The sequence below is a fragment of the Pleurodeles waltl genome, chromosome 4_1 (genome assembly GCF_031143425.1).
Source record: "Pleurodeles waltl isolate 20211129_DDA chromosome 4_1, aPleWal1.hap1.20221129, whole genome shotgun sequence".
In the NCBI taxonomy this organism is placed as follows: domain Eukaryota; kingdom Metazoa; phylum Chordata; class Amphibia; order Caudata; family Salamandridae; genus Pleurodeles; species Pleurodeles waltl.
Window position 1 is genome coordinate 767,178,590 of NC_090442.1, and position 144,179 is coordinate 767,322,768.

General features: G+C 43.0%; 1 protein-coding gene across 1 annotated transcript; it reads left to right on the plus strand.

Annotated features, from left to right (window-relative positions):
* The first annotated feature begins 24,572 nt into the window (after positions 1 to 24,572).
* Positions 24,573 to 119,067, plus strand: LOC138287193 (centromere protein F-like). Its single transcript, XM_069227554.1, has 11 exons — positions 24,573 to 24,710; positions 24,793 to 24,990; positions 26,267 to 26,428; positions 54,727 to 54,924; positions 55,502 to 55,915; positions 72,723 to 72,908; positions 78,456 to 81,119; positions 88,514 to 90,004; positions 99,669 to 101,159; positions 110,800 to 112,290; positions 118,840 to 119,067. Exons 1-11 carry the CDS (start codon positions 24,573 to 24,575, stop codon positions 119,065 to 119,067), a joined length of 8,661 nt encoding a protein of 2,886 aa, XP_069083655.1.
* Positions 119,068 to 144,179: the final 25,112 nt, after the last annotated feature.

Sequence of the window (144,179 nt, forward strand, 5' to 3'; positions counted from 1 at the left end):
TTTACTAAACCACTGCTGCTTAGATTGGAGTGGGAATAGTAAAATCTAAACCCCCCCCAAAGTCCAACACATCCCCTGATTTTGCTTATGTTGGAATGGAAATAGTAAATCTTTTCCTTCGAAATCCCACACTTTTCCCTGCTGTTGCTTAGCTTGGAGTGGGAATAGTAAAAGTTACCTCTTCAAAGTACAACACTTTCCTATCTAGGGCTTGGACTGGAGTGGGAATACTGAATCCAACCCCTCGAAAGTCCACCACTTTCCCTACTGAGTCCCACAGGATTGCGGCAAAAAATAAATAAATAATAAAATGTCCACCACTATTTTATAATGCATTAATGGGGAGGGTGTGCCTCCCTCCGCTTGCCCATATAGGGCCCCATGAACCTCATTCCCGGGGCCCAATTAATTCATTAAGTGGAGGGGGTACACGGACCCCCTCCTCAAGCTATTTTTAGTCTCGGGGACCCCATTCTGTGGAGCCTAGTTTAGTTATTTAGAGAAGGGAGTGCATGGCCCCCAATGTGGCCTCTCTCCATGAGCCTATTAGGGACCAAGGGCACCCTCCTCTTTATAATGGATGCCCTCAGGGGATGGGGTCTCTGGGGCCTAATTAGGCTGAAGAAGGAGGGCCATGTGGCTCCCCTCCTCTTTATGATAAGTACAGTCATGGGGGATGGGGTCCCAAGGGCCTAAAGAACTCAGGAAGGGGAGCCATGTGCCCCCATTTTAAAATAAATATAGCCCTGGGGGATGTGCCTAATTAATTAGGCTCCAGGAGGTGGGCACGTGCCCCTACCTTTATTAATTACTCAGCCGTGGTGGATGTGGTCCCAGGGGCCAAATAAGGCTCAGGGAGGGAGACCGCACACCACCTCCCCTTTTTCATTAAATTTAGCCCGAGAGGACAGAATCCTCTGTGCTCAAAAAAAGGCTTTTAGGGGGGCTGCATGCCTCCCTCATCTTTTTAACTGGCTTTGGCCCCAGGAATGGAGCGTCCGGGCCCTGATAAGGCTTGTAAACAGGGAACATGCAGCACCCTCCCCTCTTAAACAAAAAGGCTGCCCTGACGGATGGGATCCTTTGGGCCTAAGAAGTCTCAGGGAGAGGGCCACATGGCCCCCTTTCCCTTTTTTATTGGTTCGTCCCTGGAGGAAGGGACCCCAATGCCTAATAAGGCTCAGGCAATGGGGGCCACGTTGGCCTCTCCCCTTTTTGTTTATACTTGGTCTCAGGGGAAGAAGTCCCACGGATCTAATAAGGATTAGTGAAGGGCGCATCACTCCCCCTTCACCTTATATTTTGGTCCCGGGAATGTGGTCCCTGGGGTCCAAGAAGGCTTGGGGAGAGGGGTGCGTGCCCCCCATCCATTTTTTATTGTATTTGGCCCTGTGAGGTGTGGCCTCCAGGGCCTATTAGGGCTGTGGGAGGGGATCTGAGCATCCTGCCCACCATAATAAATATATTTTGGTCCCAGGGGATGTTGCGCATGCCAAAGGTGGCCTAAGGGGTATTGGAAGCAAGGCCTGGCTGCATCCAACACAGTCCTGTGACTAACCCCATGCCACAACTGAGCAAAAGCCATTCACAGTGCGGGATTGGCTGCCTCTGGGTGGCTGCTTCCAGGTAACTGCCTGCTGGTAGTTGGACGCAGGGCATGGCTGTAATTGTCATTTGAGATGTCATCAGTGATGTCATAAATGATGTCATAAAAGATGTCATGAGTGTTGTAATACATGAGGTCATGCATGGCGGGGGCGCAAGTTATAGTTAACTGATGAATTTCTGTGTTTTTTTTTTAGTTCAAACCATTAATGTTGTCACTGATGTATTCACCTAACTATAACATTACTTTAAAAGTTTTTCAGTGACTATATAGATACATACATATATAATTTGCATTAACAATTAAAACGTTTTGTTATGATGCTTATTGCGAAGTTTGATATCATAAATAAATCACATATAACACTATACATTATTATTTCAGTATACTTACTTTTTTGATGATATTCTGTTCCACAATGTTTTAGAGAACATGTTTCGTAGTTTACCTACAAAATATATAAACTCAATATTTTTCCTGGCGATCTTTTTGACACAATAGTCTTATGTCACAATATTTTGGTTAGCAACACATTGTCATGCAACCTACAGGAGTACAGTGGGAAGACTGTGGTACCAACTGTGCAGATAATGCTAAAAAAGTACATCCACTTTCGGTCCTTCATGGCAAGTTCCTTGCTGATCCTTTAAGTGGTAGCCAAGAAAAAGGTACAGGGGATGCCACAAAAGGACCATTTTCCATTTTCATTCAAATAAGATACTTTCTTCTTCAATTCATAAAACACAGTTCAACAGATTTTTTGTTTGGTGTGAATTGCTTTAGTGGAGTTTGATAAATTAGCATTTAAAAAGGTGCTCGGGATGGGCAAGATTTGTGAATCCAGTTTTAAAAAAGATAAAGGCACACCAATACACAAGGGAGCATTTTTTCCATGGATTAATTGTGGATTCACAAATCCACCTCCAGTTTCACTAATCTGCTGTTTTCTCATTGGCTGTTCATCACAGAAAAATAATTTTTCGGCTGCCATTAAACAACACTAAGCACTGAGCATCATGTTGGGAAAACTCAAATGCAAAAGTGAATAAGGGGCTAATGTGAGTATACCCTGGCCCCAAGTCCATATTAAGGGCCCTCAAAGGGTCCCCCTGTAATAAAATAACAATTAAAAAATGTTGTTTATTGTGGGATTTGTGAATCATAGACTTTCTAGGTTTGTGGCTCCTCAAATTTCCCATGCTGCTTTAGGTGAGGGCATAGCTGCATGAGCAATATGCCCCTACAGTGTCTAAGTCTATTCTTAGACATTGTAAGTACAGTGTGGCCATATTAAGTATATGGTCTGGGAGTTTGTCAAAACGAACTCCAAAGCTCCATAATGGCTACACTGAATACTGGGAAGTTTGGTATCAAACTTCTCAGAATAATTAAACCCACACTGATGCCAGTGTTGGATTTATTAAAAAATGCACACAGAGGGCATCTTAGAGATACCCACTGTATTTTACCCAATCCTTCAGTGCAGGACTGACTGGTCTGTGCCAGCCTGCTGCTGAGAGACGAGTGTCTGACCTCATGCGGTGAGAGCCTTTGTGCTCTCTGAGGCCAGAAACAAAGCCTGCACTGGGTGGAGATGCTTAACACCTCCCCTCTGCAGGAACTGTAACACCTAGCAGTGAGCCTCAAAGGCTCAAGCTTCGTGTTATAATTCCCCAGGGCACTCCAGCTAGTGGAGATGCCCGCCCCCTGGACACTGCCCCCACATTTGGCGGCAAGTCCAGGGGAGATAATGAGAAAAACAAGGAGGAGTCACCCACCAGTCAGGACAGCTCCTAAGGTGTCCTGAGCTTAGGTGACCCCTGCCTTTAGAAATCCTCCATCTTGGTTTTGGAGGATTTCCCCAATAGGATTAGGGATGTGCCCCCCTCCCCACAGGGAGGAGGCGCAAAGAGGGTGTAGCCACTCTCAAGGACAGTAGCCATTGGCTACTGCCCCTCCAGACCTAAACACACCCCTAAATTCAGTATTTAGGGGCACCCCAGATCCCAGGAAAGCAGATTCCTGCAACCTGAAGCAAGAAGAAGGGCTGCTGACTTCCAAGTATGCAGAGAAGGAGGAAGACAACAACTGCTTTGGCCCCAGCCCTACCGGCCTGTCTCCAACTTCAGAAACCTGCTCCAGCGACGCATCCGACAGGGACCAGCGACCTTTGAAGCCTCAGAGTACTGCCCTGGACTACAGGACCAAGAAACTCCGGTGAACAGCGGCCCTGTTCAAAACCAGCTACTTCTTTGCAACAAAGAAGCAACTTCCAAAGACTTCACGTTTCCCGCCGGAAGCGTGAGACTCTACACTCTGCACCTGACGCTCCCGGCTCGACCTTCTGAAAACCAACCCCTCAGGGAGAACGCCCCAGTGACTGCGAGCCCGTGAGTAACCAGAGACGACCCCCCTGAGCCCCCACAGCGACGCCTGCAGAGAGAATCCAGAGGCTCCCCCTCACTGCGACTGCTTGTAACAAGGGACCCGACGCCTGGAACCAACACTGCACCCGCAGCCCCCAGGACCTGAAGGAACCGAACTTCGACGCAGGAGTGACCCGCAGGCGACCCTCTGCCTTGCCCAGGTGGTGGCTATCCCGAGAAGACCCCCCTGTGCCTGCCTGCACCGCTAGAGTGACCCCCGGGTCCCTCCATTGAAACCTATACAAAACCCGATGCCTGCTTTAAACACTGCACCCGGCCGCCCCTGTGCAGCTGAGGGTGTGTTTTGTGTGCCTACTTGTGTCCCCCCCAGTGCTCTACAAAACCATCCTGGACTGCCCCCGAGGACACAGGTACTTACCTTCTGGCAGACTGGAACCGGAGCACCCCTGTTCTCCATAGGCGCCTATGTGTTTTGGGCACCTCTTTGACTGCTGCACCTGACCGGCCCTGAGCTGCTGGTGTGGTAACTTTGGGGTTGCCTTGAACCCCTAACGGTGGGCTGCCTATGCCCCAGAACTGAGACCTGTAAATGTTTTACTTACCTCCTAATCTAACCTTTACTTACCTCCCCCAGGAACTGTTGATGTTTGCACTGTGTCCACTTTGAAAATAGCTTATACATTTTTACAAAGACTTTACATGATATTGTTTTCATTCAAAGTTCCTAAAGTATCTAAGTGAAGTACCTTACATTTAAAGTATTAACTGTAAGTCTTGAACCTGTGGTTCTTAAAATAAACTAAGAAAATATATTTTTCAATATAAAAACCTATTGGCCTGGAGTAAGTCTTTGATTGTGTGTTCCTCATTTATTGCCTGTGTGTGTACAACAAATGCTTAACACTACCCTCTGATAAGCCTACTGCCTGACCACACTACCACAAAATAGAGCATTAGAATGATCTACTTTTGCCACTATTTCACCTCTAAGGGGAACCCTTGGACTCTGTGCACACTATTTCTTACTTTGAAATAGTATATACAGAGCCAACTTCCTACACCTTTACCTTGACTAATGCTCACACCTACCTCCTACAAATGTAATTCACCACAAAGATTTCAATAGTGTTTCCTGTGTAGTTGTTCTTGTGCTGCTAGGACATCCTTGGTGTAGTCAGGATAACTGGAATTATGCAGCAACGAAGGGCCAAATCTGTGGGAAGTGTTGATTTAGCTCTGTGCCACATGAAAGGAAAGGCAAAATATACCAGAATGAAATGTAATGCTTATGTGGTATATTATGTGATGAAAAGCAAATTGTGTGGTACCTTATGTGACATTATTTAGCTGTTTTAATATTTTAATTCACGTTGACGCTAAACGTTATAGAAAATGTAAAGTGTTTCTATGAAAGACATCTTTATTTTCTTTAAGAAATGTTGTTTCCAACATTTGCCTGGAGGCCCAGGAACACCATTTTATTGGTACTGTTTTTCTACCTTTCAACATGAACAGTTTGTGTTATAGATATACAGTATTGCAATCAGCAGAGATAACACCTACATGTAAAGCACTTGAAGCGATAAAAGAAGTGTTTTTTCATCGGATTCCGATTTGGTTATAAAAATGGTCTTCACTTTACTTTCTTTTCACACTAGATTTTTATGTATTTATATGGAACAAGGATAATAGTGTAAAACAACAAGGTAAGTCCAGCTGTAGAAAATTATGATAATAAGGGAATGTCGGAGGTTAACAAAAATGTATTCTTGGAAGTTCCTTTCTTGTTTCTGAGGTGACTATTTGTTCTGGACCATAGGAGAATCTTTGAAGTTTAATCCAAGTGCAGGCGAAACCAGAGAGTTTTGAGGCTTGTCCTGAAAGAGAGAAAGTTTGTAATGCTTACCAGATTTTTGGGACAAGAGGGTCTTCCCCGAGTTTTTAGGTTGAGCACACAACCGCTCTGACCTGTTGTCATCTCTCTATGGGCTTTTAACCACGCCCATCAATGTCACTCATTCGTTGCCTGGCCTTTCAAAAATCCTTTGTTATCATTGGTAACTGCTTTACGTTTGTCCCTCCTTGGGGGGATTTGGTTACCGCCTTGGCCATCGACCCTGTTACATGGATAATTGCATGTTTGCCGATTCGTTTGACTGCAAGCAAACTTATTTTTCCTTTTGCGTCTCTCCTTCGCACTCATGCTCATGGCAGTTGTGGCACTTTGAATCGGATCACTTACGCCAACTGGCTTACTTTACATTTTCAATTTAAGTGGCAAGAAAAGTCCAGTTAGGAATTTACAACGTTAACAGCTCTAACTCGAGCAAACGCACGACCCATTGCATTGCAAATGCTTGTTCATGGCTCTGTTTGTTTAGAACTATCATGTCTCAAGAAGTAGAGAGAGCTTGCAAATTCAACCTCCTAATCTACCAGCAAACTTGATAGGTATCTTGGGAGTTTCGTGTGGCTATTCAGGTGAGCATCTTTGAATGTAAGAACGCATAATTTAAATTTCAGTATCACTGTAGTGGCATTCAAAAAAGGCCTTTTAGTATGGGTATTGTGTGGTCAAACTCTTTGATGATACGATCTATCTGTTTTCATTTGTGTTTGTGTGAGGATGTAGTTGATTCAAATTTATTTGAGGGAGTTTTGGAAGTTTGATGATTTTGTTGACATGAGCAGAAAGGGATACACCTTTGTCAAGGATGAAAACTAGTACTTCATGTGAAACGTTTAGAGAGAAACTATCAAGTTTTGGTTCATTCGGAACATGTTTCAACTTTGACATGGTGTTTTGAAAGTTCCAGGAGCAATTTGGTCTTCTGATTACTTAGCATCAGCAATAACGTAGGTCCACTGTAAGTACCTCTTTTATTTAAGAAATAACATTTTACATTTAGTAAGCAGTTGTTTCACTTGGAGGACTTCAGAGTTTTAGTGGCTGTGGTCGGAGACACTTGTTGCTAAGCATGAGTGAGTTTGCCATTTGCAAAAGTTTTTATTTTTTAATAATTTCTCAAATTCTGACGGGAAAGACCATATTAGACCTGACCAGGCGCGGCTCCTCCCCTATGGCGGAGGAGGGTTGCCCCCCACCAGCAGCAGCAGCTGCAAATCTTTTACTATAAAATGATAATAAACTACATTTATTATTGTTTTGTAGTAAAAGGGGCAGGGCCACGGGCTATGATGGGGACAGAGGGGGAGTGCTCAGCACACCCTCTCAGTGTGCATTTATGTTTGGCTGGATGTGTCAGGCCGGCCAAACGCACATGCACACTGTGCTGAGAGAAGTGGCACAGGCCCCCAGTCTGCCTGGGAGTGCCCTGGCTGCAGGGCAGGCTGGTAGCCTGTGCCTGCAGCAGAGGAGCGGCGCCGTGGTGGCAGCGGAAATAAAGGAAAGTGGGTTTTCTTTTTATTAAAAAAAAAGTTATTAGAACCCTCCTCCCCCGCACGCAATGCCCCACCCCTACAAAGAGCTGCAAGCCGCTTCTGGAGCTGACAGCCTCATGGTGGTCTTCCCTTCAACTTTTTGCCTGTCTCCCTCCATTTTCTGACCTTGTTTTTGCTGGCTTTAGGACTCTGTGCACTTTACCACTGCCAATCAGTGCTAAAGTGCTTGTGCTCTGTCCCCTAACATGGCAAAATTGGCTCATACCGAATTGGCATATTTAATTTACTTATAAGTCCCTAGTAAAGTGCACTCCATGTGCCCCTGGCCTGTAAATTAAGTGTAACTAGTGGGCCTGCACCACTGAGTGTGCCACCTGCTTGAGTAGCCCCTTTAACCATGTCTCAGGCCTGCCATTGCAGTTTACAGTGCCAGCCGACCTGGCAAGATAAACCTCTTGCCAGGCCTAAACCTTCCCTTTTCATACATATGAGTCACCCCTAAGGTAGGCCCTTTATGACCTACAGGGCAGGGTGCAATGTAAGTGAAAGGCAGGACATGTACTTTTAAGTTTTACATGCCCTGGTAGTGTGGTAGTGAAAAACTCCAACTGTGTTTTTCACTAATACAAGACCTATCTCTCCAATAGGATAACATTGGGATTACCTTACTACATTTTATATGTGTAATCCCCAATCTGGAAGACATACATTTGTCACGCCTGGTGTTTTTGAACTCACAATTTAAAACCACAACTTGTAGTCACTTCGGTTCTGAAAATGCCACTTTTAGGAAGTTGGCATTTTCTTACTTTAACCATTTGGTGCCTACTGCCTGTTTCCAATACATGTCTGTAGTGGGGCTCACATCTGAGGCTGGGCTTGTGTATTCCCTCTAGACACACACACACAAAGGGAGCTTATTTGTGACTGATAGACCATCAACATCCTGATGGAGAATCCTGGGTAGGATGGGAGGGAGGGGCTGACACACCTGAGAGGGCATTGTCCTGCCGCACTCAAAGGCTGCATACCCCCCTGTACTGAGTCTGGAGCCCGAATAGGAAGGGAGAACCTTGTTGCACTTCAACAACATTTCTTTAAAGTCTCCCCCACTTCAAAGGCACAACTGGGTAAGAGTACTGGGTCTCTGACACCACCAGCTCAGTACAGTTCTGGGCATCTGGGTACTCTGCCAGGAAGAAGAACTGCTGCTTTGCTGAGCTGCTACTCTGTTAGACTCCTGCTTTGCTAAATTGACCTGCTGCTTGCTGCCCTCTTGCCTTGGAGTGAGTAGGACTGGACCTGCATCTCTACATCCCAGAACCAAAGTGATTCAAATGGCTTGCTGGCTTGCTTCCTGTTTTCTGAAGCCGCAGGGACACAAAAGACTTCAAACTCACCTGTTACAGGTTTTGGACCCATCAACAACCAGCTCCTGACCCCTAAGAGGTGCTTCACCCGCCCTGGGCCATTGGAAGTGTTTTTTGGCACCTGAAATCAAGCTTTTGGGCTCTTCACAAACTGGTCCGCTGGCACTGGAACCGCACCGATCACACGAAGAATCAACTCGAGCCACCACAAGTTTGTTTGTTTCTTCACACAGCAAGCATCGCCACTCAAGACCATGAGGCTCCATTCCGCCCATCCATGACACCCAGCTGAATCTTCGTGCCTGCAGACCACTACCAGTGAAGCTCTCCTTGCTCCTGGCAAACTTCTTCCCCACGAACAGGGCTCTTGGCTCAATTCTTGAGAAGGTAAAACTTCAGCAGGAACTAACTAGGACTGTACCTGACCAATGATCTATTGCGGTCGGCCTGAACTAAGGAATTTACCCCAATCTAGCTCACCCAGATATCCAATCAGGTGTAGTGTCTTTTTGTGTGTTGTTTTTACTGTATTACTGTTTGAAGTGTTGCACAAATGCTTTATACATTGCTTCTTAAATTAAGCCTGACTGCTCTGTGCCAACCTATCAGAGGGTGAGCACAGGTAAATTTATGGTGTGTATTTGACTTAACCTGACTATGATTGTGGTTCCTGCTTGGACAGGGTGCATACCTCTGTCAACCAGAAGCCCAATTTCTAACAGCCCACTAATTATGTTCAGTTCGTTTGGCGAGTGAATGATCCAAACAGAATATGTTTACATGAAGGGTGGCTTTCACATGGGGCTGGAGAACTCCAAGTGTTATGCACTTAATGTGACACTTAATCCACATTAATTTCAATCATTGTATTCTGACAGCACTGTCTTAATGCACAAGCAGAAGTTGCTTCAGCTCCATGTGCAGGCTGTGCTGGCCCAACGAGAGCCTACGTTCCAAGCAGCTGTTCTTGCAGTGGAACATCATTGGAAGACGAGGTGAGTTACTCACAGGATCCTGCACATCTGCCTATCTGTAGTCTTCAAAGGGTGCTTACCCATCATCTGATTTTCTGTGTCCCTTCCATCTTCCATTCTCTTCAGCATGCATAGCCCAGCTATTGGATATATTTGCTAAGGCATTCATTTATTTAAAATTAAGGGGCCTTATTAGTTATTTTAAAATGATCTGTCTATTCATTTAAGTAATGTCACCAAATCACAGGCCAATCAAAATGTCTCCTGTTGTAAAACTGTAAAAATAGGATTGCTTCTGGCTATTACCAGAATATCCAAGGTTGTAATTTTAATAGTAGGTGTTGTCAAAATAGGCCTTTTGGATATGAGTTTTGATTATAGTGCTAATGATTGTAGAGGTAGACTTTGCGAAAGTAGACCTAGTGGGTTTTGGGATAGATTTAGGTCTTTTGAAGGTAGTCTTGTGGATTGTAAAGTTAGATGTGGAATGGAAGTTGTGACAGAAGAGGTTTCATTAAAGGCATCTTAGTAGTTGTTTGGGTAGAGTTAAGATTTTGAGTGCAGACCTAGAGAAAGAGAGTGGAAGGTTGTTTCAAAAGCTGTAATGTTAGTCTTGAGGATTGTGAGGGGTGGGTTAGGTTCTGTGAAAATAGCTATTGTGGCTTGTGAATGTAATCTTGGGGTTGCTTTCTGGGTAAATCCTTTGGGAATTATTACTGACCTGCACACTTATTTTTAAAAAGGTTTATGGATTCCAGCCCTTCCATGTTAAAAGATTGTCAAGAGGAGCTGGCCAGATGCAGATTATCAAAGAGTGGGAGACCAGCACTGGATTGGCAAATGGGCCATGAAAAAATACCGAAACTACCTAGATCTTTACAGGTGAGAAATAACACGGGTTACCCTTTGAGCCCACTATGAACATCCACACAGTGGAGGCTAAACTCATATTTAATTAACAATGCCTATGCACAAAATACTCTCTGAAAATGCACCTGTGGCTCTTTCAAGTAATGCTGAAATAGTGCTAGACATTGCAGACATATCAGTTTCAGATTAACTCCACTAGGATTCCTGTGTCATGGGATCTGCTTCTAGCAATACGAACTGGTAAGTTGGTAAAATGAGTTAACTCCTCATTGTGGGTGTGAGTGCTGCCTGTCATACACAGTTTCAAGACCCTACAGACAGACTAAGCCCTTTGCTATTGTGAGGTTTGATAAATTGATTATCATAGACTTGTGCAACAGTAACATTATATGCTGTTAGTGCCAGACTTATAAAGCAATTGTGAAAAGATATAGATGACTTGTCCATCTTCAGTTCTAATTTGTACAGAATGGCTTTCACTTACCATATTTGTCTTAGCAATTGGCCCTCTAGGCCCAGTAATTAAGGAGGTATATCTAAACAAGTCAAATTTGTACATTTGCACAAATAGGATCAAGATACTGGCATAGTCTTCAAAACTGTGGTGCTGCCATTACTGAACACATGAAAACCAAAGCATCTCACTTATGTCCACTGTTTTGTCTTTCATCAGCAGACCATTATTGACTTAGTGCTTCTTACGCAAGAGAGGGACCGGGTGAGGGTTGTTGAGATCCTTCATTCCTGCAGCCTTGAAGAACTCCCTTCGCCGGAAGATCCCACCTGGAGCAATCCCATTAGCTTCCTACTAAATCACAACCCAGTATGTAAAGATCCCATGGATGCACAACCAGTGGAGAACCCAACTACGAGAGACCCTGCCTGTATACAGCCAGTAGAGGACTCCACCTGGACAGGCCACATCTGCAGTGATCCTGTCAGTGGAGAATGCTACAACATACAATCAACACTGGATATTACCAGAAGTGATCCCGACTGTATTGAGTCGCTGGAGCAGGCTTCAAATAAAAACCCAGTCTGTACATGCACAAGGGACAATTCCACTTGTAGAAATCCCACTTGCATACAACCAGCTGAGGAGCCAGCAGTTCTCCAAAGAGGTATGCCATCCACTTCATGCATTATATCATCTAGCTCTTAATGAATTGTTATAATTTCCTTCTTTGGTACAAGAGTTTCACCTCTCAGTACTGCGATCCAAACAGAACCATTCTTGCTCATATCCTGTCCTGTAGTACAGCTGCAGTGTGGACTGTTGCAATGACCACAGTTGTGTCTGAACTCACATCAATAATTTTTGGGGGCATTTGAGCTACAGTTAATAGAGTTTAGACAGCATATTTTGAAGTACAATTACATAGAATACATGGACAGAAACGAAAAATGCCAAAGACTACATTAAAAGCAATCGATTAAGGTTTTGCCTTCTAAAAAATAGACCAATAAATGTAGATTTCTCCCTTGTGGGTAAGAAATACTGATTTTATTAAAACTAATGGTGGATAATATTAAGCACTCATCTACAGGGTAGGACTGGGACCGAAAATAGGCCTGGACACCCAACTAAAAGTGACTCCAGTGAGCGGACCAAGGGCCGTATTACGGAAAGTGCCCCAGGTGTGCATTGGGCATCCCGCCTTGTGTACCCCCGGGCACTTTGGTATTACAGAAAGGGCCGCAGACAGTTGTGCTGCCGCAGACAGTAGCCAACGCTATCACCAGAGATTGTTTCCTCATTGGCATGGGGGTGTGGCCCCATGCAAATGAGGGAATCCCTTTGCGTCTGCACTTGTGTCGTATTATAGACGTGGGAGCAGATGCAAAGAAGCTGTCAGGAGACGCACTAACAGTACGTCCTCTGATTGCAGCCCTCTGGAGTGGGGGAAGGGAGCGCTATGGACCCCCCAGACCTCAACTTGCAGGCAGGTGCAGTCGCTCAATGCACCCACTTGCTAGAGGATCTCTAATCCCCCTTGAAAGTGCATGTGGGTTGCCGTCTGTGCAGTAAAACACAGAGCAGCTTTAAAGCGGTCGCTCTGTTTTTCACTTGAATGCACTGCCCCCAGGGCTAGCGAGTTTGAGGCTTCCCTGGGGCAGTGATTTCATTACAATAATACAGATCACTCTCCTTGTTTCCACCACCGCATTCTGTAATACGGCCCCAGATAGCCAAAAGACAATGGTCCATGTTTGCAAATTGGGGCAGTATTGAACTTGTAAAGATACGCTGTACATGTGTTTTCCAGGGTACGGTAGACTGTATGCATTTGTGGAATGTGCAGGCAATGCTTATTGTGATATCAGGGCAATCAACAACTAAAACCTGGGCCACTTGTCCAAAAAACAGGCCCACAGTCAGATAAAAACCGTCCCACTCACTAAACAGTCATGCTACCCCCTTGGGCACTGCCTGATTGCCCTATCAGCCAGTCCAACCCTGCTCATCTACACAGCAATGACATGAACATGGCCTTACAATGAAATGTAGAAAGTATAAGTAACTGTGTATCCCAGAATGCTCCATACTTTAGACTATGAGTCAAACAGGAAGAAGAGGACATTGGATGATTTCACACAATCTTAAATTTTTGCACAAGTGTGTAGCATGTATAAATTGTTAGAGGGACTGACAAGGGAAAAACTACAGAAAACAAACATGTTCAAGAGGGTTAATAGAAGAACCAAATATATTTGCCCCATGAAACCAGCAGGTTGAAAAACTACCAGAGGACAAAGACTTTAATGTTATGCAAGTACATAGACTTGCAACAGTATTTGAAGCTGTGCCTTCCATTGTTTGAAATAAAAAGGAACACATAATCAGTCAGCTTACCCCAGGAAGTCTAGTATTGGTTCTGGAATGTAACCTGCCCAATAAACAAGTCTGTACCCCTATCCTGAGTGTGCAACTGCATTTGAATCAGGTATGCTGATGTTTTGTTTGGTCCTGTAGTCACTGTAATCTAATAAGGGATCAGAGTTATAGGGCTGTCCATGGTAATGGGAGGTTCAGAACCTGTTCTGTGACCTGCAGGGGCACATCTGAGGAGCATGCCCTCATGGCCTGGATTAGGGCTACTGTCCATGAACTGGGTGAATCACATAAAGTGGTGATAGTAGTTTACAGAGTTTTTTTGCGAATCCATTGTATTACCTAACATTTTTTCTTGTGTCAAAGGACTTCGCGTTTGTGATATTCTAGTATGTGAGCCCCACATCCTTATACTGACATTCTGTTTGTGTGTTGAATGTGTGTATATGCAGTGAATATGTAGCACGTGTGTGGTGGTGAGCATTTTTGTATGGTGAGAGTCTTAGAATTGGGACCTGTGGGATCCCATTTGGATGGGCCCTGGGTTAGTTTTGCACAAGATGGAGGTTGGATACAGCTTCCCCTGACACTGGAAGTGCATTGACTGTATTCCTGTGTCTTGAAGATGGAGAACTAGAGACTAAAGTGAGGGAGGACGGAGACAGGGCTCCACTTATAATTTTAAGGAAGACCTTGTAACAAAAAGCTGTTCACTAGTTCTTCCTTCTCACAGTCATGTGGTAGATAAGTGAAGATTGCAACTGCAGTTTCTGTTGTTTGTGTTAAGGAAGCTTCTGGATAGGGGCTGCCCTTTTATCTGTCCTGATTACTGCTTCAGGGAAGCTGATGACAGCTAGGTGCAGAGATATCTCACTTAATTGGATCCTCATTTCTTATGCTTCTGCTTGAAGCCAGCATTGTTGCTACCTGCTGTGAGAGCCATCATCTTTTGCAAAGGTTGTGCCCGAGAGACAGACCGAAAATAACTTCTGAAAGAGAACCAACCCACACCAACTATGAAATCATAGACAGTTGATTCACATCTCCTGGCAGGAAATGTGTATAAAGTGGGACTCAAACCAATCCACTTTGTTGCAATTCCATGTTTGTCATGACCAAGTAAGGGAGTGCCCCACATAGTACTCGAACAACTGCACTTATTGCTAAAAGAGCTGAGGGTCTGCCTAGCATCCAAACCCTGCCTGCCTTCTGAGGCAGAAAAGGATAGTGCGTGGCCCTGCAGGAGGGAGGAGAGATTGTCTAGAAAGAGATACCCAGTGTGTTCTTGGCATGGGGAAAGCTAGAGGAAGCTGACTGTGAGAGGGACTGAAGTCAGGAGCGACTTGTATTGTGAGGAGTATGCCATTCTCAAAAGCAGTTTCCATTGTGAAAGGTCCCAAAACTTCCAAGAGCAAAGCATCAAAGTGTGTCCAGCGTTACTCCATTGGGTCAAGACACTGATATTGATGTTTGCCAATGTTATAGCTGAAGATCTCCTGTTGCTGCCGATGACAAAACTGTAATTGATTGAGAGACTGCAGCTGCCAAAGATACACAGCTCCTGAAGTACCAGCACAGAGATTGTAACTGCTGTGACCAATTACTATCTGCATTCGGACTGGCTAGCCAAACCTGTCAAAGGTGGATTACTGCTCTGAATCCTTGCTGTGCTGATCCTACCCAGTGGCTCATATTCTTAGAGGTAACTGCTGCAACCATGGAATCAACAAAGCCTCTGCTGCAGGAGCTGGTAAGCAATATGTGCTCACCAGTGCCTCTGGAGCTGTAGCTCCCCCCGAACAGGAAAAAGTGGGGCCTTTCCAATGGATACTTCTAACCGCAGGCTCCTTAACTTTAGAATATCCCTAGCCACAAGAGGAGATCATCAGTGTTCCCGAGTGCCACTAGGTGGCACTGTGCAGTTCCATGTTGGTTTCATTCCATCCTGGATGTGACAGAGTGGAGTTGCATATAATATCCACTCTTGCGAGTTGTCGTCAGTTCCTTTCTTTACACGTCTTTGAATGCGAATCCAGAGCTCTGATCCCATTGTTGTCAACTTTTCCAAATTGCAATCCAGAGTGCAAGAGAACAAAAGTACCCACCAATAACTACAGGGTCAGACCGTGCTGTGATGTTAGTGACAGATGCTCATGTAGTGTGCCTTTGGGGTCTAATCTCGGGGCATGACTCCAAGTTGTGCGATGAGTGTGCCCTCATGCACCCAAAGGTGATCCCAAGACTGTAAAAGCGAAGTTGTTCTCCACCAAACTGCAAAAGAAGTCACATATATTGCGTAAGTCTTGCTCTTGCTCTAAATCAGTGGTACAGACCCTGTCTTGGTCTTGAGGTCAGTCTTGAGGGAAAGCCTCTTCATGGTCGAAATAGCCATGTAAGTCAAAGTCAAAGAGGAGCCACAAGAAGGCAAAGAGGGTCTCAACCCATGGTCCATTGAAAGAGGAGTTGCACAGGGATCAAGGTGCCAATTGGTCCCACTTCCAGTTCCTTCTTAACAAGCTGTTTCCTCAAATGATCCGTATGCCAAGTTCCCCAGGCCATTGGTGACCCTGCAGCAAGTTGTGGCCTTTAAAGAGGTCATGTTGCATATTTTTGACTCTCTTCTGGCTTCCTCTGGCTTTAGGTCCCAAGGATCAACAGGGGTCTTCAAATCAAGTTACAGCAGGTGGATCCATCCTCAGCACCATCTGAGCTCCACAAACTTGATCGGGTTCTGCACCAACTCCAATGTGACTTCCATTTCAGCTCCAGGACCAGTCCCTCTTTCATCAATGGTGATACTGATGTTGCTAATGCTGGAGGGGAATCCAGTGCAGACTCTGATGTCTGACCCCAAACCGAATCCATCATGACCCCAACCTAGGTCATGCTCCGAATCCACTCCAGCATACCTGGTTCCTGTCCAAACTCATTCTGACAGTTTACAGCCACTACCCTGAAGACATCCTCTGAGGCTTCATCATTTTTTTAGTTCTGTTTCAGAACAAAGTTTATCTCCCAGATTTGAATGTGGCAACAATAGGGATGATTTATCCTACATTATAATGATGACTATTTATACATGGACGTGCACAAGGCCTGTGGGCTTGATACTTCTTCTGACATAAGGTTATCTCCCATTGGGCCCCCAACAGAAGAGAGGCTTCTTTTGCTGTGGGAATCTGATGTGCTGCTGAAGTTCTATACCTACAACTATCTTCAGTTGAGGTTAAAACTAATGTCCTTACATAGGTCCAGCATCCTGGCCCTGCTTCCTCTGAGCCCTTACTTCCATCCAATGAAGCCCTAACTGATACTCTGGTAAGCATGTGGTCTAAACCTTGCTCTTGCCCTCATGTGAACAAGCAGTTGGCCAGAGGCCACATACTGGCGCCAAATGACCCTGATTTTCTGACAAAGCATCCTACTATTGAGAGTTTGGAGGTCTAGCTTCCACCAGCAGGATGAACCGCAACTCCTTCCCTACAACGTCCCCATCCCCAGGCAGGGGCATAAAAAATATTGAGACTTTTGTGAAACAGATGTTCTCTTGGGTTATCTTGGCCTTGAGGTTGGTCAATCCATTTAGCCCACTAGGCTGATATGCTCACACCCTCTAGGACACGGCCAACAAATTCTGGCCAGCAGTTTTGGAAGAAGTTGTGGCCTCCATGTCTCAAGCCATTCAGGATATGGTCAAATAAATCAGTCATACTGGCCTGGATATAACCAATTGCTTGGGGAGACCAGTCAGCACAGTTTGGTGTTCCTTCACCATGTATGAATGCAGTCTACAGGGTTTTCAGGAGAAGTCAGGCATCCCTTATGGATGTGCCCTGTGATGGATGCTGCCTATTTGGTGAAAAAGCTCAATCCACTTTAGAAAGTCACTTGACCTTAGATTCCCCCACCTATAGAATTCTATTCAAAACAAAATGCACTTCTCTTGAGCTTGAATCATCAAACAGTGAAGAGAAGGAAAAACATTTTATTGCACAAGGCTGAAAACTAAACCAACAGGTGAGAATGTGACTGGCCAGAGTGACACCTGTAAAATCAATGTGGCCTGGAAGCAAACCAGGGCACTTCTATTTCAAGGCCTAGTCACAAATTGCATTTTGTAGTATAATTAGTAGTAATATAAAATGCTATTCATGTACCTGCAAGCGGGAGTATCTGCCTCTCCTTCTTTTCTGTCTAGAGATATCTGCCTGACTCCAGAGATCTCTGCACATGAATGCCTACATTTTAGAACAGGGAGTGTCTGGAAAATGGGGAATTTTCACTACTAAATAGGAAGGGTTTTGGGAAGACTAAAGAGGGGTTATGGGTAGGCTAGGGAGGGACATGCACCCATCCACAAAACATTAGGTAAATTGCTACTCACAAAGTGCACTTTTAAAGTCACTACTCCCATAAAATACCCAAAAGAGTAGTCGTACTCCAGCTCAAACCTGGAGTAAGCCCAGCAGCACACATGGCCAACCGCTGTTGCTTCAACACTTTCCTGTAGAAAAAAATGGAAGAAGAGACTTAAAAAAACACCCCATAGGAAATAATGTTAAAATACATTAGTTAATTTAGACACATTACAAACATCAACAAATTAAATTCAATTAATCAACCAATCCAGATTTGTATAGGGCGCTAATCACCCACAAGAGTATCCAGGTGCTTAGTCCAGGCTGCTCAGGGGCTTCGGTCGAAAAGCCAGGTCTTGAGTCACCTTCTAAACTCCTGGAGAGAGACAGAGATCCAAAGGTGGATGGGAAGACAGTTCCAGGATTTTGCAGCGAGGTAAGAGAAGGAACGACCTTAACTGTTTCTGTGGTGGATGGGGGGGGTGTGAGTGAGGCGGAGCGCATTAGTCTGGATGATAGGTGGCACTCAGGCGGTGGTTGATGTATGCTGGTCCTTGTTTGTGAAGGTCTTTGTAGCTGTGCATCAGACTCTTGAACAGGCACTCTTGTGGGTAGACAGCCAGGTGGGGAGTGATGTGGGTCTGTCTGTGGAGGTCAAAGATGAGTCTGGTAGCTGAGTTCTGGATGGTCTGTAGTCTTTTCAAGAGGTGTGATGTGATTCCAGTGTATAGAGCGTTCCAGAGTCTAGGAGGCTGGTGACGAGGGCTTGTCTGACAGTTCTTCTGGTGGAGACTGGGAACCATTTGAAGATCTTTTGATGCACACGGAGGGTGAGGAAGCAGGCAATGGAACCCGTGCTGACCTGGCTGTTCATGGTCAGTTTGCTGTCTAACATGATGGTAAAGTTCTGGGCTTGGTCCGTGGGTGTCAGGTGAGGAGGGGGCCCTAAGTCAGCCGTCCCCAGTGAGGCGGGGTTCCCGACGATCAGGCAGCTGCCTTGAATCCACTTGGTGATGCTGCTCATGCAGAGGTGAAAGTTGGCCTTTGTGGTGGTGGGGTCTTCGGACAGCGAGAGGATGTGCTGGATTTCGTCCAGGTAGGAGATGATCGTCAGTCTGTGGTTTCTGATGATGTTGGCCAGGGAAATCATATAGGTGTTGAACACAGTGAGGCTGAGGGATGAGCCTTGAGGGATGCTGAAGATTATGGTCTTGGGCTTTGAGGCAGAAGGAGGAACAGGAACATTCTGAGTTCTTCTGGAGATGAAGGATGCAATGCATTTGAGGGCATCGTCTTGGATGCCGATTTGATGAAGCCTCTTGATTAGGTGTCTTTAAAGCCACTGAGGAGTCGAGGAGGATCAGGGTTGCCGATTTGCCCCGGTTGAGGATGTTTCTGATGTCCGTGGCAGCAGTCAGGGTGGTTTCCGTGATGTGGTGGGAGCAGAATTCAGATTGGGAATGCGTCCAGACAATGGTTGTTCTCTAGGTATTCCATGAGTTGCTGGTTGATGGCCTTTTTATGGATGTTGGCAGGGAAGGGAAGCAGGGAGATGGGTCTGTAGTTTTTGAGTTATGAGGGTCAGCAGTAGCTTTCTTGAGGATGGATTTGATCTCAGCGTGTTTCCAGTCATCCGGGTAGATGTCTGAAGTGATGGATGTGTTGAAGATGTCTGTGAGGTTGCTGCTGATGGTGTTGTTGCCGAGGTTGAACATGTGGTGTGGGCAGGGGTCCATGGGAGCTCCAAAATGGTTGGAACGCATGATGTCGGCAGTGTTATGCATGGTGAGCTGTTCCAAACTGTGATCTTGTTGTTGGTGGGGGTGTCTGTGGGGTCTAGGAGGCTGAGGGTGATGGCGGCAGTGGCGGGTTGGGTTCTGAAGTTTCTGTAGATGGTGGCTATCTTGTTCTAGAAGGATTATATTATATCATACTATATTATATTGTATCGTATTATATGATATCATTTTAATAACACTGTTAATTTAAATATGAACCTGTTTTAAAAAAAAATAATTACGTTATTAATTTAAATACATTCTCTAAAAACTTTTAATAATTTTACTACATAAAAAATAAATATGAAGAATTTACTTGAGGTAGGATGTTTTTATTAAATCTTTACAAACATATTTTATAAAAAAACCTTAAAAAAATTATTTTATTTAATATACTGAAGTTATTTCAATATTTATTTACAAATTGAATTAAAAAGTGCTGTAGCATTATTTTACAATCTACATATAAATGAAATATATTATAATCACTTATATTAATAATTGTGGTAAACATACTTTCTTTTTTCTTTCAAACTTTAATAAACTTTAACATGTCCCAATAATTTATCATATGGAGATCCTAACTCCTCCACTCCCTTGCCTCCCCCCCCCGCACCCATGGCAGGGATCTCCAACTACTTGTGAAAAGTTTGCACTGTTAAATTAGGCTCCAATGGGTGTACACACTTAAGCCTACACTTTTTATTACATTTACACTAGTAAATGGTGAATAGCCTTAAGTAACATATTTACTACAAGGTGTAAGAGTAGACTTACATGTGTAGATTTACTGCTGTCTAAGTTTACTTTTTGGAATGACCCCCCCTGTTAAAGAAGGATTTAGATGGTCAACCCATCTCCCACATCCTGTGCTTTTTGTCGTAGATCAGAAAATGTCGGCGAGGAATCCACAGGCTGATAGTATAAGTTTCACCTAAAAATGGTTGCCAACGTTTTGTGGACCATTACAAAGAAAATGGTTGGAATGTGCAAACTACCCCGATGTCTGCATATGATCCAGCCTTTCCTGGGCATCTAAATTGCATCATCAATTTACAGAAGCTGTCTGCAAAGGCAAATGTAGAGGAAGGAGAGTACTAGAGGAAGGAAACCTTGACTGTAAACCGTCTAAGGATATTAATTATTCCATGAGGAAGAAACCTGACTGCTGATGACCCAGGAAGTAAACTGCCCTGACAGGACAGAAGGCCAAGTTCAGCACTGGTGTCTTGCCATAAGGATGTCTGGGATGGGGAGGATGCCAAGACTGCAAGACCGTGGATTGCTCCCCAGCCTGACTGGCGTTCTTCCACATATGTGACCTACTGAAGATGGCATGCTTTATTCTGCCGCCTCTGCATGAAAGCAGCCCTGCACCAGCCATCTGTGTGAGCACATGCACTACTCTGTGCATTGCTATTGATTTGTCCATGAACGATGATTGTTTGAGGCCCTTGTGCTGCATCCTTTGCCACCACAGCTTTTCAGTGAACCAGTGATTGTGTGAAGCCCATAATATGCACCTTCATATCACCTTCCTTCTTCAAGTGACAAATGACTATAAAGTAGGTGCTACTCCTGTTTTTACTGTGCTTCTTCCATGACTGATGCTGTGTAAGTGCGCATGCACACCGTACCACCATCATCCTCTCTTCTGAGCCCCCTTTCTTAAGTACTCAGCAACAGGGCATCTTTTATGGTGACTTAGTGTATCTTCCAGCATCACTGCATGTTCCTTCCTTAAGCCTGAACTAAGACTCCTAGAACACCCCACCCCAACAAATCACAAGAGTAGCGCACCATGAACTCCTTGTAGAACAGCACAGTTACCGACATACTGCCCCTCCCATCGTATTATGAAGAGACTGAATAAGTACTGAACTGTGCATAATAAACACTCAAGAAGCAGGCATTGAGGTGCTTTGCTATAAAGTGGGTCCTACTCCTGTTTCTGTTGTTCATCCTCATTGCACCTAAGCTAAGAAATAAGGTAACTTGTGATATATAGTTGTGAGTGATGCATCTGCAGTCTGATCTAGGCCCAATATCCCGCACCACCCTCAAATTAAACCTTGATTGTTCGATTTTGTTGCCCTAGAAAGCCAAAGCCTAAAGAGAAAGTACTGTGCAATTCAGTGAGCTCACATATGACCTGGTTCCGGTGCCTCCAAGAACAGCAGCAATACTTGACATATGGCCTGATACAACATTGGAGAATCCTGATTTGTAGCTACACATTGCCCTTCCCTCATGATAGTCCTCTCCTGAGGGACTACAGAGCTGGCCTAGTTTACTTGGAAATCTGAGGACCTTTTAAAAGCAGGACTGTCTGTTAAACAAGGCTAAGACTGGGCTGGCTCAGGGCCATGTTTGATAAGTTGTTGCAGGATAGGCTTGGTTCTTTGGCTGATATTTTCTATGTGAAGTTGGAACGTGTCCCTTTTGCATTGTGACTTCTTCTCCAGGCACCTGAATGCCCCAGGTCACTGCTCAATTTATTTGCTCAGGTAGGACCACTACGACACGGCAAGAAAACGAAAACGCTCTTTCATTCTTACTTATAAAATTATAATTTAAATAGATTACACATTTGATGGCGGTCAACAATGTTCAGTAGTAGATACATGGGAAGCGATGCTTTTTCCAGAACATATTTAAGAAACGTTGTATAATTCCAGTTAAAAATGCTTTCTGAAAAGTAGGCTGTGGCAGGTCGAATTAAGCATGGAGAATCTTTCGAATTCGTTGATGGTATACAAGGGCGGTTCCGCTTCAGTTTCTAACATTTTGAAAGTCATCTTGAAATGAAAGTGGGAGGTTTTAAGAATGTGTCTTAAGCATAACTGCTCATCAAAAGATTTACGTGCCAGCTTAAAATGAAGTTGTATTTTCTAACTGGTGTCTCTGGCACAACTGCTCAGAGCACCCTCAATAGTGCATATTTATTATTTCTTTTGTGTATTTTGAATAGCGCGCCATGCGTCCTTACATAGCAACCTAGAAGACCTCTAGACATTGACACATATACAAGTCAACAGTGATTATTTTGCAATACATTAATCTGCAAAAAAATGAGCATTGCCCACATATTTGTTTCTTGTGTACGTCTTTTCTTCCAAAATATTCTTCTCGCAAAATGTGCCTTCTGTGCAAAAGATTAAATTGATGTTTTTTCAGCTAGAATGTATAGAGGGATAAATTGGAAGAAAGACTTCAGGATTAGGAAAGAGAAACAAAACATTTGAATATGGGCACAATTGCAAAACGTGTTTATTTATTAAAAAGGCTGGATCTATGAAATTTGACACCAGTGCGGCAAATATTATAGTAATGTTTGCTTCAAAAACAAGTGCAAATAGGACATTTTCACTGACTGACTTGTGCATAATGACATTCTATAACTGTCATTTGGACCTCTGCACGTTCAAGGCTGGTTCAAATGTGTTTGAAACAAATGCACAATTGCCGGATACAGGATAAAAATCCCTTGCATACAATTTAAGTGATCTGAAAGTTACTAGTCCTTAATGCAGAGTTTGCTTCACAGAAGTGACGCTAGCCTGGTGCAAAGGGGCATATTATAGAGCGCCTAGTACAACCAGAGCGTCACTTTTTGTGACGCTGCGGTGGCGCTAAGCACTGCTCCATATTTACAGAGGTGTAACTGTTTTGTGGCGTAACGCCTCCTTGTAAATATGGGCCCCTCCGACGCAGTTTTCTTCCTTAGATTTACGAGATGTCGTAAACATGAGGCAGTGCCAAAAACTAACACCACCCCAGGGGTGGCATTAGCGTGCAAAACAAGGAGGAATTCTTTTATTCCTCCTCGTTTTTTGCTTTTTCTATGCGTACTGCATTCTGTGCCACTTTAGCATAAATCTGTGCCACTTTAGCATAAATCTGGGACTCACTTTCCAGTACAGATCATGATTTGCATTGGAAAATTGCCTGAAGTAACACAAATTGTCTCTAGACACTAGGGCATCCAAAGATGGTATGTGGCTGTTTCCATCCAATCAGTCATGAGGTTTGACACAAATCTGTATCTAATATTTGTAAATAGGAATTACCACCACAAAATTATGCCACCATGGGATAAACAGTGGAGCAAGGTTTGAAAGTCTCCACCCTTTTCCAACTTTGCACGTCTGCTGCGCTGTACAGGAAACACAAAAAATAGGAAAAGTATTAAACTATTTCAAAGCATAGCTTTCGTACTGCTTGACTTCAGGCACTATGATGCACAGGGTTGTGTGTAGGCGCATGGCAACCTAAAGTGCGCTAGCTCAGGGGCAGTGAGAAACATCAATATATCTCAGTAATGAAGAGGGTGCTGTTTTTGCGTGCTGTTTTTCTCTCTCCATTTGATGCAATACAGCATCAACTTCGGTTAGAAAATCTTTAAGTTAGTAAAATTGGCACTTTGTATTTTACTTGTACTTTTTTCTAGGGAATGCACTTGTCCTTAATTCCTAGCCAGGGATTAATTAAACATTTCTAAATGTCCGTGCTTTAAAAACTTTCCAACTTTAAAATCTAGCACAGGAATTCCTCGAACATTCCAGGCATATGTTTGCTTTATTTATTTCACATGTATAGCCGCCAAGTTTACAGACGGCTTGTCAAGAGATTGTTACGTTTACTTGCTTATTACGTCAGTGTGACTGGGTGATCCAGGCATCGGATTTTTATTGCATGTATTTCTTTATCTCCTTCGGATACAATTGCGTTTGCATGTTCTTTTGCATTTCACAGTTTGGGTGTCCAAGTTATCATCTGGATTTTAGCATATTTTAACAAAGTCAGCCCAAGGATTGGCAATGAGACATCTTACAAAAATAAATGCACTTACGATTTTCTATCCACCTGCTGCCTCCTCTGTATTCAGAAAGAGCTTCTGGAGCAGGTCGCTTTGGTTCTCATTATCCTATGGTTATCTTATAGCTCACCAATTGGACTCGGCACCAGCGTTGAGAAGGATCTGCCTCCAGGCAATGGCCATGACCAAGTGCCATCTTGGGCCTCTGGGGCCCAGTGCATCCTGGGAAGACCTGGCTGTGAGTGTGCTGCTGGATCTCCAACTGAAACAGGAGGCTGAATTGAGAGATGTCATATTTGACCTTGCGGAGGGGGTGAGAAAGAAGGCAATGAGTCAAAGTGTGTGGCATGTGTATTTTTGGGGAGCGGAATGACTCATAACATTTATTTTTGTAGAAGGAAGAGGTCCTGTCAGATTTGTACGTAAAGTATGTGACTTCACTGCAGAATCAGCACACTCTGATCAACCTGGTGCATCACTTCCAGCAGCCTCTTCCCCAGGACCGGGCAGCACCAAGACACCAAGCAACAACAGTAGGAGAACAGAATGAAATCCAAGGGGTAAACTCTCCGCCTCTTGGTGAAGGGCATAGGGTAAGTGTGGGAAAGTATCATGAGAAGACAAAAAAATAAGAAAGGAGGTTAGTGTAAGCAAAATCGATAACATCATGTCTTCTTCTTCTTCTCTTCTTCTTCTTCTTCCCCTCCTTCTTCTTCTCCTTCTTCTTCTCCTCCTTCTTCTTCTCCTCCCCCTTCTTCTCCTCTTTCTCCTCCTCCTCCTTCTCCTTCTTCTTCTTATTCCTCAGTAGAACCTATTTTATTCACCTATAGCCCATCAAGAGCTGAGATTCATTTTTACAGCCTATATGTTATATATAGATCTCTGTTTCTTGCCAGAAGAGAGAATGGATCTTTGACTAGGCTCAATGTTGGGTGATTGGTTGGCTGTAAGTAATAGAGGGAGGATGAATGGATAGAATCAATGCAAGAATGATCAGGTAAAGAGTGTCTCAGTCACACGTCCTTTCCCTGCAATCTCTCCCTTTGTGCGGATCATGTATGCTCTTTTTTCCGCACATCACTCTTTCTGAAGTCTCTGCTTCGGCATGTCAGGATGGATGGATAAGTAGCATGGTGGCTGGCTTAAATTGTAGGACAGATCTATCGGCAGTTGAGAGAAGGGGTGATTGTGGCAACTTTTGTAGGAAGAGAAATGAATAGGTGCTTGATGGTGAGTAAGAGAGATGACTATTGTGTCAGTGAATGAATGGGTATCCAACTTAGGTAGATAGGTAATGTAATTACATGAGTGGATCAGTGTGATGATCACATGATTAGTTGGTAAATGCTAAAGGGTGAGTACATGATGTGATGGACGAATAGACGAGTTGAGAATGATGAAGAGGGCTTGTGGATGAATGCATAGAATGGATGAAAAGTTTAGTAGGTAGTTGTTTGGAATGTGGGGATTCAGTTGGAGTGTTGTAAAGATGAATGGGTGATGTTTGTAGATAAGGATTAGTGTTTAGGTTAAAAGTGTTAACAGTTGGATGAATAGATGTTCATAAGCGTGGGTAGAAGGATGGGTAAGTGATATGGTGTGATGGACGTGTTAAGTTGGAGAAGGCTGGGTTTCATGGCTGATTGACCGATTAATGGATAGAAGTATCAATAGATGTATGTTTTATAGTTGACAAGAGTTGGCAGGGTGTGGTGTGCATTTTTCACTGAATGCAGTGATGGATAAATAAACTGATTAGTAGGCAGCTAAATCCGTGAATGGAAAGAATAAGGATACCCTGTTTTGTCACAGGTTGCTCTATGTCCTCCAACCTTGGAGTCTGATTTCCTCCAACTTTGTTTCCTATAGGGTGAAATCTCAGGAGGACTCACTGTGTCTGAAGATGTTGATTTCCAGCTCACAGAGGTTAAGGTAATTCCTGGACAAGTGTTCTTGGAGACACATTCAGAGAAAAGTAATGTTGCAGAAGAAAGAACGGAGGAAAATAACGCATTGCTTACTGCAGATAAGGTAAATAAAGAACGTTGGGGGATCTTTCCTGGATTCCTTTGTAGATCACACGTATTTGGAAAGAGTTGCACAAGATTTCTAATGAACAGGCCTGTCATGAGTCTCAATTTTTGACTTTTCACAACTGAATAACTTAAGCTTCACATACCCACATACCAACAAAACATGTCTACAAAGATGAACATCTACATGTGTACTCCTACAGTACTTCACATACACACATAGCTACACAAATACTAAACCACTGAAAATCATACACATTGCGATACCATCACTGATAGACTAATCTGTGCAAGAATGTAAGCGCTTGGTAGTTTACGCACGAAAACAGCCACAAAGCATTCCAAACCACACATGCAAAAAAGCCCCTATCATCACTCCTCACTTAGCGGAATACAACTAGAGAATCACACTGTTAAACTGCACAGCCACATATACATTCGTACACACGTGGCCACAAACGCACAACCAGATGGATAGAAAAGCCGTAGACGCAAAGAACCACAAGCACACAAAAGAAGAATATAAGGGCATGTAACACTTAGAGGTGCACGTCTATATAGACATGCACCAACAGACGTGCTTGCGCAAACTATCAACAAAATGAGTACACAGCCACTTGCACCAAGAATATACCTCTAAACAAAAAAACAGAACTATATACACCTGACGCCACAAAAATACAAACAATGACATATAAACACGAAAAGTGCTAAATGAAGAGACATTTATATCACACTTAAAAAAACTGACATCTGTTTTAGTACATTTTCACTGATGAGTTTACCACCCCTTTTCTATAATTTAGATATTCACAACATGTATTTGCATTTAAGACGTCATTATACGTAACTACCAAATGAGAAAGACTATTAGGGATTAAAGAAAGGACATTCGTTCTGTGATCAATAGTCATTATATTTTCTTAAGTCTTTTTTGTCTTTGGTCTAAGGACTTCTTCATGGCTTATGTTTTGTTCAAACCTGCTAGGAAGTCGGTCACGAGTTGTCACCAATCAGGATTTGCTATTTGTGTTTAAGTCGATCTTTATGAAACAATATCTTCTTGTTGCATCTTTTATAGTGAAGTGCATAGGAACATGCTTGCAGATCCTAACCTATTCCGGTTTCCAGGTTTACATGTCTCTATTCACTCACACTTTGGGCCTTATTTCTACTTTTTGGTGCAAAACTGCACTAATGCATTTTTGCACCAAAAAGTTTTGCACCATTTTTTAGCACCAGCCGGGCACCATATTTATGGAATGGTGCAAGCCAGTGCAAATGGTAGGCTAGCGTGAACAAAAAATGAAGTTAGGCAGGTTAGATTCTAAATAAATGACTCAAACCAGATTAGCGTCGTTTTTTGACGCTAAGGGGCATATTTATACTCTGCACAGAGTTAGCATCATTTTTTTACTCTCATTCAGTGCAAAACTAACTCCATATTTATACTTTGGTGCTAGACCCGTCTAGCGCCAAATTTATGGAGTTAAAGTCATTTTTTGGAAGTGGAAACCTACCTTGGCTTAATGAGATGGTTAGTCTGTCTGCGTGTATTGCTTTATTTTTTCTCACTAGGTACTCATTAAGGCTGCTGTCCAACTTTAATGATCTGTAACATTTCGAGTGTCATTATTTGTTTTTACATATGCCTTACAGATTCTTGTACCAATGATGCAGACATCCATGTGGGTTTTTTATAGTGTGTGTTTTCGGCTTCAGAATTCTAGGCCTTGTTCTGTCACTTTCACTTAGGTGAGTCATGCATGTTTTTGTAGCTTTTTCCATGTCTAGCAGTAAAAGTATCTGGTAAGTTCTGCTCTGCACATGTTACTGGGATTGTTTCTGTGGATTTAAGCATATTGTGGTGGATGCATCATTTATGTTGGAATTGTGACCCTTTTTAACAAGGTCTTGATTCAGAGTATGTGCCCATACCTCCTTATAGGGGAACAATGTTGTCAATTCATATTGATCATGGCTCCACCAATTAATAATGTATAATCAGTTGCTAATACTATGGTGGCAAAAGTGGACCAGAAATATTTTTATAGGTTTTGTTGAAAGAATAATTTCTTTAGAGCAGTAATATTGAGTTTATCCAAAAAGATAACTATGGCAGTGTATTCTACCACTGTTTAAAAGTCAGTGATCATTACAACTCTAGAGATTCTTTCTTTAACCAAGACTCAATTTTCCCTTGTTGCAGACATTATTGAACCAGCCACAAAAAAGTTACTTTACTCTGGTTCTCATCAGAATATGTCTTTCATGGCAAGAAAGAAAATTGTGGACTATAAAAGAGGGATCTTGCGTTTTCAAATACAGTTCATATGTTGTTCCTTCACCCATTGCACAAATTTGTCTTATGAAATTTGGTGCTTATTTTATAGTGTTAATAATTTTGTAAGATAAAATCTGTTAGGTTTTCTGCACTTATCTCTGCAAATATGTTTTCATCTTCGTAGAGCAATCATAAGCCACTTGAAATAGTGCTTTCTATTTTGCACCTCTTGCGATCATTGACCTGCTCCATCCACAAACACATTTTATAGGACCAATTGCCACAATTCATGAATTACTGTACTTATTGTCCTCAGAATGTTTTAGGGCCCTATTATGACTTTGGCTGTCTGAGGACTGCCAAACCTCCGGTGGTGGTCAGACAGCCACACTCCTGGCGGTTCAGTTGCCAGATTATGACCCTGGCAGTCGGACCGCCACAAGACCACTGCCTTTTCCAGGATCATGGATCTCGATGGGGTGGCGGAGGTCAGAGTCGTGGTCAGCCATGGCGGCGCTGACTTCAGCATCACCATGCTGATCATGAGTCCTCTTTCCACCAGGCTTTGCAAGACGGGGTCACCCCTGCCAGCACCCTTGGAATATGCACTGTCTGCTGTGCAGAGAGTGCGCATTTCGAGGGTGCTGTTTTGTGACTGTTTCCACTGGGCTGACTGGCAGAAACATCGTAATATGATGTTTCCACCGGTCAGCCTGGTGAAAACATTGTAATATGACTGGGGAGAGGCTGCCAGCATGACGTCACCCTCCTTCCCGCAGCTTTGGCACTCGGCTCATTTGACCGCCAAAGTCGCAATGAGGCCCTTAATGTAATTCTACATCTATCAAAATTAATATTTACTTCCTCTTTTTTGAAGTGATACATTTTCTGTTTGGAGCTGTACACTCCTAGCAAGGCTTAAGATTGTGTTGAAGCATGCATTCAACTCTCAAAATGACTCTAACATCGTTTCTGAAGAAAATAAATATGAATATTTGTTAATAGCCTTTTACTTAGTGCACATCTCCACTAACAAAAATCCCAACCCCTGCTCTTACTGTAACCCATTGCTATTCTACCAATTGTTATGTCTTCTGCCAACTATTTCCATTTTCAAGCAATGTAACCCCTAACTCTCATCCATGTCACATGCATGCACACATTAGTTGATGTTTTTTTCCATTAGATTTTTGTTGAGGTTAGTTTGCCCAACAAGGACCACGAAGACTTGACCCAAGCCAAATTTTCTGGGCCATGAAGTCTTGGCCCAAGCCAAATTTTCAGAAAAACCATTACATTTCATTAGGGCTAATTGTATGAACATTACCTTTTCTGCTGTTTATGCCCTACTTCTTTTCAAATCCTTTTTGGAATCAGAAGCAAAGAAAATTTGATCCACTCCTACCTTCCCACGGCCAGAAATATTTGCTGCTGTGACTGGTGTATACTCTAGCTTTTACCATTCAGCTATACTTTCCTGCTCATATTTACTATCTTATACTCATTTTTGTTCTTGCTCCACACAGTCCCTTCTTAGTAACCTGGAACAAGTATTTTTAGAGAATGGATATTTGGCATTTCAGCAAATTTGCAAGTATGATTCTTAGGGCCCGATTTATAAAAAATTATAGTCAAAGTATCGACGGAGATCCCCACCTCCGCTACAATATACTGAGCCTGATTCACAAACAGCACTTTTGAGTTCATATACACTTTTAAATAAGTTTACTACTTTTTGATATTCATAGCTGTACTTTAGTACTAATTTACACTTTTGTAGTAACATACATTTTTGCAGTAAGTTCAGCACTACACATGACCAGTCACTGGTACTGCAACACTGTCCTGTCGAAAATAATAGCAGTAGGAAATTGAAATAAAACTACATAGGAAATAATGTTAAATTAACCTGTTTAAAACAGTTAAAATATAAATATATATTGCTTAATGTTTAAAATAATTGATAAAATAGTGCATCTTTAGTTTTTAAATATTAAAGTATTTAATAACCTATGTTGAATTTAAAAATAATAGAAATTACATTTTGTTTAAAAACAATAATTAATAACAAATAATTATTTTAGTTAATTTTGTACATCAACATGTATCGCTTTTTATAATTGTTAATGCATATTTTCTTCCTTTAATTGGTCATATATTTTTAAATTTAAAGTTCAGAAAAATAATTTTAATTTGGTATATTCTCATTAAATAAAATGTAAGGACAAAATTAATGTAATAGTGCTGTAGCATTTTTTTTATTTTCATCTACACTAAATAGTAAATCTATAAAATGAATTTACATTATTTTTTAACATGAACATATTTTAATGTTTATTTTCATTTTAAACAATGTTTTGAATTTTCCCTATATTTTACCGTAGGGACACTCCATAGTCAGGGTGGCAATCACTGCCTGGTAAAGCATTAGCAAAAATTAAAAACGTTTTTCTAATTAAAAAATAAATAAATAAATATATTTTATATTAAATATGAATGTAAATTCATTTTATATATTTATTTTGAACATAGAACAAAATAAACAAAAATTACTGTACTATTAAATTAAGTTTGTACTATTAAATTAAAACTTTAGAGGCATTATATCAAAATAAATTACAATTATGTTTCTGCATTTTAAATAAAAAAATAAATTACCAGCTAAATAAAAACACAATAATTAATATTAAAAGTGATGTCTAAAATCAATTAGAATTAATTTAATTATTTTTAATAAAATGTATGGTCAAACTATTTTTAAACTTCAAAATAGGTTATTAAAATTCTTCATAGTTAAATAATATGTACTATATTTATACATTATTTTTAGCACTACTTTATATTTACTTTTTGTTTTACCTGTTTTAAATTATTTAATTTAACATAATTTCCTAATTAGTTTTATTTTAATTCTCTACCTCCATTATTTTCTATGAGATGGTGTTGCAGTACCAGTGGTTGACCATGTATAGTGCTGCATTTTCTGCTGTTTTGTTTTTAGTAGTAATTTACACTCAGAGGGCCTCATTACGACTCTGCTGGTCCAAGGACCGCCACACTCATGTTGATGGTCGGGCTGCCGCACTCCAGGCTGTCAAACCGCCCATTTACAATCCTGGCGGGCGGACCCGCCAGGGGACCGCCGACCCCACTCGGAACATGGTACCCGGAAGCATGACTGTGGTCAGAGTTGTACTCAGCCATTACGGCTCTGAACTCATCGCCGTCTGGCTTATTACAACTCCTCTCACCGCTAACCTTTCCATGGTGGTTTTACCAACATTCAAAGGATGGCAATGAGGGTGTGCATGGGGCCACAGGGTGGCCCTGCACTGCCTATGCCCATGGCATGGGCAGTGCAGGCCCCCCCCTGCCCAGCACCCTCAGAATGTGCACTGTCTGCAGACAGTGCGTATTCCAAGGGTGCTGGTCGGTCCCCCATGCTGCGAGATAGCACTCAGCTCCTTGAAGGGAGCCGAGTGCTATCTCGTAGCACTGTTCCTGACAGTCTGACTGGCGGGAACGCTCTATTGCAATGTTTGCACCGGTCAGACCAGCAAGAACATTGTTATAGGGCGGGGGTGCCACACCCATGGCGGTGGCATCTTCCCAGTAAGTTATTGTGCTCCCGGGATGGGACTGCCAAACACGTAAATACAGAAAAGTAGTAAACTTACCCAAAAGTGTAAACATGCTCAAAAGTTTAAGTTATCTTTGTGAATCAGACCTACTGTTCCTACCTTTACTATTCACAAACATTCCCAGGAGTATGCATGGAAAGCTGCAACAGGATACCCTCCCGGGTGATAGTATGCACTACAAATCTGCATAACATAACTCTTATGGGAAGGCCATTTGGAATAGGATTTCTTGTGCAAATGCACTTTTTTTCTCCACATGTAAATTATTTTTTTCTCATAGAGAAAACCCTATCCCTAAACCCTCATTGTGAGGAATTGTTTTGTTGGTTAAGTGGCGTGTAAACGCTGCTCAAGCAACAGTCACAGTCCCTGTCAGGATTAAGCACTAAAGTCACTAAATTAACCTGTGCTTAACCCTGTGGTTTCTTGGCACAAAAGCAGTCAGGCTTAATATAAAGGCAAGGTGTAAAGTATTTATGCAGCACACGAATAACAATACCATGAAACAAAAGACAAGAATAATCCCAGACCAATTTAGAAAAAAGTGTAAATTGTAATCAATTGTTTGACACCAAAAACAAAAAAAATCCAATGAATAGAAGTGGAGAAATGCAATTTTAAAGATTTAGATAAAGATAGTGCTTAAAACTACAAACCGGCCACCGTAGTCATCTTATCGTGCCGGCCCAGGACAAAGTCACAAGTTCAGGCTGACTGCAGTGGAGCATGGGCTGTATACAGGGACCAAACTAGGCCCGCTGAACAAAGTACCTTAGCTAAATCCTGAATGCGGAGCGTTGTGAGGACTTGCTTTGAGGATAAATCAAGCGGGGGACGGTACAGAGAGGCTGCAGGGCTGTGTTGCAAGGTCCTGCATGCAGGATATATTGTGCAGCAGCACTTCCGAGGAGCTGTGGGGCTGTCAGGCGAGGTCCTGTGTGGAGAAAACGTCACATAGTGGCAGTTTCAAGGAGCTGCAAGGTCCTGCGTCAGGGAGGCATCGCGCAGTGGCGGTTTCAATGCAAAGTGATGAGTCACACTGCATCAGTTCTGCTAGGACCACAGCTGGACTTGCAGAGTACCTTCAGGTCCACTTGTAAGTGTCCTGGACTGGGGTGGTACTACTTGGGGAAGCAGGACTCATAACAGGCAGAGTCCAGGTGCAGGGTTTCATGGTGGTTGGAGCCTTTTCTGTACCTGAGACTCTGATCAGGAGGCTAGTCAACTAGCCCTTGGTGGTCCTGAATTTCTAAAAGTAGCATTTTCAAAATTGTGACTTACCACTAGAGAGAATTCTATATTTCTCAGACACCAAACATGAATTTCCTACCTGCTCTCAATTAAAAGTTAGCACTTATTAAATGTAATAAGGCAACAGATTGTTATCCTGTTGGAGAGGTAGGCCTCACAGTAGCGAAAAACAAGTTTGTGAGTTCACTAACAGAACATTTAAAATTTAAAATTACATGGCAGACCTGCTAATTACAATGCACCCTGCTCTATGGGCTCTCAAGGCCCTATCCTGTGGGTGACTTGTATGTAGTACCACTGGTACTGTTAACAGCACCAGCATTACCACCAATACATCACCAGTACTACCACCATAGTTGTTAGCAGTGCCACTCTTAGTACAGACACCACCACAATTTCCACCACTACCACTTTCATCATCATCATCATAACCACCTGCACCATTACTGCCATACCTATTACTATTGATCACTACTATACCCACACAACCATTACCTCATACACCATTACCATCACCACAATAATTACATCCACCGTTTACCCCTCCCCACCAGTACTGCCCTCACTACCATTACCACCAACACCGCCATTACCACCCCAACCTCGATTAAAAAAATATCAATAACTATTACCTCTACCACCTTGTCTACAGCCATGGCTACCACAATATTCACCATTAACACCACTCTTACCAGCACCATTGCCAGCAGCATTACTACAGCCAATATTACTACAGCCGCCATCATTGTCACCACCACTATCAGCACATCACCAACATCTCCAACATTCCTACCATTATTGCCACCTATGCCATTACCACCATGAGCTTACTATGATGCCTCTTGTCACTATTTTCACCACCATCACTACCATTAGCACTATTATCACTATTGCCATTAACACCACCATTACATCATCATTATCACTGTGCCACATCTCCATCTTTTGCCCTATGTACTGTGGGCTTTACTCACTAGGCCCAAGTCATCCTTCCCTTGTGGCCTCCCTATCCCAAGCACTCTATGTCATCCTTTCCTTGTGGTGCCTTTCTGTCTTGAGCACTCCATGTTCCCGCCCCGTTCCAGAAAGGCTGAACCATTGAACCTCCAGCTCTGTTGCTAAGCAAATTTAGACTTTTTTTTGCATCCGCAGATTTATCACTTGTCGTTTGGACAAGTTACGTTATCTTCCTTGAGGTTCCATTACATTTGTTAATTGTTTCTAACTGCTGTTTGCACTTGCCACCTGCAAAATCCCATATCCATTGTATGTAACACATGATTTTCCCCAGGTTTATAGGAATATTCCACACTTCCATGTGAGATACTGGCCTTCTGAAACAATTTTTTTATCCAGCATAAATAGCCTCTCTGAACATGCATTGGTGTTTGGCCTCATTCCAGTCCTACGCAGGCATCGTTCCTGCACTGACCTCCTGAAGCGCCTGGAACTTACAGTGCTGTAGTTTTCCAAGTCTTCCTGATGATTCCATTATCCTTGCTTCTGCGATGCTTCCAGTGTCTTCATACATGATCTATGATTCCACCTCATTTTGAGCTTCTTGCACCACAGTCTCTGGAATCTCCAGATTCCAGTTAATGTGCTAGACAAAGGCTAAGCACTTTACCCTCATGTTAGTGTGCACTGTTCCATAGTTTAGTAGATAGTTCCAAGATTGATTTTCATGAAGGTGTGAGCCCTTTTTGGATACTGGACATTTTTTTGTATTGTTAAGACATGACATTGCTGACGACAATGACTGACATAGAAATAACAGTCATGAAGCAGATGTCATTACATACAGCCCGAGGCGAGTCATAATTAATACAGGATATATTGTGATAATGCAAACGAAGCAGCAATAAACTCTGTCCCTCCCTCCCCCAAACCTATTGATTGTGTCACCTAAGCTATGGCTTTCAAATATGCATCAATGCTCTAGAAGGTGTGTAGTAGTGATATAAACATACAACGGGAAGCAAAAATGAATACCATGCCTAATCATAAGCATCATCAAAAAGAGTGCCCACAGCATCAACGACAGACCCACAAGGTGAAGGGGGGTTTCCAAAAAAGCAGCTTTTGTATCTGGATTGTTGTACAATATGTGCAAAGGTCTTTAAACCCCTCTAAAAGAGCGTCCCAGGCAAGGGAGATGTTTTTTTTTTGTGTGCAGGCCACGGTACTCCTTGCAACGGAGAGCATCATTCTCCACAAGACCCCAGTGAGCCACCTCATTTCGTCAGTTGCTCAGCCTCAGGCCTATTGGGGATTTCATTTGTCACGTTATAAGCCTCTTTGCAAATAATAAGGACAGATCAGCAGACCGCAATATCACCTTGAAGCCTTGCAGCCACAATGGTGTCCAAGAAGACACCGCGCTGGCATACCCCATTGATCCAATCCCGTTACATCCGACAATGACAATGTTACCCCTTCCCATTAGTTAGATAAATAGGAACAGCCCATAGCATATGTAATAGGTTGGTTTCTAGAGCCTTACAATGAGGGCACCCAGAGGAGGCAGTGTTGAACATCTTAGCAAGCTTATGTGATATTATAGACACCCTGTGCAGAATAGAAAACTGGATAAATTTAAATCTAGAATTGCAGGAGACTTGTTCAGATGTGCCCTAAGCCCATGGTAGAGCCAGCACACGAGATGTCTCACATTCCTCATGATGTGCACTGCCTGAAGTAGTTCATGCATGCTGGGTTCAGTCCCATCAGGGGCCCAGTGCTGTCGTATGTATCGGACTATGCTGGCAAGTGTCAGAAATAATGTTTTGGGGAGCCCTTGAATGTGCACAAAATCGGCATGGAACAATAGTGTACCATTCTGAAAGAGCAATCCTACTGTTGACACCCCTTCTTGCTCCCACTGGGCCATACAACATACATAAGTGTTACCGAGGAGATAGGAAGACTACAGAAAGGAATATTCGGTGCATATGGTGAGGCAACTGCAGTGTATCTGGGTCTGATCTGGGCCGGTGTGTTACCTATCTCTGACAAATTATGGCCCGCTAGCCAATATGACAACCATTGCAATTGCCCAGATATGCAATATGCCTTAAAGTTGGGGGAGCCAAGTGCCCCCTTAGTCGTGGTAAGCTGTAATTTAGTGAAAAAGTATTCAACAAGCGGATCACCCACACCAGTATTACCACTAGAAGATTCACAAAATAGTACAGAAGGCGCAGTAGCATAACCATCTTCGCCCCAGGCCAACCGCGACTGACGGGGCATAGTGACCCAAAAGGTAATTTGCAATTTAACTGAAGTGATCACCCTCACAAGGCTACCTTCAAGCAAGTCCTTTGAAGCACGATAGATATTAATACCCAGGTAACGAAAAGTGTGAGCAGCAACAGGTAGATCCCCCTCGCCGAAGCACAAAGCTGGGCCTATAGGACTATCAAAAACTGAGAAGCGCTGGACTTTTTGATAATGATATGGAGACCAGAAAGTGCACCGAAGTATGTCAGTAGGTTGGGTATGCCCTGTAACCCATTACAGAGAACCCAAAGATAAATGATCATGTCATCTGTGCACAAGGGCACAGATTGCAGCACCTGACCCACCGGTATACCCTATCCATCAGACTCATGACAAACAGGCTGTGCTAGCCATTCTAGCGCTAGGAAAAATAAGAGCAGTGACAAGGGGCAATCCTGTCAAGTCCCACGTGTGACCTGATATGCAGTTGAAATATGAGATCTTGTCCTGTCTCTCTATACAAGAGGGTGACCTATTGGTTGTACACCTGCGGGATTCCATAGTGGGCTAGTGCTGCTAAAGTAAAATCCCATCCCAGGGTGTCAAAGGCTTGGTGACCATCCAATAAGATGCAACCTGCCAATGGGAAATGATCACAGGATGCGGTCATGACATAGAGCAATTGACGACTATTCAGCAAAGTACTGTGACGAGGCACAAAGCCTCTTTGATCCTTATGTAGCAGCTGCAGGAGTAATGGAAGAAGTCTACAGGCAAGGATATTACTCAGTATTAGGCCTGGGTGTTTGTCCCACACTGAAAAATCAGCGCAAACTGCACCTCCTGTAGCTCAAAAGGGTGCTGCTTATTTTCTGCCGTTCGAGTAGATATTCTACTCGAGCGGCAGCTTCCTCAACGTGAAAAGAAGGTTTCTGAACACGAGCGGTCGCGACCATCCATGACCGCCTGTGTTGAGAGATGTCCCCGGGAGACGGTCTTGGGTAAGATTTTCCTTGCTCGCACTGACCAACTCAACATTGACGAGCGCAAGCAAGGAAAAAACTCCACTCCGCTATGCTACGCAGAGTTTTTAGAACTCCACGCTCCAACCTGAGGGCAGAGTGGAAAAAGCTCTGCAAACTCCACTAATGGAGCGGAGTTCACCACCCACCCCTACTCAATATCTTAAATTCCATATTTAAAAGGCGTCTGTATGAAGTAAGGTCTCAGGCGGTGCACCAGACTTCAACAGCAATGTCACCACCGCTTCCCTAGTAGAGGGAGGAAGCAAACCCACCTCTAAGGAGAATTTATTGAGCTTTTCTAAACGCGGCACTACCTTGGATGTGTTGTGGGGTAAAATTCTATCGGGAGCCCTTCAGATCCTGGTGTTTTGTTTCTGGCGAGTTCCCTAATGGCCCCACGTATTTCTCCTGATGATATAGGTGCACTTAAGGTTTCCCTCTTGTTAAACGATATTTTGGATAGTTTCGCCCATCATAAGAAGGCAGCACCAGCTGCAGAGTCCGGAGAGGGAGAACTATGTATAGGTGAGCATAGCAATCACAGAACGCCCCATTAATAGTCAGTTGGGTAACGAGCAAGTGATGAACTGGGTCCCGTAAGGATAAAATGGGTGTTGATATCATATTGGAGCGAATTAGGCGAGCTATCAATGGCCTGATTTGTCTGCCTCTGTGTGCAGTTTCAAGGTGTAGGCCTTATAGTCTATGAGGCGGAGGCTCTCCAACAGCTCAGAATAAACAATACGAGCCTCCTGCAGTGCTCCCACAGCTTCCGGGTCATCGTCCGCCTTCATTTCCATGAGGCCCAACCTGTTCCCCAGTTGTATAAGCTCTCTCACAATCTCCTGCCTCACTCCCACCACTGCACCAATGGAAGACATACAAATTAGACCTTGAAGGCCTCCCACTCCACTAGTGGGGAAGAGGCTGTACCAGTAAACTAAGTATCAATGGTAATGGTTAGTGTCTCCCTAAAAACTACATCTTCCAGTAGGGCCGGTGCAGATGCCAGGTGGGTATTGGGGTTGACACTCGCCCCAAAGATTAAGTAATTTCTAAGGGGTTGTGAACAGAAAGCATCTTCCCTCATGTCATGTGTCATATTGGGGAGGGATATAGTGGAACAGATGAATCTGTCAAGGCTGGAATGCAATGCGTGGGGGTATGAGTAAAAAGTGTATTCTTGCATTGTAACATTCCAGCTGTGCCAGACATCTGAAAGGCTCCAGCCTTCCATTTATTGCTTCAGGGCCTTAGACTGGTGAATCGATGCAGTGCCGGGCAGGGGAGAATGTCATCTACCTAAGGAAGCATCCAGCACTGTATTAAAGTCTCCATCCAGCATCCAGGGGTATGCTACCCACTCGGCCGGGACCGAGGAGAGATGTGATAGAAAGACATCTTGTTCCGTGTTACGCACTCTAACATGATTGGAGCACCATTTAGTGTACTCCTGAGTAAAACATAGCGCCCCTTTGTATCTATCTTAGTGTCAAGGATTGCAAATGGGACCCCGGCTCTGAGGCACATTACCGCACCCCTGGCAAAAGCTGAGTAGGAAGTGTGAAACTGTTGTCCCCTCCATTTCATGAACAACGTTTGGGCCTTGTGGGTGGAAAGGTGGGTCTCCTGTGGAAACTAATGTGGGCACAAGGTCTGTTAAGTTGTGACAAAACCCTGTGTCTCTTATATACAGACCCCAGGCCCTACACATTCCAAGTGACCATGTTATAGGTATTTGAGATCATGGCCATAGGTAACAACAATGCAGTGCATAGAATTCCCCCAAAACACTCCCGCCATCCCCAAGTAACATATCTTGTCTCCGTCCAGCAGTGGAAATAAGGAGACTCTGACATTTTCCTTGAGGATAGGTGCCTTTTCACACACAGGGCGCAACAGTGTGTCCTGATCCCTATAATTGAGAATGTTAGCCACTATGGGCTGGGGTGGTGCTCCAGGGATGGGTCGCTTCGTGGGGACCCGGTGCACACTCTCTACTGTAAAAGCTCAGACAATCAGGATAGGGCCACCACTGTGCGGAGCTGGTCCTTGACACACTGGGTAGCGTTGGGACCCTCAACACCCTCTGCTGCCCTCACTATTCATACGTTATTCCTGCGAGTCCTTCCTTCGACTTCATCTACGCGAACCTGGAGCCAGTCCATTTGTTGGCCCAAGTGAGTAAGTTGTGCTGAATGGTCCGCTTGATATAGATTCAGAGAAAAGAGGTTCATCTCGTTCATTTTGCCTCTGTCGGACAATTTACGCAAGTCGTCTTCGAGAATTCTAATGTCCGTCATGATGGCCACCAGGAGCTGCTTAATTGCCACCCGTGAGTCACATATCTCTCTAAGGGTAATATCCAGCTTGTCTGCTTGGGTGGGCAGGATGATGGGGGGGGCAACATCCTCATGTGTCTACATGACTGAGATCTCCAAGGACATAGATCTGGAGCCGATGTGTCAGTCTTTTGTTTAGTGAGACCCATGTTTGCTAGTAGTAATATCGAGTGGAGCACCTGATCAATGTACATACCAGAGACTGGTTCCACCCGTCGCACCTCTCAATGGGTCAAAAAGTTCAGCAAGGCAGGAGGTGGGGTTCTGCAAATCTTGCCACCACTGGTGTTAACACCCCACTACAGCCACTGGTGTCCGCTCACCACGCCATCCGCTGCAGGGCCATGTCCTTCAGGAGTGCAGTGCGACATTGTGTATCTCAGGCTGCAGCCGCCAGTCGAGGCACACCAACAAGGTAGGGTGGTGAGGGGCCTGTCCTAAGCCCCAGCAAAGCACACCCACAACCCAAGAGGTCAGTGCAGAGATCCCAGTGTCAGAAGCTGGGTCCCCCCAACTAAGTGCAGGGCTCTGCATTCACAGCATCAGCGGAGGGTGATCAGAGTCTTACACAGCAGTCGCTGAGTGCACAGATTGTAGCAGCCACTGACCTAGAAGGCCTGGAACCACCAGCCAGGAGAATGTAGGGATGCTGCATTGCTGGTGTTCTGAGGTATTTCAGTGTGGTGAGGGAGGAGGCCGAGTCATCTGGGCGATGAGAATACTAGCAATTGTTGTGCCGCCAACCAGGCTTGCCAGGTGCTTAATGCAAATTCTGCATAACCATAGGCCCTTCTCAGGAAAATAAAGCAAGGTCACCTCCGAGGGGTGCTGCTTCCGCTAAGGCAGTTTAAGGGCTCAAAGCAACTTCCCAAGTTCCGTAGTGGTCATGAGGCAAACTGTCACCAACAGAAGGGGTGACAACGCACTATGCTCCGAAGGCACGAGCCCTAGTCCTTCCTCTCAGATGTAAGTGGGAGGTCAGCATACAGCTTCTAATAGCAGAAGGATGTAGGACAGCTCTGTTTCTTGTAGCTGGGTAGGTTGCTTAAATGGCAGCATCAGAGCCGAGTTCCATCATTGTGAATGAGCTATCAAGCAGATCTGTCAGGGCAGTTCCCCATGGTCCAATGTGGTGAGAGGCCCAAGAGAGAGGAGTAGTAGTCACTTCCAGCACAGACCGCAGGTGGCAAGCCACATCCTCTGTCCGCAGGCCACACATCTTTCAGTCCCTTGCTGGCCCAGGAGCATAGAAGAGCCGGACACGGTCTGCGAGGGAGCGGGAGCTATAACCACGTAAATGGGGAGCGGGGTCCCACAACAGGATGGAGATCAGTCTACTGCATTAGGTGCGCCCCCTGCCATTGGCAGCTGGAAGGCACTGCTGGTTTGGTCTTCACAGTGTGAGCAGGTATAACAGGATCACCAGCCGCCACGCCTTTTCACAGGCCAGCCACATGTCAGGGCCCACTATCTCATTGACTCCGCAGCTCTTGGTCAGCGCTCAGATGGTAGCCCCCTGAACTCCGGCCTAGGGAACTGGAGGTTCAGTTAGGCATAGGCTACATCAACGGCACAGAGTGCTGGTGTGGCCCAGAGCACTCAGCAGACATCCACAGAGCCTCAAAACAGTCCTCCGGGTTCAGCACAGCACGAGGAGCAGGTAGGTGGCGGTCTCAGACACTGATGCTTCTCATTGCGGGTGCCCTCAACAGGATGCACGGGCAGGGCCGGGGAGTCTCTAGACAATACAGCCGCCGTTTTAGGGGGCTAACCACACCCCCGTTGGATATCGGACATTGTTGGAGTATTAGCTCTATAAGGCCCAGAGCCCCGGGACTCTTTTCATTGTAGCACTCTAAACATTATTGTACCTGAACTGCAAGTTTACTACTGTTTCTTGCATCTAATATTTTTGGAGAAACTTCTAGAGCTTTAAGTTGTTCCTGAGTTTTGCCAGAAAACCCCAGTTTATTCTTGAAATGCTTCCTACTTACTCTCATGCAATAATTATGCTGAAGTTTGTAAGTGTACACTATTGTGTAAACACTTGTAAACTATTCTCAGTTGCGAATTGGTAGGTAACGTTGCTTTTTGTTGTTTCTAGTGTGCACCTGCATAAAGATAATGAGGGCCAGAGAGCCCCTAACGTACAAGGCAGTGCACAAGACAGTAGAGCAGTTCCCCCAGTAACACAAGCTCATTTTGTCTTGTTTTATTGCAACCCTGCTTCACCTCTGGGGACAGTTGATGGAACCAGATTGCTACTTTTTTCATTAAGCTGCCCCTGCTGGGATTGGAGGTCTTGCATTGTCTCCGCGGTTGCAACCAGGTGAGTGTGTGACGCACTAGAACCCGCATTACCGCAACTAATATAACCACTGTTAGTGTTACCACCTCTTCCACCATCGTATCACCGCACCATTTCCTCCAATTCTTCAATGTATTACCACAGTTCTGATTGCATTACCACCATCTTAACCACTGTTACCACACCACTGTTACACCTAGAATTACCACTGTTTGTACCAAAATATTTGTCTTCATTTACACCACCATTACCACCTCAGTTACCATCACCACCATGAATACCACCATTTACCCTACAACCATTGCTCAAAAAGTTAGTACCACCATTGCTATGGCCCTCATCAAAGTAACTACAATTTCAACTCCCACCATTACATCCATCACATTTACCACCATTAGCATCACTATCATTTCCATGACCATGTCAATCACCACTACTACCAAGCCACCATTTCTATTGCAATTACACTATGATTACTACCACTGCCATCATTAGCGCAACATCACCATTGCCAACATCACCATTACCACCACTATTGCCGCCACCACATTACCACCACAGCTACCAATACTCGCCATCACCACACCATTAGCTCTGTTAGCACATTACTGCCACTACGATTAACTCCACCACTATTACCACTACCCTGACAATTACCACTGCCAGCACCACTATATCCGCCACAATTACCACAGTAACTATCACCATGTATATTATGACTAGCAATACCACCTTTACAACCCTCAAGTCTTACCACCACCACACTACCACCACAATTACAGCACCTAACTTTACTATTACCACCAGCACTGTTATCACCACCGTCATCCCCGCCAACACAAATATTACCATCACTGTCATATTTCCAATACCACCACTGCATTCACCATGGCCACCACCATTACCACTCCCAACACTACTATTACATTTAACACCACCACCATTACCACCACTATTACCAAACGGACACCTTCATCATTACTACCATCACAATGAAACGCCCCATCCTTCCCACTACAAGCACCTCCACTGCCACCACTACTTCAGTCTCTTCCACCACCATTATCATCATTATTGTCAACATTACCCTCACCACTCATTCCTACTATTACCCTAAGCACCAATACCACATCACCAGCATCATAACTACTGACAATTAGCACCACTTTTACCATCATTACCACTACTGCCCCCACAACCACCCAAACCACCATTTCCACAACAATTATAGGCATGATTACCATCATTACAGCTATGTTGCCGCTATGAACATCAACACTTTCACCGCCATTGCCACCGAATTGACATCACCATTACACTACCATTATGGTCACCACTACCCATACCACAAACCCATTACCTTAAGCACCATTATCACCACCACGATAATTACCAACTCTACCGCCTTTACCACTAAAACCACCCCCTCCTCCATTACAAAAAAATACCCACTTTTGGACTTGGCCTTCTCAGAAGGGTCACTCCCAAGCTGTTTACTTTCTCCTTTCCTGTTTTGCTAACTTCTTTTTTGTTGGCCTTGGGACTTTACCACTGTTAACCAGTGCTAAAGTGCTTGTACTCACTCCCTAAAACATGGTAAAATTGGCTTCCACCTGACTGGCATATTTAATTGACTTGTAAGTCTCTAGTAAAGTGGCATGCCATATAACGAGGGCTGGGAATTAAATACTACCAGTGGGACTGCAACATTTATTTTGCCACCACTTAAGAGGCCCCTTAAAACATGTCTCAAGCTTACCATTGAAGCCTGTGTGCAAGCTTGTGTGCAGTTATAAACTGCCAATTCAACCTGGCAAAATAAGACTATTGCCAAGCCTAAATGCATAGGTCACCCCTAAAGCAGGCCCTAAGCAGCCCATAGGGCAGGAAGCAGAGTACTTTAAAAGGTATGCATTTATTTTTAAATTTTACGTGTCCTGGTAGTGAAGAACTCCTTAATTACGTTTTCACTACTGTGAGGTCTACCCCACCATGGGATAACATTAGGTTCCCTTATTACATTTAATATTTGAAACTTTTGTTTGGGAGTAAGTAAAAATGCCATGTTTGGTATCTAAGGAATTATAATTTTAAATCCTTTTTAATGGTCAGTTGAATTTTAAGTGACAATTTTGAAAATGCCACATTTAGAAATGTTGGAGTTTTCTTGTCCTCACCATATGATGCCTACAGCCTGTTTCCTGGGTCACATGACTAGGTATAGTTTGGAGACAGCCTTTGTGTATTCCTCCCAGATAGCCACACAATATGGGGCTTGGTGTTGGTAGGGAAGACCATCCTGGCATTAGCAGGGGTAAAGCTGTGCACAGACGCACTTTCATTTCAAAGACACTGCCTCAGCTCACACACAAAAAAATTCACACTAACCTATTGTGACTACAGATAGCCTGGGAACAGGCCAGGGAGGCTGGAAATTCCAGACACTTCAGTGAGGGGAAGCTGTAGAAGTTTCTTCCACTTAAAAGCTGACACCAGCCACGTAACTGGGACCCACAGACCTACTCTACAGTTGACTTCTGGACCTGTGATGGCCTCTCAGAGGACTGCCCTGCTGCCTCTGGCCTGTTGTGTACTTCAGAGGACTGCCATAATGCAACAAGATGTGGCTCCTCTGAAGCCTGCCTTGTGCCCTCAGAAGGCCATCCTGCTGCTTGAGACTTGCTGTTTTCCTTGAACCCAGGACTTCCAGAGTGACTGCAAGAGCTAGTTGGCTGCCCTCCTGATCAGAGCCCCATCTTGAATCCACACTTAGACCCAGCCTGAGTGAGTCCTTACCCACCAATAACCTCCCTTCCCCACCCTGGCCTCTTGAAAGTGGTGTTAAAGGTGCACAGAAAGCACAGATCCAAAACTTGGGACTTTAAACATTTTTAACCAATATTTCTCTGAGAACTGACAGGAGACCAGGACCTGCCCTGCTCCCTGATACGCCCAAGGTGTATAGCCTATTGGCCTTACTTTGCAGTAGCTCCTGTTACATTTTCCTTGCAAAATGGGTATCACAGAGCCCTGTTTGGCTACAGCCTGCAGCTTTTTCCCGCTGGAGATTTTCGACTTCTATAAAAGAGACTTAGGGTCTGATTTAGATTTTGGCAGAGAGGTTACTCTGTCACAACAGTGACAGATATCCTGTCCGCCAAAATCTAAATCCCATAGAAAACACTGGGATTAAAATTTTGGCGGGCGGGATATCCGTCACTATTGTGACAGTGTAACCCCTCTGCCGAAATCTAAATCAGGACCTAAGTCCAAATGCAGAAATCTTCACAGCAATTTCATGCAGCGACTTCCAATGGCAATGCCCTCCTCCTCCTCAGACACCACTGGCTGCTTTGCCCCCCTGAACTTTACTTTTTTACAAATTTCTTTTAAGTCCTAAAGTAGAGACTGAGCCCAATCCACTTCATGTATCTGAACCATTCTCCAATGCGGCCAGCCACAACTTTTGACTTTGCCTCAGTCTCTGCCACTTCCCTCTTCATTACCATCACTGTTACCTTCACCATTAATTTGTCAGAGTTACCACTATTATTTTCATCATTACTACCAGTACCACTATCACTTTTACCATTACCACCACCCTAACCACCTCCACCACCATTGGTAACACCACAACAAATAGCCTATTTGGACCATATCCATAACCATCACACCCTCACCCCCACCATCAGTATTACTCTCACCACACCACAATTACACTGCCATTACCACCACCACCACAATTACCACCATTACCATCTCTACTGTTAACAAACAGTATTAGCACAGCTAATACCTCTGCTAACACCAACAGTACCACCATCACTATCCCCAATCCAATTATCCTTACTGCCATCTTTCCTTAGACCATCATTACTACCACCGCCACTATTCAACCATTACCATCCCAGTTACTAGTACCACTACTATCACTGCCACCATTTATGCAACTATTACCACCACCTTTACCACCAAAATTATCATTGCCAACATTAACATTATGACCTGTATCCCAATGTTAGCACTACTATCACCATGGCACCATTATCACAACCACAATCATTAGCACATTGCCATTATTATCGCTACCGCTCATACCACCCTTAGCCGTACAATCATTGCTACCACTGTTAGAACCATCTTTACTGTTGCCCTCATCACAGTTACCATGAGTACAACACCCATTACCTCCATTAGCACCCCTGTCATTTCCATGACCTTTGCAGCCACAATTGACACCACTACTACCATGCCACCATTTCTACTGCAGGTACCACTACAATTACTAGCACTACTCTCATTATCACAACCATTACCATTGTCAACATAAAACACCACTATTGCCACCACATTACCACTATGGCCCTCATTCGGACCTTGGCGGGCGGCGGAGGCCGCCCGCCAAAGTCCCGCAGTCAAAATACCGTACCGCGGTCGCAAGACCGCGGCGGGTATTTTGACTTTTCCCCTGGGCTGACGGGCGGCCGCCGAAAGGCCGCCCGCCAGCCCAGGGGAAAACGACCTTCCCACCATGAAGCCGGCTCATAATCGAGCCGGCGGAGTGGGAAGGTGCGACGGGTGCTACTGCACCCGTCGCGTATTTCACTGTCTGCTATGCAGACAGTGAAATACTAGCGGGGCCCTCTTACGGGGGCCCCTGCAGTGCCCATGCCATTGGCATGGGCACTGCAGGGGCCCCCAGGGGCCCCGCGACACCCCCTACCGCCATCCTGTTCCTGGCGGGCGAACCGCCAGGAACAGGATGGCGGTAGGGGGTGTCAGAATCCCCCATGGCGGCGCAGCTAGCTGCGCCGCCATGGGGGATTCAAATGGGCAACGGAAAACCGGCGGGAGACCGCCGGTTTTCCATTTCTGACCGCGGCCAAAGCGCCGCGGTCAGAATGCCCAAGGGAGCACCGCCGGCCTGTCGGCGGTGCTCCCGCCCCCGTTGGCCCTGGCGGTGCAACACCGCCAGGGTCATAATGAGGGCCTATATCTGTTATGACCCCCATCATCACAACCACTTTTTGCTCTATCATCACATTATTATCACTACAATTAACACTACCAATATTGCCACTATTATGATAATTACCAAAGCCACCATTACAATTACCACAATAAATATTGCCATGCTTAGTATGACTGATTATACCACCTGTACCACCCTCAAAATACTACAAGTAGTACCACTTTACTGGGGATTTCAAGTAAGTTGAATGGGCCAACTGGGTGTAAGCCAATCTTACCATGATTACAGGCTAGAGCACGAGAACTTTAGCACCGGTTAGCAGTGGTAAAATGTGAAGAGTCCTAAAAGCCAACAAAAATGTGTTCAGAAAACAGGAGGGTGAACGCAAAAGGTTTAGAGAAGACCATGCAGAAAGGGCCAGGTCCAACAACCACCTTTACAAGCACTACCATTATCGCCACACTACACTATTACCAGCTATAGGAAAACCAGAAAGGGAGCACCCTGCCTCACAGTCCAGCATGCAGTCAGCCCCAATGAATCATGGTAAATGCAGTCAAAGTTCATTTTTTATCCATAAAGTAAACCATTGTTTTTCACATTAGTAGGTGCAGCAAGTGCTGTAAATCTCTGGACACATGTTTCTGGGTTTAGCCCTTCATCAGCAGAGAGCAGCTTTGTCTGTGGGGTTGCTGGAAATGCTGCCAAATGTCCTTTCAGGTTTATGTACCACTCACTGGCATGCAGGTGCTCAACCAGAGCTCGTCAGCTCATTGGCTCAAGGGAGCCTTCTTAAATAGGAAAACCAGAAAGAGAGCACCCTGCCTAACAGTCCAGCATGCAGTCAGCCTCAATGCATCATGGTAAATGCAGTCAAAGTTCATTTTTCATCCATAAAGTAAACTGTAGTTTTTCATCTTAGTAGGTGCAGCAAGTGCTGTAAATCTCTGGACACATGTTTCTGGGTTCAGCCCTTCTTCAGCAGAGAGCAGCTTTGTCTGTTGGGTTGCTGGAAATGCTGCCAAATGTCCTCTCAGGTTTATGTACCTCTCACTTGCATGCAGGTGCTCAACCAGAGCTCGTCAGCTCATTGGCTCAAGGGAGCCTTCTTAAATAGGAAAAACAGAAAGGGAGCACCTGCCTCACAGTCCAGCATGCAGTCAGCCCCAATGCATGATGGTAAATGCAGTCAAAGTTCATTTTTTATCCATAAAGTAAACCGTAGTTCTTCACCTTAGTAGGTGCAGCAAGTACTGTAAATCCCTGGACACATGTTTCTGGGTTTAGCTCTTCATCAGCAAAGAGCAGCTTTGGCTGTGGGGTTGCTGGAAATGCTGGTTGCCAATTGTGACCTACCTCATTAATATTAATGCGGCAGGTCTATTTGCGACCCACAAGGCAATCGCAAAAGAAACTCAGTGGAGTTTCTTACATTTGGATTTGCGATTCCCTAATTGCAATTTGCATGGAATCGCAATTAGGAGATCTCAAATCCAAATATTTGCACATGTAGCCCTTTGTTCTCATCACCACTACACTATCATGACTACTATCACAACTGTTGGACATTTTTGCTTATGCAGGGTCATCCCCAATCTTTTTGCCTCCTGCCTCCTACTATTTTCTGACCTATTGCTGTTGGTTTTTGAACTCTGAGCACTTTACCACTGCTAACCAGTCCTAAATTGCATATGCTCTCTGTGTGCAATTGTATGTAATTGGTTTATCCATGATTGGCATATTTGATTTACTAGTAAGTCCCTAGTAAAGTGCACTAGAGGTGCCAGGGCCTGTAAAACAAATGCTACTAGTGGGCCTGCAGCACTGGTTGTGCCACCCACATAAGCAGCTCTGTAATCATGTCTCAGACCTGCCATTGCAGTGTCCGTGTGTGCACTTTTAACTGTAAATTCGACTTGGCAAGTGTACCCACTTGCCGGGCCTAAACCTTCCCTTTTCTTACATGTAAGGCACTCCTAAGGTAGGCCTTAGGTAGCCCCAAGGGCAGGGTGCAGTGTATGGTTAAGGTGGGACATATAGTAATGTGTTTTATATGTCCTGACAGTGAAATATTGCTAAATTCGTTTTTCACTGTTGCAAGGCCTGTCCCCTCATAGGTTAACATGGAGGCTACCTTTAAATCTGACTAAAGTGTAGATTCCCTTTGGGAGCGGATGGACCTGTGGAGTTTGGTGTCTCTGAGCTCACAATTTAAAAAATACATCTTTAAGTAAAGTTGATTTTAAGATTGTGTGTTTGAAAATGCCACTTTTAGAAAGTGAGCATTTTCTTGCTTATACCATTTCTGTGACTCTGCCTGTTTGTGTATTCCCTGTCTGGGTCAGTTTGACAGTTGGGCTGGCTGCACCTCACACTAGACAGTGACACAGCAGCTGCTACCTGGCAGCCAAAGCACAAAAAAACAGGGCTAACTTGGTGGGCAACCTCTAAGGTTGCTTTCTGGGTCTGTGTCACATTGCTCTAGACATGAGTCATGTCAGGCGTGAAAGAGTATGTTGTTTAATACCAAACATGACCCATTTTGGTGGTACCATAATGGAGCTGACAACATTGTGTTTACCCAGGTACCAGCCCATATTATCCTATGGGCCATTGTTCACTTAAGTAACCTTCGGTGGAAAAGGCCACTATAGGACATTAAGCTTTCACTTGTATGTCCAGGTCTTTAATATACTGCACCTTGCCTCCTGTACTCTGCAGGCCTACCTTAGGAGTGACTTACATATATTAATGGCAGTGCTGGGTAGTGCCACACATTGCGTTGGCACAGCTGGGTTTGAGCAGTGTGCACTGCTTCTGAAGTCTGCAATAGCAGTCCTGCTGACAGCAGATTGCGAGTGTCATGCAGGGTGGCACAATCAGGGCTTCAGGCCCTAGTGACCCCTTTTATACCGATGCCTGGAGTACCACTGGTACCATATATTAGGGACGTATAAGAGAGTTAAAGTGCTTGCCAATTAGGGATACCAATTCACAGTTAACAATTTAGGGAGCGAGCACTGGCATTGGGGCCTGGTTAGCGGGCTCCAGTGCAGTTATTACCAACAGTATCTAGAGTAAAAAAGGGGGGGGGTGACCATCCAAAAAGGGCATTTTCCTACACCAATACCACAATTAACACAACCAGTGCCACCACATTGATCACCGTTACCACACTACCAATCCTATGCAACCATTACCACAAGCACCAATACCACCACTACAGTTAACACTACCACCACTATAACCATCTCCAATATAAAAACAACAACTACTACTGTTTTCACTGGCACAGTTGATACCACTATTTCCACCATTATAACCATAGCCACCATCATTACCACAACCCTTAGCACTACTCCACTGTCACCACCACCATTATCACTTGTATTGTTCATCACCATTACCACCACCACCATTACCACAACTGTTACCACTACCACTAATGCCACCACTTGTGACGCCGGGGACTACCGCAGCATCCCTTTTCCGGGCCACTGTCGGGCCGGCAGTCTACGTTTCGGGATGCCAGAACCGCCACAGCACATTTTTTGGTGCTCGTTTGCCGTTTTGTGCCACAGTGTAGCCATGAAGGCACATTTTGTGCTCCGAGTTGCGCCCGGCCCCTGGCAGCCTCCCTGACTTCCCTACCCACTTACCTTACTTGGGTCCTTTTTCTTTTTTCTTCTATTTTCTTCTTTTTCTTCTGTCTTTGCGTCTTCTTTATTCTTGGTCATCCATATTGTCTTCTTCAGTAGTGGTTGTCTTCCCAGCATGCTTTGTTCCTTTACCTTTTCTACATGGCTTTCTTTCTCATTCATTTCTATGTGGCTTTTCCCAATCCAAGATGGTGTTGTACATTCTGCCTGTTTTGTCACTTCCTGTTACATGGTATATAAGCACTGCAGTTCCCTCCTTCCTTGCGTTGCAAACACTTCTGTCCTGGTGGTGATCCTCGCTCCTGTTTCCAGTTTCTTCTTGCTCCTGCATTTTCCCTGTGGATTTGATTTCTATTTTTGTCTTTTTCATTGTTTTTCCTCTTTTTCAGGAGTTCCTGTGATATATTGCTTTTCCCATTACTTGGGTTTTTTCCTCTGGGACTCCTTCTGGAGGGTATGGTCTTCCTAGGCCTTTTTCTAGTCAGCAGCACCGTGGCTACTAGAAGGGGGTCGCCCTTATCTTGGCCAGTCCAGAACCAGTAAGAAACCAGGTGTCCCCCAAATACTTCAGCCTACAGCGGTAAGAGACGTGCAGACCGTGACACCACTACTACCCCATTATCATATTAATACCATTACCACTACCATAAGCACAGTCAATAGCCTCAGTATTACAGCAATCATCTCCACCATTACCAACATCACCACCACCACCACCATTACCACAACTGTTACCACTATTGCCACCAGTACTACCCCTATTATCATATTAATACCATAACCGCTACCATCAACATAACCAATACCACCAGTATTACAAAAAACAACTATTATATTTGTCAATACCACCATTATCACCTCTACAGCCCTTAGCTGTTACCCCCACCACATTACCACCACAAGTGCAGCACTGACTTGAATTACTCCTACCACCACTTCCTCCACCAATGATAGCTCCACTATCAATACTGCCAACACAAACATTACCATGACTGTCACACTCCTATTAACAGCACCATTACCACTACCACCATTACCACTACCAACACTAATATTACCTTTAGCACCACCACCACCATTAACACAACTATTACCAACAAGACCATTTCAGTTGACTTGACTGTTCAGCATTACCACTACTCAACCAGTACCACCAGCATTAGCACCACCACTGTTATCTGTGCCACCACCATTAACATCTTCATTAATGTCAGCATTACAACCACCCCATTAGCATCACCAATACACCAACACACCAACATTAACAGAAAAATAACCACCAGTATTTTATCACTGCCAACACCACCATTACCACCATCTCTTGCTGCATTTACCACAGCACCATTACAACCTCCAGTAGCATTACCCTGACCATTAGCACCACCATTACTATTCCATCATTACTACCACTATCAAAATTGTCATTACCCCCTCCATTTCCATCACTGTCATAAATACTACTATTAACACACCACTGTTATTACCCTATTGCTACCTTTACTGTTACCATCATCACAGTTACCACTACTATTCCTTCACATTTAACAGCATTAGCATCACTATCACCACCGCAACCATTGCTTCTACAATTGCCTCCACTACCATTACTACCACCACCAGCATTACCACTGCTGTCATTAGTATCACCATTATAAACACCACCACCAAAATTGCACCACTATTGCTTCCATTACCATTACAATCACCATTACCACTACTGTCATCACCACCTTGAGCCCCACAATATCACCACCACCATCATTTCCACCATTAAATCACTGTTGCCTCCATAATTACCACTGCAAATACTACCATCTTAACCACCATTACCAAACTACAGTTACAACTACTATTACCACTATACTGTCAATGCAATTGCCATCAACACGACCATTACCACCTCCATTACCATCACCACATATAACACCACTGACTACACCACCATCTCCACAATTACTGCACTGTTACCACTGTCAGTACCACCATTATCACTAATACTACAACCATGTCCACTACAACTATTATTTGCATCACTAACACCACTGCCATTAACACCACAACCATTACCACTGGCAATACCCAACATTACCACAATCAAAACTGCCATCTTTACTACCACCATGTTACCATCATAACTACCATCACCACCATAACATCACCACCGTAATCAACACAACCACCTCCATACGGAGCATATTAGCAACTACTATCAACATTATCAATATATCAATGACAACCACCGTTGCCACCATTACCATCACTGCTATCACCATCTAAACTGTTGCTACTCCAGAATCACCATTACCATACCCAGCATTTCCACTAATATCATTACTATTACCATTCCAAGGTTGCCCAAGAGACCTCCCCCTGCCAAATATAAAATTGCCTATTGGCCATGTGATCATATCTTTATATTGACAAGAACCATTGTCATGGTGAATCCTGTCAATGTAGGAAAAGTTTGACGGGCAGTGCCTTCAGCCTTGATGACCGACCAAAGTGGGAGTTTTTGAAAAACAAAAAATGAATGGCACCAACACCCTGGAAGTTCGCTTCCAGAGTTTGAGGGTCATTATTATGTTTTTTCCTGTTTCTTAACACCATGTAAATATGAAAGGCAGTGTAAAGTCCTTCCTCTTATGGCCTCTTCTCCGTCAGGCCAAAAGGGGCCTCAGTACGCCCCCCCCCAACCCTAAATGAGAGGGACACAACAAGTGTTTGGTGAACAGGGACTCCGTCACAGTTGTGACAGAGTACCTGGTCCACCAAACTCTAAATCGGGCCCTAAGTCTCTAATCCCAAAACACTTTGCCCTGCATTCAGTACCCCAGTCAGAGTGAATTGTGCCCTCTGAGATCATTGAAGGGGCACTGTAATTTTCATGGGCCTTCTGAAATCTTCCACTGCTCCACTGAAAGCCATACCTGACTCATCTTTAGAACTGAAAAACCTGATCACACCCTAACCTGTTTCTCATCTCTCTTCTTTGGATCTCCCTCTGCAACTATTACCTGCTCATCACTTACAAGGCTACATTCTTGTCACAGTTCAGCTATGATAAGGTCAATTCCAACAGGCCCAGGTGGAGAAACCAAGAGCAAATCTATTCTACACGTAGCAGTCCTTAAATTAATTAAATTCAAGACCCTGTTCCTCCTTCTGGTAAACACTCAATACTTACCTCTTCAAGGCCAGCCTTCTCTTTCAGGTTGAGTGAACACTCATGGTATTATTTTTATGAGTTCTTTAGAGTTCTTTAATGTAATGGGTTGTACTCTTGCCTAGCTTACAAAGCACACCATTATCCCAGCGGATAGGCCTTTGCTTTAAAAATACTCTAAATTAATAAAACTCTTACTTGGCAATACTCTCTCAGGAAGTGAATTTCAAAACAATTATTAGAAAACCTGAATGAGGAAAAATAATTATACATAAAACATGCCACAGTGCTCCAACAACCTGCGTGAACAAAATGTAGGCACATAGACCCTGTAGAGTTTAGAAGAGGGAGTATGTGTTTCATTTATTTGTAATGCCCTTAAAATTTGCCTTCCGTCATTAATATTGAGTTTTCATGTCCGTTCATTTGTAGCGTTCTCCCGATGAACTGGAAAAAGCTGTGTTGGAAGCTACAGACACTCTTATTGGAGGTTTATTGTCGCTCAAAGACAAAGTCGGCCGAGTTCTGAGAAGGCAGTCTGTTAAAACATCAGACCCAATTGATGTTGGAGCAAACTTGATTGAGGAAAATAAATCAGCAGATTGTGTAGATTCAGCAATTCTGGAGCAAGTGAGCACAGTGTGCCTTTCATTGGGTGTTTCTGGATTTTTTAATGTGCTTGCCAAAAGGGGCTTATTTTCTTACAGTGGTTTACTGAAATGTCTACACATTATCCAGCATCCTAAAGATGCTATTGGGCTGTTTTGATTCTGTAGAATAGACCTGGGCAGTAAACGGGTCTCCATCCTTCACTCCCTGTCCTTTGTGGTAAAGGGAAGGTTAGCATACAGAAAGAGAGTGAGAGAGATAGAGATAGAGAGAGAGAGGACGAGCAATTGTCTTAGGTGTCAACCTAGAGGTGCAAAAAGCACCCAAGAGGTGCAAAGGATAGATGTACAGAAACTCTTCCTTGGGGTAATCCCTAAGGAAGCATAAGGAAAAGCCTAGGTGGGCACATGTTTACATTCTACTTATGGGGTCTATTTGAAAACAACCAGGGAACAAAATGTAACTGTGGTGTTTGATTTCAAAGGTTACCTGGATGAGTGTAGGAGAGAAAGCATAAACGCTTCTACTAGGTAGTACTAGTCATCATTCTGTGCTGTATAACATTTTATAAGGACTGTAAACTTAATTTTTTTCCTAGCGGTCTGTCACCGATACCGGGCAGAGGCTTCAGAATATCATTCATCATTCTATAAATTCTGAAGATAATAATGTGGCAACACTAGGCAGCTTCACAAGAATAGAACCTGTATTCATCAAGCACCATCCTCCAACACAGCATCTAGAGGAAGAGGTTAATGGAACCGAAGAAACACATGGTGCAGGATCAAGACAATGGGATGCACATTCACAGGAAACAGACAAAGAGTTGAAGGCCACTGAGGAGACATGTAGTTTTGGATTCAAGGGGCTGGAACTGCCAAAAGAACAAATAGAAAAAGAAGTGGAACTCAACAAACAGACCGCCAGACCAGAATCAGAAGAATGTATCCCCATCGGACAAGAAATAGAGAAGGAGAAGGAGAAAGCAGAGATTGAAAGAATCAGAGAGTGGGTAAGAAATGTAAAATATTTCCTCCTATGAGAAGTTAGGAAGAAAGTAATATGGGAGGAGGGGAAAGGAGGTTTGATAACAAAAATATTAGGAAAAAAGGAAATAGACAAGTGTAGGGTTCATTTTTTAAGATTAATGTTTTTTTAAAGACTTTCTTTATTATCATCTAGCATTTCGGTACATACGATGTAGCAGGTTCAAATACTTATGCTGTAGATCATAAATTACAGTTATGCAATACTTTCTTGACAAGTAAACACCCCTTAAACTTGATATAACCAGACCACAGCATTACATGTTCAACTGCATTTCTTAATCCCTCTCCAGCCCCTAGAACTTGAATATTCAGTGCCATAGGAGTCGCAAGTAAGGGGGACCCCCCTCCCCACCCCTTGTATCTCTGTAGATTTAGGCTTGGAAAATGTAGATATGGCTATGTGTCACCATTAGCCTAATCTCTGTCGGGGTCTAGCCACGATGTGGCTTCTTGGGCTTGCAGGGTATTGGGTAGTAGTGCATGGGTGATGACCACCCAGGCATTCAATACCTCTTCAACTTTAGCATCAGTTCTAGTTTTTCTCAAGTGTGCCTCTTCTGCATTCGCCCACTGCAGGACGTGTCCTTCGGGGATGGGGGTGAGCCAATGTTTGGTAATGCACTTTTAGCTACCACCAGACCTAGGATCTTGTATCTTCTAGTGAGTTTTTTTTTGGGGGTCATCCAGTAGGAGGCCCAACAAACAGTTTTTAATAGTTAGCAGAACATTCCATCCTGTCACTGACTGTAATTGTGCTAGGATGTTGATCCAAAACTCAGATACTTTCGGACAGTACAACATCATATGAACAAAGTTCACTCCAGCAGCCCCATACTGAGGACAGGACCCAGTCCTAGAGGGGTGAATGCGGTGGAGGTACCCAGGGGAGAGGTATGTCACATGAGTAACGTTACACTGAATCTATTTGAATCTAGCAGGATATGGCTGTCTTACGGACCTCCCCATGTATCTTAGTCCATTCTCGGGGTGTAATCTGTTCTGCACTGTACAGTTGCCATAGATCTTCCACCCTTAATTGCTGCTGTTGTATGTCAGAGCGAAGTGCACAATATGAATGTAAAATGAGTTGTCGTCCGCTCGCCATAGCCAAGAGAGTGACCATAGTGTGGGTGGGTTCCAGTGCATTGGGGAATGTAGGCCACAATTGATGTACCATGGCTGCAATTTTGACATACTGGAGGAACTGTCCCTTGCCTAAGTTAAAGGTTGTCTGTGCCTTTGCAATGAGATAAAGCAGCCAACAGGATAGAGATCAGCCGGAATTATGCAGCCACGCTCACGCCACTTATATGTTACCATCACTTGGGCTATACGTGTGAAAGGAGAAATTATCCAATCTCAGTACTGTCTTTACAGCTCTCTCCCACATCTGACCCATTAGGCGTATTAAATGCGGGAGGTGTTTAGGTATTCCATCTCACAACTTCGGGAGTTCACTCAATTGGTATCCGTCATGAGATCCCTCTAAGAGAGGTCTCTCCCAGTTCCATTCCCCATCGAGACGGGATGGTGTGCTGGAGCTGGGCTGCAAAGTAGTATAATTCTAAATCTGTTACTAGCCCACTCCCTCTTTAGGGTGGCTGAATTGACCCAACAGGGTTTACCCTACCATAAAAGTTCCACCAAGAGCATATCCAGCTCTCGGAACACTTCCTTTGGGATTCTGTAGTAGGAGCCCTGCATGATGTATAAACATCTTGGTAAAACAACCATCTTTGCGAGAGCTATTTTCCCCATCAAGGTGTCGTGGTTGGGCTCACGCTCCTACGTGAGACTGCTGGTTCAGGGATTACAGCACTTTTGTTTGTAGGTGACTGAGTCACTCCTACAACAAGTCACAACTTTCGGCCCAGCCCTCCCGATTCACAAGCAGTACCTCACCAAAAACCCAAACAGTAAAAGGTGATTTCTGGCAGCCTTACACATGGACTGTAGATTACAACATCTCAGGGGAGTTGTGGTGGAACTGAAGTTATACTTTTCTCACGTTAGCAATAGTCTCAGTCACACACAGGCAATGAAGGAGACTGCAGTCTACGGTAAAATGCATGAGCTGCTAAGATTAGGATAATAAACAAAAAAAGAAGAAGAATTGTGAAGATGAGAGTCGTGAATACAGACTCCCACCATTTTGCAATGAAAATGAAATGTACAATCCCTAACACAGAGAACATAATCCCTAATCTAATGAGAGCTAGGTGTGATAAACGTAATCTGCCAGTACCATGTCCATTAGAAGCACCCCCCCCCAACCCTTGTTTCCTTGGAACGAGGTCTCTAGGTCAGACTCTGTGGTGGCACAAAGGGTGATTTTTGCAGCAAAGTGACGTGCAGTGTAGATGGCATAGATGGCATCTGGAAGGAATCCTTCTGATAACCTTGTCTGTTTGAGAGATACTTATACAGATCATGTAGGACCCCTGACACAGGTATGTTCCCAAACAATTGATAAGGAGGAAGACTTGTGGCAGCAATTATGTAAACAATCCCTAACAAGTGTACATTATTTTTCTGTCACACATAAGTGAGAAAGGGACATGATGTGAATACCTACGTACATCACTTGATTATTACGCTCACAGTGACACCTTCACGGAGTGGCACTGATAACGCAAATCAAAACATTTTTATAACTATAAATAATGGCAGCTATCGTAAAAAGACATAATAAAATAAATGGACTAAAACAGAGCACGCTAAGTTTGTTAAAAGTCACTAAGGGGGCACAGGCCTGCAAACCAAAGGGCTAAGGTAACCTCCTGAGTCCCAATAAAAACTAAATCAAATCCACTACAAAGGAACGTCGAAGAGTGTTCCAGAATCGTATGGAAGACCATAGACTTGACAAGGCTCGCCCTACATTATTAGTATAGAACTGGTCCCACTCTTGCGTTATATACAGGCCCAGGTACTTGACTTTGTTTATCGTCCCTGGTAGCTCCATTCTCAAGAGACTCTCGAAGAGTTTACCCATCAGAAGTTCGAGCGGGAACAAGGTTGACTTAATTGTTTTGACCTAGAGGCTAGATAGCTCCCAAAATTCACCCATAACATTCAGCGTGATGGGGACCGATATATCGAGGTCTAGGAGGTAGATCAGAGCATCGTCTGCATACAGGGAAACTATGTGCTCATTAAGTCCCAACCAAATTCCCCATCCCTTTAACATTTGTCAGAATTTACATGCTAGGGGTTACATTGCAATTGCAAATATTAGGGGAGACAGGGGACATCCCTCCCTGGTACCCCTCTGTAGTATGATTTTGTCTGATACATATCTGCCAGTACGAACCCTAGCTCTGGGCTGAGTATACAGTAATTGTATCTTTTGAATAAATTGGTGGCCCAATTGCATTTTGCCCTGTACAGACCAAACATAGTCCCAGTTGAGGGAATTAAAGGCCTGTTCAATATCTAGAAACGCTAAGGCATATTGATCAGTTTGGAGCTGCTAGTCGAGCAACACATGTGCCAAGCGGTTTAGGTTATGGAGGGTGTTTCTATGTGGGATAAACCCTGACTGACCTTCATGTATGAGGGTCTGGAGGTGGGGAAGCAGACAGGCTGCCAGAATGCTGCTAAGAATTCTAATGTCAATGTTTAGCATTAATATGGGTCAGCAGGAACCATCATCCAGATGATTATTGCCGGGATTAGGTATTACCGCTACTAGAACCTCCATCATAGACTGTGGAAGACATCCAGTTTCATACGCCTCCTCGTATACTTTTGATAATCGATCTGCCAATACTCCTGGGAAGGCCTTTTTAAAGCTCAGATGGCAGGCTATCACTCTGGGGGCCCGTAGCCTTTCTTTAGTCCTCTGATGGCCTCTAATATTTCCTGCTTGCTAACTGGGACCCATAAGTGTTTGCAGTCCACCACAATGACAGCTTTCAGAGGTAGGGTGTGCAGGTAAGCTTGCCTGGATGCCTCATGAGAGTTCAAATTCGGTTGGGTATATACCCTCCGCAGGTGTTCCATAAAGACATCGTTGACTTGATGTAAACTTCTCAACCCTCTTGGTCTCAAGGTCAGTATTGGTCTGGGCTCCTTTTCTGCTTGGATTAAACGGGCCAACATGCTCCCCGACTTTTCTCCCTCCGAGTACCACCCTCTTTGGGCAGCTTTTTTAGGATGTTTTTCCAGCTGGAGTCACATTTCATTCAGTTAACGTTTCAGGTTTTCCCATTCCACTCTCAGCGCTGGGTGCTCTGGAAGCTTCTTCCTCAGCCCTTCCAGCTCTCTTTCTCGGTTGGATAATACCCTCTCAAGCATACAATGCACTCCTGTTGTGGTGACCATGCAAACCCCCCCAGAGGACCACCTTCATGGCATCGCACTCAAGTGCAGGGCTCCCAGCGGTATGCCTGTTCTCAGTGAAATAGTGTGTTAATGTCTCCAGGAGTGTTGAGCAGAAGGCTTGGTTAGGGAGCGCTTCAGGTTGTAATCACCATAGGGACACTCTTCGGCGTATAAATAGCAAGAAGTGGGTAGTATTCAGATAGGTATCTCGCAAGATAGTGCACATGTGTAGTGGAAATATGTAATCCAGGCGGCTGTATGTCAGAGTGGGGGGGATAGCAAGAATAGACTCTGGTGTGTGAGTGTTATTGGTGCAACACATGTGTGTAGGACCTGGTTAAGTGAGGTGGTGAGATCAGGACTTGGTATTCGTTTTAGGGGGTGATCGGTCAATATTGCCATTTAATACACAATTGAAATTGCCATAATTACTTCAGCGGAGGACGGAACTTGGGCCACCCTCAACAGCACGCCCCAAAATTCCATGTAATCAGTATTTGGCTCATAAACATTAACTATGGAAATATGATGAGCATCTAACAATCCTTTCAGTATGACATACCGTCCCACCTCGTCTGATAACAACCTACGTGGTTTAAAAGGGATCCCGGGTGTGATCCAAATGAAGGGCACCCTTCGCTCAACCTGAATACGATGTGGCAAAGATCTGGACACGTCAACATCTCAACAAATATTTAAGGCATTCCCCCCAAAGGGGTGTCTTTAGTAAAAGAGCTATAGCCACCCCATATCACCAATGGGCGTTGTAAATCCTACATTGTTTTGTGGGTTTGTTAAGACTCCGCACATTCCATGTCAAGATTTTATATTCAGTCCCTGGGTTTCCCATTTGTAGTTAATTGGTGGTTGGGATCCCCTCCTCTGTAGTAGGTTTTCTGGGGGAAGGAGAAGGCCCAAAGTTCTGCAATGGACACTCTCCCCCTCATTGGACGCAATGCAGTATGGTGCCCGGTATGGTACTAACCAGGTAAGTCATCCTGTGTCTGTTAAGAAAGAGCAGTGAAAACCAGTAACACCCATAAAGAGGGAAAACTACCCTGTCTCCAATTCCCCCAAACCCAGGCAGTAGCTGCAAAACCCTTCTGGTATCGAGACTACCAAGAGGATTGGAAACCCCTCCCAGATTCTCCCCTTCCCGAAAACCTTAACAGTAACTATATAGTGGAAAAGTGGGTTTGTGTAGAATCTGTCAGAGACCACTAGTGCCCCTTTGTCATGAGCCCAGCAAGACCTCAGTAAGTCTGGGGCACTCTGGTCCTGAACTGTCCCGTTTCGATCTTCTAGTGTGTCGTCCCCTGCCATCTCTGTGTGTCTACCAGAGAGGAATCTCCAAAGAGCTATCGATATTATATCAACCAGTGTAACCCCAATTCTGTGGTCTCCAAACCCTGCCATCCTCCGCAAAAAGAAATGACCTGATGCAGAAGTGGAGCCGGGTCAGTTTAGGTCCACATTGCTGCCTCCTCCCCATCAATATTATTTATTCAGCTAAACGATCCATATTCTGAGTGTCTGAAAGATGAGTCAAAGGGAGGAAGAGGTTTGGTGTCGCTTTGATTTCATGTTCAATGCAAAGTGTTCCATCCTCTGCTATCAGTATTCTGTTGACTGCAGCTTGCTGTGGTACCTTGTCCTGGTGTTTAGACACCTGAGAGAAGTGGGACGGCAGTCGAGTTTTCCTCTGCTTAGGTTCGCTCCAGCCAGAAAAGTTCTCTCTATGATTGAGTCCCAGAGCTTTGATCCATTCTATTGCCTCCTGTATTCTCAAAGAAATATACCTTATTATCATGTTGAACCCGCAGTCTGGGTAGAAAAAGGAGGCTATATTTGATGATATTATGCTCTTTCATCTTCTTTTTGACCCCAAGGAAGATTCTCCTGAGCTCTTGGACTCTTCTTATATAGTCTGGAAATACGAGTCTGGGTAAACCTTCGTAATTACGTGAGCCATGAGATCTCACATGCTGTATGATAAGGTCCCTATCTCAATAGTTGAAGAAATGCTCTATGATTGCCCGTGGCGTTGCACCAGGCCTCGGCACTGGGCCAAGTGCTCTATGTGCACTATCCACTGTAAAAAATGTAGAGAGGCGTATAGACTTTAAGACTGTGGCAATCCAGTCTTTGAGAAATAGTTCTGCGGATGGCCCCTCTCCCTGTTCCGGAAACCCCACCAGTCTGAGGTTATTGTGGCGCGACCAGCCCTCTGTATCCTCCAGTTGCTCCGTGGCTTGGATGGCGTTTTTGTTCTTCGGGTACTGCTGTTTGCAACTCCCAAAGTGTGGTGTATAATGTAGCCACCTCCCCTTCTGTGGTTGTAACTCTCTCCGCCACCTTGCAGAGGGCAAGTCTGAGATGGTTTATGTTGATTGCCATAGTGTCCATTTTATTTTCTAGTGCCTCTCGGGTCCCCCTAATTGCCTCCAATATTTCGGTAGTGTCCTCCAAGGGTCCTAGTTGGGCTGAAGGGTCCCTCCCCTTCGAGGTGTTCGTTCCATGCCCAGGGGTATTATATTGAAATATCTTATTTGTTTGAACCCCCTTGACTGTTTTCGTCTCTGCCCATGGTGGGTTCTCTGTATTTATTCAGGCATGTGCTGTGCTCCCTGACTGTCACTCCGCAGTGGTGAAGGGTTGTTCTATCCAGGGGGAACCAGGTCATCTCCGGGGCATAGCACCAGGGCCCGTTGTTGTGTACTTAAGTCAGGGAGCTTAGGGACTTTAGGTAAACTGTGGGTGACAGTTATATATGCCTTGCTACTTCCCACACCTCTCCTTTGTCCATTAGATCGGGAGTGAAAGTTTTGGCGCTGTACTGTGGGAGTCGGAGCTGCCGTGTTCTCCAGCAGGGTGTCGTCATCCTCCGGTCAGGAGATGTCACATCCCGTGGCCCCCTCGAGCCGGCCTTCCTAAGCACTTTCCCTCCATTTCTGCGCGTCCACCCATTTCAGCGAGATTCCCTAAGGTCTGAATCATGCTGACATGCCCTTCACTCGGGCACTCACTATCTGCTCCAGTGTTCCTGTCTTACTGTCCAGCAGCCCTGGGAGAGTATGTATGGCTGGGCCAGGAAACTTGTTTGCATTGACTTATCATCCCCCGGAGACCCCCAGGCTTCACCAGTCGCTCCTCACACAGCCACCATCTCTTGCAAATCACACTGTTGCTCCAATGCAGTTCTTGCACATCGCAGGGATCTCAGGGACAGGCCCCACCATGCGCTTTGTTTTTTCAGCACCGGCTGCGCAGGGGGCTGGGCAGGATCCGCTCGCACATCCACATTTTCCTCCGTCTGCCCCAGCCCAGAACTCTGTAAGTGGAGGGTCACAGTCCTGTTTAGTCTGCTTTGCAGACAGTGAACATTGTGAGGGTGATGGTGCACCCCGCGCTTGACAGCATTGCCGCCGGCTCAATTACGAGGCAGAGACAATGCAGGAGGCTGTTTCCTGCTAGGCCAGTTGGCGGAAACTCAGGTTTCCACCTGCTGACCTAATTGGAAACTCTTAATGAGGCCGGCGGGGAGGTAGCCTGTATAGCAGCAACCTCCCCGTCGAAAGTTCGGCGGACAGTGTAAACCGTCCGCCGAACTTGTAATGAGCACCTCTGTATGTAATCTACCAAACTACTGAAAACAAAATATGATGAAAATACTATCCAAAAAGGTAAGTATGTCTATATTCATTTAAAAAAACAAAGGTTACAGGGACGTTATAGTTAGGCTCACATTTTAAACGTACAAAACCATAGAAATTTGCCAGTTATAGTTAGAGTTACCTCAGGTAAATATAACTTGTGCCCTAAGGTAATTAACCTCGCCCCCTCGCCAAGCACAGTTTTTTCGTCCAAAATGTTACTGCAAGTATTACATTATCAATGATGTTACCAAAAATGTCATGAGTGCCGTAATTTGGGGGGTCATTAACAGTTCAAGACGAGGGCGCTACCTTAGAGCACGAGTTAGAGTTACTTGAGGTTACTCTAACTATTGCTTTTGCTTTTCTTTTTCTTTTTTTAGCCCTTTATGGGCTTTCTGGGATCGTGGGGGGGCCATCAAGAGTTCCCCAGCTCCCCTGGGACTTGGCCCACCAGGGTGCTTAATATTCATGAGGTGCTGTAGCCCACGCTTTTTGTTGTTGTTGTTTTTTCATCTGATCCACGTATACGCCACGTATCCAAGGCTCTGCCTGTTTTTTTTCATTTGAATTTTTAATTTTTAATTTTTAAACAAGCCCTTTACGGGCTATCTGGGACCATGGGGTAAGCCTCAAGGCCTTCCCCTAGGTCCCATTGCTTCAGCAACTAAAGAGCTGCTTTACGCAGCAGCTCTGTGGTTGCTGAAGTAAATCTTTTATCTCTGTACCCTGCACTCATACCTGCGTGCAGGGAACAGAGATGAAAGCTTTGGTTTTTGACAGTGGGACCTGCTTGGCAGTCATGACTTGGGGCAATGAAGAATACCGTTATGGTTGAAACGTGTTACCATTGCAAGTCAATTCTGTGAAAGACTGTATAAGCCTTAAATAAACATCGTAGTTGTTTGGAGTGCCGGTTGGTAATTGCATCTCTTTATGAAAAACAAAAATATATAAATTATATATATATATATATATATATATATATATATATATATATATATATATAGAGAGAGAGAGAGAGAGAGAGAGAGGGCAATATGATCAAGGCCTCGTGGGTCCAAAACACGTTATTCTAGGCACCATTTAGCAATAAACAACGGTTGCAATCCAAGAGAAATGTCGGTGTCCTGTTGCTTGTTGACAGGCTGGATGTTGTGTGGAATATATATATATATATATATACATATATATATATATATATAATATAATCACAAATATAAAAACAATGTTTAAACTTTTTTTAACTACATTCAAATTACGGGTAATCTAAGAATTTATACTAAACTACACATAGCAAAAACAAATATAAGAAAATAAAAAAACAAGCAAAAAAATTGCATTTAAAGCTTCTAATTTTGTAATAACTAAAACTACTTTAAAAACTAGTAACAATTCAAAATACTCTGCAGTAGGGGAAGTGGTGGACTTTGAAGAAGTCAGATTTACTATTCTAGCTCCAATGTAAGCAAAAACAGTAAAAGATTGGGCTTTGGTGGCACTAGATGTACAATTCCCAATCCAATCTGAGTAACACTAGGAAAAGTGTTGCACTTTAGAAGGGTTATATTTACTATTCCCGTTCCCCTCTTAGCAACAGCAGAGAAAGTGATGGTTCTTGAAGAGGTGTAATTTATTTTTCCCACTCCAGTGTAAACAAAAACAAGAGGGAGTTCCTCAATAATGAACATAGATTGGAAATTAACAATGAAATTGGTTAAAAATGTGCCTCATAAGCATGCAAACACACAGAAGGGAGTCATCTGTGGCCCCGGTATCACTCGGTCCAGGAATATTATACAGTGAACAGGACCAAAAGGGAGATAAACTATTCACTGTCAGAATATGGGGCAACTGTAATTGATGCAATGCTGATTGATGATCATGATCACAAAACTAGTTACCTCAGTCACTTTAAGCACTTCAGGCACTTTAAAATGATAAGGCACTCAAGGCACCTTAGGCACTGTAATCACTTTAGGTATTTTATGCACTTTAGATTGCCCATGCAGCTAGAAGTAAAGCCAGCTCTTATGATATTTGACTTAGGCTACTAATATTGTAGACATTAGTTAGTAATATCTAGAATGGGGATACACAAGGATTACATAAGGATAGTTTCATTTAATGTAATCGGACTCAATATTAAAAACAAAGTTAAGGCCATAAAAGCTTGGATCAAGGGACACTCTCCAGATGTCATGCTTCTTCAAGAGATGCACTTCAGGGACAAGAATCATGATTCATATAGAATGTTTACAGACTGGGCTGGGTTCTGCTGCATGCAGAAAGGTGGCTCTTTATGTTGGCAGATATTTTCCTTTCGAGGTTATGTTCTCCCAGGTTGACACAGAAGGTAGATGGCTGCTAGTGAGTGGGCTCTTAAACAAAACAAGGCTTACAATAGCCACTCTATATGCACCAATTTCAGGTGACTCAAAGACCTTGACTGAACTGTACCACACATTGCTTAATGTACCAGGTTTGTTGATCTTGGGGGGAGATTTTAATTTTCTCCAAAACCCAGTGTTGGATTCATCAACAGGTTTACGTAGGCAGAATAAGCCACATATGACCAGCTGTTCGACTCAGTTTGCCAGTGCCCTCAATCTCATAGATCTTTTGCGCAATGCATATCCAGATGCCTGAAAGATCTCATGCTACTCAGCTAAATATAACTCTGTGCCCAGACTGGATTTTCTTCTTAGTTCACGTAATTTGCAATTAAAAAATTACACCCATCTCTAGAATGGATTGTCCGATCACGCTCTGGTTAAAATGAGGTAGCGGGTATTAAGGTTGAAAGGGTAGGAGGCAGGTGGTCCTTTAGGAGAGAAAATTTGGAAGAATGACTTAGAGGCATAGACACCAAAATCACACATTACTTTAAAGTTAGTAGAAACTCGGCCCAGGTTGGGAATATCTGGGAGGCCTTTAAAGCAACTATTCGTAGTCATATTACTTCTACAGAAATTATACAGTAAAGAAACCGGGTGACTCAGAGGGCAGAGTTGGAGACAGCATTGAATATTGCGAGTATTAATGTTTCGCACTGTAGAACTCCTGCTAATAAGGGGGCGCTTAACCTGCAACAAGTTGCATGCGTTAATATTAATTGACACAAGGCTATGTCACCAACTCTGCTTATCTTCAGCAGGTATACAAAGAAAGTGAGATGTGTGGTAGGTTTCTTGCACAGCAGGTATGGGAGCGGGCTTCGCAAAATAAAATCACTTTGCTTATTGAGCAGTGCACACATCTCCCTATAACGGATCCAGTAAACATTCATAAAGCTTTCCTTAAACACTATACAGAAGTATGCAATAAGCAACAGCTGGTAGATGCTGCTTAATTAAGCTCTTTTTTAAGTAAACTTCCCATCCCCAAGCTACCAACAAATCAAGCTCAGGCTTTGATGGGCAAATTTATGTTAGAGGAAGTAGTGCTGGCTGTGAAATCATTGGCTAGCGGTAAAGCTCCCAGGTAAGATGGCCTACCAACCAAATATTTTAAGAAATTTGTGCCAGTAGTAAACCCTAAATTACTAAAATTAGCAAATCATATTCTAAAAGGGGGAGATATTCCAATTTTCTTTCGCACACCTGTAGTTGTAAGCTTCTTAAAGAAAGGCAAGGATAAGGGTAACATCAATTCCTACAGACCTATTTAGCCTGTAAAATGTGGACTACAAACTTTTGGGTTCTGTCATACATGCTGACCAGTGTGGTTTATTGCCAAATAGGCAATTATTCACTAACACCAACTTCTTCATTGAAGCTTTAGGCTATTTTACACAGAATAAAATACCAGCTCAGATAATGTTTTTAGGCGCCGAAAACGATCTTGATTTGGTCTGCTGTAGAAGTCTTTTTATCATTCTTAGGGAATTTGGCTTTCTTTCTAGTTTTATACAGATTGTAATGCACCTGTATAAGGGCACAATGGTACAAATATTTGTAAACTCTACTAAGGTTGGCATGTGTGAAGTGGGCAGGGGCATGCAGCAGGGTTTTCCCCTGTCTCCACTACCTTTTGCCTTGTTCACTGAACCATTAGCAATAGCTGTTCACACTAATACAGAAGTGGTACCTCCCAAAAGTGGGATGCTGACTATTAAACTCTATGCGGATTACATTGCTTTGTTCCTAAAACCTGACATTGAAACCCAAGAAAAGGTTTTGGGGTTCTTCCATAATATCAAGAGCTTGGGGGTTGTAAAATTAATAAGTCCAAAACAGAGATTTTGCTATACAGCTTTGCAGCCGATACTCTACTTCCTGAGCTTTACTTTCTAGTTAACGCTAATCCTAAGTGCCACCTTGTAGTGTTTGTATCTGGTATTATTAACGATTTATATATGCTAAATTATACCCCCCTCATTGCTAAAATTAAAATACTGTTTTCTAAATAGACCAATTTGCCATAGTCGATATCAGGCCGCACTGACCTGATTCGTATGTCTATTCTTCCCCTATGAAACTTTCTGTTTGCCGCCCTCCCTCTGGACCTGCAGATGAAGTAATACTCTAATAATTTAAGGAGCTCGAGGAAATGTTTTCTGCCGTTTATGGGCCAATATAATTCCTAGATTGTCTCTGGATACATTATATCGCCCTATAAGGGAAGGGGGCCTTGACCTCCCTGATTTATTGGAATACTATTTTGCACATATTACATTTAGATTCCGTAACTACCTGAATGTAAATGTAAATTTAAGTTACGATTTTTTTCTTGATTTAATTTTCCAAGAATATATCAGATTTTTTATTCCCTCAGGGTCACGAAAACCCCTAAGTGAGATATAAGACTTTGCAGTGGCTGTGAAAGCATAAGAGTCAATTATTTAAGCATTACCATATGCCATTCATTAATGGTGTTACCCAACTGGCAGATATACTTACTATACTATACTTCTTAAGAAAAACATTCTTTCCAAATGGGAAAGCAATGGCTTCCGCACAGTGATGGACTTTATTCAAGATGAATCTTGGATCGTTTGGAGTGAAGTTGAGGTTAATATTAGGCACTTTAAAGATGTCTTAGAAAGGTCTTATATCCAAATTCAACATTTTTCAAAAGAAATTGACCCAAAAATGGTAATTTTGAGTTTAGACTTAGTGGAAGATCTGCTGGAGTCTCGAACTCGTAGGTCTAATAGTTGTTGGGTTGCTCCTTTTAGACAGCAAAAGGTCAAACTATTATATCTAAAAACTGGGGACAAATGGCAGGCCAAAGAATGTATCCAGCTCACAGCTGCTAAGTGGACTAAGATCAACAAATATAATACCTCTTTACTGAAGGGTGTGAACCTTCGGTACATGCAGTTCTATACTAAATGGCTTTTATATAGAACCCCAATTTTCATGCATAAAGTCTATCCTCAAATTCCTGAAAAATCTAAGGCCACAAGGGGACAGAATCGTCAGGTGTTGCACTGGTATGCTGGGAACAGGACAGCCGTTGGATGCTCGAATAGCAGCACTTTGAGTCTCATCTGAAATCAAAACTAGCTACTTACAAGCAAAACGTCTCTATATCATACCTCTAATAGCTAGGTCATTAATTTTGCAGAGCTGGCGCACTGAAGTAGTTCCATCATTTTAACAATGGTGGTCTAAGGTAGGCAAAATTAAGGAGCGTGAAAGGAAATACGCTTTAAGCTCTGGATCCTATAGTAAATATATGAAGCTTTGGGTGGATCTCGGATAAGGTAATCACATGTTGTAATGGATCGTCTCTCATCGAGGGGGAATAAATTAATTTTGACGAATAATGTGCAATGATAACTTGCGATGTTATGTGATATCTTAATTTTACGGAGACAGATTTTTTTTTTAGATGATATTATATGCAAAATTCTGACTTATGAAGCTTTAATGAGTAATGACTAAGATGTTTTATAAATTTAATACTCTAATTATTTATTTTTCTAGAACTCTTTCAATAAAAAATATATTTAAAAAAACAAGGAAAGTGTACTTTGTAGGGGTTAGATATACTATTCCAATTCCTAAACTAAAAAACAATTAACAACACTATAAAAATATCTAGGAAATGTAAAATATAAAATATATTAATTATAAATGATTAAATGATAAATGATTAATTGTAATGGAAACAACAAAATTCATGTTACAAGATTGATTTAAAAGATATATGAAAAATGACTACCCTATCCCTACTATCTAAAAACACACCAACAATCAAATAACTAAAAATTATAAATAAAACAATAAAATTAAAATAATTATTAAATGAAACATTTAAACAAATAAATATAAAACTTTTCAAAATGCTATATTGAAATAAACTGCTCAATGAATTAACAGTTACTAAGAAATAATTAAAATAACAATTATTTAACATAAAAGTTAATTAAGACTAAAAATAATAATTATCATTAAAATAACCTCACACGCTAATCACCAATAAACCCAACAAGCTGCTACTAAATTAAAAATTAATAATTATATTTAAATTTACAAACTACAAATGACAAACTATACTAAATAATTAAAATAACAATTAATCAATTAAATAATTTACATAATTAACAGTTATTCTTCTACTTAAAATAGAAGTATTTAAAAATACCAAAAATGGTCTCCTTTTAAAGAACTTCTCACCCTTATGTCCTACAAACCCTACAATCTACTACTAAATTAATTACTTTAAAAAAAAAATACACACTAAAAATTACAATGCAAAAACAATTATTTTCATGACACAAATTCTGAATAAGAGCATAAAAACTAATATATATTACATTAATTAAAAACAATATTCAATACAGCTGTGTTGAAGGAAAAATTACGTAATTTTTTTAAAAAACTATAATTTATACTAAAGAAACAATATTCTTACTGTCTATATTCTCTCCCATGATATTTTTGAGTTGGCAAGATTTAAGATACGATATTCTGGTATCATGATATTTTTTATTCCGTGTTTTGGTGGAATACGGTCCATCTAGCCACTGAGACACTAGCATTCCCCTGGTTACTCTGGGAGCCCATTGATACTGGAAGTAATTCCTGATTAGACATTACAGATCTATAGATGGCATAAAGAATTAAATGAAATACAGAAAATAATGCAGCTAAACAGAAATACAATAATAAAATATTGGTACTGAATTAGCAATCCTCCCCATCCATCAGATGTTGCTATATCCAAAACACTTGAAATGGTTTAGCCATCACATATGCACACATTACTGCAGCAAACTATGACATTTGCAAAGCAAAGGGTTGAGAAAATGAACCTGCATGAGGAGGCAAATTAAACACAATCATAAAATATCATAACAACAAGCAGCGTAAAAAGCATTCAACAGGATATCAGACAAAGGTATTCTTCGCCCCTCGATCTGCAATAGTAAAAAAATTAAAATGTAATGAGAATCTTCACATTCGTATGATAATCTCCTGATTTTTATTCACTATTTATGTAAGTTCCTGTTGCAGATATCATGACGTGGGCAATCCAAATTTGTACAGGTTTGGATTGTCCTCATCTACAGTTGTGAAAGGAGCTGTGATCAGGGATGTTACAGAGGCAGGCAGCCAGAGAGTGCCCAGTTTGTAAAATAAACAAATACAATAAACAAATATATAAATAAATAATAAAATAAGTGCTGGTGCTCAAATCTTTTTTGGACGCTGTCTCTCACTTCCATCATAGAAGCGGGTGATTAATTCATAGGGACCTCCCTACATTGTGACAGAAGTGGTACTTTAGTTGTGACTTTGGGTGTGACTGACTTCATGGTACCTAATACAATCAACTGCAAAACTAGCTCAGCCCCAATATACAGTTTCCTATGTATCCTTAATGGTTAATGTTCCATGTCTGTCACTATTGTTTTTAACTAGTAAGGGGTAGCTTGTAATTCAGCCACAAAGTTATGCACTGTTCTACATATCAGCAAATCTATACCGTTTTGGGATAAAATGGGAATTTTTGTATTGGTCCCCTCTAATAAGTTCTGGTGGAGCCCATTAGCAACCACTGGCTCAAATTAAATGCTTTAGCCAGTCAGAAGGGAAATAAATCATTGAGGGAGGAAGGAGGGTAGGAGAGAGGAAAGAGACATATTTGGAATGCTGAAGAAAAGTAGAACATAGCCAATCCACTAACTTTGTATGTTGTGAAAAGGAATAGGTAACCCAGAGATTAAGACTAGGATTTTAAAAATACATAGCCACAATATCAGATATGGATTGTGAAATGTCCCGGCTCCCTGCCACTCAACTAGTACAGTCCTGTATATATATTCACTTTATGTCTGCTCGCTTATGGCTGCCTGATTGTTCTCAAGACATATGAATTATTTCTTTAATTTTGCCTCCTCCGCTCCCACTGGAGGGTGAATCCATATATTTAGCGTGTTCCTAGTTCAAAAGAAATTGTTACACTTTATACCATGCCTGCTCTTCCCCTTATCTCATGGACACTTGCTCTAGAGAAACACTCCTACTGGCATATCTTCACATTTTCTCCTACTGTTTTTGTACTCCTGATGTATTTACATCCTTGCATCTTCAAAATATCTCAGATGCAGACTTTTTATGATTGCTCTTTCCCTTGTTTGAGGGGGTGAGGATTGTAAATGATTGGCTCATATTACATGTAGTGAATTAAGGTAAACTTCACAGAGTTACCACAGCAGTCAGTCAGTAACTTGGACAGAGGTTGTTCTGCTCATTTCAGGATATCGGAAAAGATCCAGAGCTAAATTACATGTTATTTGATCTCTTTTCCACAAGCTCACCAAAATATGTATTCACAGGCTTTGACGGTTTGGGAAGAAGCTGAGAAAATGATGGATGGTCTGGTCACCCTAAGGGAATATGTGAGGAGCGCATCTAGGCAACGTTCAGCCATGTCGTGGAATAGGGATGACAGGAACGGAAATGGCCAACAACTACAAGAAGAGGACATAGCAGATGAAACAAAGGTACACAATCCTGAGCAGGTGAGTCTGCAAAGTAATATGCAGTAATGCACATAGGAAGGCTTACAATCACATCTAATGATGGCACTCCAGCATTTCTTATACTTAAGCCTGGCCCCAAATAGGTAATGCTGAGTACTGAACATGGATTCTTTTTCCATACACCCCAGTAGAAGTCCAGCAGAGAAGGGGCATACATGAATGTTGAGTCTTGGCCTGAACTGCTGGAGACAGTGGCTCACACCTCTTTTCATTAATTTCTGAAAGACTTCAGATGTCGCACAGTCCCTGCACACATGCTCAGTAAAGTTGTGATTATACAAAGAAATGTTGGCTGGACAGCTGGTGGTAGTGAGACAGTGGTTGGTGGCTGAGCACCACTGTATACATAGTCCTATCCTACAAGACATTACATTGTGCTGCAGGGATTGCTCCATCAATGGCGGCCAAGTTTTTTGATCTGAGGTACTTTAACCTGGGCACTACCCCAACCACCTTGCTAAGCCAAATAGACAATAACACATGTTCATTCTGTTCAGGAAACATGCTGTCATCCTGTAAATCATGACCTTAGCCACAAGCTTTGCCTGTTCATTTTTGTTACTATTCCTCTGGAAGGCACCCTGGCTACTCTGACAGAGCATATTAACATATTAACTAAGAAGACATGTTGTCTGATGTACCTTCAGCCATTGCTTGCACTGTGAGGAGAGTAAAAATCTAGAGGCAAAGTACTGTCTATGGACAAGCAGTGGCTCGCTAGTTGGGAAGCATGTTTTCCACCTAACGGAAATTTCTTGCGATGCTTTAGTTTCACTTTGCCTTAAATGGTGCCAGTTGTGCCCTATTATGGAGGGATGGGTGGAGGTTACATGAAAATTGGCAGTTATATTGATATGCTGTTCCGGTTCCCAGGCATCACTTCAGAAGAAAGGACACACAAACTCACCCTGCAGAAGTGCTCAGAGGGGAGAAACTCCCAGCGAAGTCCCTTGGGAGAAGCATCCTCACTGCACAGGCAGTCACAGTCATGTTTCAGTCTGGGACAGAAGCACCTACTGTGGATCACAGAAAGAAGATACAAATGAATGGCAATTGGTAATTGGGAGGGGAGTGCTGCATGGTTATCTTTATACTTCCTTTTTCTTCCTTTCTTGTTTTTTTGGTTATTCTCCACTCATGTCTTTCTTTCCAGTTCTTCCTTCCTGAATGTACCTCAACAGATAGAAAAAAGATCTTGCCCAAATGATGGTTGAGCTCTTCATTCTCTTGAAGGTAAACTTCAGCTATTGATGGGTATTATAAGAAATTCGACTATTATCTGGGGTGGGTGACTATCCACCTCAAGGAATAATCACAGCCCTTGTCAGGATACACCCTCAAAGTCACTAACTTAACCTTAAGTCAACCCCCGGTAGCTATGGCACAGAGCACACAGGCTTAAATTAGGGCAAGTGTAAAGTATATGCAGTACCAAAAGAATAATGAAGTCAAAATGCAAAACAATAAAACACCCCAAACTGAATTAGAAAAATAAAGTAAAATGTATTAAACAGAATGCCATCAAAATGACAACATTTCAATAAGTGGAACCAGCAATATTATTCTTTTAAAAATTCTAACTAGAAAGCTCCAAAAAGTACAAAGCACCAATAATAGTCAATGGTCACGGTAGATCAGAACCTAAGCGCAGTTTGAGACTGACCGCTATTGACCGCATGTTGAATAAACCAGCCAGGTTAGTCTTGGTCAAAGATTTTACCTTCTGACTTAGTACATTACGTCTTAATCTATCACAGGAGTATAACTCTAAAGTCCCACAAGACCTCATAGGAGACACTTAGAGACTCACAGGGTGTTAAGCAGAGGCCCACTGCAGGCTACAATCCAGTTCTAGTTGTCACTAGTCAGCTAGGTATCTCCAGGAAAAGGCCTCTTGTAGCTTGTTATATCCCAGTAGCTTGAATAGGAGGCCCGCCATATGACCCTTTGAGTCCACTTCTTTGTCCTGGGTGACAAGAGAGAGCAGGTCTTGTCTATCAGGGCTCCTCTCAGGTCAAAGACAGCTGGTCCAGTGCTTTTCAGTTCTTCTGCAGGTCCAGGATGTGTTCTGACATGGCTGCCAGGAGGTACCACATTTATGCCCAGCACTAGCTAGTGGGCGGGAATGACTACCGGACAATCCCTAACAAATGCAGTGAAAGTTCCTGTGGCTAACCCTACCCACTTTGTGCATTTTAAGATAGTGAAAGTCTGCAGCCACACTAAACCTGGCAGCTGAGGGCTGGAAATGTGTGTGTGTGTGTGGGGGGGTGTACTATAGTAATCCTTTTGCCCCCCCCCCCACAGCCCACATCCCAGGTTGAGGCAGCCACTGCACTGTACCCACAATAAACCTAGAGACAGAAGTATGGTAGGACAAAAGTAGAGTCCTTCAGTAACCAGATAGTGGATCCACAAAAAATGTCTTAGTATCCTGTTCTTTTCCCTTTCAAGTATGTCCAAAGTGTTACATGTGACCTCAGCAGACCTGTCAAGGAGGATTTGATACTCAAGCAGGATTTGACACTGCACTATCAAAAAGGATGCACACGGACCCAGCCTCAAAGGAGTCACCCATGGCCTTTCAGGTCAACCTGCCAATCACAGTGGTCTAATTTGTAGCTCCTAGGAGTAATGCCACACCTTTTTCCATACCTGTTAAAAAGTGAACCACTGACTGGGAGAATCTGGAGAATTAATGCTCCAGGAGCTTCAGCCAGGAAAATGTAACTTTCTAAAGCTTATTTTTCTAAATACTTAGTAAAAGTCTGACTTCACCATTGAATTTGATTTTTAATAACTAAAATAGCTTTTTTTTTTTTTTTTTAGTTGCCCCTTTTCCAAAGACACAGTATTCGTTTTTTATATTGTTTCCCAGAGTTTCTCTAGGCTCTAGGCTTCCTACAATGGAAATAGATTTTGGATGCTAGTCACTGTCAGGACATGATAACATTACATTTTAACCTGTCATACTTTTAAATATGTGGGCTATTTGGCCTAAATAGGGGTAACTTATTAATATGTAAAAGGAATGTTTTTGCCTGTCAAAAGGGTTTATTTTGACCGGTCACAGAGCATGTTTTGCTTTGTTGCAGGCAAGCTACAATGATAGGCCTGACACAATGTTTGCAATGACACTACATTGGATGGGACAGTAGGTGCTACAGCCCACTAGTGGCATTTAACTTCGAGGTCCTGTGTGCATTTTCTACAATATACTAGGGACTTCTAGGCAAGTTAAATATACCAATTAGGAGTATGCCATTTCAAAGAATTTTAAAGGACCCTTTAAAACTCAATAGTCGGGGTAAAGTGCACAGAGATATAAAGCCAGCAAGAATATAGGGTCCAGCTAAAGATAAGAAATGCAGGATTACCATGCAAAAAAGGCAGATTTCCATGGAGAAAGACCCAAAAGCATTTTAATCACCATTTGCTTGGGAGTGAAAAATAGGAGTTACTTACACGTCAGTCAGTGGAAGCAGTCCTGAGACCGGTGCTGCCACACCAGAAGGTGCATATTAGTAAACTAGGGGTTCCATGCTCTCCTACTGCGCAAAGATGTATTTGATATCAAGGCACGTTCTGAGCCCTCATCCTTATCTATTGACATTTCTTCTTCAAAGTGAAGGCCAAGGCGTCCTGACATATGAGGTTGCTCTTAGTTTGCATGGATTCCAAATGGTTCTTCAACAGTTCGTTTGCCTTGTTCACAGAGAACACAGGCATGCTTTAGAAGGTTGTCCCTCCGTAAAGTATAAAAAGAGAAGTGTGATACCTGAGTAATGTAACTAAAATATTGTCTCGAAGAAGCATTGTCTCCTAAATATTGTTTAAAGAAGTGGTGCCCAACTGGAGTTAACACTACAAAGTCTACATTCAGAGAGACAATATTTTTCTAAGCAATGTTTAGAACATAATATTTCTGTCAGACAATATGTTTGCTACAGCTATTTTGACATACATCTCAAACAGAACGTGGCTCACCTGAGACAAATGGCTTGAACCTGGGATGCATATGCACTCTGCTCAATTTGAAGTGAGAGAAAAGACTAAAACAGATAAAAAGTTGATTAAAAAGTAAAAATTACTTGTCCTTCAACCCTTAGTACTTAAAGAAGAAACCTGATGAAGTTGCTCAACCCAGCAAGAAAATGGGCACGTGTTGAGAACTGCATATGCATGAATGTCAAGCCTGCTGTCCAAAGCTTTGTTTGTAGTAGCTTTGAGAAGCAGTTTGTAGTTCACAATTATACTTCAGTACACCCTGAGAAGGAGAATAGGATGAAGGATTCACTCCTTTGCATTTAGTACTAGAAAGACACACAAATGCTGCACTACAAACTATAGAAAACAAGACAAATTTAGAGAGCTTTGGCAACCAGCAGTTGAAGTTAAATAATACACAATGTTCAGACACTGAAACAGAAAGCACTGTTAACAAAGGTCTTACTCTAGCTTATCTCAATCGGTCACTTGCTTGGAGTTCTGGCAAACAGAGTAAGCATTGGCAACGCCATTTGCGTCCTGTCAGATTTGTTTTGTTAGTGTTTATTTACACACAGTAAAATGTTTCAGGACTTTGAACAATGTTATATAGATATGCACTTAATCATAGCTCTCTCGCAGATGACATACAGTATAACACAGAAGAAGATAGAGTAATAGTTAAAAACCTACTTGAAAATGTTGAAATGGTGGTCATAGTTGAAGATTATGGGTGAAATTTAGGCTCAGATGTAGCTAGTCATACAACACTCTAAGACTTAAGAGACACAATAGTGCTTGAGACAGAGCATCTTTCTAATCGTAGGTCTGATGTCATGCCACCACAATGCTGAGGTATAAGATACCGTTAACCATTTTGATTCCTCTGCAGAGTTAGTCTAATGGGAAAGATGTTATAAAGAGACATACAAATAAGCCACATTCATGTGATTAGCTTCATGCTGGAGCCTTTTTTATAAATGGGCACAACCAGGATAGAGCTGTGGGGTATATTTATGAACTTCTCATCCATCCTAGCCTCCCCTGTCACTGTTTCACATTTTCAAAGTAGGAGGGCTGGTGTAAATATAACTTGAGATTTTGCACTCCCCTATTGATTTCAGTTGGAATCTAGGAATGTTCACCAGGGAAGATTGATATGAAAATTTAATATTTTGCCCAAAAAATGATGAGTGCCTATCCCAAATAGGGTTTGAGATGATTTTCAGTAGTCAAAACTACTATTCTTCTGGAGAAAAAGAAGCAATGAAAGTAATGAATGTGAAGAGGCCAGTGTGAATTGTCTACTTGGCAAATGTAAGAGTTAATAGAAATACAAGCTAGTGATTTTTGTGGTTGTGGTTGTCACATAAACTATTTTCCAAACCATTGTTCTCAATAGGATGGACAGTATGTGCATCAGTGTTAGATAGAACCATCGCACCAGTTGTGTGTATGAGGAGTGTTATTTGTTAACAGTCAGTTACAAAATTAGCTCAATTTAATTGCCTTTGTGTGTGTCTTGTTCTTTGTTTATAGCTCTCTCCTGCAGAGACAGCGATCACAGAAGTACAGGAACCAGAGAATATAATTCTTGATCAGGAACTTGAGTGGCCCATCAATAGTGTGCTAAACAGAGATCACTCTGAAGCTAAATGTGAGAAAGAAGATCTTCTTGCAGGAGAGGTCACAGAGGATGAATTCATATTTGGGAATATAGCTAGTGAATCTGAGGAAGAGGCTTGTCCTGCACAAGAAATGGATGTAAAGGAGGAAGTGACTAAGATGACCCCTGGGACTGACAGTAAGGATCAAGCTTTACTGGTACACAGAATAGAGGAAGATGAGGAAGAGGTGACAGGCAGGACCCCTGGGACTCACTGTAAAAAGGGGTTTCAACTGGCAGAGAGAGCTAAGGACACAAAAGAGGATGTCAATGAGGTGACCATTGGGACTGACTGCAGTGAATCGAGTTCACAGATACTTAGAGAGGAATTAGAGGAAGAAGTGACCAAGGTTACTTTGGGTAATGACCACAACACAAACAGTCCAATACTGCAGAACACTGACAGAGAGCGAGTAGCAATTGAGGAAACATCCTCTCCTGACTCAGAAGAAGAGGATGCATCAGCACAGAAAGCAGAGAATGAAGAGGAAATGACTGACAAAACATCTGTGATTGACAGCACAGAAGAGACTTCATCAGCACAGGAAGCAGAGGGAGAAAATGACATCGCTTTAGAAGAGAAGAAATCACCAACGCAAGTAATGGAAGAGCCATTCAAGGATACTTCTAGGATGACTATTGCAGGGCAGAATATGCAAGCACAGGAAATGGAAGGGCATATCACAGAGACCCTTTATAATAATTGTGAGCTAAACAGGCTACCAGTACAAGGAATGAAGAGAACAGTGGAGCTAGTGAAGGATCTCGTCAGACCTTGCCAAGATCTACAGAATAGTTTATCACTGCATGGAATGGAGGGAGAAAAGAAACTGGTTTCAGAGACTATGGGTGATGATTGTGAGAAACATAATCTATCAATAGAGAAAACAAATATAGTGACTGAGGATGTCGCTAATGAGACCACTGGGGAATATTGTGAGAAACAGATTTTGAGCAAACCTGGCAATAAGGAGGCAATTGGTGAAAGCTCCAGAGCAAAATCTAAACAGCAAAGGTATATGAAGCAGAGAGAAGAAAGCCAAGAGGAGGTGAATAATGATGCCTCCAACTCTGGTTATGAGGAAAAGGATCTGTCAGCACAGAGGGGAGATTCAGGGGTCACTGGAGATCTCGGTAGGTCTGACTTTGGAGAATCATATCAACAACTACAAGCATTAATCATAGAAAAGGATCCTCTGTCCGAACAAACCACCAGACAGATGTCGGGGGAAAGGGGTTTCACCGAGCAAACTCCAGTGGGAAATCAGAGGTCCAGAGAATGTAATTATTTACCACTACAACTAATGGAGAGAGGGGACGAGTTGGTAAAGGAGGCTGCCAGGCCAAGCTGGGAAAGATGTTATCCACCAGAGCAGGAAACAGAGGAAAAGGAGAAGACCATTGGAAATAGAGGTGAGGGTTATGATCAAGCAAAGTTAAGAAAGAACAGTAAGAACAAGGTACCAGAGGTGGTGATGAGCCAAGTGTCTGACTTGTGGAATTGTTTAGGATTTAAAGCAGAGGATGGCTCAACATATGAGTCATGGAAACCTGGATGTGAGGAACAGGGCCTTCTATTGCAGGCAGTGATTAATAATAGTGAGTCTAAAATGAAGGGACATGTTCTGGCAGTGCAGGGATTCACAACAGAGGAGGTGACTGAGAGGAACACTTGCGTTGGGGGTGAAGTATCAAATTCATTAGCACACCAATTTGAGGAAGAGGCAAGTGAAGATTCACTAGTGCAAGGGTGTGGGGGTTCATGTGTTGAAGTGCAGAGAACAGTGAAAGAATGGACTCCAATCCCTTGTATGCTTGGGAATAGGGAGTCGATGATCACACAAATGCAGGAACTGAAGTGTAATGAGGTAAACACAAATGAGTCTTGCACTAACTTGAAGAACCAGTGTCTGCTAACACAGGGTACTGAGAAAAAAGAGGACGTGACTGAGGAGAGTACCAGAGCTAAATGTAACTGTCTGGTTCTACCTGGGCAGTGGGTAATGGGAGAGAAGGAGGGCACAGAGGATATCAGCAGGACAAAGTGTTGTGAACATGATTTATCTTCTCAGAAAACTAAGAAAGTTAGTGACAGTGTACCTTTCTGTGACATTCAAGAATATTGCCTCCCAGAAGAAGGAGAGGAAACAGATGTAAAGATAACAAAAACAGGGTACAATGGTCAGGATCTATCTGAGCAAGGAATAGAGGAGGAAGTGATTAAGAATTGCACCTTCTCTAGGTTTGAGGTTTATGAACCACCACTGCAGGCTATAGGTGGAGAAGCAGTGACAACCTTGATTCATTTAAGGAAAATAAATGCACCAGAACATATCACTGGAAAGGAGAAAGAGCTGAAGACCTACAAGGTTGCTCTTGAGGAAAAGAGTCCACAGGCAGAGAGACCAAATGAATGGGTGATGACTGAAAAGAGCAGTCTGCCTTGTCACAAAGAAGAGCATGCACCAGCACAGGGAGCAAAAGAACTGGCCGATGGGGAACCTGATTCAGCAGCAGCAGTAACCAGTATACAACAGGTGAGAATTGTATGCAGAAAATGATTTATTTGTCATCAAGATATCTGTGATTGGCACGGGGTGTTCCTAAAAGCAGAAAAAATTAATTAGGAGTCCTTTCCATCTGTATGTGCAAGTACTGAAAACTGTAATCTGCTACAGATAAAGGATGGGTTTTGCCCTCATGTATAGAGGCCTTACTTTCACAACAGTGTTACTGAAAACCTTACTATTTCAAAGACACCTGTCTTTATGCTCGAAATAATGTGGAACACTAACCAAGTAATGATATGCCTTACTGTCTATGAACTCCTAGAATTATGCTAGAAATCAATTGAATTTACCCCATCTTCATTGTTGAGTAACACATCTATGTGGTTTACATCAATCATGTGTCTCGTTCCAAATAACTATGTAAAACACACTGTTGCCACGTTGGTCTTATCCTGGCTGTACACATACTGAATAAAATAAATAATAGTATTACAGGCTATTTGAGCCTACACTGTATATTTCTGTTTAGTATGACTGGTCGATTGGGGGATAGCATAATAATACACATAGGATATTTACTATAGTCCTTAATAAAATGCTGACAGCAATGGCAAGAGGTTTCCTCTTGAATACCACCGTATTTGTTGATACTCAGGCAGTGAAGTGGAAACCTCCAATGTATTTGCAAATGGTTAGACTGAAGATGCATGGTCATTTGGGAACTGTGATTTCTTAAGTAAGCAACTTTACATGATTTAGTAATGATATGTTATACTGGATTTCTGCAGTATACCTGTAACTGACGAGGCGGATAATTGATGTGTATGAAAGATCAGCACCACCATAGGGTAATTTTCGTGATGCAGAAGGAATGTAGGTAGTATCCTTCTAATCACCATATTGAATACGTAAATTAAAAACATAACATTGTCCTGATTAGGGAGACCCACAATTAATTGAGAATCCCAAAATGTTGACAAATTACCTGAGGGAGGCAGAATTTAATGTGTGCAGAAATAGGTGTAATATATCTCCTCTGTAGGAAGCTGGCTCTCTATATATTATATTAAAATGAAGTACACTGTGCAGAGAGGCCTGTGGATCTCCAAAGGCTTTCAGAGGCAGAAATAGATAGGTCTAGTGCCCTTTTTGTGGTGGTGTGGACGAGCAGCTAGGCTTATCAAGGAGTCGTGTTAAGCATGTGTTGTACTCACATAGGCAATAAATGAGACACACACTCAAAGAATAAATCCAAGACCAATTTAGAAATATAACAGTTGCTGTTATTTATGCTTTGAACCCAAGAACATTGTTACAAGGTAAGCAGTTTTTAAATTCAAAATAATTTGCTGTTTCAAAAATCAACAGTGCAATTTTCTGAATCTTCAATGTAAACCTATGTAAAGTAAAAAAAGAATGTAGTTTCTCAACTAAGTACACAACTTACAACCACAGTCTTCAGAGTTTCAGGCTAGCACCGGGCAAGGTTCCAGTTGGTACCAAGAGTGCACCCATAGAGGCACAGGGGAGGCTGGGTGTCAAACTTGACGTCGGAGTCAGTGCCCAATGTTAGTCAACGGAGGCTTGGAAGGACTGAAGACGTGCTGCTCCCAGATAAGTACAGGGAGTGTCAGAGGTTGGTTTCCACGGGTTCAGGCAAGCACTGGGAGAGGTGGACAAGCAGCACCCTTAGCTGCAGCGTAGCGTCTGGATGCAGTGTGCCAATACAGCATCGTCGCCCAATCCTATCCAATGGAGACGGGGGTATCTGCTGCAGTGCTGCTTACAGGTGAGTAGAGCGGGGTTGGAGAGGGATCTCCAGGGGTTGAAACAAGGACAAGCGGGGCCACAAGGCAGCACCAAACGTGCACCCTCAGCGGCACAGGGGCGGCCGGTTGCAGAGTGCCAACACAGCGTCGGACTCCCAATGTTAGTCAAATCAGGAGATCACTTTCAGAAATGGGCTGCAGGTTCTGGCCTGAAGGATGGGAGAGGTCAACTCGCAGCTGCCGAGGTAAGTTAAGATTCTAATGGTTGTAGGGACACCAACACTCTAGCTTCCCAATGCAGGGGTGTCTTTAGGCATTGGAAACAGTGTATCAGGCAGGTTGAGGTCATGGGGAGCCCTCAGATTTAGGCTTCAGGCATTGCAGTGGAGTCTGGCAGGGGTCAGCCCACAATGGACTCTAGGTCAGTAGCACTGGGGAGCCTTCACTGAACTGGTGGGCAAACTTGGACTCAGGCTGTGGTGGTTCTATGCATTGGTGTCGCGATTCCTCAGGCAGACTTCTTTCGTCCTTGGAGATGTTTCTTTTGGACAGGTCCGCTGTCCAATGGAGTTCTTGTTCTTTATTGAAGGCAGGTAGTCCTCCCAAGGCTTTGGAGGTCTCTGGGCTGCAGGACAGTTGTCTTCTGGGAACAGGTTCATTGAAGGCTGCAGACAGGCCTGGTAGGGCTGAGGCCAGATCTTTTGGTGTCTTCAGTCTTCTGTACTGGCCGACTTCTCTGGTGTCCGCCTCTTCTTAGGTTGTCAGGAATCTGATTCTAGGGTTCAGGGGTTCCACATAAATACTGAATTTAGGGCCGTTACAGGGAGTGCCAGGTGGCAGTCAGTGGGCCTTTGGAGGTGGGCATAGCTGTTACCCTATTGGCCTAATTTCTTCCACACAAGATACAGGAATTTCAAATGTAGTGTCCACTTCAGCTTGTCTACCCTAGGGGTGGGACTGGCATGGAGTGGGCACTCCTCTTAATTTACCTAATTTTCCGCAAAGTCCTGCCACCAAAAGTAGGGTCAGGAACTGGGGGTCAGCCTCTTCCACCATTTGGAGAGGCCTGTGTTGCATTTCAAAGGTTATGTTATGTTATGATTGCTTGTATAGCGCTTAAACTGCTCAAAGGCCTTGTAGCGCTTATATTGCAGGCACAATCGCAGAAACACACAACACCACTTAAGTTCAGGCTCTGAATAACCATGTTTTCAGGGTTTTTCGGAATGTAATTTCCTGAGAGCTTGCTCGAATATTAATAGGCAGACTGTTCCAGAGTTTCGCTCTTTGATGGGACAAGGATCTTCCTCCCCATCTTGCTTTCCTCACTAAAGAAACATTCGCTAGGATGGTAGAGGAGGATCTAAGTTGTCTACTTGGTGCATAAAAAGTGGCTAAAGGTCTAAGCATCTCAGGACCAAGGTTATGTAATGCTCTATACATATAACATAGGGTCTTTAATTGAATTCTCTTGGCAACAGGGAGCCAGTGTAATGAGGAAATTCCATTATGTATAGACTGATGTTTTGGGATTTTTAAGAGCATTCATGCTGCTGTGTTTTGTACCCTCTGAAGTCTATCTATAACATATTTCGGTGACCCTACAAATAAGGCATTACCATAGTCAATCCGAGACTCTATCAGGGCCTGAATGATCAATCTTTTTGCGGCAAAAGGCAAAATTGCCAGTACCTTCCGAAGAGTCCTGAGAAGAGCAAAGGAGGTTCCAGCTATTCTGTTGGCATGTTGGGACATTGATAGAAGGGGATCCAGCCAAACCCCCAAACTTCTTACAAGATCTTTAGGCGGCGGGAGAGTGCCCACCCCTTCTTTTATTGTTGAGGCTGGTGATAAATTTTTTGAGGTCCCAAAAAACATCACCTCCGTTTTTCCGTCATTCAGCTTCAATTTACTCTCCGTCATCCAGGCAGCAACTGCTTGTAAGCAAGGTCCAAGTGCTGTCCCAAGATCCGGTTGCTTGGTAGAGAAGGAGACAATGAGTTGTGTATCGTCTGCGTAGTATACAAGTTTTAGACCAAACGTTTGAACAATCTCTGCAAGTGGCAGCATGTAGATATTAAATAGCAGCGGACTCAGGGAGGAACCCTGAGGTACCCCGCAGCCTCTCATAATGCGTTTAGATAAACAGGATCTCTCTAATACCTGAAAGGATCTTCCAATAATAAAAGAGGAGATCCAATCAAAAGCAGTCCCGGAGATTCCAATCTCTTGTATCCTCTTTTTTAGAATATCCAAATCTACCAAAGGTGGCAAGGCCTTTGAGGCTCCTCACCCTGGAATGTCCATCCTGCCTGGGAGAGGAGGTCACACCTCTGCCCAGAGCAGGCCTTTGTTCTGAGACCTCAAGAGCATTGGCTCTTACCTAAGGGGGGCAGAACTCTGTCTATAGTGGCTGCACTGGTTCTGACCAGTCAGTGCCCACTCTAGGAGTTGGTAGGTTTACAAGGGGGCACCTTTAAGGTGTCATCTGAGTGCATGTATTAATAAATCCATCACTGGATTCAGTGAGGGTTTATTAATACGAGATGTTTGATACCAAACATGACTATTGTGAGAGAAGCCATCATTTAGCTAGGGAACTCGTAATGACCAGTGCCCAGCACATGTAGTTAAAATGGCTCCACTGTTCACTTACTATTTCTGAGAATGAACAGAGGCATAGCAGGGGCATATCATCTCATGCAGGTATGCCCTAACATGTAATATAATGCACCCTGCCTTACGGGCTGGAAGGCCTGCCAGAGGGTTGACTTACATATATTGCATACAGTGTGCAGGGCACACAGGCTGTGCCATGTTGTGTTTTAATTTTAAGTTTGCACCAAGACACTCATCCTGTAAAGGCAGCACTGTGTGCACTTATTGTGAGTGTCCCTGAGGGTGGCACAATCTGTGTTTCAGCCCTCAGGGGCATTCCTTTAGTACCCCTTGCCCTAGGTACCAGGGACACCATTTACTAGGAACTTACAGAAGCAATTAATGGTTTGCTAATGGGTTAAACGACTGTGCAGTTTTAGGGAAACAGATTTGGCACTGGGGACCTGTTTAGCAGGTACCAGTGCACATTCAGTTGAAATTGCACCAGAAACCAGACAAAAAGTGGGGGTGACCATGTCAAAACAGGCACTTTCCTACAACCTCAATGGGTGATGATATTAGACATGACATTGTGAGGGTAACATTACTAAAACAATCACTCCGCCCCCACCCTGTTGATCTTTCAGCCCTGTAATGAAACGTGTGAAAGTGTGGTTGTATCCATGGTATATTCCTAATGCAAACCTAATGGGTTGTTAAAAGAGCTTTTTGAAAAATGACTGTGTGATAAAATATATTGCATTGATACTTTTCCTAAATTTTGACTTAGTTACTCTGCCTTTAATATGGTTCTAGATATCCTGTATGGTGAGAAGAGGATAATATAATATGTATACGTTTCCCCAGTACAGAAGTAGGGCTACCTTTAGAAATACGCAGGTGACTCATTTTTACCCATTATACAAGTGTAATTCTTCTCAGCGTTATTTTTACAATAATCGATCGATGTTTGCGGGTTAGACTACACGGGAATGCACTCATGTTGAATTCTGAGTGGACTTTATATTTCAAAAGCCTGACTAGTGTGATCCAGGAAGACCACGAATACAACTGAGCTGAGGTTTATGAAGTTGTCTAGTGACATTTATAGAAAAAGCCTTAAACGTCAATTGAATTTGGTAGGTAGCAAATAAAGTAAACACTACTTTATCACCTCCCAATGATAACTGATTCTCTTGACCAGCAATAGTTGCCAATTAGTTCAATGCAATAGCGGCTAACAAACTGGGACATTGAGTGCAAGTGAGTAAGACAAAGTGCACACGCAAGCCAGAGAGCAGCGGCAGAAAAAGAGACCATAGACTCTGATCCTCGGTTGCAGGACGTTTAGCACCCACACGCAAACTGTGGCTTAAACACCTTTATGAGGTATTCCAAATGTTCCAGCTGTTGACCTATCACAGGGTCCCCGGCAGAAAGGGGCGCAAGAGGAGCAGTAGGGTTTTCCACCAGTAAGATCTGATACATATGTGGATGCTTTTTTCATATTTTCAAATGTACATTTCAGAGGGCAGTGTAGAGAAATCAGTTTCACAGCAAGAAAATATAGCATGCAAACTCTGCACTGTGTAGTCTATTGAACCTCAGTGAGCCTCGAGCTGTAATTTTGCACGGGTCGCAGGCCTCGATGATTGTTGTCTTTTGCTCAGTTCTGGATGCCCTTGCAGTTTCTCAGATCCCACTTGGCAACTGTTGTCCTCTGGTGATCGACAACGACAACGGATGTAACCAGCCTGGTTATTTGATGTTATAGTTAGGCATCTGTGATACAGAACTAAAGCTTCAGATTAGTGTTACAGTCATGTGACACTCATATGGAAAATACCTCCAGACTGTTTGTGCAAGGGTATGAACAATAGCCTTTCTTAAGATAAGCTATTTTAACCTCTTGCAGTCAGGCAGCCATTGCAGTTTAGGTCCCTGGGAACCGTTTTGAATAAATATGTAATTACATCAGATGCATGGAACTGTGTGTATTTGGGAAATAACTATATTATTTTCAGAAAACAGTTACTATGTGAAGGAATCTTACAGTTCTTACACGATTTGACCAATTTCTTCTAGTTTAAAGACAATGAGTAGAAGTATTTTGCCTGGCCCATTATTTCCCTCAGAATGTGATATGCAGGAGATGCAGTGTAGATTCAGAAACACTTTAGACGTCAGAGTCAACTACGGTCAAAACGATTGCAGGTAAAGGAAAAAGTGAAAATGTACTATGTTAAGTATTGGCATGCGGGGTTTTCTTTAAGGGCGACACATTTTCCAATTTTTCTTTTGCAACTCAGTTGTCTCTGTGTTGTATCTCTCACTGCCACAGTTATTAACATCACTAAACTGGGTATGACATTTCATTGATCTGACCTCATTTCAGGCTTCTACGGATCCTGACTACAAACAAGAAGCAAATCCAAACTAAACAAATATTAAAAGACAGTCACTAAATGAACATAAACATACATTTGCATTAAAATATAGAATTTCAGAAATGAAATAAAACATACATACATCTTTAACACTGTTAAACAAAAGTTAAATTATGTAACAATCAGGAGAGCAACCGCAACAATGAAATAAGGATTTGTGTGGCGAAAACTTCACCCTCATGCACTAGTCCATGCATCACAATCTGAATTCCAGCTGACTCCGTGTGCAGCATAGAAAGAATCTGAATTAGGGATTAGCATAGTCACAAAGTGGCCAAGATTCCAGAAATATTTGGTGTTCTAAAGTCATGCATTTGTGCATACCATCAGCAGTTAATTGTAAGGTAGCGACTGACCAATTCAGCCTTGACCTCAGGAGGATGAAGACTCTTAAACTGAGGTTTTCACTGCTAGATCAAGGACAGTGACAGACACCCACACGCAGACTATATTCTGCATGCATGACGAGGAACAAAAGCTATGACGAGAGACCATTATCCACAAAAAAAAACTATTGCCCATTTTACTGCATGATACGTCAAATTATTTTGTTTTATTTCAGAAACAAGTGGTAATGCCACCCTTCTTTCTTTCGCTTATGTCCTAGCTTCGTGTGGTACATGCTGAGTGGACAATGCTGAGCGAGAGGTCTGAATCTCAACAACAGAAACTGGAGTCAGCCTCAGCTAAAGAAGCCAACGCAGCAGGAGATCATGGAAGAGACCAGCGAGCAGAAGAAGGGAAGCCGGAATCACTCAAAACTATGAGAGCTGGATGCGAGGAAACAGAGCAGCAAGGAAAAGATGAGCATGCAGAACCGGGGGAAACAAGAAGAACTGGATGCAAGGCAAGTGCCCTACCAGCAGAAGGAGAGGAATTTATAGAGAAAGGAGGAACTGGATACAAGCAAAGGGAGCATCCTGGTGAAGGAGAGCATATGTATCATCTAAAGTTAGTTCAAGTTGTTTGTGAGGACAGAGAGCCACAAGTAGAAGGAGAAAAGTGGGAACCAATGGAGACACTTAAAACTGGATGCAATGAAGTAAAGCCTTTAGTAGAAGATGAGAATGGAGAACCAATGGAGGCAATGGGAGCTGAATGCAAAGATAGTGGTCACCCAGCAGAAAGCAACACTGAAGCTATGGAGAAAGTACAAACTCAGTATAAAGAAAAAGACAAACCATCAGCAGGAGAGAATAGGAATCCTGAAGATATGACTGAACATGGATGTGAGGAAAGAGCTCTTCCAGCAGAAGGAGAGAATGGGAAAGCTATGGAAACCATTAGAACTGGATGTGGGGAAACAGATCCACTGATATATGAATGGAAAGTGGGACATGTTGAGACACTTGGAATTAGACACCGGGAAAGGCGACCTCCCACTGAAGAAGAGAAGGCGGACTCTTTGGAGATGATTCAAAATCAATCTGAGGAAGGAAACACATTGCAAGGAAAAAGTGGTGAGCAGGAGACTGTGCAGATCAAGAGCACAGGACACAAAGCAGTAGGCATAGTAGAAGAGGACGAAGCTAAAATGGATTGGATGGAGAAAGCAAGATGTGAAGAAAATAACTCACCAGCGAAAAGAGCACAGATTGAAACTCTGAAAAATGTAGGGGCTCTATGTGTTGAAAGAGAATCACTGAGAGAAGGAGTAGAGGCTGAAACTACAAAAAGTATCTCGACAGAAACCTGCTCCTCGGAGAAAGAAGAAGAGAAAGAAACCCTTGAGACCACTGCTTATACTTGTGAAAAATTGAATCTTTCATCACTGGCTGCAGAATCACTGGCAGCAGAGGAAGAGATGAGTGTTACAGTTGAGGCCACCATGGCCAATCAAGAACACTGGGGTGAAACAGTTAAAGAAACTGCCTCAAAGGAATCAGGGACCGTGCAACCCATTAGCAGCAGATTTAAGCAGAGGATACCCTTGGAATTGAGAGAGTATGACTGCATGGTGACCACGAGGTCTGTGCAGGTGCAAAGGGACACGGCATCAGAGATACTTACAGAAGATCCTGAAAAGACAGGGAAGACCACTATGGCTGGATGTGCAGAATGGAATCTGACAGCACACGGGTCAAAGGGCAACAATGAGGTAATTAGACTTCAATAAATTAGCACTGAAAGCAGAATTCAAATGATTAACAATATCTTCAAATACAGAATGTATTCTTACAATTCAGGGGAGTATGAAAGATGAGGACATCCATGTTGTCATTATGTTGGGCATGTGCTCGTGATTCAAATAAAACGTGTTCTCTGTCGGATTGTGGCTGTCTACCAGGGGGACAACATCAAGCAGGCTAGAACTGGGATTGGAGGAGGCACAGTGTGCCGAAAGCGCACTGGGGCAAATCAGGAGATAGGCACATTTTATTATTTAGAATTATATTACCTAATTGGTATACTAGAGCAATTTAAAAAGAACATTTTCATTTTATTATAGTTATCAATATTGTTTTGAATTAGACAAATTAAACTAGGAGATGGGCACATTTTATTCCTTAGAATTATATTACTTAATGGTATACTAGAGCAATTTAAAAAACATTTTGTATTTTTATTACAGTTGTCGATATTGTTCTCTGAACTGGATCAATTAAACTATGCTATTGTTTTGCATATTTAAACTGTTCCGTGGCTCTTAGTGGCCCTACTTTCTTTCTCTTCAACCAGCCAGTTATCACTTCATGTTCCTATTTGCCCCAATCCCTAATAGTCTGTTTCTCCCACTCCTGCTTCATGCCAGTGAGTTACCCCAGAGTCAGTCTTTATTCCATCTTTTCCAAATTCCTTCACCTCTCTCTTAACCTTTTCCATTGTGGAGGTACCTACGCAGCATCCGTTACACAAAATTGGAACATTCACAGATCTGATGCCTTGTAATATCTATTTTTCTGTACATTTGTGCTTTTATTCTAGTTTTTACGTTGGTATACTTCTTGTAAGCAGTCAACTGTTGTGACAAGAAGCATTATATAAACAATTAAATAAATATATTAACCAGCTTTTATCCATCCCTAAACCAGTTTTCCTTTAGCATGACTACACTGTACCATGATGGTAGACACCCAAATCCACTGATCCACTGAAATACACCATTTAACGCCATAAACTCCAATAGAACCACAAACCCACGATCACGTCAAAAGACATAATTTGCAGATTCATGACATCAGTCTACTAACAGTTTTACCAGGGTTTGTCTTTGACCCGTTCCAGGTCATTTTATTGCAGTCTATTTCAGACAGACGGAAAATAAATATAGTTGTACCGAGAAAAAGACTCATAAATAGGGAATTTGTTTAACTTCCTAGTTCCGGAAACTTAAGCAAGCATTTGCAATAAATAGGTCTCGCATTTGCAAGAGTTAGAGCTATTGGTGTTGTAAATCCATAATTGGACATTTCTTGCCACATAAATTGGTTAACCCTGCCTCATAATTTGGTCCTTTCCTGCCACATAATTCCAGTGACCCTGCATATAACTAAAGCACTTCCATTTATCTTCTTCCTCTACCTGCAGCAAAAAATGAAAATGTTGCCATTTAGCATCCTATCTTCTGGCTGGCTAACACAGTTCCCAAAAAAAGACACAAGACAGCACGGAGGAGTAATGAGAGAAATAAACCAGAAGGCTCACTTAAACATATCAAAAGTTTTCAAACAGTCATAGTATAATAAGGACATATCAAGAGTGTTCAAACAGTCATAGTGTGATAAGAATGTTATGTTGGTCTGAATCATGGTCATAATTGCAATAAGGAGAGATTAATAAAACATATACAATCATTATGTAAACCCAATTAAAATCTTTATCAGAAATAAACTTTTGGCATTAGACTGTAACACTCAATACAACCCCTATTGGGCACCACAACAAAATAACATTTGGAAGAAATATGGTCATGTAACTATGCGGTCAGCCCCTAAAAGGCAGAACCACATGAAAACAGAATGGCAGGAAGTTATGCAGTATAACCATATATTTAGCCCCTAGTGGGCATAGTGCATTACACATTTTCAGGGCTAGCATGTCTACTAGAATATTATTACAAACAATGCCCTCAAAACAGAAACTACTCCCAGCTGTAAAACAAAAGTTCCAGCAATGAGAGAGCTTAAAAAGACACGAGGGTAGGAGAGGTTATTATTTTGCTGTTCCCAATAACCTAGTGTGAGGACCCAGAGATGATCTAGACAGCAAGAGCATGTTGTGTTGAAGGTTTTGAAGGTGGTCCTGTTGTCCTAGGACCACCACAGGCTCAGTTATGAGCAAAAATGTTTTGTAAAAGGAATGCCTTGCAAAGCATTATGGGGTGAGTTTCCCGAATGCAGTGAATATTGTTGTATCGGCTCTCCCACTGTGCTCAGAGAGCTGCTTTGAGGATTTCTGTGTTTTTTTTCTATTGAAGTGCCGTGGCCAGCACACTAAATCCAAATATAACAACATGAAAATAAACGTTTCAGTTGTCCCTACAAATAATGAGTAACTTTACTCACACAAATGCACAGTGAAAAAGTAGCACTGTTCATACTGGAATTGCAATGGTGTGTGCTCCCACTACCTCTTGCTTCACCACCATGCCAAAAACTAAAAACAAATGCTAGGCTTATCCTTTAATTATCTTTGAATATACTGCCTTTATAACGTTCCAAAACCAATGTGGTATCCTTGTTAACAGAGAAGTGTGAAAAATGGCTTAGAAAACCAGAAGAGAAAGATCGTTTATGCCCGCCAATTTAAGGATCCATGGAGAGTGTAAAACTATGGATGTGATCCACAAACGCTTTTTTACACGCCCCCAACTTGTTTGGGTTTACTTCAAGAAATGAACAAACTGTAACTTAACCTCTTTCATTTTCTATTAAAGAATGTATCACATAAGATTGAGGGGCATATTTATACTCCGTTTGCGCCAAATTAGCGTCGTTTTTTTCGACGCAAATTCGGCGCAAAACTAACGCCATATTTATACTTTGGCGTTAGACGCGTCTAGCGCCAAAGTATGAGTAAAGAGCGTCATTTTTTTGCGTGAACGCCTTCCTTGCGTTAATGAGATGCAAGGTAGGCGTTCCCGTCCCAAAAAATGACTGCGACGCAAATGCGTCGTATTTCTACTCCCGGGCAAAAATCACGCCCGGGAGTGGGCGGGCCAAAAACCCCCGCATTTGCGCCTCTTTTTAACGCCTGGGTCAGGGCAGGCGTTAAGGGACCTGTGGGCTCAAAATGAGCCCACAGCTGCCCTCCCATGCCCCCAGGGACCCCCCCTGCCACCCTTGCCCACCCCAGGAGGACACCCAAGAATGGAGGGACCCACCCCAGGGACATTCAGGTAAGTACAGGTAAGTATATATATTTTTTTTTAAATTTTTTTTTTGGGGCATAGGGGGGCCTGATTTGTGCCCCCCTACATGCCACAATGCCCAATGACCATGCCCAGGGGACATAAGTCCCCTGGGCATGGCCATTGGGCAAGGGGGCATGACTCCTGTCTTTACTAAGACAGGAGTCATGTAAATGGCGTCTGGGCGTCGTTAAAAATGGCGCAAATCGGGTGGAGGCGATTTTTTTGCGTCAACCTGACTTGCACCATTTTTAAGACGCCCTAACGCCATTTTTCCCTACGCCGGCGCTGCCTGGTGTATGTGGTTTTTTTCCACGCACACCAGGCAGCGCCGGTCTACTAGCGCCGGCTAACGCCATTCAATAAATACGGCGCCCGCATGGTGCTTCAGAATGGCGTCAGCCGGCGCAAAAAATGTTGACGCTAAACTGCGTTAGCGCAGTTTAGCGTCAGAAAGAATAAATACGGGCCTTAATGTGATGGGAATTCAAATGTTGTTCATCCTTAATTTAAACATTCTTCCACTGTTTTGACAAGCCATTGCCAAGTTGTATTCCATGAAGTAGGGTATATGCCTGTGATGCGAGAGTGCTGTCTATGCCAATGCACATCCAGGTATTTCCAAAAGGGCACCTTTTTTTTAGAGCAATCATAAGTCAGGGTCAGGCCTCAGTGCCAGTTTCTAAGAGGCGGGCATAGGAGTAGCCTTCACCCCGACCAGGGCCTGTTGTTACACTCAGGGCCAGGAATCTGGCCCATCTTCTCCCAACGCCTGAAAGAGAGAGGCCGCTAAACTCAGTGCTGCTTCGGCCCCAACCCAGAGAGGCACCAGTCAAACTCGCAGACAGTCACAACAGACCTTAATCTGACAACACCCAAGGCTATGGGGTGGTGCAGAAACTTAACCAACACCGAGGTTTCCATCTGAGAAATGGATGTCAAATATGTGCAGTATTAATAATCCATGACTGGGGACCTGGAAGCCAATAAAGCCTCCATAAGGATCCCGTAACAAACACAGCTAAAGCTTTTAGGGATACAAAAGGGGCTTTAAGGACAGGTATGCAATGAACACGATCACCAGTGAACACACCTAAATGTATGTTCGTGGGCTGCACGAAAGAAAAAAATAAATTAAAAAAAGAGGTAGGCAAGCTGTGCAGAACGAAATGAAGGCACAGCCGCCATGGGTTAATTTAAAGCGTGGATCTCCAAAGGCTTTCAGAGGCAGAAATAGATAGGTCTAGTGCCCTTTTTGTGGTAGTGTGGACGAGCAGCTAGGCTTATCAAGGATTCGTGTTAAGCATGTGTTGTACTCACATAGGCAATATATGAGGCACACACTCAAAGAATAAATCGGAGACCAATTTAGAAAAATAACAGTTGCTTTTATATATGCTTTGAACCCAAGTACATTGTTACAAGGTAAGCAGTTTTTAAATTAAAAATAATTTGCTGTTTCAAAAATCAACAGTGCAATTTTCAGAATCTTCAATGTAAACCTATGGAAAGTAAAAAAGAATGCAGTTTCTCAACTAAGTACACAACTTACAACCACAGTCTTCAGAGTTTCAGGCTAATACCGGGCAAGGTTCCAGTTGGTACAAAGAGTGCACCCACAGCGGCACAGGGGAGGCTGGGTGCCAAACTCGACGTTGGAGTCAGTGCCCAATGTTAGTCAACAGAGGCTTGGAAGGACTGAAGACGTGCTGCTCCCAGATAAGTACGGGGAGTATCAGAAGTTTGTTTCCAGGGGTTCAGGCAAGCACTGGGAGGGGTGGACAAGCAGCACCCTTAGCTGCAGAGTAGCGTCTGGGTGCAGTGTGCCAATACAGCATTGGTCGCCCAATTCTATCTAATGGAGACGGGGGTGTCTGCTGCAGCGCTGCTTACAGGTGAGTAGAGCGGGGTTGGTGGGGGGATCTCCTGGGGTTGAAATAAGGACAAGGGGGGCCACAAGGCAGCACCAAACTTGCACCCTCAGAGGCACAGGGGCGGCCGGTTGCAGAGTGCCAACACAACGTCGGACTCCCAATGTTAGTCAAATCAGGAGATCACTTTCAGAAATGGGCTGCAGGTTCTGGCCTGGAGGATGGGAGAGGTCAACCCGCAGCTGCCCAGGTAAGTTAAGATTCTAAGGGTTGTAGGGACACCAACGCTCTAGCTTCCCAATGCCGGGGTGTCTTTGGGCATTGGAAACAGCATATCAGGCAGGTCGCGGTCATGGGGAGCCCTCAGATTTAGGCTTCAGGCATTGCTGTGGAGTCTTGGAGGGGTCAGCCCACAATGGGCTCTAGGTCAGTAGCACTGGGGAGCCTTCACTGAACTGGTGGGCAAACTTGGACTCAGGCCGTGGTGGTTCCATGCGATGGTTTCGCGATTCCTCAGTCAGACTTCTTTCGTCCTTGGAGATGTTTCTTTTGGACAGGTCCGCTGTCCACTAGAGTTCTTGTTCTTTATTGAAGACAGGTAGTTCTCCCAAGGCTTTGGAGGTCTCTGGGCTGCAGGACAGTTGTCTTCTGGGAACAGGTTCATTGAAGGCTGCAGACAGGCCTGGTAGGGCTGAGGCCAAATCTTTTGGTGTCTTCATTCTTCTCTACTGGTCGACTTCTCTGGTGTCCGCCTCTTCTTAGGTTGTCAGGAATCTGATTCTAGGGTTCAGGGATGCCACATAAATACTGAATTTAGGGGCGTTACAGGGAGTGCCAGGTGGCAGTCAGTGGGCTACTCACCTTTAGGGTGACTACACCCTTCCTGTGCCCACTTCCTTTGGAGGTGGACATAGGTCTAACCCTATTGGCCTAATTTCTTCCACACAATATACAGGAATTTCAAAGGTAGTGTCCACTTCAGCTTGTCTACCCTAGGGGTGGGACTGGCATGGAGTGGGCACTCCTCTTAATTTTTTATTTACCTAATTTTCCCGCAAGTCCTGCCACCAGAAGTAGGGTCAGGAACTGGGGTCAGCCTCTTCCACCATTTGGGGAGGCCTGTGTTGCATTTTAAAGGTGGCAAGGCCTTTGAAGCTCCCCGCCCTGGAATGTTCATCCTGCCTTGGAGAGGAGGTCACACCTCTGCCCAGAGAAAGCCTTTGTTTTGAGCCTTCAAGAGCATTGGCTCTTACCTAAGGGGGCCAGAACTCTGTCTATAGTGGCTGCACTGGTTCTGACTAGTCAGTGCCCACTCTAGGAGTTGGTAGGTTTACAAGGGGGCACCTCTAAGGTGCCGTCTGAATGCATGTATTAATAAATCCATCACTGGATTCAGTGAGGGTTTATTAATACGAGATGTTTGATACCAAACATGCCTATTGTGAGAGAAGCCATCATTTAGCTAGGGAACTCGTAATGACCAGTGTCCAGCACATGTAGTTAACATGGCTGCACTTTTCACTTACTATTTCTGAGAATGAACAGAGGCGTAGCAGGGGCATATCAGCTCATGCAGGTATGCCCTCACATATAATATAATGCACCCTGACTTACGGGCTGGAAGGCCTGCCAGAGGGTTGACTTACAAATATTGCATACAGTGTGCAGGGCACACAGGCTGTGCCATGTCGTGTTTTAATTTTAAGTTTGCACCAAGACAAGCATCCTGTAAAGGCAGCACTGCGTGCACTTATTGTGAGTGTCTCTGAGGGTGGCACAATCTGTGTTTCAGCCCTCAGGGGCCTTCCTCTAGTACCCCTTGCCCTAGGTACCAGGGACACCGTTTACTAGGACTTACAAAAGCAATTAAAGGTTTGCCAATGGGTAAAACGACTGTGCAGTTTTAGGGAAACAGATTTGGCACTGGGGACCTGTTTAGCAGGTACCAGTGCACATTCAGTTGAAATTGCACCAGAAACCAGGCAAAAAGTGGGGGTGACCATGTCAAAAGAGGCATTTTCCTACAACCTCAATGGGTGATGATATTAGACATGACATTGTGAGAGTAACATCACTAGAACAATCATTCGTCCCCCCAACCTGTTGATCTTTCAGCCCTGTAATGAAACGTGTGAAAATATGGTTGTATCCATGGTATAATCCTAATGCAAACCTAATGGGTTGTTAAAAGAGCTTTTTGTAAAATGACTGTGTGATGAAATATATTTCATTGATATTTTTCTAAATTTTGACTTAGTTACTCTGCCTTTAATATGGTTCTAGATAGCCTGTATGGTGAGAAGAGGATACTATAATATGTATACATTTCCCCAGTACAGAAGTAGGGCTGCCTTTAGAAATACGCAGGTGACTCATTTTTACCCATTATACAAGTATAATTCTTCACAGCGTTATTTTTACAATCATCGATGGATTTCTACGGGTTAGACTAGACGGGAATGCACTCATGTTGAATTCTGAGTGGACTTTATATTTCAAAAGCCTGACTAGTGTGATCCAGGAAGACCTCGAATACCACTGAGCTGAGATTTATGAAGTTGTCTAGTGACATTTATAGAAAAAAAGCCTTACACGTCAATTGAATTTGGTAGGTAGCAAATAAAGTAAACACTGCTTTATCACCTCCCAAAGATAACTGATTCTCTTGACCAGCAATAGTTGCCAATTGGTCCAATGCAATAGCGGCTAACAAACTGGGACATTGAGTGCAAAGTGCACACGCAAGCCAGAGAACTATAATGCAGCGGCAGAAAAAGAGACCTTAGACTCTGATCCTCGGTTGCAGGACGTTTAGCACCCACACACAGATTGTGGCTTAAACACGTTTATGAGGTATTCCAAATGTTCCAGCTGTTGACCTATCACAGGGTCCCCGGCAGAAAGGGGCGCAAGAGGAGCAGTAGGGTTTTCCACCAGTAAGATCTGATACATATGTGGATGCTTTTTTCATATTTTCAAATGTACATTTCAGAGGGCAGTGTAGAGAAATCAGTTTCACAGCAAGAAAATATAGCATGCAAACTCTGCAGTGTGTAGTCTATTGAACCTCAGTGAGCCTCGAGCTGTAATTTTGCACGGGTCGCAGGCCTCGATGATTGTTGTCTTTTGCTCAGTTCTGGATGCCCTTGCAGTTTCTCAGATCCCACTTGGCAACTGTTGTCCTCTGGAGATCGACAACGACAACGGATGTAACCAGCCTGGTTATTTGATGTTATAGTTAGGCATCTGTGATACAGAACTAAAGCTTCAGATTAGTGTTACAGTCATGTGACACTCATATGGAAAATACCTCCAGACTGTTTGTGCAAGGGTATGAACAATAGCCTTTCTTAAGATAAGCTATTTTAACCTCTTGCAGTCAGGCAGCCATTGCAGTTTAGGTCCCTGGGAACCGTTTTGAATAAATATGTAATTACATCAGATGCATGGAACTGTGTGTATTTGGGAAATAACTATATTATTTTCAGAAAACAGTTACTATGTGAAGGAATCTTACAGTTCTTACACGATTTGACCAATTTCTTCTAGTTTAAAGACAATGAGTAGAAGTATTTTGCCTGGCCCATTATTTCCCTCAGAATGTGATATGCAGGAGATGCAGTGTAGATTCAGAAACACTTTAGACGTCAGAGTCAACTACGGTCAAAACGATTGCAGGTAAAGGAAAAAGGAAAAATGTACTATGTTAAGTATTGGCATGCGGGTTTTCTTTAAGGGCGGCACATTTTCCAATTTTTCTTTTGCAACTCAGTTGTCTCTGTGTTGTGTCTCTCACTGCCACAGTTATTAACGTCACTAAACTGGGTATGACATTTAATTGATCTGACCTTATTTCCGGCTTCTACGGATCCTGACTACAAGCAAGAAGCAAATCCAATCTAAACAAACATTAAAAGACAGTCACTAAATGAACATAAACATATATTTGCATTAAAATATAGAATTTCAGAAATGAAATAAAACATACATACATCTTTAACACTGTTAAACAAAAGTTAAATTATGTAACAATTAGGAGAGCAACCGCAACAATGAAATAAGGATTTGTGTGGCGAAAACGTGCAGTAGCACCAGTGGGAAAACATCACCCTCATGCACTAGTCCATGCATCACAATCTGAATTCCAGCTGACTCCGTGTGCAGCATAGAAAGAATCTGAATTAGGGATTAGCATAGTCACAAAGTGGCCAAGATTCCAGAAATATTTGGTGTTCTAAAGTCATGCATTTGTGCATACCATCAGCAGTTAATTGTAAGGTAGCGACTGACCAATTCAGCCTTGACCTCAGGAGGATGAAGACTCTTAAACTGAGGTTTTCACTGCTAGATCAAGGACAGTGACAGACACCCACACGCAGACTATATTCTGCATGCATGACGAGGAACAAAAGCTATGACGAGAGACCATTATCCACAAAAAAAAACTATTGCCCATTTTACTGCATGATACGTCAAATTATTTTGTTTTATTTCAGAAACAAGTGGTAATGCCACCCTTCTTTCTTTCGCTTATGTCCTAGCTTCGTGTGGTACATGCTGAGTGGACAATGCTGAGCGAGAGGTCTGAATCTCAACAACAGAAACTGGAGTCAGCCTCAGCTAAAGAAGCCAACGCAGCAGGAGATCATGGAAGAGACCAGCGAGCAGAAGAAGGGAAGCCGGAATCACTCAAAACTATGAGAGCTGGATGCGAGGAAACAGAGCAGCAAGGAAAAGATGAGCATGCAGAACCGGGGGAAACAAGAAGAACTGGATGCAAGGCAAGTGCCCTACCAGCAGAAGGAGAGGAATTTATAGAGAAAGGAGGAACTGGATACAAGCAAAGGGAGCATCCTGGTGAAGGAGAGCATATGTATCATCTAAAGTTAGTTCAAGTTGTTTGTGAGGACAGAGAGCCACAAGTAGAAGGAGAAAAGTGGGAACCAATGGAGACACTTAAAACTGGATGCAATGAAGTAAAGCCTTTAGTAGAAGATGAGAATGGAGAACCAATGGAGGCAATGGGAGCTGAATGCAAAGATAGTGGTCACCCAGCAGAAAGCAACACTGAAGCTATGGAGAAAGTACAAACTCAGTATAAAGAAAAAGACAAACCATCAGCAGGAGAGAATAGGAATCCTGAAGATATGACTGAACATGGATGTGAGGAAAGAGCTCTTCCAGCAGAAGGAGAGAATGGGAAAGCTATGGAAACCATTAGAACTGGATGTGGGGAAACAGATCCACTGATATATGAATGGAAAGTGGGACATGTTGAGACACTTGGAATTAGACACCGGGAAAGGCGACCTCCCACTGAGGAAGAGAAGGCGGACTCTTTGGAGATGATTCAAAATCAATCTGAGGAAGGAAACACATTGCAAGGAAAAAGTGGTGAGCAGGAGACTGTGCAGATCAAGAGCACAGGACACAAAGCAGTAGGCATAGTAGAAGAGGACGAAGCTAAAATGGATTGGATGGAGAAAGCAAGATGTGAAGAAAATAACTCACCAGCGAAAAGAGCACAGATTGAAACTCTGAAAAATGTAGGGGCTCTATGTGTTGAAAGAGAATCACTGAGAGAAGGAGTAGAGGCTGAAACTACAAAAAGTATCTCGACAGAAACCTGCTCCTCGGAGAAAGAAGAAGAGAAAGAAACCCTTGAGACCACTGCTTATACTTGTGAAAAATTGAATCTTTCATCACTGGCTGCAGAATCACTGGCAGCAGAGGAAGAGATGAGTGTTACAGTTGAGGCCACCATGGCCAATCAAGAACACTGGGGTGAAACAGTTAAAGAAACTGCCTCAAAGGAATCAGGGACCGTGCAACCCATTAGCAGCAGATTTAAGCAGAGGATACCCTTGGAATTGAGAGAGTATGACTGCATGGTGACCACGAGGTCTGTGCAGGTGCAAAGGGACACGGCATCAGAGATACTTACAGAAGATCCTGAAAAGACAGGGAAGACCACTATGGCTGGATGTGCAGAATGGAATCTGACAGCACACGGGTCAAAGGGCAACAATGAGGTAATTAGACTTCAATAAATTAGCACTGAAAGCAGAATTCAAATGATTAACAATATCTTCAAATACAGAATGTATTCTTACAATTCAGGGGAGTATGAAAGATGAGGACATCCATGTTGTCATTATGTTGGGCATGTGCTCGTGATTCAAATAAAACGTGTTCTCTGTCGGATTGTGGCTGTCTACCAGGGGGACAACATCAAGCAGGCTAGAACTGGGATTGGAGGAGGCACAGTGTGCCGAAAGCGCACTGGGGCAAATCAGGAGATAGGCACATTTTATTATTTAGAATTATATTACCTAATTGGTATACTAGAGCAATTTAAAAAGAACATTTTCATTTTATTATAGTTATCAATATTGTTTTGAATTAGACAAATTAAACTAGGAGATGGGCACATTTTATTCCTTAGAATTATATTACTTAATGGTATACTAGAGCAATTTAAAAAACATTTTGTATTTTTATTACAGTTGTCGATATTGTTCTCTGAACTGGATCAATTAAACTATGCTATTGTTTTGCATATTTAAACTGTTCCGTGGCTCTTAGTGGCCCTACTTTCTTTCTCTTCAACCAGCCAGTTATCACTTCATGTTCCTATTTGCCCCAATCCCTAATAGTCTGTTTCTCCCACTCCTGCTTCATGCCAGTGAGTTACCCCAGAGTCAGTCTTTATTCCATCTTTTCCAAATTCCTTCACCTCTCTCTTAACCTTTTCCATTGTGGAGGTACCTACGCAGCATCCGTTACACAAAATTGGAACATTCACAGATCTGATGCCTTGTAATATCTATTTTTCTGTACATTTGTGCTTTTATTCTAGTTTTTACGTTGGTATACTTCTTGTAAGCAGTCAACTGTTGTGACAAGAAGCATTATATAAACAATTAAATAAATATATTAACCAGCTTTTATCCATCCCTAAACCAGTTTTCCTTTAGCATGACTACACTGTACCATGATGGTAGACACCCAAATCCACTGATCCACTGAAATACACCATTTAACGCCATAAACTCCAATAGAACCACAAACCCACGATCACGTCAAAAGACATAATTTGCAGATTCATGACATCAGTCTACTAACAGTTTTACCAGGGTTTGTCTTTGACCCGTTCCAGGTCATTTTATTGCAGTCTATTTCAGACAGACGGAAAATAAATATAGTTGTACCGAGAAAAAGACTCATAAATAGGGAATTTGTTTAACTTCCTAGTTCCGGAAACTTAAGCAAGCATTTGCAATAAATAGGTCTCGCATTTGCAAGAGTTAGAGCTATTGGTGTTGTAAATGCATAATTGGACATTTCTTGCCACATAAATTGGTTAACCCTGCCTCATAATTTGGTCCTTTCCTGCCACATAATTCCAGTGACCCTGCATATAACTAAAGCACTTCCATTTATCTTCTTCCTCTACCTGCAGCAAAAAATGAAAATGTTGCCATTTAGCATCCTATCTTCTGGCTGGCTAACACAGTTCCCAAAAAAAGACACAAGACAGCACGGAGGAGTAATGAGAGAAATAAACCAGAAGGCTCACTTAAACATATCAAAAGTTTTCAAACAGTCATAGTATAATAAGGACATATCAAGAGTGTTCAAACAGTCATAGTGTGATAAGAATGTTATGTTGGTCTGAATCATGGTCATAATTGCAATAAGGAGAGATTAATAAAACATATACAATCATTATGTAAACCCAATTAAAATCTTTATCAGAAATAAACTTTTGGCATTAGACTGTAACACTCAATACAACCCCTATTGGGCACCACAACAAAATAACATTTGGAAGAAATATGGTCATGTAACTATGCGGTCAGCCCCTAAAAGGCAGAACCACATGAAAACAGAATGGCAGGAAGTTATGCAGTATAACCATATATTTAGCCCCTAGTGGGCATAGTGCATTACACATTTTCAGGGCTAGCATGTCTACTAGAATATTATTACAAACAATGCCCTCAAAACAGAAACTACTCCCAGCTGTAAAACAAAAGTTCCAGCAATGAGAGAGCTTAAAAAGACACGAGGGTAGGAGAGGTTATTATTTTGCTGTTCCCAATAACCTAGTGTGAGGACCCAGAGATGATCTAGACAGCAAGAGCATGTTGTGTTGAAGGTTTTGAAGGTGGTCCTGTTGTCCTAGGACCACCACAGGCTCAGTTATGAGCAAAAATGTTTTGTAAAAGGAATGCCTTGCAAAGCATTATGGGGTGAGTTTCCCGAATGCAGTGAATATTGTTGTATCGGCTCTCCCACTGTGCTCAGAGAGCTGCTTTGAGGATTTCTGTGTTTTTTTTCTATTGAAGTGCCGTGGCCAGCACACTAAATCCAAATATAACAACATGAAAATAAACGTTTCAGTTGTCCCTACAAATAATGAGTAACTTTACTCACACAAATGCACAGTGAAAAAGTAGCACTGTTCATACTGGAATTGCAATGGTGTGTGCTCCCACTACCTCTTGCTTCACCACCATGCCAAAAACTAAAAACAAATGCTAGGCTTATCCTTTAATTATCTTTGAATATACTGCCTTTATAACGTTCCAAAACCAATGTGGTATCCTTGTTAACAGAGAAGTGTGAAAAATGGCTTAGAAAACCAGAAGAGAAAGATCGTTTATGCCCGCCAATTTAAGGATCCATGGAGAGTGTAAAACTATGGATGTGATCCACAAACGCTTTTTTACACGCCCCCAACTTGTTTGGGTTTACTTCAAGAAATGAACAAACTGTAACTTAACCTCTTTCATTTTCTATTAAAGAATGTATCACATAAGATTGAGGGGCATATTTATACTCCGTTTGCGCCAAATTAGCGTCGTTTTTTTCGACGCAAATTCGGCGCAAAACTAACGCCATATTTATACTTTGGCGTTAGACGCGTCTAGCGCCAAAGTATGAGTAAAGAGCGTCATTTTTTTGCGTGAACGCCTTCCTTGCGTTAATGAGATGCAAGGTAGGCGTTCCCGTCCCAAAAAATGACTGCGACGCAAATGCGTCGTATTTCTACTCCCGGGCAAAAATCACGCCCGGGAGTGGGCGGGCCAAAAACCCCCGCATTTGCGCCTCTTTTTAACGCCTGGGTCAGGGCAGGCGTTAAGGGACCTGTGGGCTCAAAATGAGCCCACAGCTGCCCTCCCATGCCCCCAGGGACCCCCCCTGCCACCCTTGCCCACCCCAGGAGGACACCCAAGAATGGAGGGACCCACCCCAGGGACATTCAGGTAAGTACAGGTAAGTATATATATTTTTTTTAAAATATTTTTTTTTGGGCATAGGGGGGCCTGATTTGTGCCCCCCTACATGCCACAATGCCCAATGACCATGCCCAGGGGACATAAGTCCCCTGGGCATGGCCATTGGGCAAGGGGGCATGACTCCTGTCTTTACTAAGACAGGAGTCATGTAAATGGCGTCTGGGCGTCGTTAAAAATGGCGCAAATCGGGTGGAGGCGATTTTTTTGCGTCAACCTGACTTGCACCATTTTTAAGACGCCCTAACGCCATTTTTCCCTACGCCGGCGCTGCCTGGTGTATGTGGTTTTTTTCCACGCACACCAGGCAGCGCCGGTCTACTAGCGCCGGCTAACGCCATTCAATAAATACGGCGCCCGCATGGTGCTTCAGAATGGCGTCAGCCGGCGCAAAAAATTTTGACGCTAAACTGCGTTAGCGCAGTTTAGCGTCAGAAAGAATAAATACGGGCCTTAATGTGATGGGAATTCAAATGTTGTTCATCCTTAATTTAAACATTCTTCCACTGTTTTGACAAGCTATTGCCAAGTTGTATTCCATGAAGTAGGGTATATGCCTGTGATGCGAGAGTGCTGTCTATGCCAATGCACATCCAGGTATTTCCAAAAGGGCACCTTTTTTTTAGAGCAATCATAAGTCAGGGTCAGGCCTCAGTGCCAGTTTCTAAGAGGCGGGCATAGGAGTAGCCTTCACCCCGACCAGGGCCTGTTGTTACACTCAGGGCCAGGAATCTGGCCCATCTTCTCCCAACGCCTGAAAGAGAGAGGCCGCTAAACTCAGTGCTGCTTCGGCCCCAACCCAGAGAGGCACCAGTCAAACTCGCAGACAGTCACAACAGACCTTAATCTGACAACACCCAAGGCTATGGGGTGGTGCAGAAACTTAACCAACACCGAGGTTTCCATCTGAGAAATGGATGTCAAATATGTGCAGTATTAATAATCCATGACTGGGGACCTGGAAGCCAATAAAGCCTCCATAAGGATCCCGTAACAAACACAGCTAAAGCTTTTAGGGATACAAAAGGGGCTTTAAGGACAGGTATGCAATGAACACGATCACCAGTGAACACACCTAAATGTATGTTCGTGGGCTGCACGAAAGAAAAAAATAAATTAAAAAAAGAGGTAGGCAAGCTGTGCAGAACGAAATAAAGGCACAGCCGCCATGGGTTAATTTAAAGCGTGGATCTCCAAAGGCTTTCAGAGGCAGAAATAGATAGGTCTAGTGCCCTTTTTGTGGTAGTGTGGACGAGCAGCTAGGCTTATCAAGGATTCGTGTTAAGCATGTGTTGTACTCACATAGGCAATATATGAGGCACACACTCAAAGAATAAATCGGAGACCAATTTAGAAAAATAACAGTTGCTTTTATATATGCTTTGAACCCAAGTACATTGTTACAAGGTAAGCAGTTTTTAAATTAAAAATAATTTGCTGTTTCAAAAATCAACAGTGCAATTTTCAGAATCTTCAATGTAAACCTATGGAAAGTAAAAAAGAATGCAGTTTCTCAACTAAGTACACAACTTACAACCACAGTCTTCAGAGTTTCAGGCTAATACCGGGCAAGGTTCCAGTTGGTACAAAGAGTGCACCCACAGCGGCACAGGGGAGGCTGGGTGCCAAACTCGACGTTGGAGTCAGTGCCCAATGTTAGTCAACAGAGGCTTGGAAGGACTGAAGACGTGCTGCTCCCAGATAAGTACGGGGAGTATCAGAAGTTTGTTTCCAGGGGTTCAGGCAAGCACTGGGAGGGGTGGACAAGCAGCACCCTTAGCTGCAGAATAGCGTCTGGGTGCAGTGTGCCAATACAGCATTGGTCGCCCAATTCTATCTAATGGAGACGGGGGTGTCTGCTGCAGCGCTGCTTACAGGTGAGTAGAGCGGGGTTGGTGGGGGGATCTCCTGGGGTTGAAATAAGGACAAGGGGGGCCACAAGGCAGCACCAAACTTGCACCCTCAGAGGCACAGGGGCGGCCGGTTGCAGAGTGCCAACACAACGTCGGACTCCCAATGTTAGTCAAATCAGGAGATCACTTTCAGAAATGGGCTGCAGGTTCTGGCCTGGAGGATGGGAGAGGTCAACCCGCAGCTGCCCAGGTAAGTTAAGATTCTAAGGGTTCTAGGGACACCAACGCTCTAGCTTCCCAATGCCGGGGTGTCTTTGGGCATTGGAAACAGCATATCAGGCAGGTCGCGGTCATGGGGAGCCCTCAGATTTAGGCTTCAGGCATTGCTGTGGAGTCTTGGAGGGGTCAGCCCACAATGGGCTCTAGGTCAGTAGCACTGGGGAGCCTTCACTGAACTGGTGGGCAAACTTGGACTCAGGCCGTGGTGGTTCCATGCGATGGTTTCGCGATTCCTCAGTCAGACTTCTTTCGTCCTTGGAGATGTTTCTTTTGGACAGGTCCGCTGTCCACTAGAGTTCTTGTTCTTTATTGAAGACAGGTAGTTCTCCCAAGGCTTTGGAGGTCTCTGGGCTGCAGGACAGTTGTCTTCTGGGAACAGGTTCATTGAAGGCTGCAGACAGGCCTGGTAGGGCTGAGGCCAAATCTTTTGGTGTCTTCATTCTTCTCTACTGGTCGACTTCTCTGGTGTCCGCCTCTTCTTAGGTTGTCAGGAATCTGATTCTAGGGTTCAGGGATGCCACATAAATACTGAATTTAGGGGCGTTACAGGGAGTGCCAGGTGGCAGTCAGTGGGCTACTCACCTTTAGGGTGACTACACCCTTCCTGTGCCCACTTCCTTTGGAGGTGGACATAGGTCTAACCCTATTGGCCTAATTTCTTCCACACAATATACAGGAATTTCAAAGGTAGTGTCCACTTCAGCTTGTCTACCCTAGGGGTGGGACTGGCATGGAGTGGGCACTCCTCTTAATTTTTTATTTACCTAATTTTCCCGCAAGTCCTGCCACCAGAAGTAGGGTCAGGAACTGGGGTCAGCCTCTTCCACCATTTGGGGAGGCCTGTGTTGCATTTTAAAGGTGGCAAGGCCTTTGAAGCTCCCCGCCCTGGAATGTTCATCCTGCCTTGGAGAGGAGGTCACACCTCTGCCCAGAGAAAGCCTTTGTTTTGAGCCTTCAAGAGCATTGGCTCTTACCTAAGGGGGCCAGAACTCTGTCTATAGTGGCTGCACTGGTTCTGACTAGTCAGTGCCCACTCTAGGAGTTGGTAGGTTTACAAGGGGGCACCTCTAAGGTGCCGTCTGAATGCATGTATTAATAAATCCATCACTGGATTCAGTGAGGGTTTATTAATACGAGATGTTTGATACCAAACATGCCTATTGTGAGAGAAGCCATCATTTAGCTAGGGAACTCGTAATGACCAGTGTCCAGCACATGTAGTTAACATGGCTGCACTTTTCACTTACTATTTCTGAGAATGAACAGAGGCGTAGCAGGGGCATATCAGCTCATGCAGGTATGCCCTCACATATAATATAATGCACCCTGACTTACGGGCTGGAAGGCCTGCCAGAGGGTTGACTTACAAATATTGCATACAGTGTGCAGGGCACACAGGCTGTGCCATGTCGTGTTTTAATTTTAAGTTTGCACCAAGACAAGCATCCTGTAAAGGCAGCACTGCGTGCACTTATTGTGAGTGTCTCTGAGGGTGGCACAATCTGTGTTTCAGCCCTCAGGGGCCTTCCTCTAGTACCCCTTGCCCTAGGTACCAGGGACACCGTTTACTAGGACTTACAAAAGCAATTAAAGGTTTGCCAATGGGTAAAACGACTGTGCAGTTTTAGGGAAACAGATTTGGCACTGGGGACCTGTTTAGCAGGTACCAGTGCACATTCAGTTGAAATTGCACCAGAAACCAGGCAAAAAGTGGGGGTGACCATGTCAAAAGAGGCATTTTCCTACAACCTCAATGGGTGATGATATTAGACATGACATTGTGAGAGTAACATCACTAGAACAATCATTCGTCCCCCCAACCAGTTGATCTTTCAGCCCTGTAATGAAACGTGTGAAAATATGGTTGTATCCATGGTATAATCCTAATGCAAACCTAATGGGTTGTTAAAAGAGCTTTTTGTAAAATGACTGTGTGATGAAATATATTTCATTGATATTTTTCTAAATTTTGACTTAGTTACTCTGCCTTTAATATGGTTCTAGATAGCCTGTATGGTGAGAAGAGGATACTATAATATGTATACATTTCCCCAGTACAGAAGTAGGGCTGCCTTTAGAAATACGCAGGTGACTCATTTTTACCCATTATACAAGTATAATTCTTCACAGCGTTATTTTTACAATCATCGATGGATTTCTACGGGTTAGACTAGACGGGAATGCACTCATGTTGAATTCTGAGTGGACTTTATATTTCAAAAGCCTGACTAGTGTGATCCAGGAAGACCTCGAATACCACTGAGCTGAGATTTATGAAGTTGTCTAGTGACATTTATAGAAAAAAAGCCTTACACGTCAATTGAATTTGGTAGGTAGCAAATAAAGTAAACACTGCTTTATCACCTCCCAAAGATAACTGATTCTCTTGACCAGCAATAGTTGCCAATTGGTCCAATGCAATAGCGGCTAACAAGCTGGGACATTGAGTGCAAAGTGCACACGCAAGCCAGAGAACTATAATGCAGCGGCAGAAAAAGAGACCTTAGACTCTGATCCTCGGTTGCAGGACGTTTAGCACCCACACACAGATTGTGGCTTAAACACGTTTATGAGGTATTCCACATTTTCCAGCTCTTGACTTATCACAGGGTCCCCGGCAGAAAGGGGCGCAAGAGGAGCAGTAGGGTTTTCCACCAGTAAGATCTGATACATATGTGGATGCTTTTTTCATATTTTCAAATGTACATTTCAGAGGGCAGTGTAGAGAAATCAGTTTCACAGCAAGAAAATATAGCATGCAAACTCTGCAGTGTGTAGTCTATTGAACCTCAGTGAGCCTCGAGCTGTAATTTTGCACGGGTCGCAGGCCTCGATGATTGTTGTCTTTTGCTCAGTTCTGGATGCCCTTGCAGTTTCTCAGATCCCACTTGGCAACTGTTGTCCTCTGGAGATCGACAACGACAACGGATGTAACCAGCCTGGTTATTTGATGTTATAGTTAGGCATCTGTGATACAGAACTAAAGCTTCAGATTAGTGTTACAGTCATGTGACACTCATATGGAAAATACCTCCAGACTGTTTGTGCAAGGGTATGAACAATAGCCTTTCTTAAGATAAGCTATTTTAACCTCTTGCAGTCAGGCAGCCATTGCAGTTTAGGTCCCTGGGAACCGTTTTGAATAAATATGTAATTACATCAGATGCATGGAACTGTGTGTATTTGGGAAATAACTATATTATTTTCAGAAAACAGTTACTATGTGAAGGAATCTTACAGTTCTTACACGATTTGACCAATTTCTTCTAGTTTAAAGACAATGAGTAGAAGTATTTTGCCTGGCCCATTATTTCCCTCAGAATGTGATATGCAGGAGATGCAGTGTAGATTCAGAAACACTTTAGACGTCAGAGTCAACTACGGTCAAAACGATTGCAGGTAAAGGAAAAAGGAAAAATTTACTATGTTAAGTATTGGCATGCGGGTTTTCTTTAAGGGCGACACATTTTCCAATTTTTCTTTTGCAACTCAGTTGTCTCTGTGTTGTATCTCTCACTGCCACAGTTATTAACATCACTAAACTGGGTATGACATTTCATTGATCTGACCTCATTTCAGGCTTCTACGGATCCTGACTACAAACAAGAAGCAAATCCAAACTAAACAAATATTAAAAGACAGTCACTAAATGAACATAAACATACATTTGCATTAAAATATAGAATTTCAGAAATGAAATAAAACATACATACATCTTTAACACTGTTAAACAAAAGTTAAATTATGTAACAATCAGGAGAGCAACCGCAACAATGAAATAAGGATTTGTGTGGCGAAAACTTCACCCTCATGCACTAGTCCATGCATCACAATCTGAATTCCATCTGACTCCGTGTGCAGCATAGAAAGAATCTGAATTAGGGATTAGCATAGTCACAAAGTGACCAAGATTCCAGAAATATTTGGTGTTCTAAAGTCATGCATTTGTGCATACCATCAGCAGTTAATTGTAAGGTAGCGACTGACCAATTCAGCCTTGACCTCAGGAGGATGAAGACTCTTAAACTGAGGTTTTCACTGCTAGATCAAGGACAGTGACAGACACCCACACGCAGACTATATTCTGCATGCATGACGAGGAACAAAAGCTATGACGAGAGACCATTATCCACAAAAAAAAACTATTGCCCATTTTACTGCATGATACGTCAAATTATTTTGTTTTATTTAAGAAACGAGTGCTAATGCCACCCTTCTTTCTTTCGCTTATGTCCTAGCTTCGTGTGGTACATGCTGAGTGGACAATGCTGAGCGAGAGGTCTGAATCTCAACAACAGAAACTGGAGTCAGCCTCAGCTAAAGAAGCCAACGCAGCAGGAGATCATGGAAGAGACCAGCGAGCAGAAGAAGGGAAGCCGGAATCACTCAAAACTATGAGAGCTGGATGCGAGGAAACAGAGCAGCAAGGAAAAGATGAGCATGCAGAACCGGGGGAAACAAGAAGAACTGGATGCAAGGCATGTGCCCTACCAGCAGAAGGAGAGGAATTTATAGAGAAAGGAGGAACTGGATACAAGCAAAGGGAGCATCCTGGTGAAGGAGAGCATATGTATCATCTAAAGTTAGTTCAAGTTGGTTGTGAGGACAGAGAGCCACAAGCAGAAGGAGAAAAGTGGGAACCACTGGAGACACTTAAAACTGGATGCAGTGAAGTAAAGCCTTTAGTAGAAGATGAGAATAGAGAACCAATGGAGGCAACAGGAGCTGAATGCAAAGATAGTGGTCACCCAGCAGAAAGCAACACTGAAGCTATGGAGAAAGTACGAACTCAGTATAAAGAAAAAGACAAACCACCAGCAGGAGAGAATGGGAATCCTGAAGATATGACTGAACATGGATGTGAGGAAAGAGCCCTTCCAGCAGAAGGAGAGAATGGGAAAGCCTTGGAAACCATTAGAACTGGATGCGGGGAAACAGATCCACTGATATATGAATGGAAAGTGGGACTTGTTGAGACACTTGGAATTAGACACCGGGAAAAGCGACCTCCGATTGAAGAAGAGAAGGCGGACTCTTTGGAGATAATTCAAAATCAATCTGAGGAACGAAACACATTGCAAGGAAAAAGTGGTGAGCAGGAGACTGTGCAGATCAAGAGCACAGGGCACAAAGCAGTAGGCACAGTAGAAGAGGACGAAGCTAAAATGGATTGGATGGAGAAAGCAAGCTGTGAAGAAAATAACTCACCAGCGAAAAGAGCACAGATTGAAACTCTGAAAAATGTAGGGGCTCTATTTGTTGAAAGAGAATCACTGAGGGAAGGAGTAGAGGCTGAAACTACAAAAAGTATCTCAACAGAAACCTGCTCCTCGGAGAAAGAAGAAGAGAAAGAAACCCTTGAGACCACTGCTTATACTTGTGAAAAATTGAATCTTTCGTCACTGGCTGCAGAATCACTGGCTGCAGAGGAAGAGATGAGTGTTACAGTTGAGACCACCATGGCCAATCAAGAACACTGGGGTGAAACAGTTAAAGAAACTGCCTCAAAGGAATCAGGGACCGTGCAACCCATTAGCAGCAGATTTAAGCAGAGGATACCCTTGGAATTGAGAGAGTATGACTGCATGGTGACCACGAGGTCTGTGCAGGTGGAAAGGGACACGGCATCAGAGATACTGACAGAAGATCCTGAAAAGACAGGGAAGACCACTATGGCTGGATGTGCAGAATGGAATCTGACAGCACACGGGTCAAAGGGCAACAATGAGGTAATTAGACTTCAATAAATTAGCACTGAAAGCAGAATTCAAATGATTAACAATATTTTAAAATATAGAATGTATTTTTACAATTCAGGGCAGTATGAAAGATGAGGACATCCATGTTGTCATTCTGTTGGGCATGTGCTCGTGATTCAAATAAAACGTGTTCTCTGTCTGACTGTGGCTGTCTACCAGGGGGACAACATCAAGCAGGCTAGAACTGGGATTGGAGGAGGCACAGTGTGCCGAAAGCGCACTGGGCCAAATCAGGAGATAGGCACATTTTATTATTTAGAATTATATTACCTAATTGGTATACTAGAGCAATTTAAAAAGAACATTTTCATTTTATTATAGTTATGAATATTGTTTTTGAATTAGACAAATTAATCTAGGAGATGGGCACATTTTATTCTTTAGAATTATATTACTTACTGGTATACTAGAGCAATTTAAAAAACATTTTTTATTTTTCTTATAGTTGTCGATATTGTTCTTTGAATTAGACAAATTAAACTATGCTATTGTTTTGCATATTTCAGCTGTTCTGTGGCTCTTAGTGGCCCTACTTTCTATCTCTTCAACCAGCCAGTTATCACTTCATGTTCCTATTTGCCCCAATCCCTAATAGTCGGTTTCTCCCACTCCTGCTTCATGCCAGTGAGTTCCCCCAGAGTCAGTCTTTATTCCATCTTTTCCAAATTCCTTCACCTCTCTCTTAACCTTTTCCATTGTGGAGGTACCTACGCAGCATCCGTTACACAAAATTGGAACATTCACAGATCTGATGCCTTGTAATATCTATTTTTCTGTACATTTGTGCTTTTATTCTAGTTTTTACGTTGGTATACTTCTTGTAAGCAGTCAACTGTTGTGACAAGAAGCATTATATAAACAATTAAATAAATATATTAACCAGCTTTTATCCATCTCTAAACCAGTTTTCAATTAGCATGACTACACTGTACCATGATGGTAGACAACTAAATCCACTGATCCACTGAAATACACCATTTAACACCATGAACACCAAAAGAACCACAAACCCACAATCACGTCAAAAGACATAATTTGCCAGATTCATGACATCAGTCTACTAACAGTTTTATCAGGGTTTGTCTTTGACCCGTTCCAGGTCATTTTATTGCAGCATATTTCAGACAGGCAGAAAAGAAATATAGTTGTAACGAGAAAAAGACTCACAAATAGGAAAGTTGTTTAACTTCTAACGTTCCAGAAACATAAGCAAGCATTTGCAATGCAATAGGTCTCGCATTTGCAAGAGTTAGAGCTATTGGTGTTGTAAATGCATAATTGGACATTTCTTGCCACATAAATTGGTTAACCCTGCCTCATAATGTGGTCCTTTCCTGCCACATAATTCTAGTGACCCTGCATATAACTAAAGCACTTCCATTTATCTTCTTCCTCTACCTGCAGCAAAAAATGAAAATGTTGTCATTTAGCATCCTATTTGCTGGCTGGCTAACACAGTTCCCAAAAAAAGACACAAGACAGCACGGAGGAGTAATGAGAGAAATAAACCAGAAGGCTCACTTAAACATATCAAAAGTTTTCAAACAGTCATAGTATAATAAGGACATATCAAGAGTGTTCAAACAGTCATAGTGTAATAAAAATGTTATGTTGGTCTTAATCATGGTTATAATTGCAATAAGGAGAGATTGATAAAACATATACAATCATTATGTAAACCCAATTAAAACCTTTATCAGAAATAAACCTTTGGCATTAGACTGTAACACTTGAAACAGCTCATAGTGGGCACCACAGCAAAATAGCATTTGGAAGAAATATGGTCATGTAACCATGTGGTCAGCCCCTAAAGGGCAGGACCACATAAAAACAGAATGGCAGGAAGTAGTGCAGTATAACCATATATTTAACCCGTAGTCGGCATAGTGCATTACACATTTTCAGGACTAGTATGTCTACTAGAATATTATTACAAACAAGGCACTTAAAACACAGACGACTCCCAGCTGTAAAACAAAAGTTCCAGCAACAAGAGAGCATAAAAAGACACAATGGTAGGTTATTATTTTGGTGTTCCCAATAACCTAGTGTGGGGACCCAGAGATGATCTAGGCAGCAAGAGAATGTCGGGTTGAAGGTTTTGAAGTTGGTCCTATTGTCCTAGGACCACCACAGGCTGAGTTATGAGCAAAAATGTTTTGTAAAAGGAATTTGCTTGCAAAGCATTATGGGGCGAGTTTCCCGAATGCAGTGAATATTGTTGTATTGGCTCTCCCGCTGTGCTCAGAGAGCTGCTTTGAGGATTTCTGTGTTTTTTTTCAATTGAAGTGCCGTGGCCAGCACACCAAATCCAAATATAACAACATGAAAATAAACGTTTTGGTTGTTCCTACAAATTATGATTAACTTTACTCACACAAATGCACAGTGAAAAAGTAGCACTGTTCATACTGGAATTGCAATGGTGTGTGCTTCCACTACCTTTTACTTCACCACCACGCCGAAAACTAAAAACAAATGTTAGGCTTATCCTTTATAACGTTCCAAAACCAATGTGGTATCCTTGTTAACAGAGAAGTGTGAAAAATGGCTAGGAAAACCAGAAGAGAAAGATCGTTTATGCCTGTCAACTTAAGGATCCATGGAGAGTGTGAAACTATGGATGTGATCCACAAAAGCTTTTTTCCACGCCTCCAACTTGTGTGGGTTTACTTCAAGAAATGAGCAAACTGTAACTTAACCTCTTTCTTTTTCTATTAAAGAATGTATCACATAAGATTTAATTTGAGGGGAATTCAAATGTTGTTCATCCTTAATTTAAACATTCTTCCACTGTTTTAACAAGCCATTGCCATGTTGTATTCCATGAAGTAGGGTATACACCTGTGATGCGAGAGTGCTGTCTATGCCAATGCACATCCAGGTATTTCCAAAAGGGCACCTTTTTTTAGAGCAATCATCAGTCAGGGTCAGGCCTCAGTGGCAGTTTCTAAGAGGCGGGCATAGGAGTAGCCTTCACCCCGACCAGGGCCTGTTGTTACACTCAGGGCCATGAATCTGGCCCATCTTCTCCCGATGCCTGAAAGCGAGAGGCTGCTAAACTCAGTGCTGCTTTGGCCCCAACCTGGAGAGGCACCAGTCAAACTTGCAGACAGTCAAAACAGACCTTAATCTGACAACACCCAAGGGTATCGGTGGTGCAGAAACTTAACCAACACCGAGTTTTCAGTCTGAGCAATGGATGTCAAATATGTACAGGGGTATTATTAATCCATAACTGGTGACCTGAGAATCAATGAAGCATCCATTAGGATCCCATAACAAACACAGCTAAAGCTTATAGGGATATAAAAGGGTCTTTAAGGACAGGTATGCATTGAACAAGACCACCAGTGAACACACCTAAATGTATGTTCGTGGGCTGCACAAAAGAAAAAATAAAATAAAAAATAGAGGTGGGCGAGCTGTGCAGAACGAAAGAAAGGCACGTCCGCCATATGTAAATTTAAAGCGTGGTATGCTGCAACAATTAAATGAATTAGAATGCCTCAGAACGAAAGAAAGGTGCTGCCACCATATGTAAACATGAAGCACAGCGTGCCACGTGGCAACATTCAAAGGAACTGGAATGCCTCATGCGCTCCACGGAAACCTAGTAGAACAGGGAGAAGGTGTGGTGCAACGACTAGAGCTGTCAACTTTGGAACTGAGGCCCCGGGTTCTTCAAGTCAAGGTGTTGGCTCAACATCACTTAATCTCCCTGTGCTTACAAAAAATGACTATGTCCTTGTGTAATGTAGCTGGTACTTCTGTAAAGCCTCAAATACCTTTGGATCGAGTTTGGGCTACCTTAGCATTGCAAAGATAAAACAAATAACTACCTAAACAAGCGGGCTTCTGCCCTTGCTCCCACAACCAGGGACTGCATGTAGGCACACTTGGCACAGAGAGCTGACAAATAGCAAATGTGACCTAGATAACAGCCTTGTTTACAGCAAAGCTAAGCTGAGAACAAGAATGCTCTGCAAATGAAAAGGGAAGCTTCACCAAGCAGGAAACAAAGAAAAAAAGTCCCCTGAAGAAGAGATACACAGGACAAAGCATAATTATACAGTTGTTCGTCCCTGCTCTCAAAGAGAAAAAGGAGGGACAAAGAGGCATGACTGACCACTAGCAAGGAAGGATTTTTAAATGACACTGAAATGAGCAAATGAAATGGCTTTAAGCTCACAGCAGATGTATACTTGAAAGTATACAGGAGGCCATATGCTTACGCTCGATCTAAAAAGAACAATTCTCAGCACTGTCCATTAATGAAAGGCTCTACTCAGTTCTCTGGGTCCACATGAAGAAAAAAATAACCTGAAGAAAATGCTTCCGGCAATTGTTTTGTTAAACCGTTATTTACCATCTTTCTTTAAGAATGTTTTTCACATGGGTGACAAAAGCAACCTGGTGAGAGAGGATGTGGTGTAACAGCATGAGCTGCTGACTTCGGAGCTGGGAGAACCAGGTTTGAGTCCCACCTTTGGCTCAACATTCTGTGATTTTGGGCAAATCACTTACTCTTCCAGTGCCTGATCAGCGCCTTGAGGCTCTCACAGGTGATTTACAGAGCTTTACAAATTCTGGATTGGTGGAAGCTGTCTGTTTGAAACAGTTGTTTCTTCAGGTTAGGTGTCTCTTTTTGCTCTTCTAAATGTTGGAGGCGGGTGGCTACTACACGCCCCTGTAACTCCTATTTTTATTCAAAAGAGTCCCCATTCCCTCATTCCCCCATCCTTATACTCTTCACCCTATCCTTAGTGTTGCCCCTCATGCTTTACCTTCATATTTTTTCACACAGCCTCTTAACTTCCCCATCCCTTCCAAACCTTCTTCTATCTTCTATACCTACTCCCAATTTCCTTCTTACCTTTGTCACGCTGTCCCCTTCTGTCCTTCTGCATTACGTTGTGTTCCATATTATTTTTAAGCTACTAGGTCGTAGTAGGTAAAAAAAGAGACCACAACAACCTTTTTTTCTCTTTTTTGTTTACCTTTTTCACTGAAAAATTCTGTTTTCGTACACAAATATAGTTCATCATTTTGATATTTGTCCATAATGGAGTTTCCTCAGCCTGATGTCATCAGGAGTAATTTCTTCATCATGGAAATTTGACAAAGTGAAACAGTTGGTAGCCCCATGCCTTGCACACCACCATGCAGGCGGCCCATTGCATCATGGTAAATGCAGTACAAATGCATTTTTGCTTCATAAAGTAGTCTGTAGTTTTTCACCTTAGTGGGTGCAGCTAGTTCTGTATATCTCTAGACACGAGTTTCTAGGTTTAGCCCTTCATCAGCAACGAGCAGCAGGTCTATCTCTCGGGTTGCTGGAAATGCTGCCAAAAGTCCTCTCAGGTCTCAGTACCACTCACTGGCATACAGGTGCTACAATCAGAGCCCGCCAGCTCACTAGCTCAAGGGAAACTTTTCAAACAGGAAACCGTTGGGAGCATCCTGCCTCACACTCCAGCATGGAGTTAGCACCATTACATCACGGTAAATGCAGTACAAGTTAGTTTTTACTTCACAAAGTAGTCTGCAGTTTTTCACCTTGGTAGTTGCAGCCAGTGCTGTATATCTTTGGACAAGTGTTGGAATTCCCTAATAAACATCACTCCTAAGTAGGCTGGTGCAGAACTCTGCTCTTGTGGTAAACTTGGCCAGTTCTGTATATGGCTTGTGCATGAAGCACAGTCGTTCAAATTGAATTATACAGCTACAAGAGGCCAGTGAAGATTGCCCAATAAAAGCATAATTTGATTGTATGCACTTGTTTCTATATATTATCTGTGCCTTCGAATCTTACATCATCTGCTGTTTTTCCACACGTTTATCGATGATGAAAATGACTGTGCAAGGCATTGCTTCAATGAAGTATTTTTGTTACTGAAAAGGGTGAAATTGTGACCACTTCTTGGCAAACCTTAAATTGTGTCATATGCTTCTCTCCACATTTTCCTCCTGGTAAATCACGGAATGCAGAGAGCGAAATACTGATTTGGGAATGATTCCTTAACTATCATGTTATTGTTGAATGAGGCAATATACAAAGGTTCTACATTAACCCAGTTTAAGGTCAGATTGTTTTTAACTGTTGCTTTTCTTGCTACAATATAAACACGATCCTATACACTTGACAGTTGCAAAGTTCATTAAGGTTGGTGATCATCTAGAGTTAGAGTTGAGAGTAAGGTTGTGGCTAATGCAAGCAAAATTGGCATGGTTACGTTTAAATTGAAGTTCGAGTTTACATTAAGGTTAGATTGATTGCTAGAATTAGGTTCTGATGTATACTTCTACCTGCAGATTCCACACCTTTTGAATATCCCAATGCACCAGCATTTCACAGAAACTTTTCTTTTCAGTTCTCCTTCTCCAACGAGGACGTCATAATGCCACAGCTCTGCAGGAGATTCCACGTGACATAATCGGGCCATTAGAAGCCCTTGTTGGCGTGCTGACGTCAGTTCTCTTTTATGCGCATTTTTGACGTGTAATGTTTTTTCGTAGGCTTTCCATAGTGTTAGGAGTCTTGTGACATTTTTTCCAGGAAATCGGAAAGTTGTTGCGCAAAAAATTTCTTTTCCAACAAAGTCAGGTTTCGTGCCCTGCAGGGAATGTGAAGGTCAGATGTCGATCACTGATCATGAGGACGACTGTCTTCAGTGTCTGAGCTCGGATCGTGACATCAACTCTTGTTTTTCATGCCAGAAGATGAACCCCAAGGCCTTAAAGTAGAGGGAGTTGAATATCTTCATGGCCAAGGCAAGGAAGCAAAAAAGAGGACATATGAAGTCTCATCCTAAATCGGAGTCGCATCTCCCCACTCTTCGAAGTCATCGAAGAGGAAGCACAAGAAGAAGTGGTGTCCTGGTTCCCGGAGTCGTTCTTCAAAGGATGACTCTCCGAGGTCGGTTTCCCCAGCTCCAAAGACGTATGAAGACAGAAATAAGATGTCTCCAGCCCTGTCTTCAGGGGTCGCTCTGGCATCAACCTCAAGCACAAGGTCTTTGACTCCACCTGGGCACTCAGATCGAGAGTCGGTGTTGGATCTTGTTCTCCCTCCAGTTCTACCTCTGCCTCCTAGACAGGAGCAGGAGTATCCAGCTTTCCCGACTCCAGGGTCCGACCAATCGAGTTTCTTGAATGCTATGTGCAACATTTTGAAAAGGGGGATGACTTCATCAGATGAGCCTGCGGGCCCCATGGGTCTGATTTCTAATTTCTCAGGAGGTTTCCCTGCACAGTATCAGCAGGCATCTTTCCAGCTGTTTGTGGCAATGGCCAAGGTTTCCTGGACCCTTCCACAACTAGGAAGGCAACACTATCACCAGTGGAAGAAGTTCAGCAAGAGATTCCAAACACTGATTGAGCCTTTCTGGCGTTGACTGCATCCATATCAGGGTGGCATCTTTCCACTCCAGTTCCTCTAACTTCTTCTATGAAGGTGATGAAATCCCCAGCACCATTGCCGAGGTCACCAGTGCTGATACTGCCTTCACCAACGCCAGTGTTGAAACATAGGTCTCAAAGAGAAGCACAGAGGCTTTTTTAGGAGAACCAGCGCTTTTTTGGAAATAATGCATACTTAGAAGAAGGTGACACAGCGTCTTTGGGCCCAGAGTTTAAAAGTTTGGAGGTGGCGAGTGGCCTACATACTTCCCCAGAATGGGAGTTATGTCCCCAAAAGCATTCCTCTGCCTGAAATCGCTTCATACCATTCAGTGATATAGTAGGTGGCAAAGATGCTGGACTTGCCTCTGCCATCTACTGAACTCAAATCTATGTTGCTGACAGAGGTACTACATTCTTCGCCTTCTTAATCAGAGTCTTTGTTGCTTTTTAAAGAGGTTCTCACTTAGCCTATTCCCGAGATTTGGCAGAAACGTATGTCATCTGCAGCTGTGTCTAGACCATTGCAAGGAGGTACAAGCCTGCTCCGGTTGATTCGTTATTCTTGTCCACCCATCTCACACCTGAAAGTTTGGTGGTAAAAGCATCCTGTCCCTCAAAGTTAGCTCCTGGTTTTTTACCGACACCTCCAGACAATAGAGTCAAAAAGGATGAAACAGTCTGCAAGGAATGTGTTTTCTTTTTGGTAGGATGGCCCTTAAAGTAAAAAAATACAACCTGTTTATTAGCACGATACATCCATGCATTGATGGAATCAGCCAGGACTCCTGTCCCAAAGTTACCTGACGAAATTCAGGGATATTTTTCAGAAAGGCTGAACAACAGTCAGGCAGCTACCCACCAAGCCATTCAGTCGGGTTTAGATACAGCTGATTCAGTTGCAGTGCAGATGGGGTCTTCAGTTGCAACAAGGAGACACGCTTGGCTGAGGAGGTCTGGTTTCTCACCAGATGTGCAAGCTACCTTGATGGATTTGCCATTTGATAGTTCAACTGTTTGGCGCAAAAGCAGATTCTGCCTTGGAGAGATTCAAGGAAGGTAAAGCGACGGCAAGAACTTTGGGTCTTCAAACACAGCCTAAAGATTACAGGCAGTTTTGTAGGTTCCGGGGGTTTGACCAGAACTTATCCTTTAATGGAAGGAGCCAAAACCAGCAACAACAGCAGCAGCCCTACAATCCTTTCTATAAGAGCTATAGAGGGTGGGCAAAGGTAGACAAAACAGAGCTGCCTGTCAGCCCTCTTTTTCGTCTTCCTCCCCTGCCAAAGTCACAGGAAAACAGCCTTAGTTCTGCAATCTTGGAGCATGCTTGTCCAGTGGGAGAACTGTTGGTCTATTTTCTACCGAAACGGAGATCTGTTACAACAGATCCTTGGGTTTTGGATATTGTGGAAAATTGGCAAGCCCTACTCTTCCAGGAGTTTTCCCCACCATTTCCTCCCCAACAAGTTTTTTGTTCAGAAGGACATCTTCTGCACCTCCAACAGGAGGTTCAAATCCCACTTCAAAAGGGTACAGTAGAGTTGGTTCCAGAGCAGGAGTGGGGTCAGGGATGCTATTCCCAGTATGACGCAAAGTATTAGCACACGTTAAATATCACATGAGATTAACCAAGTAGTAAATAATCAAATCACATGCAATACAATCCAAAAGTTGCCATTATTTATAACAGATCAAGTCAACAGAATACATAAGAGTACTGAGCAAGATATATAGAATCTATGTTACAAAAATCCAATCACAAGTTAATTAATAGTCCATTTTCTAATATACGTCCTAACATTTCCTCTATTTCAAATGGGAATCCAAAATATATTCAAGATATCCAAGCACGATCCAATCCAATTGTGAACTGTCCTCTATTGGTATGTCCGTTCTGTCATCAACACGTGTTTCATCCGGGGGGTACCCCTGGATTTCATCAGGACCTCCTACAATAATATTATCATAAACACCAATGTAAGACAAGCCACAGTATAATCCTTCAACATAAAAATTGATATAGGAAATATGCACTGGAAACCAAATCTATTTCATATATTTTACCCAAATTGGACACACAAATTATCTACTGATGTGTTTAAACAACGTCCATGTGATCAAAAAGAATAAATGTGAAATTAATAAAATATATAAACATACAATAACCCACACCACAGCACCATATTAGTGATGACTCTGTGACAGCTGCCTTATAAATCACATTATAAGAATATATCCTTGCAGCTAACCCTACCTCATATGATATCTCCAATTATTTAAATTATGGGTTCTTAGCTTACGTAAGTCCTCGACATAAAATTCTGTATAAAGAAAAAAGAAAAAAGTAGCGAGTAATGAGTTATCTAGCTCCCTACTGTGCTGAAGCTAATATGATTCTTTGTTTATAGTTTATCACATAACTTACCCTATGCCAAGTCTCTAATGATTTAATGAGATTCAATCTCCATTGGTATCCCTTTCGCTCTCCGTATTTGTAACTCCTTAATAAATGTAAATAAGACCTATTAGCCCAGCTCGATTGAGTAATACAATCTGGTGTTACCACAAATTTAAAAAAACGAAAAGAGAAAAAAACCCGAGGTACAACGACCTCGCTTCGCCACTTACTCGTGATGTCCAAAAATAAAGCCGCACTGAGCGAGTACGCTGTTCCGAGTGTCAAAGCCGACACTTCTGAATTGAGAACGCTTTATACAGCCGTCCTTTAATTAAAATAGAGAAAGGACTAAACTAGTTTACGTCCGTATGTTTCCCTTAACTGAAACTAAAAACGGACAGTACTATAACAGAATTATCGGAGATTGCCGAGGTTACTCGTAATTCATTCTATTAAGAATCAAAATTGTACATTTTTAAACCACGCCTTTATAATTACATCCAGACAGGTATTTTTAATATATAAAAATTTCTCTATGAACTCCTAAAGTAAATCAAATTCTATTTAAAGAATCGCCCTATTCTTATACTGTATTTTGCATTATGGATTCTAATATTTTATTCTACTGAAATAGTATCTATATAACTAGTAGTGTAACTACATCAATAATGTCTAACAAAATACATTAAAAGTTGAAACATATTAAATATTTTACATATATCTGAATATAGATTTAATCCATAAACCTAATTTATTTCTCTCCCAAAAAATATTCCAATTCATAGTCTGTATTAAGACCTCGTTCTACAGCCCCCAATTTTAGAATCCATTGCGATTCCCTTCTCCTAAGGGCTAATTCCCTGTTTCCACCACGGGGGTTAACTTCACAATGATCAAAGCCTAAAAATTTAAATGTCTTGTGAATTGCCTGTGCATTGCAAAGTTTCATATGCGAAGCTATAGGATAGCGCTCATCTTGTTGATTGATTGCCCTCCAATGTTCTAGAATTCTAACCTTTAATGGGCGTATTGTGCTGCCTATATAAATCTTATCACATTTGCATATAATCATATAAACCACATACCTAGTATTACAGTCTATATGTGATCTGATAGATATTTTTTTACCACTGTGATGACTGAATTCCCTCATAGGCTGCCAAGCCCATTTACAGACTGCACATGTACCACATTTAAAAAATCCCTGGCTGCGCTTACTCAGCCAGTCTAGCTCTCTCTTCTCCTGCGGATAGCTAGGGCTAAGTATATTACCTAGGGTATTACCCCTTCTAAATACTACATCAGGTCTATGCCCTATAAATTTACTAAGTGTGTCATCCTGAGTTAGTATGGACCAGTGTTTTTTCATACTCCTAATAAGTATTTTAGACTTCTCCGTATAATCCAAAATAATTCTAGTCCTTAGATCCTTGTTCGTATCACATATATCCCTTTTGCATACATCCATACTTAATGTCTGCCTACGTGATAGATTTCTCACTTTTCGTAATGATTTGTTTATAGTTATGTCAGAATAACCCCTGGCTAGAAACCTCTGTCCCATATTCTCTATTTCCTCCACATAGTCACAATTCTTACTACAATTTCTCCTTGCTCTGATCATTTCTCCAAGTGGAATTGCCTCTATTTGATGCTGTGGATGAGCACTTGTAGCATGCAGTATAGTGTTACATGAAGTCGGTTTGCGATATAGTTTACTTTCAATTTTATGATTCTCAATAAATAATTCCACATCTAGAAATTCTAATCGAAGCTCACTAAATTTATGTGTAAATTTGATATTCACAGCATTATCATTCAGATATTTACAGAATTCCTCTAATGAACTGACATCTCCTGTCCATATCATAAAACAATCATCGATGTACCGTCCCCAATACAAAATATAAGTGTGCCATTTCGCTGCACCTGGGCCCCAAATCCAAGTTTCTTCGAACCACCCCATAAATAGATTGGCATATGAGGGGTGAATCTGGAGCCCATTGCTACACCCTGTTTTTGCTTATACCAGTCATTCTTAAAAAGAAAGTAATTGTTGTTGAGTATAAGATCAATCACTTGGTTTTCTTAAACCCCCCCCTAGAGTTTAGAAGTGCTATTCCCAGTACTTCCTGATTCCCAAAAAAGAGGGTCATTTGCGACTGATCCTTGACCTCAGAATTTTGAGTTGATTCCTCAAACAGGAAAAGTTCACAATTCTGACCCTTGTACAGGCACTACTTGTGTTGGAGAAGGAAGAATGGATGATCTCAATCGATTTGCACATGCATATTTTCACATCCCCATTCTGCAATCGCAAAGGAAGTATCTTCGTTTCACAGTGGAGTCTCAACATTATCACTTGCAGCCCTTCCATGCCTTGAGTCTTCACGAAGATGATGTCAGTGGTTGCAGTGCATCTCAGAAGATGGGGAATACCAGTATTCCCTTACTTGTAATATTGGCTAATCAAAGGAAAGACTCGAGAGTTGGTGTTGCACCACTTGGAATAGACAGTGCAGTTGTTGTTGAACCTGGACTTTTCCATCAACGTGCCCAAATCTCACGTAGAGCCCTTTCAGTGCACCCTGTTCATAGATGCAATATTGGACACTACAGCAAATTGAGCCTACCTTCCTCCTCAGAGGATTCTATAAATTTAGGCTATGATTAAAATGTTTCTCAATGGAGCTATGGTTCCAGTCCTGAAGGTCTTGCGCCTGCATTCTGTTGGTCACCCATGCATGTTGGCATATGAGGGCCCTCCAGTGGTGCCTCCGCAGATATTGGTTTAACACAAAGAGGAACTCAAAGAACCAGTCAGGATCTCCAGAGACACTGCAGCAAATCTTCGATGATGGAGTGTGTCTGGGAATCTGTCTCAAGGAAAGCCATTTTGTCCTCCACCTCCGGTGGCCTCAGTAATAATGGATGCCTCCACTGTAGGGTGGGAAGCTCATCTTGGGGATCTGGAGATCAAGGGACTTTGGTCTTCAGAGGAAAGATTGCTTCATATTAATGTGCTGGAGTTGCGGGAAATATGTCTGCCCTCAAGGCCTTCCTCCCATCTATTTGCTGCAGTCAGTGCAGGTCTTAACAGACAATACTACTGCAATGTGGCACATATAAAAACAGGGAGGAGTAGGGTTGTATCTTCTCTGCAGAGAAGCTTTACAACTCTATCCATAGGCTCAGGATCATCAGATTAGCATCATGGCAAATTACCTGCCCGGTGTTCTTAATGTGCATGCGTACAATCTCATTTAGCATTTGTCAGCTGATCACGAGTGGTGTCTCCATCTGGAAGTGGTACTTCACATTTTCTGGTTTTGGTGGGCCCCTCAGATAGACCTTTTTGATGCTTACGAGAACATGCAGTGCCCGTCATTCTTCAGCCTCCAGCATCCGATGCAGGGAGCACTGGAGGATGTTTTTAATTGGACTGGAGCACCCAGCTGTTTTTTGCATTTCCCCCATACCTTTGATTCCTTGAGTTCTGAGGAAGATTCGCCAAGACCTGGCCCAAGTCATATTAATAGCCCTGTATTGACCGCGAAGGGTGTGGTACACAGACCTTCTTCACTTCTCACTGTGTTCTATGTGCCGTCTCCCTCACAGGGTAGACCGCCACTCGCAGGGACAGGTTCTACACCCCAACCTCCCGAGCCTGCACCTACATGCCTAGAGAGTTGGAACGGGGCAACCTGAGTTCTTTTTGCTTCCCCCTGATATGGTGGATGCTATTTTATCAGCCAGAAGACACTCCAAAAAGTCGGTTTATGGTGGGAGATGGGCTAAGTTTGTAAACTGGTGTGAAGAAAATTAGATTGACCCTTTAAAAGCCCATTTGTCTGATATTTTACATTTTTTGCTTTCCCTAGCACAACAGGGTTGTGCAGTTGCAACAGTTAAGAGATATTTGTCTGCTCTTTTGGCATTCCTTTGTTTACTCGATCAACCTTTGTTTAAGTCCCCTGTAGTGATAAGGTTTATTAAGGGAATTACTAACAAATACCTTCCACTCTGTTTATTATGCCTCATAGGGGTCTTAATTTGGTACTGACTTACCTTTTGGTTACTCCGTTTGAACCCTTACATAGTTGTCCTTTGAGACTACTTACTTTCAAACTATATTTCTGGCTGCCATAACGTCGGCTAGCCGTGTTAGTGAATTGCAGGCATTGAGTGTGAAAATCTGCTTCCGACTTACTATGCAGATAAGTTGGTTTAGAGAACCAGGGTTGCTTTCCTACCAAAAGTAGCTACTGCCTTCCACTTGGGCCAGTCTATCGCCGTTCCTACATTCTGTCCTCCTCCACATCCATCTAAAGAGGAGGAGAGGCTTCATGTTTACACCCTAAAAGGGATGTGAGCTTTTATGTGGACAGAACTCATGATCTCCGGCTGCATGATCAGCTGTCTTTTTGTCTCTGTGGGCAAGATGAAAGGAAAAGCAGTGCATAAGAGGTAATTGTTTAGATGGATCATCCTGTGTTTAAAGAACTGCTTTGCTATGGTTAATAAAGAACCACCTGAAGGTATGGAGTTCATTCCACTAGAGCTAAGTCTTCTACTTCTGCTTTAGCTGTAGTTGACATTTGTAAAGCAGCAACTTGGGCCTCCCTCCACAGTTAGGCGAAGCACTATTGCTTAGACTCCAAAGTGAGGAGGGAGGATAACTTAGCAGACTCTGTTTTGCACAATTCTTTGGTATAGGCAGACAGACACCCACCTCTGAGCCTGGGGCTGGTTGGGGATTCTATTCAAAAGGTGAGGAATCCACAGGTAGATGTATCCATCAGAAGAACAAGGTATTTACCTTTGGTAACACTTTTTCTGGTGGGTACAGTATCTACCTGTGGATTCCTCACTGACTCACCCACCTCCCTGTTGCTTGTCTGCATATACCAAAAACAAAGCTATTTTTATGTTTTCTTCTACATTTTTCTTTAAGAACATAAATATAAATGTACATATATATATATATATGTGTGTGTGTTCGATGGCATGTGTAGCTGCAGTTACACATGCTGTGCATTTGTCTGCCATCTAGTGTTGGGCTCGGAGTGTTACAAGTTGTTTTTCTTTGAAGAAGTGTTTTCGAGTAACGGGATCAAGTGACTCCTCCTCTTCGGCTCCATTGCACATGGGCATCGACTCCATGTCAGATTGTTTTCTTTCGGCCATCGGGTTCGGACGTATTTCCTTTCGCTCCAATAGTCTGATTCAGAAAACCTTGAAAATGCTTCATTTCTCGTCGGTATTGTTTCGATCGCGTTACATCTTCGATCCACACTTCGGTACCGTCGGAACAAACATCTATACTCGACCTTCGGGGCGCGCGCGTCCAATTCAGGCCTGGTCGGGCCGACTGCGTGGAAGCCTCATGGATCGGACTCCATATCGATCTTGTCCTCAGTGCCACGCTAAATTCCCCTATACAGACCAACACCTTGTCTTTAATCTCTGCCTTTCCCCCGACCATCGGGAAGAAAAGTGCGAGGCCTGCAAATCCTTCTGGTCAAAAAAGACACTCCGGGACAGAAGAGGACAGAGGCTCGAGATGGCGTCAAAAAGCTCTGAACATCTCAACATCGGAGAGGAAGAGATCATGCAGACCCCAGTCTCCGTTCGAGGATCCGACTCCGACCGGTATTCTGAGGAGGACAGACCGGTCACGGCAGGACAGCACGTGAGTACACCTGCCCCTGTACCATCTAAGCCCAAACTGGTGGAAAGCCATGGTTCGACCAGAAAAAAGACGCTCGGTGACCAACCCACCAGTTCAGCACCGAAAAGGGCCACTCCTCCGAAGCCATCGGATTCGAGCCGAAGCTCCGTCTCCGAACCGAACAAACACCGCTCTTCTGAGTCCAAATCTCGAAAATCATTTTCGGAGCCGAGACCAACCTCAACCCCATCTTTTTCGATACCGAAGAAGCCAGCTTCAGAGCCGAAAAGACCTAGTTATACTGAGGAGCATAGACTTCCAAAAACACTTAGAAAAAGCCATAAATCTACTGAGGAGGACTCACAAATGCAACCAATCATGAAAGTGATGGATGAAAGGCAAGCCAGGATTCATATCCATAAAGAAACTTGCAGAATTTTAACTGCACCTCTTCCAAAACCAAAGAGGAAATGAGCCTTTCAGGAGGAATTGGACATTACACAGCCTCTAGCTAAAGTGCCAAAAACATAGGAGAGACCTCCACATCCTCAATTTTCTCCTCCTCAGTCTCCTCCTCACTCTCCACATCTACATATCTCTCCTCCTACCAGTCCTACAGCTATGCAGTCACCATCACACTCATTTGATTCGCAGCAGGACATTGTGGATCCATGGGATCTTTATGATCCAGGCCCCATTCCGGACAATAACCCAGAATGCTATCCCTCTAAGCCTTCACCACCAGAGGATAGTACAGGCTACAATCAAGTGATAGCTAGGGCGGCAGCTTATCATAATGTCACCATGCACACTGAGCCATTAGAGGATGATTTTTTTACTGAATACACTCTCCTCCACGCATGCAACATATCAGTCGTCCCTATGATCCCTGGTATGCTAAAACATGCTGACTAAATATTTAGCGAGCCTATAAAGGCAAGAATAATTACTACTAGAGTAGAAAACAAATATACACCACCTCCTTCTGATCCTGTTTATATTACCCAGCAACTACCTCCAGACTCAGGGGTGGTAACTGCTGCTAGAAAGAGGGCAAACTCACAGTCGTCAGGTGATGCACCCCCACTAGACAAAGAGAGTAGGAAGTTTTATGCTGCAGGAAAGAGGGTGGCATCTCAGGCAGCCAACCAATGGAGAATAGCCAACTCACAGGCATTGTTGGCAAGATATGACAGGGCCCATTGGGATGAGATGAAAGATATAATCCAGCATCTTCCCAAAGAACAGCAAAAGAGGGCACAGCAGATAGTGGAGGAAGGGCAAGCCATAACTAACAATCAGATTAGCTCTGCCCTAGACTCAGCAGACACAGCAGCCAGAAGCATCAACACTGCTGTAAGCATAAAGAGGCATGCATGGCTTATGTCCTCAGGATTCAAACCTGAAATCCAACAGGCAGTGTTGAATATGCCATTCAACAAGAAACAGCTTTTCGTCCCAGAGGTCGACACTGCTATAGAAAAAATGCGTAAGGATTCAGACACCGCAAAAGCAATGGGTGCACTATACACCACACAATACAGGGGATACTTTTGCAAACCCCAATTTAGAGGTGGATTTAGGGCTCAAACTGCAGAGGCATCCACATCACAGCCAAAGCCAGCCTACCAACCTCAATACCAACGAGGTGGTTTTAAAAGCACATATAAAGGCCAGTACCCCAGAGGTAAGGGAAAATATCAAACACCTAAACAAGCCTCACAACAAAGTAAACAGTGACTTGTGCCTTTCCTTTCCAGTCTACACCTCCCCTGTGGGAGGAAGACTGCAACAGTTCCACAACAATTGGCTAAACATTACCACAGACAACTGGGCATTATCATTTATCCGCAATGGCTATTGCCTAGAATTGATACAAACTCCACCAAACATTCCACCAAAACCACACAAACTATCCACAGACCATATCACTCTGTAACAGGAGGAAGTTAAATCTCTATTACTCAAACAAGCAATAGACGCAATGCCACAAAATCAAGTAGGGACAGGAGTTTACTCACTGTATTTCCTCATTCCCAAAAAAGATGGCACCTTAAGGCCAATATTCGATCTCAGGACCCTCAATCTTTACATCCTGTCAGAACACTGTCACCTGGTAACTCTACAGGATGTTATCCCACTACGTCAAAAACACAATTTCATGGCAACATTAAACCTCAAAGATGCGTATTTTCATATACTCATCCATCCTGCGCACAGAGAATATCTTAGGTTTGTCATTCAAGGAAAGCACTATCAGTTCAAGGTGTTACCCTTTGGAATAACAACAGCTCCAAGGGTATTCACAAAGTGCCTAGCGGTAGTCGCAGCTTACCTAAGAAGACAACACATACATGTCTTTCCATATCTAGACGATTGGCTAATAAAATCAAACAGTCATACGCAGTGTCAAAACCATGCGCATTATGTAATACAGACCCTGCACATGCTAGGGTTCTCAATAAATTACCAAAAGTTACAACTACAGCCTCTGCAAATACAACAGTAATTAGGGGCAGTACTAAATACTCAAAAAGCAATTGCAAGTCCAAATATGCAAAGAATACAAGCATTCCAGAATATAATAGCACAAATACAGGCAGATCAATAGTACAATGTCAAATTTGTCATGAAAATATTAGGGATGATGGCATCATGTATTACAATTGTTCCACATGCAAGACTAAACATGCGGCCCTTGCAACAGTGCCTTGCACAACAATGGTCACAAGCACAGGATCAACTTCAAGATCTAGTGTTGATAGACCGCCAAACATACATGTCCCTTCAGTGGTGGAATTCCACAAATCTAAACAAAGGGCGGCCATTTCAAGACCCTATGCCTCAGACCATAATTACAACAGATGCATCAATGATTGGTTGGGGAGCTCACCTCAACAATCACAACATCCAAGGACAATAAGATGCCCAACACAAACAGCTACATATAAATCACTTAGGGCCATATGTATAAACACATTTTCCCATTGACACAGAATGGGAAAAACCCTTTGCTACATCTGGCCCTTAGAGCTGTTAGCTGCTTCCTATCACTCAAAGCTTTTCAGCCTCTCCTCATTCACAAACATGTCCTGATCAAAACAGACAACATGACCACCATGTATTACCTAAACAAACATGGAGGGACACATTTGTCCCAACTCTCTCTCCTAACTCAAAAGATTTGAAAATGGGCAATACACAACCAAATTCACCTGGTACAACAATACATTCCGGGGATACACAACCAATTAGCAGATGTTCTCAGCAGAAATCATCAACAGACGCACAAGTGGGAGATTCACCCTCAAGTACTTCAAAAATACTTTCAACAATGGGGAACACCAGACATAGATCTGTTCGCCACCAGCGAAAATGCAAAATGCCAAAACTTTGCATCCAGTTACCCACATCCCCTATTCAAGGGCAATGCTCTATGGATCAATCGGTCAGGGATATTTGCTTACACTTTTCCCCCTCTCCCACTCATTCCATTTCTAGTCAACAAACTGCATCAAAACACACTCAATCTGATACTCATAGCGCCAACGTGGGCATGTCAACCGTGGTACACAACACTATTGGACCTTATAGTAGTACCACACTCCAAACTCCCAAACAGACCAGACCTGTTAACACAAAACAAAGGACAGATCAAGCACCCGAATCCCAACACACTCAATCTGGCGATTTGGCTCCTGAGGTCATAGAATATGGGTATTTACAACTACCAACAGAATGTATGGAAGTATTTAAGCAAGCAAGAAAACCCACTACTAGGCAGTGCTATGCGAACAAATGGAAAAGATTTGTATATTACTGTCAATCTAAACAAATTGCCCCTCTTTCAGCATCAATACTAAATATTTTATGCTATTTACTTCATTTACAAAAATCAAATTTAGCATTCTCTTCCTTAAAAATATACCTTACTGCATTTTCCGCATATTTGCAAAATGTACAGCATAGCTCTCTGTTTAGAGTACCTGTTATCAAAGCCTTCATGGAAGGCTTAAAACGCATCATTCCACCCAGAACACCTCCAGTTCCTTCATGGAACCTACACTTAGTGCTTACACGACTTATGGGCCCACCATTTGAACCTATGCACTTGTGTCAAATACAATTCTTAACATGGAAGGTTGCCTTCCTAGTCGCAATTACATCATTGCGAAGAGTTAGCGAAATTCAAGCTTTCACTATTGAGGAACCGTTCACACAAGTACACAAGCATAAAGTCGTACTACGAACTAACCCTAAATGTCTTCCCAAAGTAATATCACCTTTTCATATCAATCAAACAGTGGAACTACCAGTCTTCTTCCCACAGCCAGATTCTGTGGCAGAAAGAGCTCTACATACATTAGACATTAAAAGAGCTCAAATGTACCACATAGATTGAACAAAACCTTTCAGGAAAACTAAACAGTTATTCATAGCTTTTCAAAAACCTCATACTGGTAATCCCATTTCAAAACAAGGTTTAGCACGAGCGATAGTAAAATGCATCCAAAATGTTACCTTAAAGCTAAAAGATAACTTTTAGTTGTTCGTAAGGCACATTCTACAAGAAAAAAAGGTACTACAATGGCCTTTTTAGGAAACATACCAATGGCTGAAATATGTAAGGCAGCTACTTGGTCAACACCACATACATTTACTAAACACTATTGTGTAGATGTTTTAACAACACAGCAAGCCACAGTAGGTCAAGCTGTACTAAGAACATTATTTCAAACAACTTCAACTCCTACAGGCTGACCACCGCTTTTATGGGAGGACTAACTGCTTTGTAGTCTATGCACAGCATGTGTATCTGCAGCTACACATGCCAGCAAACAGAAAATGGAACTTACCCAGTGTACATCTGTTCGTGGCATGTTCCGCTGCAGATTCACCTGCACCCTCCCACCTCCCCGGAAGCCTGTAGTCGTTTAAGTTAAACAATACTTGTACATATGTAGATATTTATATATATTTAACTTTCCATTAGCATGGACATCTCTTTTCTTTATACTCTATCACTCCTACCTTACCCACTGCGGGAAAACAATCTAACATGGAGTCGATGCCCATGCTCAATGGAGCCGAAGAGGAGGAGTCACTCGATCCCGTGGCTCGAAAACACTTCTTCGAAGAAAAACAACTTGTAAAACTCAGAGCCCAACACTAGATGGCAGACGTATGCACAGCATGTGAATCTGCAGCGGAACATGCCATCGAACAGATGTACACTGGGTAAGTGACATTTTCCGTATATATATATATATATATATATATATATATATATATATATATATATATATATATATATATAATTTATTTTTTTATTTTTGTATTTATATGTCTTTGGTTTGAAATCTGTTGTAGTCTTTTGCATCACTGCTGTTGGTGTCACCCATTCGCCTTGAAGCCACGAAAAAAATGGGTAGAAATTGACGTCAGCATGCTGACGAGGGCTTGTTATGGCTCTGATGAAGTCACAGGGGGTCACATGCGGAGCCGTGGCATAATGACATCCTCATCGAGGTGGGAGAGCTGAAAAGGAAGGTTTCTATGGAATGCTGGCGCATTGGGATATTCAGAAGGTGAGGAATACAGTGGTTGATACTGTATCCACCAGAAAAAGCATTACTAAAGGTAAGTAACTTGTTCGTTAAGTTTATTTTTAAAATGTTTGGTTAACGTTATTGTTGAGGTTAGAGAAAGAGTTCAGGTTAGGATTATAATGATTGTACTCTTATGGTCAGTGCAAGTGCTAGTTTTAGAATTTGAATTAGTGTTAGAGTCATGGTTAGGTTTAAATGTTACAGTAGGTTATAATAAATAATTTAATAGGAAACAACTTTCGGCAATACAGTACAACATATTTTATTGCCACTTTAAAGCATCTTTTAAACAATGTTTTAAAGATGTGTGATTACTACATTAACTAGATAAACAACTGGTGTAATATAATAATACCATTTTGCAATTTATCCACACTAATTTATGACACCCTGTAGATAACACATTGAATTTGATTGTAACAGAAAAAACATTGTCAGTTCATGGCAGATAGCTAAAACAAATCAGAATTCCGATAGACATTTGTTACCTTCTTATATGATGTTGGGAATTCTAGAACATCAAAGTCAGTTGCTTTTTTGTCATGGCTTGAAGTTTAGTGCTGTTGCAAGTTATCACAAAATACAGAAAATTTGAGAGTCTCAGTTGTTTCAACAAATAACGTGAAAGCTTATAGAAGATCATGGAGAGCTACCAAGGTGGTCTGAGGTCTGCAGAAAATATCCTGGTTGGTCTTGCGAATATTATCCAACAGGTTCCGATGAAAGGCCACACTACCCCATAGAATGTGTCTCTTCTGTATAGAGGAAGATGTAATAGACCAAGCCTAATACCAGTGGAAAAGGGGAATGAGATTGAGGAGAGAAAGAGAACGACACAGAGCACACCCAGGACTTCTTTAGCACAGTTCTTTGAGGTGCTACTTCTCTGGTTCCAGCCAAGTTATGTACCGAGGCTGTCTAGTAACAGAATGCCTCACTAATCAGAGAGTGCACGCACAGGACCTTAGTACTGGTGAAAGGCATTAAACATTCCCAATTATATATTAACAACCAAATAAATTCATCAGAAACGAAATGGTAGACCACAGTGAACCTAACTCAAACAAGGGGGAAGCCAATAAGTCCTTGAAATCGAGTGTTGGGTCAGGACTCTTCTGAGAAAGAAAGATAATGGGGAAAAGCACAACATACGACAATGCCAATGCATAATCCAAAGATTCCAATATAACAGGCAATAAGTCAGGTTATTGAGGAATCGCAGGGGGAAAAATAATAATTGTTTGGAAACAGAAAATGGTCGGCAATCTATAAGGCAAGCAGAATTCCTATACAACTCTGAAAGTTAACAGTCTTCTTCCTTAGGCTTCCTTGCTGTTTAAATAGTGCCACTGCCTGTTGTGACATGGAAGCCCCTCTCATGATCCAAGCTGGGCTGCTACTCATGGCACCCCAGCTGCCAAAGGCCAGTCCTTCACAGTTTTAGAGGACATCTCCTCGCTGGTCTAATTGTAGCAGGCCTCAGTCACACAGAACCTTGTGATTCCGACATATCCTGAGGGAAAACGATGGATGGACTTTGACCTGCAAAATCTGAAAAAGGAGAGAAATGGAAAACATGGCACAACATGAAAGTACACTTGTAGGTGAATGAATATTGTTGAAGTGAACTTATTCCATTGGCTGTGTACTCCTAAAAGAAAGAGCTATACCATAAAAGGTAGACCTCTAGAAGTAAAGGTCTATGGTTACTCCTCAGTCAAAGAGCAGTAATTGTAAGATAATGCATCCAGCAGGAGTGGTGAAGATGCAGTGGGTAAGAAGCATCCAACGATGTGGGCTTAGCAGAGGAGTAATCATATTGTCGAAACAAATATAGAGCCTACATAGACTGTGTGATCTTGATGCAGTCATGGACATTTTAAGATTAGAGTCATCTAACAGTCCACGCCTGCCATCGTTATCTATATAAAGTTTTCATTTTAATATGCTGAAACAGTATGGTATTTTTTGTGAAATTATTTATCGCATTATTTATGTTAACCCTTACGTGGTTACCGAAATATGTAATCTCACTTTGTCCAAATGTATTATTTATTTTTCTTTTCTGGGATTCTAGTGTGCCAGTTTATTATATAACAAAGCTAGTCCTAGTGGCACACAACACTGATTCCTTAGGATTGTTAGAACCTATTTAACTTATAGTAGTCTGTAGTTTTCAACTTCGTAATATTTATATTGTGAACACTTGCGAACATATACACCAGTGAAATACTGTGTGCTGGGTTAATAGGAATGTCCTTCCACTGACAACCTTCAGTTGGAAAAAGAAAAACTAAGGTTGTGTTCTAGTGGCTGCAGTCGATTTTTGGGACTAGTTCCTGAGAAAATATGTGAAGTATTTTATGTATTTCTATAGTCCCCTAATCAAGTATTGTGGATGGTTCTGTGGGTCTCGGCTGCAGTATTGTGTCCAGTTCTGAATGTCTTCCATGAGTATTGTAAACGTTTCTGCCTGCTTCATCCTAAGCATTGTGTATAGTTCTAGAGGCCTTATCTGGGGGGCAATGGAAGGGACTTTTAGGCCACTTCATCAGGATTATTGTGTTAGTTACTGGATATACTGGATACCTCTTCTGGAATATTGTCTCCAGTTTCGGAGGTCTGCTCAGGTTCTGTGAAGAGAGGCTCAATAATCTGAACATGCTTGCATTGGTGGGAAGATAGGATGCAGATCCGATTTAAGTACCTTATTGAATGAAATGCACAAAGGCCCATATTTATACTTTTTGACGCAAAACTGCGCTAACGCAGTTTTGCGTCAAAAAAATTAGCGCCGGCTAACGCCATTCTGAAGCACCATGCGGGCGCCGTATTTATTGAATGACGTTAGCCGGCGTTAGCCGCCGGCGCCGTCTGGTGTGCGTTAAAAAAAACGACGTACACCAGGCAGCGCCGGCGTAGGGGGAAATGGGGCTTGGGCGTCAAGAAATGGGGCAAGTCAGGTTGAGGCAATTTTTTCGCCTCAACCCGATTTGCGCCATTTTTTTTTCACTCCCAACCCCCATAGAAATGACTCCTGTCTTAGCAAAGACAGGAGTCATGCCCCCTTGCCCAATGGCCATGCCCAGGGGACTTATGTCCCCTGGGCATGGTCATTGGGCATAGTGGCATGTAGGGGGGCACAAATCAGGCCCCCCTATGCCACAATTTTTTTTTTTTTAAAAACACTTACCTGAACTTACCTTAATGTCTCTGGGATGGGTCCCTCCAGCCTTGGGTGTCCTCCTGGGGTGGGCAAGGGTGACAGGGGGGGTCCCTGGGGGCATGGGAGGGCACCTCTGGGCTCCTTCAGAGCCCATAGGTCCCTTAACGCCTGCCTTTTGCAGGCGCTAAAAAACGGCGCAAAAGCGGCCGTACGTCATTTTTTTTGACCCGCCCACTCCCGGGCGTGATTTTTGCCCGGGAGTATAAATCCGACGCACATGCCTCGGAGTCGATTTTTTAGACGGGAACGCCTACCTTGCATATAATTAACGCAAAGTAGGTGTCCACGCTAAAAAATGACGCTAACTCCATGGACTTTGGCGCTAGACGCGTCTAACGCCAAAGTATAAATATGGAGTTCGTTTTGCGTCGAAATTGCGTTAAAAAAAACGACGCAATTCCGGCGCAAACGGAGTATAAATATGCCCCAAAGTGCGCGAGGGTATTTTTTTCTTTACGAGTACCTGTGACGATACAAGATTGGATTAGAGAATCCCCCAGAGCAGCATCTGAAATTGTATTTTTATGAGGTTAGGAGTGAATGCTTGAAATCAAAGACGTAAGTAGACTAAAAGACACCGGTGACAAACACAGCGGAGTAGCAATGCCAGGATTGATAAGAAGCACTGCTGATTGTCCAGAAAATCCCACTTATCAGCAGTCCAAATCTCTGTTGGCATGGCCCTGTTTTGTTCCATCACCGAAGAACAGGTATGAGGTTCCAAGATTTGCCGGTGCTAATAAACGGCTAGTTTAATGCACCCCTTACAAGTAATGCATTCCGTTCTTAACGAATTAGACCCCGATTCTGAGTCACGCAAATTACTGCATGGAATTTCGTTCTGCGTGACTTAGAGTGAGTAGGCTTTTCCTCACCAGATTTTTCTAAATGTAGGAAAACAAAACTATTTTTTTCCGGCCAGTAATTCTAGACAGAAACCGGCACTGGGTGAATGAGCCATTTTTATGACAGACCCGCCAGAAATAACCTCTCTTCTTCAACCTCCTATATCCCCCTCCCTCATCTCTCCCATTGTACCCACAGGGCCCAGCATACCCTTACCACCCGCTCACAACCGGTGGTAAATGTAAGCTTTGCTACCCTGTAGAACAGGGAATTCTGAGTGATTTTTTGACTGGAAAAATCAGTCCTACAAGCCCCATATGGTCATGGTAAAATTTCATGCGATTTTACAATTTTTACAGTTGCATGCAGCTTCTAATCTGGCCCATACTGTCAAAATGCAGAGTCAGATAACACCACTGTCTCAGTGCGACTACTTCCAACCACACTTTGAAAAATCTATTGTTAATTTTCTCCTCATTTAGGGCCATATGTACCAACAAATTTTCCCATAGACACAGAATGGCCCTTTACTTCCTTAACACACAGATTCATGACTTTTGAATGTCCATAATTGTTTTGTTCAGAGTTGTACTCATATTTTTTGTGCTTTGATGATGCAATGAAATCAGTCGTCGCAAGTCTGCCCGAGGCTAGTGTCTCAGCGAGGGTGAAGAATGGGATGCATAGGGTCTTTTGCAATTAGAATACATGGATTTTCTCAGTTTGTTTACCATGCAAAATATTGAAACTGCTGGAAAAATAGGATTTTGTTTGTGGTTTCCCTCGGTTCCTTCATGTCACTGTCAGCTGTCCACTAGTTGTATGTCTCCTGTTCTATGTTGTTTTCCTTTCTTCTAAATTGTTCATATCTTTCCTTAGGCTTCACGGGATACCTTGCTCCGGTCAGTTTTAGAAGCTACAGAGAATCTGATGGGAACATTGTCCTTCTTAAAGAAACAGATGACAAAGGTGTCCACAGACAGCCTTCAGGATGCATTGGATAAGAGGGACAGTGCTAGAAGGGCTTTACAAGGTCACCTAGAAACTGTATTACCAGATGCAGACTGCACTGAGCAAGTAAGTCATCAATGATCCAACTGATTGTCCTCGTCTGGAAGCAGTCCCTTCATTGAGCTTAGTCCTGAGTGGGAAGCAGACAAATAGTGATAAAGTCCTATGTGCCATCTTCCATTTTTTTATCACTACAGTACAGACACAAAGAATTGAGGGCCAACTGTTCCTCCGAAGGATGACACCTCATAAATAAAAGGAATTCCATACACATTCATTATATTAATCCCATACCTCTAACAATGCAGATATTGTGCACTTAAGGCTCAGTAAACCTATTACTCCCAGATTTGGATCTGTACATGAAAGTTGGGTAATAATCAATCTGTTCTTCTCGTGCAAACAACCATTCAGACAAAAGTAATCAAACCTAATCCAGCCAACTCATTTCTCCCACAACTGTTTCCATACATCCTAGGGAATTCAGGGCCCAACCAGTCTCCATGTCCAGGTATAATGTTGCACACATACAAACGATCCAGGGTCAGGCAAGTTGGTGAATCCAGGTTTCAACGAACCTACACCTTCCCAGTCAAGAAATCTTGGCAAAAAGAAACCCAGTTCTCAGTCAAATAGACACATAGGCCAGTAATCATATTTCAAAAAGGCGTGTGATCATACACATAAAACTGCTCTAGTATATACAGGTCTCCTACAGATGCTCCTCCAGGGAGGGCAAGTATCCTAAGGAGGATCTTCCATGTGCACTGTGGAGTAATTTCACCTAAATCATAGGGGTAGAAGTGACATCAGGCCCTTGACCCACCAGTGATATCACAAGGAGTGCCATATCATGACCTTTAACCCAGATGATTTACAAATCCATTGTTACACAATGGTTATTGAAAACGAGGAGCAGCAGAGTGCTAATAAATAGCAATTGACAGGGGTGGGGGAATACAGGCAGCTACTAAAACAATGAAAGTTAAAGAAATTATTTTGAAAGATCTGCAGTGAGATTTGTTAAAATACATGGGCTGTAATCTACAGTAGTCACAAGCTGTTACTTCCCCTGCTGCACCTGAATGATGTTCATGATCACAGATGCTCTAGTTCTACATTTGACAGTCTAGCAGTGAGCTGTATAATGGTAAACTATAAAACTCTCAACCATCAAACTGTCAACAATAATAAGTGATACGTAACTGGTCAATGCCAGACAGAGCAAATCTGATCATATATTAAACATGTCCCCTCCATGTCTGTTTCCTAGAAAATCTCACCAGAAAAACATGGAACCCTGCTGGTGTGTGACCTAGAAGAAGAAAAGATCAAGGGCTCCACAGTCCATGATTGTGTACAAGAGTCACCCTCTGACCCACCACCAGGGAAGTATCCTGACCACAGAGAAGACAAGAGCAATAGAGCACCAGAGATGGACTTTTCTCGTGAATGCCAGTCAAAACCACAGGGCTGGGAGCCCCTCCACCCATTACAGTTCTACAGCATGGAAGTGATGGTGGGTCTTGTTCAGCAAGGGGTGTCAGCTGTTTGGGATATGAAGGCTGCTGTTGGGAAATGCTCCATCCCTCTTAAAGGAAACTGTTTCCTTATGTTGGAAAAGTGCTATACCACATGGTGTTTATGTGGCATGCCTCTGACTCCGTTTTGTGGTGGTGGTGTACTATTTATTGAATAAGAACAAGCCCCTAATCGAGGAGGTTGTGGGTCCCTTGTTTGAGAAGTGGTCAACTCTTGTTGGGGGAAGTATTTGATTCCTTTTTGACAAACTTACAGATTTTCTTTTATTATGTGATATTTCCATTGCGATGATAAAGTGGCCCTGTTGCTAGACAGTTGGCTGTTAAGGAAGTATTGAGCCACTCCTGGGGATGCGGTGGGTTGCTGTTTAGGAGGTAGTGAACTGCTTTGAGGAAACAGTGTGACCACTTCTGGGAAATCTCAAACCCCTGTTTTAAAAGTGATTTCCCTCATACACAGAAGCAGTGGGCACCTAATCGATGAAGTGTTAAACCCCTAAAAAGACTTTAGTGAGCATGCTTGCAGGTAGTACATTCATGTGACCTAAATAGACGTTCTTACGCCTCTTCGGCAGTATAGATTATGCAACAGTGTTCATCCATCATATCCTATTTTTTTTAACTTGTTCACAATTTATTCAACCAGCACAGGTAAACAGCATAAGCATTTGTTCTTTCTGTTGTAACTACTCATTTAATACAAGACAAACATACTTCCTCATCAGTAGTGTGCCTCCATTGATATTTAGTCCAAGTAAACTAGCCCTCACAGTCTGTGCCTTGAGGAAATGGACCAACTTCCCCTTTGACATCAGAACACCACCAATCCTCCTACTGGAAACTCTCACCTTCAAGGAACAATATGTCAGACACCTCCTCACATTCTCCTTCCCCTATTTATTCTCACTGGGCTTCACCCTTGTACAGCACTCCATTGCTATCCAGCTAGATTTCCCTATTAGGAACAACAAAACATGCACACATACATAGTGTCGGAACGAGGGGCACAAGTAGGAGTGGGCACTAGAAACACACACACTGCTCACTGACTGAGAGGAGGGGACTGGACACCGGACACCACTTCCTGTCAGGGAGAAGGGGACACACTCCTACTGTGCACCACAAGAGGAAGGACTTCCCTACATGAACGGGGGACCGGGGCAAAGGAATAAAGAAGAGTCCTCACATCCTCACTTGTCTCTCTGTGTCCTTCTTTGAGGCCGGGACCTGGGGGACACGGCAACTGGCGACAAAGGTGGGATGCATGGACTGAGGCTCACCCTGCCCCACCATGAACTGTCCCCGCATCTAGATCAGCACCTACATAGGTCCGCTACCCTGCCGGACTTGCTACACCGGCACCCCTGCAGATCGCACCTCTGCCAGCAAAAAAGAAAGAAGAGCAAGCATGCAGTAAGCACCACTGAGCCATGCAACACTAATTAACTGTAAAACTTAAGCCTCCCGTACTCATCTCCAGCTCATGCAGGATCTTGCAAGAGTGTGACATCATTGTCGGCCATCTTGAAGGAAGACACCAGGAGACAATGGGCTGTAGGTAGACCTGGTGGCCATTTTGAAGTCAGGCACATACACTAATTACGGAGACTGACAGACACTAGACCATGTAGTGTTGGCAACTATGGACCATTGAGGAAAGGCAATCTGCTTGTGTTGAGGCCAGATTTAACCTACAATTATCACAAGAATTAGACATAACTGCATAGCTGCAGTTATAACTGTACCATCATACTCAGTGCCTGCGACCAGCTGCCACAATCATGACTCAGGAGAGTAATGAGGATGCAATTCCAAGCGCGATCTTTAGGGGCCATCTGCTGTTTGACCTCTCTGACTGTCAAATGAAAGGTGCTTGCTGGGAAAAATGAATCCGGCATTTTGAACGCTACTTGCGCGCTACTTCAAAAAATCACACAGATGAACAGGCAAGTGACCTATTCCTAAACCTCATTGGGGGTGATGTTGAGGACCTGCTTGTAACGTTCCTGCCCAAGTCAGTTACTACATGCAAAGGCCTAATAAAGTGCCTCGCAGACAGTTTTGACCCCCAAAGGAACGTTTATTTTGAGTGGTACACATTCAACATGGCATGCCCTTGAGCAGATGAATCCCTCGATGATTTTGCGACTCGGCAACGCAAACTAGTCACTTACTGTGAATTGGACAAATTTGACAACGAGGCAGCAATAAGGCTGCGCATCATCAAAGGATGTCACTCAACTGGGTTCCGTACGATAATAATGGAGGAAACGTACACACTGGACAAAATACTGACCATTGGCGCAGTCAGAAGCCAGGGCCACATTTCATGCCATCCAAATGGAAACCAGGAGAGTGCGCACGATGAAACAGACTCATCGCATGATAAGTCATCACTGCCACTGAAAGGGAAACGCAGCCGGACATGCTGCTGCCTGGAATACCTGCACATCAGTGCCTGTCCAGCCGGGGGTCACAAATGTCAGAAAGAAATGCAACTGTGACAATCACTTTGCAAGCCTCTGCATGGGCCGACATATCAAGACAGAGAGAAGACAACCTGCCTGATTATGAGCGACCTCTAGTCAACACACGACATGTGGAAGCGCATAATTGCAGCTCTTCCACTGACTCAGATGCCGCTAGTACACCCAAAGCCAACACAAGTCTATACCTCATGTCAAATGCCCCAGCACAGGAACCCATGACCGAATACATCTAACTAGTCGACAAATGACAAAAAAAGAAGCCTGCTACGTTAGAGCTTCAGGTCAGAAATCACACAGCGCGATTTGTACTCGATAGCGGAACCACATGCAACACCATGTGGGTGTTTGAGTATGAGAAAATGAAAAACAAGCCTCCACTGTCATTCTCCACTGTTGACATGTTTACGTGGAGTTCGAACCAACCTGTAGTGAACATGGGGAAATTCACGGAGAAACACACGTGCAACCACACGTCTGTGTAAGAAGGGGTGCACGTCCTACGGGGAGACGGTCTAACACTGTGTTTTCTCAGCAACATCACGGCGCAAGTGATGGGCCTACTAGCCATGACATACCACACCACTGAATGTCACAACATTTTGAAAGAACACTTTGCGATCCTCAAAGGGCTTGGAAAGCTGAAAGAAACGCAAGTCACCCTGCACATCAATGAAGCAGTCAAACCAATGACTCAAAATCACAGCACTGCTCCTGTACACCTCCAACCGCAGGTAGAAGAACTAAAAACTTTGGTAGCACAGGACATCTTCGAGCCCACGGAAGGACCAGCTCCATGGGTGTCCTCCATTGTGGCGCTGCCGAAGAAAAACACCCAGAAAATACGAATCTGTGTTGACATGCTCTTACTTAACACAGCTATTGAAAGAGAACGCCACCCAGGCGCTCACCTAACTGACATGATCAGCTGTCTCACTGGGGCCTGTGTGTTCTCCAAATTCGGCTTATTCAAGGGCTACCATCAACTGGAACCATACCCGCAGTCCTGCTTCATCACTTCATCACTTCATTTTCCACCCACCTAGGGCTATTTCGTTACAAGCGATTAAGCTTCGGGGTGTCATCAGCAGCAGAAATATTTCAGGAGATATCGAGACGAGTGATTAGGCCCATAAAAAACTGTCTAAATTACAGCAATGACATCCTGGTATTTGGTTGAATGAATAAAGACCACGACTCGACACTGCAGGAGGTATGCAAGCAGTTAGAAATGGCTGGCCTGACACTGAAAGAGGACAAATGTGAGCTGGGAAAAAGAGAACTTGTTTTCTTTGGGCACATCTTCACCCAGAAAGGGATATGGTCAGACCCCAGCAAGGTAGAAACACTCTGCAAAACACGACCTCCAGTGGACGTAGCAGAAGTGAGGTCATTTCTGGGTCCTTATGAGTTACTGCGCTCGATACAGCAAAGACTTTGCCACTGTGAGCAGCACACTTTGTGAAATGACCAAACAAGGACAGCCATTCCTCTGGACCTTGAATTGCGACAAGGCATTCGAGAACATCCGACATGCTGTCACAGCCATAGATCACCTGGCCTATATTGACGCGTCCTTTTGCACGGAGCTCACTGTAGATGCCATCCCGGTAGAGTTGGGAGCCGTTCTCCCCTAACATAAGCCCGGAAGACAGTGGCTAAGACAC

What these genes read in the sequence shown, in the direction of transcription:
- LOC138287193 (XM_069227554.1), top strand. Translation starts at nt 24,573, where the DNA reads ATGGCCATGACCAAGTGCCATCTTGGGCCTCTGGGGCCCAGTGCATCC. An exon ending in ATTCAGCAATTCTGGAGCAA is followed by an intron (nt 54,925 to 55,501) that starts GTGAGCACAGTG and finishes TTTTTTTCCTAG; the next exon opens with CGGTCTGTCACCGATACCGG. An exon ending in CAGTAACCAGTATACAACAG is followed by an intron (nt 81,120 to 88,513) that starts GTGAGAATTGTA and finishes CTTATGTCCTAG; the next exon opens with CTTCGTGTGGTACATGCTGA.